Source organism: Carcharodon carcharias, chromosome 3 (genome assembly GCF_017639515.1).
Source record: "Carcharodon carcharias isolate sCarCar2 chromosome 3, sCarCar2.pri, whole genome shotgun sequence".
Lineage (NCBI taxonomy): Eukaryota > Metazoa > Chordata > Chondrichthyes > Lamniformes > Lamnidae > Carcharodon > Carcharodon carcharias.
In genome coordinates, this window is record NC_054469.1 from 12113813 (window position 1) to 12252412 (window position 138600).

The 138600-nt window shown below is 44.2% G+C and overlaps 1 protein-coding gene across 2 annotated transcripts; it reads right to left on the minus strand.

Annotated features, from left to right (window-relative positions):
• Positions 1-53883: 53883 nt before the first annotated feature.
• Positions 53884-120156, minus strand: grinaa (glutamate receptor, ionotropic, N-methyl D-aspartate-associated protein 1a (glutamate binding)). Of its 2 annotated transcripts, none has more exons than XM_041184057.1 (7): positions 120041-120156; positions 81435-81803; positions 79022-79137; positions 72242-72442; positions 67432-67560; positions 66321-66464; positions 53884-58430 (listed from the first exon to the last, which is right to left on the minus strand). In XM_041184057.1, the coding sequence occupies exons 2-7, from the start codon at positions 81772-81774 to the stop codon at positions 58281-58283; spliced, it is 1080 nt and encodes a 359-aa protein (XP_041039991.1). In that variant the 5' UTR covers positions 81775-81803; positions 120041-120156; the 3' UTR covers positions 53884-58280. The 2 variants fall into 2 exon arrangements, with proteins under 2 accessions (XP_041039991.1, XP_041039990.1); XM_041184056.1 differs by having other exon boundaries at positions 120003-120102.
• Between the last annotated feature and the right edge of the window lie 18444 nt (positions 120157-138600).

Genomic DNA, 138600 nt, shown 5'->3' on the forward strand with positions numbered 1-138600 from the left:
GTCAAGATAATGTGTGACATGAAGAGGAACCTGTGGTGGTGCTCCTTTGCATCTGCTTCCTTTGTCCTCCTAGGTGGTAGAGGTATTGGGTTTGGAAAGTGCTGCCTAAAGAGTCTTTGTGAGTTGCTGCAGCACACAGTACACACTGCCTCCCCTGTGCGTTGGTGGTGGAGAGGGTGGATGTTGAAGTTGGTAGATGGGGTGCCAATCAAGCAGGCTGCTTTGTCTTGGATGGTGGCAAGCTTCTTGATTGTTGTTGGAGTACACTCATCCACGCAAGTGGATAGCATTCCATCATTCCATGGGGAGATGGTGGCGTTGTGGTAATGTCACCAGACTGATAATACAGAGGCCCTGGAGTTGGTCTTAATAGTAGTGACCATGAAACAATTGTCAACTGTTGGTAAAACCCATCTGCTTCACTAATGTCCTTACCATCTGCCATCCTTACCTAGTCTGGCCTACATCTAATTCCAGATCGAGAGCAACATGGTTGACTTAACTGTGCTCTGATATGGCCTAGCAAACCACTCAGTTCTATCAAATTAGTATGAAGTCTAAAAGGAATGAAACCGGGCCGACCATCTGGCATCAACCTAGGCACCGGAAACCATAACTGAAAACCCAGCCCTGCTGATCCTACAAAATCTTTCTTACTAAAATCTGGAGGCTTGTGCCACAATTGGGAGAGCTGTCCCACAGATTAATCAAGCAGCAGCCTAATCATGCTGGTCCTGGAGAGGATCCACAGGAGGTTCACGAGAACGATCCCAGGAATGAAAGGCTTAACATATGAGGAACGTTTGAGGACTCTGGGTCTATACTCAAAGGAGTTTAGAAGGAAGAGGGGGGATCTGATTGAAACTTACAGAATACTGAAAGGCCAGGATAGAGAGGATGTGGGGAAGATGTTTCCATTAGTAGGAGAGACTAGGACCCGAGGGCACAGCCTCAGAGTAAAGGGAAGACCTTTTCAGAACAGAGATGAGGAGAAACTTCTTTAGCCAGAGAGTGGTGAATCTATGGAATTCATTACCACAGAAGGCTGTGGAGGCCAGGTCATTGAGTGTATTTAAGACGGAGATAGATAGGTTCTTGATTGGTAAGGAGATCAAAGGTTACGGGGAGAAGGTGGGAGAATGCGGTTGAGAAACTTATCAGCCATGATTGAATGGCGGAGCAGACTCGATGGGCTGAATGGCCTAATTTCTATTCCTATGTCTTATGGTATTATGGTCATAGTCATACTGACAGAATCATACCTTGCAGACAATGTCCCAGGTACCACCATCACCATCCCTGGGTATGTCCTGTGCCAGCGTAGGACAAACCCAGCTGAGGTGGCAGCACAATGGGTATACAGTCAGAAGGGAGTTGCCCTGGGATTCCGCATCGTCAACTCTCGGCCCTATGAAGTCTCATAGCATCAGGGAAAAGAAACATCCTGCTGGTTACCCTCACCCTCAGCTGATGAATTTTTTTTTTATTCATGCATGGGATGTGGACTTCGCTGGCTCAGCCAGCATTTATTGCCCATCCCTAGTTGCCCTTGAGAAGGTGGTGGTGAGCTGCCTTCTTGAACTGCTACTATCCATGTGGTGTAGGTACACCCGCAGTGCTCTTAAGGAGGGAGTTCCAGGATTTTGACCCAGTAACAGTGAATGACTTGGAGGGGAACTTCCAGGTGGTGGTGTTCCCATATATCTATGTTGAACACCAATTGGAGGAAGCACTGAGGGTGGCCAGGGCACAGAATGTACTCTAGGTAAGGGAACTTCAATGCCCATCACCAAGAGTGGCTCAGTAGCATCACAGCTGAACAAGCTGGCTGAGTCCTAATGGACATAGCTGCTAGACTGGACCTGCTGCAATTGGTGAGGGAGCCAACAAGAGGAAAAAACCTACTTGACCTCGTCCTCACCAATCAACTTGTCACGGATGCAGCTGTACATGACAGTATTGGTAATAGTGACCACTGCATAGTCCTTGTGGAGACGAAGTCCCATTTCCACATTGAGGAAACCCTTGTGTTTTCTGGCAGTACAGTGTGTTTAATGGAATAGATTTTGAACAGCTTTAGTAACTCAAAATTGGGCATCCACAAAGCACTTGGGCCATCAGCAGCAGCAAAATTGTATACCATAATCTGTAACCTCATGGCCCAGCATATCCCCAACTCTACTATTAGCATCAAGCCGGGGATCAACCCTGGTTCAACTAAGAGTGCAGCAGTGCATGCCTGGAGCAACATAACTGAAAATGAGGTATCAACCTGGGGAAGCTACAACACAGGACTACTTGCATGTCAAACAGCATAAGCAGCATTTGACAGACAAAACTAAGATGCCACAACCAACAGATCAGATCCGATCAGATCGCTGTCTCAATCTCTGGCGATAGACTGTCCACCAATATCCATTACAAGCCTGCCGACTCCCACAGCTACCTTGACAACAGCTCCTCACACCCCGCTTCCTGTAAGGACTCCATCCCATTCTCTCAGTTCCTTCGCCTCCGTCGCATCTGTTCCGATGATGCTACCTTCAAAAACAGTTCCTCTGACATGTCCTCCTCCTTCCTTAACCGAGGTTTTCCACCCACGGTCGTTGACAGGGCCCTCAACCGTGTCCGGCCCATCTCCCGCGCATCCGCCCTCACGCCTTCTCCTCCCTCCCAGAAACATGATAGGGTCCCCCTTGTCCTCACTTATCACCCCACCAGCCTCCGCATTCAAAGGATCATCCTCCGCCATTTCCGCCAACTCCAGCATGATGCCACTACCAAACACATCTTCCCTTCACCCCCACTGTCGGCATTCCGTAGAGATCGTTCCCTCCAGGACACCCTGGTCCACTCCTCCATCAGCCCCTACTCATCAACCCCCACCTATGGCACCACCCCATGCCCATGCAAAAGATGTAACACCTGCCCCTTCACTTCCTCTCTCCTCATTGTCCAAGGGCCCAAACACTCCTTTCAAGTGAAGCAACATTTCACTTGCATTTCCCCCTACTTAGTCTACTGCATTCGTTGCTCCCAATGCGGTCTCCTCTACATTGGAGATACCAAACGTAAACTGGGCGACCGCTTTGCAGAACACCTGCGGTCTGTCCGCAAGAATGACCCAAACCTCCCTGTCGCTTGCCATTTCAACATTCCACCCTGCTCTCTTGCCCACATGTCTGTCCTTGGCTTGCTTCATTGTTCCAGTGAAGCCCAACGCAAACTGGAGGAACAACACCTCATCTTCCGACTAGGCACTTTACAGCCTTCCGGACTGAATACTGAATTCAACAACTTTAGGTCTCGACCTCCCTCCTCCATCCCCACCTCCTTTCTGTTTCTTCCCCCTTCCTTTTGTTTTTTTCCAATAAATTATATAGATTTTTCTTTTTCCCACCTATTTCCATTATTTTTAAATATTTTTAAATCTCTTATGCTCCCCCCACCCCCACTAGAGCTATACCTTGAGTGCCCCACCATCCATTCTTAATTAGCACATTGGTTTAGATATATATCACCAACTTCAACACCTGTGTTCTTTTGTTCTGTTGTCTGTGACATCTTTTGATGATCTGCTTCTATCACTGCTTGCTTGTCCCTACAACCACACCCCCCCCTCCACTTCTCTCCCACCACCCAACACCCCCCCCCCCCCCGCCCCACACACACACACACACGCGCACACACATCTTAAACCAGCTTATATTTCACCCTTTTCCTATTTCTACTTAGTTCTGTCGAAGGGTCATGAGGACTCGAAACGTCAACTCTTTTCTTCTCCGCCGATGCTGCCAGACCTGCTGAGTTTTTCCAGGTAATTCTGTTTTTGTTTTGGATTTCCAGCATCCGCAGTTTTTGGTTTTTATTTTTAGATCAGATCCAAGCTCTGCAATCCTGCCACATCCATGAATGGTGGTGGACAGCTAACTACAGGAGGCTCCCCATCCTCAATGATGGAGGAGTCCAGCACTTCAGTGCAAAAGACAAGACTGAAGCATTTGCAAGCATTTTCAGCCAAAAGTGCCATATGGAAGAACCCTCTCAGACTCCTCTCCAGCATCACAGATGTCAGTCTTCAGCCAATTCAATTCGCTCCACGTACTGTCAAGAAATAGTTGAAGACACTGGATTCTGCATAGGGTATAATACTGAAGATTTGTGCTCCAGAAATAACCCCTCCCCTAGCCAAGCTGTTCCAGTACTGCTATAATATTGGCATCTACCCACCAATGTGGAAAATTATCCAGGTATGTCCTGTACACGGTGAGGTTAGGCGAGAGTGACTGCCCTTAGCATCAAGGTCGTATTTGACCGAGTGTGGCAGCAAGGAACCCTAGCAAAAGTTCAGTCAATGCAAATCAGAGGGAAAACTTTCCACTGATTGGAGTCATACCCAACACAAAAGAAGATGTTTGTGGTTGTTGGAGGTCAATCATCACAGTCCCAGAACATCACTGCAGAAGTTCCTCAGAGTAGTGTCCTAGGCCCAACCATCTTCAGCTGCTTTATCAATGACCTTCCTCCATCATAAGGTCAGAAGTGGGGATGTTAGCTTATGATTGCACAATGTTCAGCACCATTTGCGACTCCTTAGATACTGAAGCAGTCCATGTCCAAAGGCAGCAGGACCTGGACAACATCCAGGCTTGGTCTGGACAGTAGCAAGTAACATTTGCGCCACAAGTGGCCAGGCAACAAGTATCTGCAACAAGGGAAAATTGTTGCACAGTTTAAAATTTGTTCTAACAGCTGGGTAGCTCCACAACCGACCATCCCCACCTGCCCACCTCTCCATCAACCCCTGGCCTACCCCTCCCAAACAACACCTCCCCAGATCAGACCTGACTCACCCCACGATCTGACTACCATCCTGACTGGACCAGACACTAGCCCCTAACCACCAGACTATACTCCTATCCAACCCCACTACCCTTCCCCTGACCTAACTAACCACCCCACCTCTCAATCGGACCCAACTACCCCGACCACACTACCACCGCCCCTCATTCACCTGACCTGATCACTCACTCACCCACCGTGCCTCCTCACCTACCAACCTTACTCAACTACCCACTCACCCATCTAACTACCTCACCCACTAACATTAAGAGTGGACCTAAACTTACCAGAATACAGCAACCAGTGCTGTAAAAAGGGGCGTGTCCTCTCTTCACCTGACTCTACTGCACTCTGACTGAGCTCACTGGAAGATGCTGTGCTGTGCTTCTTCCCAGAAGAAATGCTTAGCAGTGTCAGATCGGGAGAATCTTCACATACATAGGCAACGTGCACAGCATTGCCGCTGCTCGGAAGATTCAGGCCATTTAGTTCACAAAAACTTCTAAAAATGATGTTGAGTAGGAAAAGTACCTTAGTGAATGAAGAAAGGGGTTGGGAAAATATCTCTGTGGGACTGTGGAGAAACAAACAAAACAGATAAGGGTAAACCATCTCTGCTTATTTGTGGGGAACGGGAAAGGTAGAAAAGAACTTGCAATACTAGCAGAGACCCACAAAACATTTGCAGTCCAATTAGTATACTTGAACAATCATCTCATCTAGCTTACTAATGCCATCCCTCCATGCTATTCTCTCTCCAATGCCATCCCCGGCCCAAATCATTCCATTCTCCCCATGCCATTAGTCTCATGCCATACCCTCCACCCCATGCCATCCTCATCCCATGTCATTCTATCCGTCCCATGCAACCCCTCCAATGCTATCTGCTTTCCATTCCTCCCACGCCATCCCCATCGAATGCCATCCTTCTCACGCCATCGATGCATTGGCATCCCCTCCATGCTAATGCCATCCTCAACCCCTGTCATCACTTTCCTCCCATGCCATCCCCATCCCATCCCAAGCCACCACCATTGGCAGCTGCATATGCGTCGCACATTCCAATCCTCCACATGCCCCACTTAATGCCACGTGCGCAGGCCCTACCCACCAAATCAACCCACTGAGCAATCAAAAAAGTGCAGACAGACAAGAACTGCATGTTATTATTACAGATGTAAGAGCTTTTTGCTATATTTTGCTTAATCCAAAGTTTACTTCATTTAATAGTCCCAAGATTTTTTTTAAAACCAAATAGACTCCAATTTTTCAGACAGTGAAGACATTGTAATATTTCCATTTGTAAGAGGTCCCGATTTTTGACAAATCAGAAAGTTGTCTACTGAACTAGAAAATATTTCTTCATTTCCAAAAATAGGCCAATTATTCCTGACTTGAGGCATTCTGGTACTATTAACAATGCCAAATTTTAACATAAAAAGTCTTCTTACAGGTGTAATAAATGCTGCATTTAAATGTGCATGCACTTCAAGTGCAATCAGGTTGACACAGGAGTTTTCAATGTATCCTGAAATAGAATGTTGTCACCCGCCACCACTTTTAATATATAATAAATGCAAAAGTTTGTTGACTGTTTCCACTGCACTTTCAGGCAGTGCATTCCAAATCATAACAACTTGCTGCATAAAACACTTTGCCTTATCCCACTCTGGTTCTTCTGCCAGTCTCTTAAATCTGTATCCTCTGGTTACAAAACTCCTGTCAGTAGTAGCAATTTCTCTTTATTCACTCTAAACCCTTCTTAATGTTGTACACCTCTTAAATCTCTCCTTAACTTTCTCTGTACTAAAGGGAACAGTTCCACTATCTCTAGGGCAGAATTTTTCCCGCATCAGGCGAGCTCATCAGAGCGGTCTGGGGCGGTTGCAGAGCTGACCGTTGCCCACGATCAGCTCTGCACCACCATCTTATGTGGGTGGACCAATTAAGACCGCCCAGTATAATACGCTGAGCGTTACCTGTGCAGGTGGGGAGGGAGGTAAAGTCGGGTCCAGCGCTCTTCCTTGAGGCACAGAGCTGCCTCAGGGAGATTGAAGCGATTGTTAAAAAAATAAATAAAAAGAATGAAAATTTAATGAAACATGTTCCCTCATGTTTTTGTGTCACATGTGATAGGACATGCTTTTATTTTTCATAGAAACTTTTTATTTAAGCTGTAAAAGCTTTAGGAAACCTCATCCCGCTCATGGATGAGGTTTCCTAAAAAACATAAATGCCACTTGGCCTTTTTGCCTGCCCACCAACCATAAGATTGGACGGCAGCGTAAAGATGAACTTAATTGCTTCGTTACTAGCCTTAATAGGCCTTTTAAATATCGGCACGTGCCCGCCAAATAAAACATCGTGAGAGCGCAATGACATCAGGACGTACGCCCAATGTCATCTCAGGCCCATCCCCGCATGCCGACTGAAAAATCCTGGCCCTAGTCTATTCATATAACTGAAGTCCCTCGTCCCTGGTATGATTCTTGTAATATCTCTTCTACATCTTCTCCAAGATATTTTCATGCATGATAGAGAGATTAAAAAGAGGGGTTGCAATATTGGTTAAACTATCACAGCTGAGGAGGGCTTTTAAACGAAAATGAGCATCAAATGAAGCCATGTGGGTTGAACTGAGGAATGAAAAAGGGGCCATCACATTACTAGAAGTATACTATAGACTACCAAACAGTAAGAGGGAGATGGAAGAGCAAATATGTAGGAAAATTGCTGAAAAGTATAGAGACAAAGGGACTGTAATCATAGGGAATTTCAACTACCCTAGTATTAACTGGGATAAACTTATTTTAAAAGGCAACAAAGGCTTAAAATTCTTAAAATATGTTCAGAAGAACTCTTTTAACCAGTACACAGTAAGTCCAACAAGAGAAGGGGCAGTTCTAGGGACGGGCCCTGTGGGAACAGGTGCAGGCGGGCACAGAGCTGATCGCAGCCCACGATCGGATCCGCGTCACCATTTTACACGAGCCAGCCAATTAAGGCCAGCCCAGCATGAAACGCAACTACTGAGGAAAGCGGGAGTGAGCGGGCGGCTGCGTGGGACTGCTGTGACTGCCAGGTCCAATGGCGACCCAGCGGCCTGTTTAAAAGTGTTCCTGCAGCCTTGCAAAGACTGTCAAACATGGCCAGCAGAAGGGCTCCCCAGAACACTGTTGGTGAGCAGGCCAAGAAGGAGGGTAGGGCAGGGGGCACTGTGCCCCTCGTTTCTCAGACAATTGCCTTGTTGCCCTCCTCAAGGAGGTCCTCGTTCCCGGGGACGGGAAGAGGCACCCTCCACATGACCAAACGTGCCTGGGAGGTGGTGGAGGTAGTGAGCTCCCGCAACGTGGCGCGATGCACCTGGATCCGGTGCTGCAAGCATTTTAACGACCTTTTGCACTCTGGAAGGGTGAGTATCATGTTGGCATTGGTCACTTACCAAGCAGGTAGGCTTTCCCCGCTGGCTGCTGTGCCCCACCCCCCACACAACTCTGAGTGCAGTTACTGCATTGAATCATTGCCCGCATGTGTCTTTTGTTGGGTGGGCCAGCAGATATTGGCCATGCCAAGGTCACCCTAAGAAAGCAGTGATGAAATGGGTTCTGCACCTGCAGCATGTGGTACAGTGACACCCACATTATTGTTTTGGAGGCAACCTGGAGGGTCTGCACCTTGGCGCAGTGCTGGAACTGCAAAACAAGTCAAAGTCAGGGTGCGGACATGCTGGGAGGGGAACTTCTAGGTGATGGGGCACTGATCCACCTGCTGCCCTTTGCGTTCCACCTGCTTGCGCCTCCTCGCTTTGCAAGGTTGGACCGTGTGGTGCCAAATGTGATGTAGGCTACATTTGGCCAAGTGGGAGACAAGCCCGGCATCTTTGTGTGAGTGTGTAGCTGCTGCGGGATGAGGAGGCACTGGTGCCCTGCAATGTTCCAGTCTGATTGGGGTGGGACGGCAGCGAAGAGATTCCAGGTACAAGCTGCACTAATCGATGCTCTTTCCTCCTTTTTAGGAGAAGAATGCTCATAATGCCGCCAAGCGTTTGAGGACTGGCGGAGGGCTGGCCCAGTTGGCCATCATTACTAGCTTCGAGCAGGAGGATCTGGAGAGGCACCATGCGGTGTCAGTGAGACTGGGATGCCACAAGTAGGTATGTTAGCCCAGCACTGAGGTCACCATTAGTGTCCCAGCAGCCATGACACTGCTGAATGTTCAGTAATTGAAGTTTGCAGCATGGCTTGACCATTGCTTATGGAAGGATGAGTGCATAATGATCTGGGGGGCAGGGATGAACATTAACATTGTCTCCACGTTAACTAATCAAATGTCCTTGTTCTTCCTTTCAGCATCAGTGGATCAGAGCCGGGAGGAGGCAGCACAGGGGCCCCCTCTCACAACTGAGGGTCCTGAAGTCTCTGACCCACCAGCATTACACCATCTCTGTCAGGCAGGCACCAGCGCAAATACTAGGACCTCGGTGGAAATTAGATCATCGGCTAGTGTCCCGGGGCACAGCGGTGAGGGCACTTCACAGAGGAGCTGGCGGAGACAGAGAGTGCCCATGGCGCCAGCAGTCAGAGGACTGCAGGGGACCAAGCACATGCTCAGTCGGTGGCTGATGATGTGCCTCTGGAATCATCCATGAGGCATCAAACGCTGGAAGTCCAGCAGGGTGTGCAGGAGGACCTGGCAGAGATGCATGAGACTATACTTGGCTTGGTCTCCGTGCTGGAGGAGGCCACGCGGACCTTCGCCAATGCAATGAGCCTCATGGCCGAGCACCATGCTTCCTCCACAAAGAGAGTGGCAACTCTCATGGAGAGGCTCCTCCTGGAGATCAATCATGGCTTCCTGGGGATGCGCTTGGACCAGCAAGCCCTCACATCGGCATTGACCTCAGCTGCCAGTGTGGGAGATGGTCTGGGCACCAAGTTTCCCAGCTCGGTGCCCATCCATCTACTGTGAGCAGGGAGGTCCGAAGCGACCTTACATCAGCACAGCAGCTGCCTATCATCTCTACAGGCTCCTCTCAGGGCACTCTAGATGAGGGTAGCAGCTCCTCCGCCCCTCTGTCAGTGACCGTTGCATCCGATGAGGCTGCGATGACTGAGGAATGCCATCTGTGGAACTGGCCGCTCCCTCCCAGGCGGGGCCAGCACAGGCTCCACGGGCCAGGGGACGGCCACTAAGGTCATCGAGGCGAATAGGATTGCACAGTAAGCAGGCTGTCTCAGATGCCAGTGCCAGCAAGAGGACAGCACTTAGGCGTAGCACCCGAAAGCATAAATTTAAGGCACCTTAGGCACACCACGGGTTTCTCACTGGTGCTTTTGTGTTGCCCCACAATGAGGTCATGATTAGTTGGTGCAGTGTTTAACACCTTTGTCATTTTGTTTCAATAAGATTATTTTGTTATATCATTAAATTTAGACATGTGACCATGACTGAGGGTGCCTCTTTTCCTCTGGAGGTGGATAGTTATCCATGATGTTATGAGTGGATTGTGTCACATCGAGCTTTATTGACAAGGCCCTTAGTTAATGTTCCCATCCAGGCAGATTTAGCACTCAGGTATCAAGTATGGAGCCTGCAGCACAGGCTTTTGCACGAGGTCCATCTGTGGTGTTCTAGCTGAAGGTTCATTGGAAAACCTCCCAAGCGTCCCTACCTCTCTGGAGTATGCCCGGTTCAGCGTTTACCCGCTCAGCATTTCCCTGTGCATGCTGATCCCCGGACTCACTGCTGGATTCATCGTGTGCAGCCACAGCAACTGCATCTACATCTTCTTCATCCACAGCGTCACCCCTTTCCAGCGCAAGGTTGTGGAGAGTGCAGCATGCAACCACGATCAGCGACACACGATCTGAGGGGTACTGGAATGCACCCCCTGAACGATCCAGGCATCAGAAGTGCATCTTGAGAAGACCAATGGTTCTCTCTGCCACAGACTTTGTGGAGGCGTGGCTACTATTGTACCGATGCTCAGCTTCTGTTCTTGGATGGCAGAGAGACGTCATGAGCCACCTTCTCAGGGGATAGCCCTTGTCACCCATCAGCCATCCATCTAGCCGTGCTGGAGCACTGAAGAGTGCCTAGGAGTGTCTGAGGATGTAGGCATTGTGGAAGCTGCTTGAGTACCTTGCACGGACTTGTAGAATCTGCAACTTGTGATCACACGTTATCTGTACTTTCAAGGAGTGAAATCCCTTCCTGTTGACGAAGGCACCGGGCTCACCTGCTGGCGCTTTGATGGCCACGTGTGCAGTCTATTGCACCATGGATGCAGGGGAAGCCAGCAATCTCTGCAAAGCCTCTGGTTCGCTCTATCTGGCTGACCTTGTCCCAGCGGTAGTGGATGAACATCAACACACACCTGAATAGAGCGTCCGTCACCTGCTTGACACAAATGTGAACAGCTGATTGGGAGACACCGCAAAGATCACCCACCAAGCCCTGGAAAGAGCCAGAGGCATAGAAGTTGAGGGCAACTGTGACCTTTAGAGCCACTGACATGGGGTGCCCACCCACACAGTTAGCAGAGATCTCTGACAGATAGAGTTGACTGTCTCCTTTGAAACACAGAGTCTCCTTTGGCACTGCACATCAGACATACTGAGGTAGCTGCTTTGCCGCCTGTATATCCTGGCAGCAAAATAGTGGCATATTCTGTGGCCCCTTTCACCTTGGACTTCCTGTTGGCCCTGCGCCTCTCCTCCCAAAGGTGGCTCCCCTGGTGGCTGAATGTGCACTCCTTGCCTCCTCCACCCTTCTGGACCTCCCTTCCTCCTCAGAGGAGGTGCCTCCAGTGGAGAGCACAACTCCTATTCCCAGGCTAAGGGAAGGCTTCCTGAAACCTGCAGGTCCCAAAAAGGATCTTCACTGTGGAGTGCTGACCTGAAGGTTGTGAGTCCTGTCCAAGCAGCTGGTATGAGTTTTGAAGTATTTCTGCTCACACAGGCATCAGAAACTTTCCAAATTAAATATCTGACTGAGCACATTCACGACCCCACTTATCCCGCCCGTGGATGAGGTTTATACAAATGTCTTCTACCCACCTGCCCGTTGCGCCCGTGCGACGATCTGAAGATCACGCGGGCTCTGAAAATTCACCGTCAATTGGTGCCTCACGAGCCTTAAGTGGCCCATTAATTAATGGCAGGCGTGCATCGGAGATCATCGCGCGCCTGCCCACCGAAGTATCGCGATGGCGCGCGGTGACATCGGGACATTCAACCGATGTCACTGCCCGTCATTTTATGCGTTGGTGTGAGGGGCCCGCTCACACGCGCCAACGGGAAAATTCTGCCTCCAGGAAGTTTTCGGTATGAAGCTCGGCAGCTCTGAGCATTGGTAATCCTAAATCAGTTAGATTTAACTTAGATATGGACCAAGAATAAACGTTTTAATTGGGAAAGATCAATTTTACTAAACTGAGGTGTGATTTGGCAGAAGGGGACTGGAAACAGCTATTTGAAGATAAATTGATGTCAGAGCAATGTAGTGCATTCAAGTGGGAGACAGAGAGTTTAGAACAAATATGTACCCATCAAAAAGGGTGGAAGTCCCAAATTCAGACCTCGCTGGATGTCAAAATGCATAGAAAGTAGGACAAGGCAAAAAACCAAAGTTCACATTAGATGCCAAAATCTCAATACTGTTGAAAGCTGAACGGAATATAGAAAGTGCAGGGTAGAATTAAAAAGGAAATTTTAAACATAGCAAGAGAGGAAATATTAAGAGCTTTAGCATCTTTGAAAGTAGATAAATCTCCAGGACCGAATGAAATGTAAGTGATGAAGAGGCTCTGACCGTCATTTTTCAATCCTCTATGGCTAAAGGTCCAAACATGGGGCTGGAGGACTGCTGACATTGTACCATATTTAAAAGAGGAAGGGCTTGACCAAGTAATCATACATGCCAGTCAGCCTTACCTCAGTGGTGGGCAAATTAGCAGAAAAAATTCTGATGGACAGTATTAATCTTCATTTAGCAGGCATGGATTAAACATGGAAGTCAATGTGGATTTTTTAAGGTCTAACTTGACATGATTTTTTGAGGACATAACAAGGAGGGTCAGTGAGGATGGAGCACATGATGCAGTCTGCATGGATTTTAGCAGCTCTTCAAAAAAGGTCCCACAAGTCCATGGAATCCAAGGACAAGTGGCAAGTTGGATACAAAATTGGTTCAGCAGCAGGAAGCAAAGGTTATGGGTGACAATTGTTCTTTTGCTACTGCAAGGCTATTTCCAGTGGCTTGCAGAAGGCTCAGTCTTCAGTCACATGATTTTCATGGACATATATTAATAATCTAGATTTGAATGTAGGAGGGTTGATTTAAGAAGTTTGGAGATGATACACAAATTGAATGTGTCGTTGACAGCAAAGAAGAAAGCCAGACTGCAATAAGGTATCTTTAGACTGATCAGGTGGGCAGAAAAATGGTGACTGAAATTCAATCCATGGAATTTGAGGAGGGCAGACGAGGTAGATAAGGTGGTTAAGAAGGCATATGGGATACTTTCCTTCATGAGCCAAGGCACAGAATGCAGCAGGAAGTTATGCTAGAACTGATTAAAACACTAATACGGGCACAGCTACAACATTGCATACAATTCTGGTCACCACAGCAGAAGAATCTAATAGCACTAGAGAGGGTACAGAGTAGATTTAGGAGGATGTTGCACAGAACAGAGAATTTTAGCTGTGAGGGAAAGCTGGATAGGCTGGGATTGTTTTCTATGGAACAGAGGAGGCTTCACTGAGATGTTCAAAATTATGGGGGATTAGATTGAGTGGATAAGAAAGATCTATTTGTCTTTACAGAGAGGCCAATAACCAGGGTGTATAGATTTAAAGTAATTAGTGGAAGGATTAGAGAGGGAAGTTGAGAATTTTTTTTCAAGAGGGTTTGGAGATCTTGAACTCACTGACTGAAAAGATGGTAGAGGCAAAAACCCAAATCACAAATAAAAAAATACATTGACATTCTATACCCATGTCAATCTACTGGAAGTAATGGATCAAGAGCTAGAAAGTAGGATTAGCCTGGATAACTCTTTATCTATATGCACTGACTTAATAAGCCAAATGGCCTCCTTTTGTGTTTTTTTAAATATATTTCTATGGGTAAAATTTTTAGCTCGGCGGGCGGACATGCACTCGACCCACTCGTGCATTAAATGACGCACATCCCGACGTCAACGTGCAGTTGCGCAATAGTCATTCAGTGGCCACGCAGCGAAGTCAGCAACACGCCCACCGACAATTAAAAGACCTGCTAAGGCCATTAAATGATTAATTAACTTAAATTTTTCACTGTCCATCCGGCCTTATGGTTGGTGGGCAGGCGAAAAGGCCAAGTGGCTTTTGCATTTTTTAGAAAATCTCATCCACGGGCAGGATGAGGTTTCCTAAAGCAAATAAAAATAAAATAAAAATTTTAGAGCTTAATGAGTAACATGCCCCTGCTCACGTGACAGAGCCACATGAGGAGACATGTTTCGTTAAATTTTAATTTTAATTTTTTCTATATAACACTCCATCTCCCTGAGGCAGCTCTGTGCCTCAGGGAGATTATGAAGCATGCACTCACGTGCATGCGCGAAGGTCGCGCTCACCCGGCTCACACTCCCCCCAACCCCACCAAAGAACCTGGGGACCCAGACAGGTAGTGCCGAGCGCTGCCGCTCGCGTTTCACGCTCGGTGGGCCTTACTGAGCCCATCAGCGTGAAATTGCCTTCCGGCCCCAATCTCGGGCGGTGGTTGGCTTCCCAACCATCCCGGCCCAATATGGGTGAAATTCTGCCCTGTTTCTGAGCCTTTGACATTCTTTCTGATGTGTAATGCCCAGAACTGGACACAATTCACCAACTGAAGCCTACCAGTAATTTATAAAGGTTTAACAAGACTTCCTCGCTGTTGTATTCAATGTCTTTATTTTTTAAATCTCAGGATTTAAAGTCTTATTAACTTGTCCTGCAATCTTCAAAAATTAGTATACATGAATCCTAGGTTCCTCTGTTCTTTTGCCCTCTTAAAACTTTACATTTCTAAATATGAACAAGAAATGTTTTTAAACTTGCATTTTCAAATGATGTTCTTAAGGGATAAAATTACCCCTTCAAGATTAAATAATGAGGATTTTTTTTTCCCACAGCATGTTCCACAAATTTCTAACTTTAGTGATACTGACACATTAAGGATTCCAGTTCAGTATCCCTGGAGGTTCTGTGAAAAATGCCAAAGCCATTACAATTCAAAACACGCAGGACAACAGATGAGACGTAAGCAAAGTAGGAACAATTCAAAACAGAGACAAACTAGGTTGGAGGCAACAGCTTCACTCGAGAAGCTAGCACCTCGGATGAGAAGGAAAGATAGAGTTAGGTTAATTGCAGAAGCATTTGACAGAAGAGACAGGAGAGACATTGAACAAATAGAGAAAGAAAAGATGCAGAGGCAATTGCAAGAGGAAGAATGGGAAAAAAAGAAACTAGCTTTAAGAAAAGCTCAATCTAAAGGTAGGAGGAAAGGAAGAGAGCCTTTCCCCCATGGTGCTGTAGCACATGAAAAAACAACCAAATGCAAGTCAAGGCAGCATAGCCAAGACAATTGGCAGCATGAAAAAAGAACGGAAAAAGCCAAAAGCACATGCCATTACGTTTCAAAAGGATGTACAGATGAGCATTCTACACAGCCAAGGCACAGACATCACAAGCATAGCTAGCCAATTTTCTAACATTAAATTATAAAGACTAGTATACAATTCTTGGTTCAGGTAAAGGATTAACACAGAAGAATATTAACATAATAGTCAAGGACACATCACTAAATAATCAAAAGCTTAAGGTAATTTTTTTTTAAATTACTAACTAATAAATTATTTTCTTCTTTCACTGTGCACTTCCTGCCTGGAATTTCCCTGAGCACAGCTCAGGTAACTTGCTTACTGATTCAACTTTAATTTTTCCTTGAGACAATTTGGTCTTTAATAGGTCAACTGAGATTGGGAATATTCTCGATAGCAAAACATAAAAGCTAAACTCAATGGTGCAGTGCATTAGTACACTGCTCCACTGCTCCAATCACACTGTTATAAATCCTAAATATGAAAAGATGAACAAAATATTACTACTACTAAATTTTAAAGCTACAAAGGTACATCAAAGGTACATTAAAGCTACAAAAGGCACATCTTAGTTTTAGAAATTAACGTCTTTGTTCCGGTTGTTTCACCAAGCTAAAAAATCAAGTATAAGAATTATGTTTCATAAAGATTTTTCATTTGTTTGCAAACCTAAAAAGTAATGATCAAATCCAATTAAATATCCATTACTGTCAAGAAAAATTGTCAGGTTCTTGCCCTTGAAATCAATGACCTGAGCTTTTCTAGCTCATCTTTTCCAGGTGTTGTGATCTGTTTCACTTCAAAGTTCCCTTTTATTGATGTTTGACAAAAAACATGGGGCTTCATTTATGGATGATACAAGCATTATTCCCTTTAATCTTGTGTTTGCATTTTTTGTTTGAACAGTATTAAACAAAATGTTTAAATACAAAGTGCAAAAGAAACGGGTTATACTTAAAATAAACATGCTTGGCTCGTATAGCTCAAGAATCATTAGATGAATTAAAGATAAATGTTTGGACAAGTCAACATCAACAACCATTTTTTAACTAATGTAACCAACACAGTATCAAGGAAACAATTAGCAGTTGTTACAAAATATGCATTAAGGTTGAAGGGGAGGACAAAGAAAACATTTTGAAGACACTGAAGCTCTCACAACAGCATTAACGGGAGGAGCTTGCTACCAATCATTCAGAATTGCGAACATGTCCATCAAGCTGCATCATGCTTTGAATACCAACGTCTTAAAGATGAGGCAGAGAAGGAAAAACAAGGAAGCAAATCCTGCTTCCTCTGGACCCCACTAACTTATGAGATGTCCTGCCCATTGTACCCTTCAGATCAAGAATCGGCCTGTTCAGTCACATGAAGACCCATGAGTAGAGCCTGAGTAGACGTCATCCTCAAATTGAGGGTCAGCCAACAACAAAAAAAGGTTGTATCGCAATTCAGACATTTGTGCCTTATACTCCAAATTATATGGTGCTTTGAATATTCTATACTTTAAGATTTGAATGTGTCACTTCTCAGAAACTGTAAACTGTACTTACAAACCCCAAAATGAATAACATGAATATTTCACTTAAGTTGAATATTCCAAACTAAATACAGACTGTATCAAGAGAACAACAGAAACTGCAGAGTAAATCTGGACACATTTGACTACCAGAATTTATTACAGCTTTTTTTTTAAGATGGCTAAAATGTCCATAACTTGATTTTATTGTATATTTAAATAAATTATATATTTTTAAATTAAAAGGAGTTAGGTAATAATGTCAACATTATAACTTCACATTTCTAAAAACAGGTATATCAATGCTCCCCCAAGTCAGCCTTCTAACTTCCACTTGAGTTCAACAAAAACTGCAGGACATGCCCGAGCTTGCACCAAGTCACATTTTTCTATCATCCTAGTACTCGTTGACATAAATTGGTTCCCTGTCAGACGACACCTTGATTTTAAAATTCCCATCTTTGTTTTCAAATTCTTCCATTGCATCGCTCCTCACCTTCCTTGTAACCTTATCCTCTCCTTCAAGAGCTCTGCGCGAGTCCAATTTGGGATTTTTGCGCATACCCAATTTTAATCACCAGGAATGGTAGCAGAATGGCTAGGTTATCAGACTAGTAATCCAGAGGCCTGAACTACTGTATGGAATCATAGGAACATAGAAAATAGGAGCAGAAGTAGACCATTTGGTCCTTTGAGCACGCTTTGCCATAATACATGTCATGGCTGATCCTCTACCTCAACACCATACTCCCGCTCTCTTCCCCATACCCCCTGGCACCTTTAGTGTATAGAAATCTATCTATTTCCTTCTTAAATATGTTCAATGACTTGGTAGAGAATTCCACAGGTTCACCACCCTCTGAGCAAAGAAATTTCTCTTCATCTCAGTCCTACATGACCTACCCCACACCTGAGACTGTGATCTTTTGTTCTAGACCTCCAGCCAGAAGAAACATCATCCCTCCATCCAGTCTGTCCAGCCCTGTCAGAATATTATACCTTTAAATAAGATCCCCTCATTCTGCTAAACACCAGTGAATACAGGCCTAGTTGACCCAATCTCTCCCCATACGACAATCCTGCCACCTCAGGAATGAGTTTAAATCCCAACATGGTAACTGGAAAATTTAAATTCAATTAATTAAATACATCTGGAATTTAAAAGGTAGTCTCAGTAATGATGGCGATGAAACTACCACATTGATATAAAAACCCATCTGATTCATTAAAGTCTTTTCAGGAATCTGTCAGCCATACCTGGTCTGGCCAATAAGTGACTCCAGGCCATCAGCAATGTGGTTCACTCTACTGTCCTCTGGAATGTTGTAGTTATGTTGTATCAAACCTCTCCCAAATAAAGTTGAATATGATATAATTCAGATAGACCACCCAGCAACAATCTAGGCAGCGGATGTTATCCAGTTCAACCCTGCAAAGTTCCCCTCTCTAACATATGGGGAATTGTGCCAAAATTGGGGAAAAAACGTGCAACAGGCTAATCAAACAAGAGCCTGACATAGTCTCACTCACACTGGTTTCAGCCAATGTCCAAGGCTCCTCCATCTCCATCCCTGTATGTATCCTGTCCCACCAGCAGTACACACATTAATGGGGAGGCGATTGCATAGTGGTAATGTCACTGGACTAGCAATACAGAGACCCAGGCTAATGCTCTGGGGGCACAGGTTCAGATCGCACCAGGTGGAATTTAAATTCAATTAGTAAATCTAGAATTAAAAAAGCTAATCACAGTAATAGTTATCAAGGGACCACAATCCTTTGTCAAAAAATCCCATCTGCTTCGCCCTTTAAGGAAGGAAATCTGCCATCATTACTTGGCCTGGCCTACATGTCACTCCAGGCCCACAGGAATGTGGTTGACTCTTATCCGCCCTCCAAAAAGGCCTAGCAAGCCATTCAGTTGTATTAAACTAGATTGAAGTCTAAAAGGAACAAAAATAGACAAACCACCTGGCATTGACCTAGGCATCGAAAATGACAATGGCACACTCAGTCCTGTCGACTCTGCAAAGGCTTCCATACTAACATCTGGGGCTTTGTGTCAAATTTGGGAGAGTTGTACTACAGACCAGGCAACCGCCTAGGCATAGTCATACTCAAGGAATCATACCTTACAATGTCCCAGATGCCACCATAATCATCCCTGGGCAGGCCCTGCCCCACTGGTGGTGAGGGAATCAACAAGAAGGAAAAACCTGCTTGACCTCGTCCTAACCAAATTACCCGTCACAGATGCATCTGTCCATTGCGGTACATTGATAGGAGTGACCACCATACAGTAGTGACTTCATGTTGAGATAGCACTACCACTTAACTCTATGGGATTGATATCAAATAGGTCTAACAACTCAAGACTGCTTTTTTCTCTTTATTCATTCATGGGATGTGGGCATCACTGGCTGGCCAGCATTTATTGCCCATCCCTAATTGCCCTTGAGAAGAGACCGGTGAGCTGCTTTCTTGAACCGCTGCAGTCCATGTAGTGTGGGTACACCCACAGTGCTATTAGGGAGGGAGTTCCAGGATATTGACCCAGTGACTATGAAGGAATGGCGATATATTTCCAAGTCAGGATAGTAAGTGACTTGGAAGGGACAATCTAGGTGGTGGTGGCCCCATCTATCTGTTGCCATTGTCCTTCTAGATAGTAGTGGTCATGGGTTTAGAAGATGCTGTCAAAGGAGCCTTGGTGAATTCCTACAGTGCATCTTGTAGATGGTACACACAGCTGCCACTGTGTGTCAATGGTGGAGGGAGTGAATGTTTGTGAATGTGGTGCCAATCAAGCAGGCTGCTTTATCCTGGATGGTGTCAAGCTTCTTCAATGTTGTGGGAGCTGCACTCATCCAGGCAAGTGGGGAGTATTCCATCACACTCCTGACTTGTGCCTTGTAGATGATGAACAGGCTTTGGGAAGTTAGGAAGTGGGTTACTCGTCGCACTATTCCTAGTCTCTGACCTGCTCTTGTAGCCACAGTATTGATATGGCTAGTCCAGTTCAGGTTCTGGTCAATGGAAACCCCCAGGTGGTTGATAGTGGGGGATTCAGTGATGGTAATACCATTGAACATCAAGGGGCAGATGGTTGGATTCTCTTGTCGGAGGCGGTCAATGCCTGACACTTGCGTGGTGCGAATGTTACTTGCCACTTGCCGGCCAAGCCTGGATGTTGTCCAGGTTTTGCTGCATTTTGACACAGACTGCTTCAGTGTCTGAGGAGTCACAAATGGTGCTGAACAATATGCAATCATCAGTGAACATCCCTACTTCTGACCTTATGTTAGCAGGAAGGACACTGATGAAGCAGCTGAAGATGGTTGGGCCGAGGACACTGCCTTGAGAAACTCCTGCAGTGATATACTGAAGCTGAAATGACTGACCTCCAACAACCACAACCACCTTCCTTTGTGCTAGGTATGACTCAAACCAGCAGAGAGTTTCCCCCCTGATTCCCATTGACTCCAGTTTTTCTAGGACTCTTTGATGCCACACTCTGTCAAATGCTGCCTTGATGTCAAGAGCAATCACTTTCACTTTACCTCATGTGTTCAGCTCTTTTGTCCATGTTTGAACCAAGGCTGTAATGAGTTCAAGAGCTGAATGGCTCTGGCGTAACCCCAATTGGACATCAGTGAGCAGGTTATTGCTAAGCAAGTGCTACTTGATAGCATTGTTGATGACCCCTTCCATTATTTTCCTGATAATCAAGACTAGACGGGCTGGTAATCGGCCGGGTTGGATTTGTCCAGCTTTTTGTGTACAGGACATAGCTGGGAAATTTTCCACATAGCTGGGTAGATGCCAGTGTTGTAGCTGTACTGGAACAGCTTAGCTAGGGGTGCAGCAAGTTCTGGAGCACAGGTCTTCAGAACTATTGCCGGAATATTGTCAGGGCCCATAGCCTTTGCAGTATTCAATGCCTTCAGCCGTTTCTTGATATCACATGGAGTGAATCTAATTGGCTAAAGACTGTGATGCTGGGAACCTCCAGTAGAGGCTGTGATGGATCATCCACTCGGCACTTCTGGCTGAAGGCTGCAGCAAATGCTTCAGCCTTATCTTTTGCTCTGATGTGCTGGGCTCCCCTCATTGTGGATGGGGATATTTGTGGAGCCTCCTCCTCCAGTGAGTTGTTTAATTGCCCACTACCATTCACAACTGGATGTGGCTGGTTGTGGATCGCTTAACCCTGTCTATCATTTGCTGCTTATGTTGTTTGGCACACAAGTAGTCCTGTGTTACAGCTTCACCAGGTTGACACCTCATTTTTAGATATGCCTGGTGCTGCTCCTGGCATGCCTGCACTCTTCATTGAACCAGGGTTGATCCATTGGCTTGATGGTAATGGCAGATTGGGGGATATGCTGGGCCATGTGGTCCATCACCAGGAATGGTGATGGTGGTGTCTGGGACACCGTCTGTAAGGTATGATTCCGTGAGGATGACTATGTCAGGCTGTTGCTTGACTAGTCTGAGAGACAGCTCTCCCAATTTTGAGATGGTCCACAATGCCTCATGGATTCCCAGTCTTGAGTTGCTAGATCTGTTCGAAATCTATCCCTCTTATCACTGTGGTAATGCCACACAACACAATGGAGGGTATCCTCAATGTGAAGCCGGGACTTCATCTCCGCAACGATTGTGCGGTGGTCTCTACTACTGATACTGTCATGGACAGATGCACCTGCAGGAGGTAGGTTGGTGAGGATGAGGATGTTTTTCCCTCTTGTTGGTTCTCAGGCCCAGTCTAGCAGCTATAACTCAGCCAGCTTGGTCATTAGTGGTGCTACAGAGCCACACTTGGTGGTGGACATTGAAGTCCCCCACCCAGGGGTCATTCTGCACCCTTGCCACCCTCAGTGCTTCCTCCAAGTGTTGTTCAACATAGAGGAGCACTGATTCATCAGCTGGGGAAGGGCAGTATGTGGTCATCAGCAGGAAGTTTCCTTACCCATGTTTGGCCTGATGCCACGAGACTTCATTGGGTCCAAAGTCAATGTTGAGGACTCCAGGGCAAGTCCCTCTGACTTTGTACCACTGTGCCAACACTTCTGCTGGGTCCTTATGGTGGGACAGGGCACACCCAGGAATGGTGATGGTGTCTGTTAGGTATGATTCCATGAGGATGACTATGTCAGGCTGTTGACTAGTCTGTGAGACAGCTCTCCCAATTTTGGCACTAGCACAAGATGTTAGACTTTGCCGGATCGACAGGGCTGAGATTGCCATTGTTGTTTCCAGTGTCTAGGTTGGTGCTGAGTGGTCCATCCAGTTTCATGACTGGCAGCAGTTTGCTACAACTAAGTGGAGTCACAAGTAAGGACAGCAGATTTCCTTCCCTAAAGGGCATTAGTGAACCAGATGGGTTTTTACAACAATTGACAATGCCTCATGGTCGTTCAACTTTTAATTCAAGAGTTTTATTGCCGTGGCGGCATTCGAACCCAGGTCCCCAAAGTATTACCCTGGGTCTCTGGGTCACTAGTATAGCAATAATACCACTACATCATCGCCTTCCCCCATGGACTGCGCATCCATGAGGCACTGTGGGCCATCAGCAGCAGCAGAATTGTACGCAACTACAATCTGAAATTTCATGGCCCAGCATATGCCCCACTCTAACTTTACCATTGAGCTGGGCATTCAACCCTGGTTCAATGAAAAGTAGCCTGCTTCACTATGCTTAGAGGGGTTTAGGAAGGAAAATGCAAAACTTAAGGCTCAGAGAGCTAAAGGCACAGTTGCCATGGGAAATGGACAAGTGGGTCAGAAATGGAAGAATGCAGAGTCATGGAAGCTTGCACTGGTTAAAGGTCAGCAGGAATGAGGCAATGAAGGAATTTGCATTCAAGAATGAGAATATTAACAGAGTTATTTGAGAAACGGGAGCCAACAAAGTTCGAGCAAGAGTTGGAGTGGTAAAGTAGAACTTTGTGCCAGTTAGGACACAGGCAGCAGTTTTGGACAAGCTTAAGTTATGAAGAGTGAAAATTGGAAGGTTATCCAGGAGAGCACTGGAAAAGTACATAAGGGATCTGGAACAAAAAAAAATACTGGATAAACTCAGCAAGTCAGGCAGCATCTGTGGAGGGAGAAACAGAGTTAACATTCTGAGTGCTAGCGTTTCAAGTTCTTCTGAAGAGTCATACAGACATGAAATGTTAATTCTGTTTCTCTCTCCAGAGATACTGCCAGACCTATTGAGCTTTTCCAAAATTTTTTGTTTTTATTTCAGATTTCCAGCATCCGCAATATTTTGCTTTCATCAGAAGGGGTCAAAGTTTCAGCAGCTGATGTGGGAGAGGTGATGGCGTGGTGGTGCTTGCACACGAACAGGAGAGAGAGCACATCCTGAATGGGGCACAGCGAGAGTGCAAAGCGGGAATTCGGTGCATAGGGGACGAGGTGCTCTTTGCATATTTTCCTTGTTATCCAACTTCTTAAATCTTCAGAGCATGCTGCAGCAGGAGGCTACAAGGGAAAGGCATCACTGGTAAGTAGTGGGTCAGGTATTTACTACTTTAATTGCTTATAGTTTAAGGTCTTTTTGTGGTTTACAGTTTGTATATTCTACAGTAACGAGGATCAGGAAAGAAGGGCCCTAGAGTAATTGACTTAAAACGTTTAATTTAAAGGGATAAGTCATGGTAGGAGCGCTCAAAGCCACGGTGTGCTCCTCGTGCTCCATGTGGGAAGCTGGGGACATTTCCAGCACCCGGGACCAGCATATGTGCAGGAAGTGTATCCAGCTGCAGCTCCTGGAAGCTAAGGTTTCAGAGCTGGAACAGCAGCTGGGAACACTGTGGAGCATCCACGAGCCTGAGAGTGTCACGGATATCACGTTTAGAGAGGTGGTCACACCGCAGATGAAGGGATTGAGGAAGGAAGGGAATGGGTGATCACTAGGCAGTCCAAGAGAAACAGGCAGGTAGTTCATGAGTCCCCTGGGGTCCTGCTCGCAAATCGGTATTCCGTTTTGGAGGCTGATGAGGGCGCTAGTTCCTCCAGGGACTACGGACAGAGCCAAGCTTCTGGCACCACAAGCAGCCTGTCTGTACAGGAGGGGAGGAAGAGCAATAGTAATAGGGGATTCTATAGTCAGGGGAACATAGGTGCTACTGTGGCCATCAACATGACTCCAGGATGGTATGTTGCCTCCCTGGCCAGGGTCCGGGATGTCACTGAACGGCTGCAGGGCTTCCTGAAGGGAGAGGGTGATAAGGCAGAGGTCATGGTACATGTTGGTTCCAATGACATAGGCAGAAAGAGGGATGAGTTCTTGCATCAAGAATTCAGAGAGTTAGGAAGTAGACAAAAAATCAAGACCTCTCAGGTTGTAATCTCTAGATTGCTCCCAGTGCCACATGCTAGCGAGCTCAGAAATAAGAGAATAGCACAGATGAATACGTGGTTTAAGAGTTGGTGCAGGAGGGATTCCTGGATCACTGAGACCGTTTCTGGGGAAGGTGGGACCTGTACAAGCAGGACGGTCTACATCTGAACCAGAGCAGGACTAACATCCTTGCAGGCTGGTTTGCCAGTGTTGTGGGGAAGGGTTTAAACTAATTCGGCAGGGGGAGGGGACACAAAATGTTAGCAGAATAGGGACACATCATAATACAGTAAAACAATGAAGTCAGAGGGAGTACAGCTGCAATAAGCTTCAAGGGAGTAAGGCAAGGCTGGATGACCTCTATTTTAATGCCAGGAGTATTACAGGTAAAACAGATGAGTTAAGGGTGAGGATTGACACGTGGAATTGTGATATAGTAGCAACCACTGAGACGTGGTTGAGGGAAGGGCAGGATTGGCAGCTCAACATTCCGGGATATAGAATCTTCAGGCGAGACAGGGGAAGGGGTAAAAGAGGAGGAGGCGCTGCATTATTAGTTAAGGAGTCAGTTACTACAGTAAGGAGAGATATCTTGGAGGGGGCATCAAATGAAGGTTTATGGGTAAAGCTTAGGGATATAAAAGGGGCAGCCACATCGTTAGGTGTTTATTGTAGACCCCCAGATAGTCAGCGGGAAATTGAGGAGCAAATATATGCACAATTTGCGGAGGTGTGAAAAAACAATAACAATAGGGATGTTATATTCGGTAATTTCAACTTTCCCAACATTAATCGGAATAGACATAGTGTTAAGGGCTTGGAAGGAGTGAATTTCTTGAAATGTGTACAGGAGAACTTTTTAGATCAATATGTAGAGGGTCCAACAAGGGACGATGCATCGCTGGACCTAATTCTGGGGAACGAAGCCGGACAGGGGGCTGAAGTGGTGGTGGGCGAGCATTTTAGCGATAGCGATCACAACATGGTACAGTTTAAGTTTGTTATGGACAAAGAAACAGACAAGTTGCAAAAAAATGTTTCGGATTGGGAGAGAGTGGATTTTAGTAAAATAAGGCAGGATCTTGGCAAGGTAGACTGGGAACAGTTACTTGTGGGGAAATCTACAGAGGAACAGTGGGGAGTGTTCAAAAAGGAAATGGGGAGGGTACAGGCTCAACATGTTCCCTCTAGGGTGATAGGAAGGAGTAATAAGCCCAGAGAATCATGGATGACTAGAGATATTCAGGTTACGATGAGAAGGAAAAGAGAGGCTTTTAGCAGGTACAGGGGATGCAAATCAGCGGATGCAGTAGTGGAGTACAGACAGTGCAGCATGGACCTTAAGAAAGCAATTAGAAGAACAAAGAGGAGATATGAGAAAGTTCTGGCTGGTAAAAGTAGGGAAAATCCCAAGATATTCTATGTCAATGAGAAGAGGATAACCAGGGAAAGAGTAGGGCCCATAAGGGACCAAGGGGGCAATCTATGGGTGGAGCCAGAAGATATCGCTAGAGTGTTGAATGAATACTTCACGTCCATCTTCACCCAGCACTACCCTCATCTGCACACCTGGTCACCTCCTCAAAAAATTAAATCAACTTTGTTAGGCATGACCTCCCTCTGACAAAGCCATGCTGACTATCTTGATCAAACCTTGCCTCTCCAAATGGAGATAGATACTCTCCTTCAGAACTTTCTCCAATAGTTTCCCTACCACTGATGTGAGTCTCACTGGCCTTCTTCACCCAAGAGAATGAGGATGAAGGTATCAAACTCGGGGAGAGAGAATGCGAAGTTCTTAAGCAAATTAATATAGGGAGTGACAAGGTATTGGAGGTGTTGGCAGGCTTAAAAGTGGACAAATCTCCAGGTCCAGATGATGTGTCCCAGACTGCTGAGGGAGGCAAGGGAAGAGATCACAGGGACTCTAAGCCAAATTTTTAATTCCTCTCTGGCCACGGGTGAGGTGCTAGAAGACTGGAGAACAGCTAATGTATTTAAGAAGGGTTGTAGAGATAAGCCAGGGAACTACAGGCCAGTGAATGGCATGGCACTAGGAAGTTCTGTGTTCACAGATCTCTGAAGGCGGAGGGGCACGTTAGTGGGGTTCTGAAAAGGCATATGGGACACTTGCCTTTATCAATCGAGGCATAGGTTACAAAAGTAGGGAGATCATGTTGGAGTGGTATAGAACCTTGGTGAGGCCACAGCTGGAGTTCTGTGTGCAGTTCTGGTCGCCACATTATAGGAAGGATGTGATTGCACTGGAGGGGGTGCAGAGGAGATTCACCAGGATGTTACCTGGGATAAAATATTTAAGTTATGAAGAGAGGTTGGATAGACTTGTGTTGTTTTCGTTGAAGCAGAGAAGACTGAGAGGCGACCTGATCAAGGTGTACAAGATTATGAGGGGCATGGACAAGGTGGATAGGGACCAGCCGTTCCCCTTAGTTGAAGAGTCAGTCACAAGGGGCCATAAGTTCAAGGTGAGGGGCAGGAGGTTTAGGGGGGATGTGAGGAAAATCTTTTTTACCCAGAGGGTGATGACGGTCTGGAATGCACTGGCTGGGAAGATGGTGGAAGCGGGTTGCCTCACATCCTTTAAAAAGTACCTGGATGAGCACTTGGCACGTCATAAAATTCAAGGCCATGGGCCAAGTGCTGGTAAATGGGATTAAGTAGATAGGTCAGGTGTTTCTCACATGTTGCTGCAGACTCGATGGGCCAAAGGGCACTGTGATTCTGTGGTATTGTTGCCAGTGATCCAGGAACAGGGGTAGTGCTCTAGGGAGCCGGGTTTGAAACCCGCCACATCAGATAAATTTGAATTTGAATTCAATTATTTTTAAAAATCTGGATTTAAAAGTCTAACAATGACCTTGAAAACATTGTTGATTATTGCCCACTAAAGGGAAGGAAATCTGCTATCCTTACCTAGTCTGGTCTGGCCACGTGATTCCAGACCCATGGCAATGTGGTTGACTCTGAAACAGCCGAGCAAGCCACTCAGTTATATACAAAGCCTCAAAAAAGGAATGAAACCGGATGCACAACCTGGCATGGACCTAGGCACCAGAAACGACAAGAGCAAACTCTGTTGACCTGCAAAGTACTCCTTACTCACAAGCTGCACAATTGGGAGAGCTGTCTCACAGGCTAGTGGATAAATCTGCAGGGCCGGATGAGAGGATCCCAGGCTGCTGAGGGAGACAAGGGAAGAGTGAGCAGGGGCCATGGCAGTAATTTTCAAATCCTCTCTGGCCACAGGTGAGGTGCCAGAGGAATGGAGGACTGCTAACATTGTCCCATTATTAAAGGGAGGAAGGGATAGACCTGGAAATTACAGGCCAGTCAGTCTACCTTCGGTGATGGGGAAGCTACTAGAAAGAATTCTGAAGGGCAGAATATATCTGCACTTGGAGAGCCACCAATTAATCAGGGATAGTCATCATGGATTTGTTAAAGGAAGGTCGTGTTTGACAATTTTGATCGAATTTTTTGAGGTAACCCGGAGTGTTGATGAGGGTAATGCATTTGATGTGTCTACATGGACTTCAGCAAGGCTTTTGATAGGGGCCCTCATGGCAAATTGGTCAAGAAAGTAAGAGCCCATGGGATCCAAGGGAAAAATTAGCTGAGAGGCAGGAGGCAGAGGGTGATGGTAGAGGGATGTTTCTGTGACTGCAAGTCTATTTCCAGTGGGGTTCCGCAGGGCTCGGTGCTAGGGCCCTTGCTGTTTGTGGTGTACATAGAAGATTTGGATTTAAATGTAGGAGGTATGATCAAGAAGTCCACAGATTACATGAAAATTGGTAGGGTGGTAAATAGTAAGGAGAGTAGCCATAAACTGCAGGAGGATATCAATGGACTGGCCAGGTAGTCAGAGCAGTGGCAAATGGAATTCAACCCAGAAAAGTGCACTTGGAGGAGGGGGCCTAACAAGGCAAGGGATTATACTATGAATGGTAGGACCCTGGAAAGTAGTAAAGATCAGAGGGACTTTGGTGTGCGTATCCACAGATCCCTGAAGGTAGCAGTGAAGGTAGATAAGATGGTTAAAGGCATCTGGGATACTTGCCTTTATTAGCCGAACGTTAGAATATAAGAGCAGGGAGGTTATGCTGGAGCTGTATAAAACACTGGTTAGACTCAACTGGAGTAATGTGTGCAGTTCTGTCCGCCACATCATAGGATGTGATTGCATTGGAGAGGGTGCAGAGCAGATTTACCAGGATGCTGTCTGGGATGGAGATACGCTGGGGTTGTTTTCCTTGGAGCAGCAAAGGTTGAGAGGGGACCTGATAGAGGTGTATAAGATTATGAGGGGCATTGATAGGGTGGACAGGAAGGCACTTTTTCCATTAGTAGGGGTGGTCAATAACCAGGGGGCATAGAATTAAGTTAAGCGGTAGAAGGCTAAGAGAGGAGTTGAGGAGAAATTTTTTCAACCAGAGGCTGGTGGGAGTCTGGAACTCATTGCCTGAAAGGGTGCTTGAGTCAGAAACCCTCACAGTATTTAAAAAGTATTTAGATATTCACTTGCATTTCCAGAGCCTCCAGGGCTATGGGCCAAGAGCTGGAAAATGGGATTAGTGTAGTCAGATCTTTGTTGACCGATGCGGACATGATGGGCTGAATAGCCTCCTTCTGTGCTGTAAACTTCTATGAGTGGCTACAAGACAGCTCAAAGTCTAGGAATCCTGCAATGAGTAACTCACCTCCTGACTCCTCAAAGCCTGTCCGCCATCTACAAGGCAAAAGTCAGGAGAGTAATTAAATCCTCCCCAGTTGCCTGAATGAATGCATCTCCAACACCACTCAAGAAGCTCCACAATGTCCAGGGCAAAGCAGCCTGCTTGATTGGCACCACATCCACAAACATCCACTCCTTCCACCACCAAAGCACAGTAGCAGTAGTGTGTACCATCTACAAGATACACTGTAGGAATTCACCAAGGCTCCTTCGACAGCATCTTTCAAACCCACGATCACCACCATCTAGAAGGACAAGGACAGCAGACACATGGGAACACCATCACCTGGAAGTTCCCCTCCAAGTCACTCACTATCCTGACTTGGAAATATATCGCCGTTCCTTCACTGTCGCTGGGTCAAAATCCTAGAACCCCCTCCCTAACAACACTATGGGTGTACCTACACCACACAGACTGCAGCAGTTCAAGAAGGCAGCTCACCACCACCTTCTCAGGGGCAATTAGGGATGGGCAATACATGGTGGTCCAGCCAGCGAAGCCCACAACCTGTAAATGATTTTTTTTAAAAACCAAGACAATCATGATTCTGTGGTGGGGGGTGGGGGGAGGGGGAAAGTAGACAGCCTTGGGTGATGGTGAGAATATAGAGTTGGAAGTTCCACTCGGGATCAAATAGGGCTGCCAGTTTGTGGCCAGTCTGGTTCAGCCTCAGTACTGGGAAGTGAGACAGAATCGACGGCGATGGTTGGGGTCAGAGTCAATGGCTTCAGGCTTCCAAAGGCTGAATTGGAGGAACTGAGTTAAGCAACCTAACAACACAAAGAGACTGGTGGCGAGTAGAGTTGTGGATGACCAGTGTCCATGTGAAACCTAGCGTCTTTTGGATGATTTCAGCAAAGGGAAGCACTTAGGTAGGAAAGTTGAGGGAGCCAAGGCGGCTCCTTGGGGTATTCCAGAGATAATAGGCAGTGTTTGAATCTAATGTTCAGATTATATTCGCGACACCTCCATAACTTTTAAAACTATATTTCTAGTTAGTGGGGTCAACCCTACGCTACCCTCGATGATCTGATCAAAACCCAACTAAAATCCATTTTAGTGTTATTCTCCCCTACTCTTCCAATCTGACCACTTCCCGAGGTCCAAATCCCACAGTGCCCAAGTCCTGACATCCAGTCATAACAGGTACCTTCATCGATTAATGGAATTGGCCAAAAAGGTTATATATGTTTTTTTTTAAAAAAAAGAAAATCTGGGGATAGACTATAGTCAAGTATTAGCATCACCGAGTGGCCACCACATTCGAACTCACCATCACTCCTGCCAAACAGAATATCCTGCTCAGGTCTTTTCACTCTGTTTTCTCCAAGTCTTTCTAGTTATTATCGTGTGCCGCGATTTATTTTAAATTCCCCCCACGCAGGCTGTCCATTGCTGCTTCAATTTTCCCTTCCCTCTAACCACCCCCACCCCACCACACCTCCCTCGCCATTTTCTGCAGTCGCCAACACGACGACCACGACGACGACGCAGCGAAGGAAAAGGCGCCAAAGGGCCACCCGCCGCGAGAGCTTCGCGCGCGCCGGCTCCGCGCTAACGGTTTTCCACCAGCACCGCCTCTTCCCCCACCCCGCGAGCCTGCGCGCCCGGGGGCGAGCGGGAGGGAGGGAGTGAGTCAGGCAGCGGAAGGTAGCTCACCGACCAGAACGACCGTCGCGGTTGAACATTTTCACCCCCCCCGCCCCCACCCTTTAAACAAACTCTGGTGGCGGTTTCCGATCAAAGTGCCGCCTGTACACATTAACAGTTTTAAGATGCGCGCACACAAAAAAAAATCAGACGGGGTGGGGGAGGGAGGGAGGGGGGGGCGCGGAAAAGAAACCGGTGCCAAAAAAAACCCCATCAAATTCACTTTAAAACAATGTAAAATTGAGTCGCTTTAATTTTTTTTTTAAAAAAGGCCAGAAAATTTGCGATATCCTGATTCATAGATGCATCAGCCGTGGCCGCGGTAAGTACAGGTTGTAGGTAAAACGAATGAAAACTTGGGCAACGAACGGCACTGGCCAGAAGTGGAGTTCCATTTTAAGGTAAACAAGACCAGTTCGGGCCAGTGACTAGCCATTTCTCCCAGTTTTACTGTTCTTTTCCCCTTCATCGGCCAGGTTACAGGTAGAGAGTGCCACTCTGGCCTCTTGAGTCACAAGGTTCTCAGCAGAAACCATCCCCCCCACCCCCCGCCCCCCCATTCTCTGCTCACACCCCAGGGGCAGTGCTGAGGGAGCACCGCACTGCGCACCGTTTGAAAGGGCCGTCTGGCGGATGAGATGTTAAACCGAGGCCCCGTCTACCTGCTCGGGCGGATGTAAACAAAAAAAAATATTCCATGGCACTCATTCGTCTCAAGGGGCGACTAGGGATGGGCAATAAATGATGGCCCAGCCAGCGAAGCCCACATCCCGTGAATGAATTTTTTTTAAAAAGAGCAGGCGGGGTAGCGGTGGGGGGGGCGGCGGGTTTATCCCTGGTATCCTGGCCAATATCTATCAACTCATTACCAAAGCATTTATTTTAAGCTTTCCATGTGATGTTGGTGTCACGGGCAAGGCTAGCATCTGTAGCACATGCCTAATGACCCTCAAGAACGTGGTGTGGGCCTGAGGCCTGCAGCCACTAATTTTTGCAATTTTGCATTTTATTTCTGCTTTGCTATTGATTTTAAACTTGTATTGAATGCATAAAGTTACTTTGTAGGCCTTTATCTAAAACTAAGTGTGATTGTGCTTTGATTTAAGTCAAATAATTAATAGTAATCAGCAGTGATATTATTAACTGTAGGTATGTTTTCCCAAGACCTTGTTTTTCATACCGGCCATTCACAGCTGGTATTTGGACTACATCTTTGTTTTGCCTTTTCAAGCTAGCCTACCAAGATACAAATAAAAATGGAAAATGCTGGTAAAACGCAGCAGGTCTGGCAGCATCTGTGGAGAGAGAAACAGAGTTACCGTTTTGAGTCTGTATGACTTCTTCACACCTAAAGAGAAGTAGAAATGTGATGTGATGGATTTTATACTATTTAAGAGGGGGGTGGAGCAAATTGAGCAAGAAAGAAGGTCAGGGATAGGTAACGGCTAAGGAGAGATTGGCAAAGATGTCATGGACACAAGACAAAGGGTAATGGTGGTGGTAAAGTGTAAAAAAGGTGCTGATAATGGCAAAGGTAAGAAAACAGAATGTGATAATAACAGAACGAGGGTAAGCGCTCTGAAAAGAACAACATGGACAAGTAACAGATGGCCCTTGTGGGGGTGGGGTAGGGGGAATGGGGCGGTGGCGGGGGGAAAAAAGGGATCGAAAATGGGTGTTAATAGCAGAACAAGGGTCATTGCTCTGTAAAAGCATGGAAACAAGTGACAGATGGCCCTGAGGGGGGGCGAGGAAAAAGGATTAAAAAATGAACAAATCAATAAAAGAATAACATTTAAAATATATATAAAAATTAATTAATTAAAATTGGATTAAAAAGGGGATCAAGATAGAGGAGAGAGTTCATGGTCTGAAGTTTTTAAACTCAATGGGCAGAATCGTCCATGCCCGCTGCTTTCGGGAATGTTCAATGGCATTAGCAGACAATATGGCAAGAAGGCCAAAAATTGGTTTCACGATGTCGTGAAACCAGTTTGCGACCGTGTGCTCTGCCCGCCGATGGCAGGCCACATTTCCTGCCATCGCATGTCGGAAACTACATTGTAATACACCTAGATATCATTATAAGTCCACCCCACTGGAATCCCCCAACCCCCCCACCACAAGCCTCTAGATCATCAGTCCACGTCGGCATGATTGCACGACGATGTGTTTCACAACAGCTTATAAAAGGCATGCACTTGGCAGGCTGCGCTTTGAAGAGAACTTGGAGGTGAGTATGTAGTGGAGCGCTTGCACCGGTCGCCTGTTGGACTTCAAGGTTGAGCCGCTTGGGGTGTGGTGTGGGGAGGTTGGGGGGGGGGGGGGCAAGGGCTTACAATGATATGCAGATGTATTCCAAGGTCTGCCCTGCAGTTGAGGCGCTTTGCTCATTGGGGGTCAAGGACTGCCCTGCAGTTGAGGTGCGTTGGGTGGGAGGAGGGGGGGGTGGTGGTCAAAGGCTGCCCTGCACTTGAGAGTTAGGTGTGGGCAAGGGCTACCCTGTAGTTGAGATGCATTCCGGGAGGAGGTGGGGGGAAAGGGCTGCCCTGCGGTTGAAGGTAGCGCACAAGCAATTGTGGGGTGGCGGTGTGGGCGAGGGAAGCAGCCATGCATTAGGGAAACCTTGTATAAAGTGACCATTCCCCTGCAGCTCAGACTGGGTGCAGTCATATTGATATGATTGGAGTTGGGCCTGTAGCTTCTCTGCCCACTCAAGCAACGCTGAGGTGTCAAAGTGGCACCAAGTGCTCCAGAGATTTTCACCCCCTCGTGCACAGACTGCAAACTGATGAGTGTTTTAGTGGACTGCAGAATAGTTGGATAACTAGGCACGTTGTACAATCTCCTTGCGAAAGCTGGCCATGGAGCAGTAACTGATGGAGGCGCTTGCAACCCCTTGCAATGTCATCATCCCGGTTTGGATCAATCTCCCCCATGGTTCAAGCTAACAGAACAGCCTTGCAGTGCAGGTTAGGAGAATGCCTGTGCTTGAGCTGAGAGCACAGCATGCAGTCCAATGGGCAAAGCTGCTGCCAATCAATGAGGTGGGTGGGGTTTGGGGCAGCTATGAAGTGCACTAAACTCTGGCCATCCAAGTGGTGGCCAGCATTCTCCAGGATGCATTAAGGGGCCTTCAGACTTAACCAAGACAGGTTCTTATACACCTATGCCAACCCACACGTGTCTGCCTTTCATCCTGCAGGAGGAGTACATCAGGATCATGGAGCCTAGTGACCTAGCTGTATGTCTTGTGGCTTACAGAGAGCAAAGGCGACTGAGAAGAGAGTGACTGAGCTGCCTGGCTGCGCAGATGGAGGAGCAGCACCCTCTGGAAGAAGGGGAGGCTGGGACTCCTGCACATGGCGCCGAAGAGCCACAGCAACCCGTAGCTGATTGGCACCTAACAACACCCAGCGTCTATAGATGACACCTTTCATTCCTGCAGATGACCGAGAACCAGTGTTGCCGAAGACTGTGCGTGTCTAGGGAACTGGTCAGTCACATCTGCCAGCTACTGCAGGATTTGGTGACATGGAGGGCATCCACTGCCAGTGGCCATGAAAGTGACCACGGCGCTCAATTTCTACGCCAGTGGCGCCTTTCAGGGCTCCACAGGTGACCTCTGTGGGATATCACAAGCCTCTACCCACTAATGCATCCATGAGGTCACGAATGCCATCTTTGCAAGGGCATACAACTTTGTGCATTTCACCTGGCACCAGGACAGCCAGGATGCAGGACTGATTGGATTTGCCAGATCTCGGATTTCCCCCACGTGCAGGATGCCATCAACTGCACTCACATGGCAGTCAGATCTCCGTCACAACATGCAATCAACCGCAAGGGATTCCATTCGCTGAATGTGCCTCTGGTGTGCAACCACCACAAACACATCCTGCAGGTTTGCACATGGTTTCCAGGGAGTGTGCAAGACTCCTACATTCTCAGTCAGTCACAAATCCACGATGTCTCCAGAGTCCACAGAAGCTGCAGGGGTGGCTGCTCGGGGACAAGGGCTACCCGCAAAGGCCATGGCTGATGATGCCTGTGTGGTGGCCTCAAACTGCAGCAGAGCGAAGGTATAACGAGGCTATTGCTACAACTTGCAACTTGGTGGAGCAGACCATCTGGATGCTGAAAATGAGATTCCGGTACCTGGACTGGTCTGGTGGAGCCCTGCAATATAAACCACAGAGGGTGTCATGCATCATCGTTGTCTGCTGTGCCCTTTATAGCCTGGTGCTGCAATGGGGAGAGGAACTGGCTGAGGAGGAGATGGCGTTCTCCTCCGATGAGGAGGACACCAATGGAGATGAAGATGAGGACGTCTTCAAAAGTGACTATGAAGTGGAGGAGGAACTTGCATTGGCCAGACGAGGCAGGTGCACTCGGGAGCACCTCATAGCTACTAGATTTGTGGAGGATGATGACGACATGCAGTGAAGAGGCACCACAGATCCTCACATTGCATGAACGTTTGACACCAGTCTGGTTTATGGCAACGCACATATCCTCTGTGATAATGCTTCTGTCACGGAGATGGAAGAAGAGTCATACGGACTCAAAACATTAACTCTGTCTTTCTCTCTACGGATGCTGTCAGACCTACTGAGTTTTTCCAGCAATTTTTGTTTTCGTTTCAGCCATTCTTGAGAGTTTGTTGACAATAGTGTACAGTACGTACAAGTGATTAACACTCATGCCCAGGCTGTGCAACAACATCTTCTTACACTTAGTGTGGAGGGGGGCAGGGAGGGAAAAGGACCTCCTTGTGAACCTGCTCTTGGCCCAGGCCAAGTTGGCCATTAACGGGGCCAGGCAGCAGGCAACCGAGTGGGTCGGCATGCCCGACTGCCTCTCTTTCACGACTACGTTCACAGCCGGTGTCCCTGGAGAAGGAGCATGTGTCTGCTGGCACCATCGAGGCCTTCCATGCCATCAACAGGTCCATGCAACGGGCGGTTGAGGGTGTTGTTCAGCAAGACTATCTGCCCCTCAACCAGGCGATGTTCATGACCTGGAGTCCCTGGAGAAGGAGCACATGGTGTCCGCTGGCACTGTCGAGGCCTTCTGTACGCTGGGCACCACAGGAACTGGGGTTCTTTATCCAGCCCTGTAATCACATTTTGGTTTACTGTTTGTATGTTTCCTTTAAATTTTGTTTTTGCAGTTCCCCTTGAATGGGCTGCCTTTTACTTTGTCCCTGATTTCGTTAATTTAGTTTAATTGTTTTGTAACAAAAGAGTTACATCTTCTTAACCTGGTGCGGAGGGGGGTGGGGAAGGAGGAAGACCTCCTCATAAATCTGCTCCTGGGCCTCACCAAGTTGGTCATCAACAGGTCCAGGCAGCTGGTGATCAAGGGGGTCGTCTGGCCCAGCTGTTTACTCCTCTTCCACGGCTACATTCGCAGCTCGGAGTCCCTGGAGAAGGAGCACGTAAGGTCTGCTGGCATCTGCGAGGCCTTCCGTGCTGGGTGGGCACCACGGGGTCTGGGATGCTTTGTTAACCCTTAATCACATTTTGGTTTAATGTTTGTAAGTTTCCTTTAAATTTTGTCTTGTTTTGGCAGTTTCCCTTTAAGGGGCTACCTTTAAATTTGTCCCTTGATTTGTTGATTTAATTTATTTGTTTTGTAACAAAAGAGTTACATCTTCTTAATATTCCTAACCCTGCTATGATTTGGTGCTCTCTGGCCATCCACAGCGGAGGTAGAGGCAGGCTGCTGACTGCTATGCCCTGTTTATGATGACCTTGGCAGGTGTCCTTTGGAGGGCCGAGACCTGGACCGTCCCGGAGTGTTGTGTGGCAGTGGCATCCTCCTCGGCTTGTGGAGCTGGAGCTGCTAAGGTTACAGGAAGAGGGGATTCAGATGGGATGGACACACCTGGAGTCACCTGGATGGATGGCCCCAAGGTAGGTACACATACTGATCCTCCTCTCTGCACTTGCTGACCCCTTGAGGAGAAGGGGTAGCTGGTGTGATATCGAGCTGCCCCACACCCCTGTTCCGTACACACAGTTGGAGGCCAATTATGGCATCAGTGATGGAGTTGAGCCCATGCAGTAGCGCAGGGGCAACATCCCGGACCAAGGTTTCCTTGGCAGCCACCATCCAACCAGCGTTGGCCTTGGTGCATTGGCATGCTGGAGCTGTTACCTCAACCTGAAAGCAGACGGACTCCTCCATTATGCCTTGCACTCTGAGGAGTACAGCAGACACCCCTTCCTGATGTTCCCAAGCTTGCCTTCATCTGACTCAGACTCAGCAAATATTTGGCCTCCAGCAGTCCCTCAAGTGCTGGACACCTGGGAAGTCCTTGCCACCACCTGCTGTGGATCAGACAGTGCGATGTGCTCACCAGCTACTGTAAAGCTAAGTCCCACCAAGGTGTGTGTCTCTGCGCTGGTGGAGGGTGTGGGTGAGCGCTGTGACAGGACTTCAAGGCGGGTGCCTTCAGATTCTTCTTCAGAGATTTCTTCAGGGCTTGATTGGAGGCCCTGGGTCATGGACTCCATCGGCTGTTTCCCAGATGTGCTGTGGAAGTAAGGAGAGATAATTAGTGCATGGCTCTGTTTTCAAAGTCTGTGAGGACTTTGATTTCAGGCATTCCTCCACCAGTCTGCAACCTCTCCCTTTTGTTGTGTGCCAGCTTTTCTTACATGAACAGAGATGGAGAGAGTGTAAGCAGGATGACTACCAGGCCAGATGATGAGTATGCCTGGCAGGTGTAGATGGTGGGTGGTCCCATGAAGGTGTGTGTGAGATATTGAATGATGTCCCTTGAACCGGCAGTGAGTGAGGGCCCTGTGGATGTGTTATGGGTTCATGAATGTGTGAGTTGGGAGTAATGAAAAGAGTGTCTTATCCTAGCAGAATGGAGGAGATCATTCATCCTCTTGTGACACTGGGTGCCTGTCCTCTTTTGAAGGGTTTTGGCACTGACCACTGCTGCCACCACCTCCCAAGCTGGATTAGTGAGGTTGCTGCCCATCCTGTGGCTGGTGGGGAGGGGGGTTTAAAGGGCATCAGGCGAGCCTCCACTGTGCCCAAAGCCACTTGAGGGACGCTTCATGGAACCTGGGGGCTGCACTCTTTTTGTCTTTCAGGGCCAAGTCTTCTTTGCAGCAGTTGTGGGCTGGAAGCACTGAGATGTGTATGCGCTACTGGACTTTAAATATGGCAGCTGGCATGATGAAACGGTGAGGCGATGGCAGGCAGGCTCTCATTTGCCCGCCCACCAGGGAAACGGCGTGTTTCTCGGGAATGTATAATTAATGCGGCGGGTTGGGATATGTTGTGAAAAGCCACATTTCAGCCAGCTGATGTCATTTCAGCCACCCGCTACCGCACTTAGTGCAAATCTGGGATGATTCCGCCCAGTATTAAATCCAGAAGACTGCAAAGTGCCCAATTAGAAGATGAGGTACTTTTTTCTTTATTCGTTCACAGGATGTGGGCTTCGCTGGCTGGTTCAGCATTTATTGCCCATCCCTGGTTGCCCTAGAGAAGGTGGTGGTGGGCTGCCTTGTTGAACTGCTGCAGTCCATATGGTGCAGGTACACCAATAGTGCTGTTAGGAAGGGATTACCAGGATTTTGTCCTAGGAACAGTGAAGGAACGGCAATACATTTCCAAGTCAGGTTGTTGAGTGACTTGGAGGGGAACTTCCAGGTGGTGGTGCTCCCATGTATCTGCTGCCCTCGTCCTTCTAGATGGTAGTGGTTGTGGATTTGGAAGGTGCTGCTTAAGGAGCCTTGGTGAGTTCCTGCAGTGCATCTTGTAGATGGTACATACTGTTGTCACTGTGCATCGGTGACAGAGAGAGTGAATGTTTGCGGATGTGGTGCCAATCAAGCGGGCTGCTATGCCCTGGACGGTGTCCAGCTTCTTGAGTGCTGTGGGACCTGCACTCATCCAAGCAAGTGAGGAGTATTCCATCACACTCCTGACTTGTGCCTTGTAGATGGTGGACAGGTTTTGGGGAGTCAGGAGGTAAGTTACGTTTTGCAGGGTTCCTAGCCTCTGACCTGCTCTTGTAATAATATAGCTAGTCCAGTTCAGCTTCTGGTCAATGGTAACCCCCAGGATGTTGATTGTGGGGAATTCAGTGATGGTAATGCCATTGAATGTCAGGGGCGATGGTTATCTTCTCTCTTGTTGGAGATGGTCATTGCCAGGCAATTGTGTGGCACAAATGTTACTTGCCATTTGTCAGCCCAAGCCTGGATATTGTCCAGGTCTTGCTGCATTTGGTCGTGGACTGCAAAAGTATGTGAGGAGTCGCGAATGGTGCTGAACATTCTGCAATCATCAGCGAACATCCCCACTTCTGACCTTATGATGGAAGGAAGGTCGTTGATGAAGCAGCTGAAGATATTTGTGCTGAGGACACCACCCTGAGGATCTCCTGCAGTGATCTCCTGGAGCTGAGATGACTGTCCTCCAACAAATGCAACCATCTTCCTTTGTGCTAGGTATGACTCCAACCAGTGGAGAGTTTTCCCCCTGATTCCCATTGACTCCAGTTTTGCTAGGGCTCCTTGATACCACACTTGGTCAAATGTGGCCTTGATGTCAAGGGCAGTCACTCTCACCTCACCTCGGGAGTGTTCAGCTCTTTTGTCCATGTTTGGACCCAGGCTGTAATGAGGTCAGGAGCTGAGTGGCCCTGGCAGAACCCTTACTGGGAGTCACTGAGCAGGTTATTGCTAAGTAAGTGCAGCTTGATAGCACTGTTGATGACTCCTTCTATTACTTTACTGATGATGGAGAGTAGACTGATGGGGTGGTAATTGGCTGGGTTGTACTTGTCCTGCTTTTTGTGTGCAAAGTATACCTGGGCAGTTTTCCACATAGCCGGGTAGACGCCAGTGTTGTAGCTGTACTGGAACAGCTTGCCTATGGACGTGGCAAGTTCTGGTGCTCAAGTATTCAGTACTATTGCTGGAATCTTGTCAGGGCCCATAGCCTTTGCACTATCCAGTGCCTTCAGCTGTTTCTTGATATCACGCGGAATGAATCAAATTAGCTGAAGATTGGCATCTGTGATGCCGAAGGAGGCCGAGATGGATCATGCGCACAATGCTTCTGGCAGAAGATTGTAGCAAATGCTTCAGCCTTATCTTTTGCACAGATGTGCTGGGCTCACCCTTCATTGAGGATGGGGATAGTTTTGGAGCATCCTCCCACAGTGAGTTGTTTTAATTGTTCACTACTATTCATGACTGGATGCGGCAGGACTGCAGAGCTTAGATCTGATCTGTTGGTTGTGGGATCACTTAGCTCTATCACTTGCTGCTTATGCTGTTTGGCACGCAAGTAGTCCTGTGTTATAGCTTCATCAGGTTGTCACATCATTTTTGAGTATGCCTGGTGCTGCTCCTAGCATGCCCTCTTGTACTCTTCATTGAACCAGGGTTGATCCCCTTGCCTGATGGTAATGGTAGAGTGGGGATATGTTCTTATATTCTTATAGATTGATTCCCTTGCCTAAGGAGAATCTAAGGTTAGATGGGAATATGTAAATCGAAACACAAGATGATCGGCCATGGTCTTATTGAATGGCGGAGTAGGCTTGAGGGGCCGAATGATCTACTCCTGTTTCTATTTCTTATATTCCGGGTCATGAAGTTACAGATTTGTGTTTGAGTACAATTCTGCTGCTGCCTCATGGATGTCCAGTCTTGAATTGCAGGATCTGTTCGAAATCTATCCCATTTAGCACGCTGGTAGTGCCACACATGATGGAGGGTATCCTCAATGTGAACTCAAGACTTCGTCTCCATGACTGGGCGCTGGTCACTCCTACCTGATACATCATGGACAGATGCATCTGTGATAGGCAGGTTAGTGAGGATGATGTCAAGTATGATTTTCCCTCTTGTTGGTTCCCTCATCACCTACCACAGATCCAGTCTAGCAGCTATGTCCTTTAGGACTCGGCCAGCTCGGTCAGTCGTGGTGCTACCGAGCTACTCTTGGTGATGGACGTTGTAGTTCCCCCCACCCAGAGTACATTCTGCCTCCTTGCCACCCTCAGTGCTCCCTCCAAGTAGTTTTCAAATGGAAGAGCACTGATTCATCAGCTGAGGAAAGATAGTATGTGTTAATCAGCAGTTTTCCTTGCCCATGTTTGACCTGATACCTTGAGACTTCATGGGGTCCGACGTCGATGTTGAGGACACTCAGGGCAACTCCCTCCCAACTGTATACCACTGTGCTGCCATCACCTCTGCTGGGTATGTCCTGCTGGTACCCATGCTAATGGTGGTGTCTGGGACATTGTGTGTAAGACATGATTCCGTGAAGATGACTATGTCAGGCTGTTGCTTCACTAGTCTATGAGACAGGGTTTTTACATCAATCGACAATGGTTTCCAGATTTTTATTGATATATATTGATATTTTAATTTGTCTCCAGAGCATTAACCTGGGTCTCTGGATTACTAGTCCAGCGATAATACCACTACACCATCGCCTCCCCCAGTTCCAGTTTGCGTTGGCTTCACTGGAACATTGCAGCAGGCCAAAGACGGATATGTGGGCATGAGAGCAAGATGATGAAATGGCAAGCGACAGGAAGGTCTGAGTCATGCTTCGGACTGAGCGAAGGTATTTCGCAAAGCGGTCACCCAGTCTGCTTTTAGTCTCCCCAATGTCGTGGAGACCGCATTAGAATCAGCGAATACAGTAGACGAAATTGAAGGAGGTGCAAGTGAAGTGCTACTTTACCTGAAAGGAGTGTTTGGAACCTTAGAGGAACAGAACCTCATCTTCCAATTAGGCGCATTTAGCCTTCCAGACTTAACACTGAGTTCAACAACTTCAGACTATGAGCTCTCTCCTCCATCTTGACACCTTTTTAAATCCAGTTTTAATTAATTTTTTTTTTTAAAAATCTGTTCATTTTTCTTTTTCCCCAACACCCGCTCCCCCACAGGGCCATCTGTCACTTGTTTCTATATTGCGCTTTCAGAGCACGAACCCTTGTTCTGCTATCTTACCTTTATGCCACTATTAGCATCCTCTGTACACTTTACCATTACCACTCCCATTATCTTGTGTCCATGACATCCTTGCCAATCTCTCCTGAGCTGTCACCTATCCCAAACCTTCTATTTTGCTCCACCCCCTCTTAAACAGTATAAATTCCATCACATCACATTTTTATTTCTCTTTAGCTCTGAATAAAAGTCATAAGGACTCAAAACATTAACTCTGTTTCTCTCTCCACAGATGCTGCCAGACCTGCTGAGTTTTACCAGCATTTTCTGTCTCTATTTCAGATTTCCAGCATCTGCAATATTTTGCTTTAAACCTACTGGCCTTTAAGCCAACTGGCCTGTAGTTTCCTACATTCTATCTCCCTCCCTTTTTGAATAAAGGAGTTGCATTCACTGTTTTCCAACATAATGAAACATTCTCCAAATCTAAGGAATTTTGAAAAATTAAAACCAATGCATCAACTGTCTCACTAGGCATTTCCTTTCAGACCCTAGGATGAAGTCCATCAGCACCCGGGGGCTTGTCAGCCCGCAGCTCCAACAATTTTCTCAGTACCACTTCCCTGGTGATTGTAATTTTCTCAAGTTCCTCCGTCCCTTCCATTTCCTGACTTATAGCTATTTCTGGGTTGTTACTTGTGCCCTCTATAGTGAAGACCGATGCAAAATACCAGTTCAATTCATCTGCCATCTCCTTATTTTAAATTGTCAATTCCCCAGACTCACTTTCTACAGGCTCAACGATCACTTTGTTTGCTTTTTTAGAAAATATCTTGAAACTCTTACTATCTTTTTATATTTCAAGATAACTTTCTCTTGTACTATAATTTTTCCTTCAATCTTTTGGTCATCCTTTGCTGTTTTTTATATTCTGTCCAATCTTCTGACCTGCCACAAATCTTTGTGCAATCATATACTTTCTCCTTAAGTTTGATGCGATCTTTAACTTTTTTAGTTAACCCTGGGTGGTGGGTCCTCACCTTGGAATTTTTCTTTCTCCTTGGAATATATCTATTCTGTGAATTCTGAAATGACCTTAAATATCTGCCACTGCATCTGTATGGACCTATCCCTCAACCTAATTTGCCAGTGCACTTTAACTAGTTTTGCTTTCATGCCCTCCTAATTGCCCATAATTAAGTTTAAAATACTACTCTAGGATACACTGTTCTCTCCTTCAAATTGAATGTAAAACACAACCCCTGCTAGCCAGGGGTGTAGTGCCAAATTTTGAGGTGGAGCTAAGAAAATGTGCCAGCCATATCATTTCTAAATCTACTATTAGTCGTTTGGTAGTACGGTGTTTGAGTATTGCTGAGAAAAGACATTTGTTATCTCGCACTCATCAGGAAAATTGCAAAAATACCAATGTCAGGGGAAGCAACAACTTTATACTGTATAAAATTGTGAATTACAAAAAACTTTTACTTAGTTCTGACTGGGGGATGGTATACAGAGGAACCACTGCTTTTCTTGATTTATATTAATAACCCTGGTTGTGCAGGGCACAATTTCAAAATGTGGAGATGATGCAAAACTATGTGAACTGTAAGGAGGATAGTGATAGACTTCACAAGGATAGAGACAGGCTGGTAGAATGTGCAGACATATGGCAGATGAAATTTAACGTAGAGAAGTGTGAAGTGATACATTTTGGTCAGAAGAACAAGGAGAAGTGATATAAAATAAAGGGTACAATTCTAAAGGAAATGCAGGAGCGGAGGGACCTGGGTGTATACTAGGTCTAGTATAGCCTGCTCTCTGGTTGGTGCCAGAATGTGTTGTTCTTCTGCTGAAGAGTGGCAAGACTGGTTTGTTTTTTCTTAAGATTTGATGTACTCACGTTAACAAGGCAACGTGCAGCATCGGAATTATTTTACCCTCGTCGCCAAATCTGATGACTTGACATACTGGACAGGTTTCCACAAGAAATAGCTGAACTTTATTACAGATGCTACATGCTCGAACCAGGTCCTTGACAAGAAGCCCCGCTTAGGGACTGAAGGCCATGCTTAGGGCTCATTGGTCGGAGCCTCCAAGAACAATCACATGAGCCCTGATAGACAGTAGGAGAGGCTATACCTTCAGTTACTACATTACCCTAACCTACATATGTATGAACATACGAATTAGGAGGAGTCAGCCATTCAATAAGATCAAGGCTGATCCAATTGTGGCTTCAACTCCATTTTCCTTCCTACCTACATACCCTTCAACTCCCTTTACCTAATTCAGCCTTAAACTATTCAATGATCCTGCTTCCACCACTCTCTGGAGAAGAGTTTCACAGATTCACCATCCTCAGAGAAAATAATTCTCCTCACCTCTGTCCTAAATGGGAGGCCCCTTATTTTTAAACTGTGTCCCATAGTTCTAATCTCTCCCACAAGAGGAAACATCCTCTCAGCATCCACCCTGACAAGTCCCCTCAGGGCCTCATATATTTCAATAAGAATGCCTCATTCTTCTAAACTTCAATAGATATAGGCCCAACCTTACCTCATTAGATAACCCCCTCATTCCAGGAATCAGTCAAGCGAATCTTCTCTGAACTGCTTCTAGTGCAATTATGTCCTTTCTTAAATAAGATCAAAACTGCACAGTATTCCAGATGTGGTCTCACCCATATCCTGTAGATCTGTAGCAAAACATTCCATGCATTTATATTCCATTGTCCTTGCAATAAACGACAACATTCCATTTGTCTTTGTAATCATTTGCTGTACCTGCATATTAACTTTTTGTGATTCATGTACCAGGACACCCTGATCCCTCTGTACCACTGACTTCTGCAATCTAAATAATTAAATAATATGCTGCTTTTCCATTCTTCCTGCTAAAATGGCCAATTTCACATTTTTCCACATTATAGCCCATTTGCCAAATTTTGCCCGTTCACTTAACCTGCCTGTATCCCTTTGCAGGCTCTCTACTTCCACTTGGCAACTTACTTTCTACCTATCTTGATGTCATCAGCAAATTTAGCAACCATACATTCCACCCCATCATCCAAACCATTAATATAAATTGTAAACAGCTAAGGCCTCAGCACTGATCCCTGTGGCACAACTCAAAAATGACTCATTTATGCCTATCCTATGCTTTCTATTAGATAACCAATCCTCTATGCCCAATTTGTCATCTTGCAATAAGACAGCACCCACCCCCAAGTCACTAGTATTGATTGCCACCTTGAAGGGTTTATTGAAATTAGGGGTGGCTAATACCAGTTCATCAATTAGGATCGCCTTCAGCTTCTCAGAAGCTGTCTGGCACTCTCTTGACCATACCACCTTTACTTTCTTTTGCAATAAATCCATTAGTGGAGCAGCTATTGTGCTGAAGTTTGGCACAAACTTGTGATAGAGGCTGCACATCCCTAACAATCTGGTGATTTCCCATTTAGTTTTAAGGACAGGGGATTCCATCAAAGCCTGTACTTTCATTGTCCTTGGCAACACTTGCTCCTGCCCTACCATATGCTCTAGATAAGCTAATTGCACTTTTGCGAACTGGACAACAGCACAGCTTTTCTTACATTGTGTTTGTTTTAACTTCCCTTCAAAAGTCATAAAACCTCATTAGAACGCAGGCATCTTTTAAAATGAAACCAAAACTCAAGTTCCCCCTTTCTTAACACACAGATACAAATTAAGCTTAAACTCAAAGATATATCCTATTTCCTAACACACACAAATACACATAACTTACTTAAATCTCTAGTTCCTAACAAAATCTATCTTAGTAAGGAATGTGGCACTGCAAACACTGTCAATACAATCTTTTAAACGAAGGATTGGGTAGGAATATGCTTCTGTCACTGCATTAACCTTTCTATAATCTGTGCAGAATCTGATTGACCCATCAAGTTTAGGCACTAACACTACTGGAGAACACCAACTGCTTTGACTAGGTTCAATTAAGTGATTTTCTAACATATATTAAATTTCTGCCTTCACTTGAGCTTGCTTCTCTGGACTTAACTGATAAGGATGCTGTTTTATAGGAGACGATTCCCCTACAACCACATCATGCATAGCTAAAGTTGTACATTTTACCCTCCATCATGTTGTGTGGCACTACCACCATGCTAAATGGGATAGATTTCGAACAGATCTAGCAACTTGAGACTGGGCATCCATGAGGTGTTGTGGGCCATCATCAGCAGCAGAATTGTGCTCGAACACAATCTGTAATCTCATGGCCCTGCATATCCCCCACTCTACCATTACCATCAAGCCAGGGGATCAATCCTGGTTCAATGGAGGGTATGCCAGGAGCAGCACAAAGCTTACTTAAAAATGAGGCCTGGTGAAGTTATAACATAGGACTACTTGCTTTCCAAACAGCATAAGCAGCGAGTGATAGACAGAGCTATGCGATCCCTCAACCCACTGATCAGATCTAAGTTCTGCAGTCTTGCCACATCCAGTCACGAATAGTGGTGGACAATTAAACAACGCACTGGAGGATATATCCCAATCCTCAATGATGAGGGAACCCAGCACATCAATGCAAATGATAAGGATGAAGCATTTGCTACAACCTTCAGCCAGAAGAGCCAAGTATCCATCTCGGCCTCCTCCGGAGATCCCCAGCATCACGGATGTCAGTCTTCAGCCAATTCGATTCATTCCACATGATATCAAGAAACGGCTGAAGGCACTGGATGGTGCAAAGGCTATGGGCCCTGACAATATTCCAGCAATAGTACTGAAGACCTGTGCTCCAGAACTTGCCGCGCCCGTAGCCAAACTGTTCCAGTACAGCTACAACACTGGCATCGACCCAGCTATGTGGAAAATTGCCCAGGCATGTCCTGTACACAAAAAGAACAAATCCAATCCAGCCAATTACCGTCCCATCAGTCTACTCTCGATTATCAATAAAGTAACGGAAGAGGTCATCAACAGTGCTATTAAGTGGTACTTGCTTAGCAATAAGCTGCTCACTGATGCACATTTTGGGTTCCGCCAGGGCCACTCAGCTTCTGACCTCATTACAGCTGTGTGTCAAACATGGACAAAAGAGCTGAATTCCTGAGGTGAGAGTGACTCCCTTGACATCAAGGCCACGTTTGACCCTGTGTGGCATCAAGGAGCCTATCCCTAAAACTGGAATCAATGGGAATCGGGGGAAAACTCTGCCGGTTGGAGTCATACCTAGCACAAAGGAAGATGTTTGTGGTTGTTGGAGGTCAGTCATCTCAGCTCCAGAACATCACTGCAAGAGTTCCTCAGGGTAGTGTCCTAGGCCCAACCATCATCAGCGGCTTCATCAATGACCTTCCTTCCGTCATAAGGTCAGAAGTAGGGATGTTCGCTGATGATTGCACAATGTTCGACACCATTCACGACTCCTCAGATACTGAAGCAGTCCATATCCAAATGCAGCAAGGCCTGGACAATATCCAGGCTTGAGCTGACAAGTGGCAAGTAACATTCGCGCCACACAAGTGCCAGGCAATGACCATCTCCAACGAGAGAATCTATCACCCCTTGACGTTCACTGACATTACCATCACTAAATCCCCCACTATCAACATCCTGGGGATTGCCATTGACCAGAAACTGAACTGGACTAGCCATATAAATACTGTGGCTACAAGAGCAGGTCAGAGGCCGGAATCCTGCGACGGATAACCCACTCCGACTCCCCAAAGCCTGACCACCATCTACAAGGCACAAGTCAAGAGTGTGATGGAATATTCCCCACTTGCCTGGATGAGTGCAGCTCCCACAGCACTCAAGAAGCTTGACACCGCCCAAGACAAAGCAGCCCGCTTGATTGGCACCATCTCCACAAACATTCACTCCCTCCACCACAAACATTCACTCCCTCCACCACAAACATTCACTCCCTCCACCACAAACATTCACTCCCTCCACCACAAACATTCACTCCCTCCACCACAAACATTCACTCCCTCCACCACAAACATTCACTCCCTCCACCACAAACATTCACTCCCTCCACCACAAACATTCACTCCCTCCACCACAAACATTCACTCCCTCCACCACAAACATTCACTCCCTCCACCACAAACATTCACTCCCTCCACCACAAACATTCACTCCCTCCACCACAAACATTCACTCCCTCCACCACAAACATTCACTCCCTCCACCACAAACATTCACTCCCTCCACCACAAACATTCACTCCCTCCACCACAAACATTCACTCCCTCCACCACAAACATTCACTCCCTCCACCACAAACATTCACTCCCTCCACCACAAACATTCACTCCCTCCACCACAAACATTCACTCCCTCCACCACAAACATTCACTCCCTCCACCACAAACATTCACTCCCTCCACCACAAACATTCACTCCCTCCACCACAAACATTCACTCCCTCCACCACAAACATTCACTCCCTCCACCACAAACATTCACTCCCTCCACCACAAACATTCACTCCCTCCACCACAAACATTCACTCCCTCCACCACAAACATTCACTCCCTCCACCACAAACATTCACTCCCTCCACCACAAACATTCACTCCCTCCACCACAAACATTCACTCCCTCCACCACAAACATTCACTCCCTCCACCACAAACATTCACTCCCTCCACCACAAACATTCACTCCCTCCACCACAAACATTCACTCCCTCCACCACAAACATTCACTCCCTCCACCACAAACATTCACTCCCTCCACCACAAACATTCACTCCCTCCACCACAAACATTCACTCCCTCCACCACAAACATTCACTCCCTCCACCACAAACATTCACTCCCTCCACCACAAACATTCACTCCCTCCACCACAAACATTCACTCCCTCCACCACAAACATTCACTCCCTCCACCACACACATTCACTCCCTCCACCACAGACATTCACTCCCTCCACCACAGACATTCACTCCCTCCACCACAGACATTCACTCCCTCCACCACAAACATTCACTCCCTCCACCACAAACATTCACTCCCTCCACCACAAACATTCACTCCCTCCACCACAAACATTCACTCCCTCCACCACAAACATTCACTCCCTCCACCACAGACACACAGTGGCAGCTGTGTGTACCATCTACAAGATGCACTACAGGAATACACCAAGGCTCCTTAGACAGCATCTTCCAAACCCATGCCTGCTACCATCTGGTAGGACAAGGGCAGCAGATACGTGGGAACACCACCACCTGGAAGTTCCCCTCCAAATCACTCACCGTCCAGACTTGAAAATACATCACCGTTACTTCACTGTTGCTAGGTCAAAATCCTGGAACCCCCTCCCTAACAGCACTCTGGGTGCACCTACACCACCTGGACTGCAGCAGTTCAAGAAAGCAGCTCACCACCACCTTCTCAATGGCAACTTAGGGTGGGCAATAAATGCTCCCCCCAGCCAGCAAAGTCCATATGTCATGAATGAATAAAAACAAACACCCTGGTTTATCCTTACAGATTACTTTAAATTCTGTAACATCACTAGATCTCCTCATTGTCCTGCCTCTAAATGTGAAAATATGGTGTCTAACTATCCTAGCATTTCAGTGTTAGCTAACTGGATTGTAGGAGGTTCAATTTGTAGTCTAAGTCTCCTTCTGCCTCACTCTCACTGTCTCTTCCATCCTCCACTGTGCAAACAAACCTGCTCCTTATTTTCCTCCTCCCTACAATGGTATTGTTTTAACAGATCTTAATGACACAGCCGATTCTTTTTCCTGCAATCTGGACTATCGTATAATTTACGTTATCAGCTCTCTTAATTACCTTGAATGGATTACTTAACCATTTTTTCATAGATTCTTCCTGTTCAGGTAATAATACTAACATTTCATTCCCTGGTTGCAATGTTCTGGAACTTCCTGAGCACCAGTTTCAGTTTGGGCTGATTGTGCTATCTTACTTAACTCCAGATCAGCTTGTTGAGCCTCAACTAGAGAACATTTAATAGATAATCCAAAAGAGATGTTTAATTCTCTTTTAAGAAAGTTTCAGCTAACCAAATTTAAGTCTGTGGTGTCACTTTGACCTCCGATGACAGACTTTGCTTAGCCACTGTTTGGGTCATCACACACAAAGGAAAAGCTCCTGGAACCTTTTCCTGTAACTGCTCCATCTCTTAAACCTCACTTGGGTTTTCCATAATTATCTTCGCTCCAGCTAAATCATTTCCCAGGAGTAAGTCAACTCCATCTACAGGTAACATCTGAACAACCCCTAGTGTCCCTGTCCCAGACATTAAGTCACACTCCATGTGCATCCAGTACAAAGATACAGATATAGACTCCCCACCAATACCATTTATTAAAACTTTGGCTTTTAATGCACTTTCTGGGGAAAAAGGTCCCTTGTTTTCCTTGACTACTTGCCTTCCTTTCACCTTCCCATCTTCTATCCTTCTCGGGTTTGTGGGTGTGATGAGAAAGGTTTTGGATTTATGGACCAATTCATAATCATCAACCATCTCCACTGCCTGTCTAGCTGCTGCAACTCTCTGGTTTTCAACACGAGTTCTAGCTACTGGAGAAAGTAACTTTCTAAATTCTTCCAGGAAAATTATCCCCGAGAGCTTCATACATTGTATCTGCCTTTAATGCCTGTATCCAATGGTCAAATTACTTTGTTTTACCCTCTCAAATTCAATATAGGTTTGCCCATGCTTTTATGTTTTGAAATTTCTGCCTATACATCTCAATGACCAACTCATACTCAGTAATAGCAGCCTTTTTTACTGCATCATAATCCACAGAAACATATTCTGAAAGTGATGCATAAACCTCAGCAGCTCTACCCACCAACCTACTCTGTATCAACAATGTCCAGTTTTCTTTTGGCCACTATTTGCTTAGCTACCTTCTGAAACAAAATAAAGAATGCCTCTACATCCCTTTCCTCAAACTTTGGAAGGGCTTGTACAAATTTAAACATCTCCCCACTGGGCTTTGGGTTGGGGATAGTTCATTCATCATCAGAATTTTCCTCAGCACCTAAGGTCTTTTTAAAAAAAATTCCAGCCATTTCAGCTTGTATTCCCTTTCTTCTTCCTTTTCTCTTTCCTCCCTTGCTAAATTGTCTCCCTGGAGGTCAAATTCAAGCTTTTTCAGTTCCATTTCCTCAGCTCTTTCTCATCTGTCCCCAATCCAAGTTTTTTTCAGTATCGTTTCTTTTTCAAGCTTAAGTTCCTCAGTTTCTTCTTTATGTTCAAGCTGCTTCATTTGCAACTGAATCCTAGCTAACTCAATTGACTCAACCCCTAGAGAACATGGTCTCTCTTGTATCCCTTCCAATTTCAAATGCTGCACTATTACCTCAACTATATTCGCTTTCATCAGCCTATGATTAATTCTAACTCCAATTTACCCACCAATGCCTTTAGCTTAATCTTTGTTACTTTATGTAAACCATCTCTAGAAAGTCTTCACAACTTCCAAAGCCATCTTGGTGTAAGAAACCTGGTATCTGTCCTTTTATCCTTTACCAATTATTATTGCACTTCCAATCACCCGTTGCCCACATTTCAAAATCGCGCAAAAGCCCCCAATCTATGTTACGACTGGGATGGGAGGAATGCGCAGATTACCTAGCTGCACTATGCCACAGCATTAGTTTAAAAGTTTAATTCACACCATCATAGTCAATTATTTACCTTTGTTAGTTAGATCCAGAAAAAAACATTTTAACCAGCCTTCTTTCAATAAAGTCAGAATGATTGACTTATACAGCAAAATTTATTTTCTTAAAAACAAGTTGCAAGAACTGGTTAACACAATTGTATTCTGGATATATAATGATCTATCCCTTTTAAATTTCCCTAGCGCATGCATGCACACAAAAAGGCAGATAGGGTCGCTGCAGAGATGGGCTTTGGAGGATAGGCTTTATAGAATAAAAGATAAAGTTTATAGGGTTTCAATGCCATCAAATCTGGAACTCCCTTGTGTGAAAATGGGCTGCTGGACCCAGTCGGTGCCTGGAGGTTCTCATCAACGGAACTTTGACATAGAGAACCGTGTCAGATTAATCCTTCTTGTCTTAGCCTCTCAGTTTTCCAAAGACAGACAAGTCCCACTGAGTTAAGGATTCTTAGATAGATACTGACAACCACTATTTCAGGCAAGACAAGGCAGTGAGCTGGGCAGCTTGTTAACACTCTCAGTTCAGTCCCAACTGAATTCAAAAAACCAAGTCCAAAACTTAAAGCTCATCCCAGTCATGCAATTTCCAGTAAATCGCTAGCCTTTATCTTTAAATTATTTTTTTTCCCCCCCATCCATAAAAAATAATTGCAGTGCAAACAACTCTTCCCCCTCAAGTACCATGCTGGTCAGGTGATTTCTAGAAAAAGGCATGCATGCTCCCAGTCCAAAGTTGAACTTACGACCCCTTGAAAAAAAAATCCAGGTCAGCTTCCAAGTGAACCGATAATGCAGTGTCCTTCCATATTTTACAAGAAAATATGTATTTTTAACACTATCTCCTTATTTGGCTCTGTTATACTTTGTTTTGTAATCCTCTTGTGAAGCATCTTGGAATGTTTCATTGTTAAAGGCACTAAATAAACGTTGGTTGCTGCATTTCATTGGCTATAAAGCACTTTGTCGTCCAACGGTCATAAAAAACACTATAAATGTAAAGACTCTTCTCATTTTTGGTGCTATTTATTTGGTACGTGCCCAATGATGATTTTTCTACAAGTCTTTTCCCCTTATTTATGCAGTACATGTTCACTGAAATATAACGACATTTTTCTTTGCAGACACGCACATCAATAAAATCACCTTCCTTCTACAATAGGCACCGCCCGACAACTTCAGCTATGTCAATGAAACTGTATGAATTAGCATCAACGCAAGCTTCCTGCACACCACTTATAAGAAAAAGAAAAATGAAATACAGACAACATGCTGAGGTGCTTCACAGGCAAGGAGCTAAAAAGACAAAAATTCACAGCAAATCAAAATGAGGAGACACCATTTCCTACCCTCTGGAAGCCTTGAGGTCATCCAAAACTCTACTACCCATGTCCAAGCCTGTACAGAGTCCCATTCACCCATCATCCTTGTGCTCACTGACCTACATTTGAATGAGCTTAAATTTAACAGTGGAAGATGGAAGGATGGCCAGAGAGCATTGGAGTAGAAACACATGCGTTGTTGAAGGTTTCAGCAGAAGACAAGCTAATGCAGGGGTGGAGATAGATGATATTAAGGTGTACATAAGCAGTCTTGTAATGGGCAGGATATAGGATTCGAATACCAGCTCATGTTCAAGCAGTACACTAAGAATGCAGAGAGTCTGGTTGAACCCCAGACAGTGGCCAGGAAGTGGGGCAGAATTGATGGATGAGAGAATGGAGCTAGTATCGAGACCAAAGATAATGGCTTTTAATCTCCCAAATGTTGAATTGGAAGAAATTTCAACTGATCCAGGACGGAATATTGGTCAAGCAGCCTGACAACACTAGGGCATTGGAAGGGATGTTTGTGGAGCTACCTCTTCCACTGACTTATTTAATCACCCACCACTATTCACAAATGGTTGTCGCAGGAATGCAGAGCTTTCATCTCATCTGTTGTTTTGGGATCACTTGGTTTTGTCTATTGCATGCTGCTTCCGCCGTTTAGCATAATGTAGCCAGTTCTGTGTTGCAGCTTCACCAGGTTGGCACCTCCTTTTTAGGTATGTCTGGTGTGAAATCATAGCAAAGGTTAATACAAGTACTACTGTATTCCAAGTTTTTTTTTTCCATAAAGGAAATCAAATAGCAGCTTAATAGGTGAATTAATAACTACAGGAAGTAAAATTTCCAACAGAAGCAAGACTACAGATTTAATGAACTGTAAGTACGCAAGAATCAATTTTAAATAAAAACAGAAAATGTTGTAAAAACTCAGCAGGCTCTGAAGGGTCATAGCGACGCAAAATGTTAGCCCTGCTTTTCTCTGCTGTCAGACCCGAGTTTTTCCAGCACTTTCTGTTTCTATTTCAGATTTCCAGCACGCGCAGTATTTTGCTCTTATCCAAGATTCTCCTGGCTGCAAAAGTCAGCAATGTTCAAAATTAACTGCAAAACCCAACACAAAAATGGAGATTTCCACAGTTGGTTCAAAACCTGTAGTTTTCAAAAGGATGAAACCGCTACAGTGCATGAAAACTTTATTTAAATTTGTTTAATTACTGCAATGTAGCTTCATTTAATATAGCAATACAGAACATATCTGAAGTCAAAAGTGCACTTAACTACAAACCTCTAGCAACCACATTGAATTTCATTAGGTCAGCATTTAATTTGTTAATGGTAAGTACTGAGTTTAGAAAATTGAATGGTTCGAATGGATTTGATGCTCATTATAGCCAATTTAATACATGGGGGTTAACATGGTCAACTTCTTTCCTAGGTGCAAAGCTCACGTCAAACTAAGAATACATCAAAAGTTCACTCTCTGACCCAACAATCTACATGAGAACATGATAGAAAATACAGGTACTCCACAAAAAAAATATTTAACAGTGCTAAATTTATTCCAGAAGAAACTTTACTTAATGTTAGCCTGTTTTAAAAAGTTATTTTAAAATAATCCAAAAGTCGCATTAAACAGGTTTGAAGATCATGCAAAAAGGATTTGTGGTAATAAGTATTGACAATCTTATAAATACTATACATTTAGCATCTGTTTAGTTGAAAATTGCATAACTGAATATAAACAAAGTCCAGAAAATTTGAAAACATCTGCTAAAAGCTGTACAAGACTTCTTCTGTCTTGTTTTTAAAGACAAGTCAAATCCTTTCAATATGTGAAATAGAGAAAATAGCATGCATGTTAATAATCGCCTAACTCAATATACTAAGAATGCCGAGAGATCAAATTAGCAACCAATCTGGATTAAACGGATTACTGTAAATAAGAATCAGTTTGAGGCAAATGAAAATTCATCTGTTGCCAAAATCGCTGAACACATCTGAAATGTGTTCCATCATTTTGCAAAGACGTTATGAAATGAGACCTCTAGAATGAACAGGTTCAGGAATTGAGATGATTCTATAAATTACGTTCAAAATTTCCGTATTTTATGAACTGCAAATTTTTTTCGGAACATGTTTTGTTCATTTTTCTGTTCCATTTTTCACCACTGTTTCAAGGTAACCTGAAAGAGCGCATAGGTAGAACACTTTCCCATTTGGAGAGTAAATGTCAGCATTATATTTTACCAGAAAAGTTAAACAGGATATTGGCAAAGAAAAGCTCCCCCGCTCAATGATGCAATCCCAAACCTTACAAGGACATTTGTCATAGTAGTGTCATATTTTCCTTTACTCCACCAAACATCTCACAGGCTCACTCAGAACTTGACTAAGATTTCACAAAATTCAAAGCCAGAAGAGGTGGCACAAATCCCATTCTTCCAGGGAGAATTGGAGCCAAGGACTCAGAAGTGAAAAGGAAAATGTGCTAACTCACTACACCTTAAAACAAAAATCTCTATACATTGGGCTTTGTTGAATGAGAATATCAACAATACCTTAAGCAAGAGAGATTTTGTTGGATTCCCAGATGTTAAATATTTCAAATCTACATTTCTAGCATTTACTTGGCCTCATTGAGTAGATTATAACCAGGCTGTTCATGTCAAATACATAATTCCACAGTGAAGGATTAAGGGCAAGTAGGATTATAATCACACCAACTCTGGCAGTGCTTCTGTATATCTACAAAAGTTCACAAATTCAGACTAAATAATGGAGAGCAAAATTATTTTGGGATGAGAAAAATGAACAGAAAAATGCAATTTTAATTTGAACTTGGCCAGTGTTTAACTTCACCTGTTGTCATTAGCCTGCCCTACTAGTTAGGGATGGTACGTGGCAATGCACAATAGCTCAATGGGTTAAATTTCTTTTCTCATCTCTCTTTTTTCTTGACTTTTAAAAGGATGAAATGAAGGATAAGTTGATCAGGTGAGATACAGGCAGGAGCAGGCTTATGTAGAGAATAAGCATTAGTTATCTAAATCGCTTGTTTGAGAGATATTATATTTAAAAAATAAGGGCTGTGCATAATTTGGCCCATAGTCATAAATTAAGCTATCATAGTGATATTTATAGTATTTTCCAGCACTGCTATGGTAAAAGACTAAAACCATGGCATGAAGGCAAGGCTCTAGTGCATGCTAATTCCAAACTGGTAGCCTGGAAATGTTAGTGAACCTTCAGGTCAACAGGATAAATTGATGAAACAAAGAGAGTGAACAGTTTAAAGTCTTAATTTTCATTCAATGCCTCATGTCCTTTGAATATAGTTTTTCTTAATGCTCGTTTTCAAAAATTAAAGCAAATTGTTTTTTTAAAAACAAATATTTGCATGGAGGTAGGATCTTTGCTTTTGTATGTCAAGATATAATACCCCAAAGCGGAATGTGAAGTTGCAGTTCTCAAAATTAAAAACATAGTATGCATCCTTGTCCTTAACTTATATCCCCATCGAGATCAAACTGTTTCTTGCAAGTTTCTATAAATGGTTTATACTGCATATTAGAAATAAATACCTAGAATGGACATGAGAAATAAATATCTAAACCTCAACCTGTTCAAATACTACAGCAGACTTCTCCAAACACTATTACATCAAAAAATTAGTTTTACTCATGCATTTTTGAACAGTTGTACAAGTTCTTGGTTCACAGTCAAAACATTTTAGAAATTTAAACACACTTATAGTCTTCTTGCTTTTATTTGATAACAAATTAAATTACTTGCTTGAAATGTGAATTGTTTGGACCAGCCTCCTTCATAGCACTTAATTTTAAGCAAATTGCATTCTTATTAACTCATGTTTTTTAAAGCATTTACAGAATTTTCCCATCTATGTACATGAAAACCTGAATCTTTCAATTAAGTCATTCCTGATACATGGTCCCATGACTGATCACACTAATGCAGTTAAAGTGGATACAAAAAATGTACATTACAGTTAATTCTACATGATAAATTTCACTGGAGGAGTTAGGTACATCACAAAACAGTAACATTTATTGTGGTTTCCCTTCTTATTCCACCAACCTCAAATATGATTAGCAAAGCCTAATTTCTTAGGTGGTTTCTGATGGCCCAAACTTGGTTTATAAATGGGCAAAGGACTGGACAATAGTTTGATCTGAGGTCTTAAAACGTTAGATAACAAAACTTATTTATTGATGACTACACTGAAGACTAACAAAAATGTTTTAAATAATCTAACAAACATTAGGTTGCGTTGACTTCCAAGGAGAGTAAGCTAAAAGCTGGAAAACATTCAGAAATAAGAGTACCTGTAATATGAATTCCAAAAAGCTTGCTCTCTTTAATACAATACACTTAATAAATACTATGGTAGGGAGGGAAAAGCATCGTACCACAAACTTCTTCATACATACATGTGTCGTAAATCGATAAAGGGTTAAAATGCAGTGCAATCCTTGGTCAGTTACAGCGCCACCAAGCAGCTCTAGGTACTTTCCTCAAAAATGCAGGTTCTGCTCTCAGAACACATTCCTAAGGCAGCCTGTCGAACAGCCAGTTTCATTTACAAATCAAAACAAAAATAAACCACTGTGGGACTTCCCTTCATTTGGGTTGAAATCCAACTTGCAGTTTTAGAAGCAAACCCAAAGCTCTGCACACTAGCAAAATGAACCTACTTCTATTAGAAAAAGATGAATTATTTTATCTTAAATTCAGCAACTGAATATTGACTTAATTTGAGAATAAAGGCTGGTTCCCACTAGATTTAAACAATATAGACAGTCATTCAAAACAAATGCTGCTTCCTCTCCTTAACCCACCTCCCCAATCCCCTCCTCCAATTTTAGTTTATTTTCAATTTTTTGATATATAGATGGCCTGTACAGGCAACAAGATTGGTACATTAAAAGCTACAAGTTTTCCTAACTTAAATCAAGTTATATTGTAATTCGCAATGTTATACATTTAACATTTAGTAGGTTAATTTAATTTCACTGATTTGCAAACAGTATGTGCGCTATTCAGGTTCACTTGAGGTTAAAAATATCCAGAAATAGAATTTAGTACGCTTACAGACTTAGTTGATTCAGTTGGTTTAAACAACTTCAGGTGGCTTAAATTCAGAAGTAAAATACCTCAATTCATAATTTTCTCAATAAAGTGTACAAGTGGTTTTTTGCAGCAGTGTTAATCTTACTCCTCCACAAAGAAATTTCCAAATATTTTTAAATTAACTATGTGATTAATCTTCTGCTTTAGAAAGTTGAACCCTAAACTCACTGGAGAATACAAGTAAAAGGGAATACCAGATGATGAACCTGCTGCAAGAAGCAACTGATAACAAATGCACTGATGGCCACGGTGAAGCTGTTACATTCACATTTGCCCATCCATGCAAACATGCTTATTCACAGGAGTGGCATTACAACTGTACCAGTCGAGAGGAATATTCCTTAATCTAGACTACACAAAGGAGAAGATGGCTTCAGGTTAGTTCTTCACTGTGCTAGGAGCACATTTCCTTGACTGCTGACTTCTCACTCTCTGGAACTCCCAATGATGGTCATAAGGAACATAAAGATATTGATAATATCGGTATAAAGGTTGAGAGCTGCAAAAACGTATTCCTCTGGACTGATAACCAGCTGTTTGTTCCCCAGGATCATCTGTGTGTCAATGGCCAAAAACTGCAGAAGAAGAATTAAGAGCAATTAGTTTGGACAGCTCATCTCCTTTAAAATGTTCATTCTCTAATCTGTAAAATTAGCCAATGCAAGTTTCTACTGAACTCCCCAGACTATAATGATCTAGACTGTGGTGTGCAGAGCATGAATTCAAAATTTGCAGATAATATGAAGATTGGAAGCATTGTCAAGTGTGATAGGGATAGTCTTGAACTTCAAAAGGACAAACATATATTGGTGGATTGGGCAGACAAGTGGCAGACAAAATTCAATGCAGAGAAGTGTGAGGTGATTCATTGTGGCAGGAAGAACGTGGAAAGATAATATAAAATAAAGGGAGAAGCTCTAAAGGAGGTCCTCTAAAAGAGTGTATTTATACATAGGTCATTGAAGGTGACAGGGCATGTTGAGTGAGCAGTTAATAAAGCATATAGTATCCTAGGCTTTATTAATAGGGGCATGGAGTACAAGAGTAAGGAGGTCATGATGAACTTGTATAAAACACTAGTTAGGCCTCATCTGGAGTACTGCGTCCAGTTCTGGGCGCCATACTTGAGGGAGGATGTGAAGGCATTGGGGAGAGTACAGGGGAGATTCACAAGAATGATTCCAGGAATAAAGAACTGTAGCTATAAGAGCAGATTGGAGAGGTTGGGTCCGTTTTCCTTGGGGTAAAGAAGGCCGAGAGGAGACTTGATAGAGGTATTCAGGATCCTGAGGGGTATGCACAGGGTAAAGAGTGAGTAACTGTTTCCCACTAAAGACAGCATCAAAAACTAAAGGGCATAGATTCAAAATAATGGGCAAAAAGGGTAAAAGTAGTGTGAGGAAGTTTTTTCACCCAGAAGGTGGTTGGAGTCTGGAACAAACTTCCTGAAAGGGTGGTGGAGGCAGGTTTGATCAAGGTGTTCAAAAAGGGAATTGGATTGCTACCTGAACAAAGGGAGAATGTGCAAGGTTACTGGGATAAGGCAGGGGAGTGGGACTAGATAGAATGCTCTTTCAGCGAGCCAGTGCAGACTTGATGGGCTGAATGGCCTCCTTCAGCATGTAAAGATTCTGTGAATGGCCCACTGAATACTGTATACAGTTTAGCTGAAGATGGTGTTTGTTCAAAATAGGATTGATGATTACCTAAACCTTTCACTTTATGTCAACCTTTGCTGGGTTTAGCAGTTGGACACACTAAATTATTCTAAGCACTCTTCATGCTTCATATGAATTCACTCTCCTACTCAAGTGGTGTGTGAGAAAATCAGCAAGTGTTGTGGAAAAGGAAAATAAGGAGGTTTTCCATAGGTATATTAGTAGTATGACATGGTTACTAGCAGGGTAGGATAGAGCTTCTAAGACAAGGAAGGAAGGAATACAAGGTAATTGCAAAAATACATCTTTTGCCTTTGTTTTGACAAAAGATTGCATTGCTTGAGTGGGTATAGTACAGTGCAAGTTAATATTCAGAGAAAATTAAAGGTAAGATTAAAGAAACAACTCAGACTTAACATGGAAAATCACTGGAATCTGTTTACATCAGATCAACTAAGGAAGAAATAGCAGAATTGACTGCAATTTTTCAAAATTCTGTGGGAAGGGAAACTACAAAAAAACTCCAATCTCTAATGCTAGTGGACCTAGATAACAAGTGAGGTTTTAGTAGCAGGGATAGTCTGCTTTGTTCTATATACAGGCCAGTACATTTCCAATGAAAAAAAATGAAGTACTGAAATTTGTAACACCAGCCAATTAAATTACAGATTAAATTATTTGTGTTAACAATTCTCTGAAGCATAATGGCTTTGGAAACACCTAGAATGTAAACGCCGAGACACAGTGTGGCTGCTCCTAGTCTATCAACTCTCCTAGCTTCACAAGTACATAGGAGAGAGGAGGCATCTTTCTGATGCCTATCACCGAAAGTTAATGGCACAGGAGGCCATTTGGCCCATCATGACTGCACCAGCTCTCCAAATGAGCATTATGACCTAGTACCATTGCCCTGCCTTTTCCCCATATCCATACACATTGTTTCTATTCAAATAATCATCTAATGTCCTCTTGGACGGCTCGATTGAACCTGCCTCCACCACACTTCCAGGCAGTGCATTCCAGACCCGAACCATTCGCTGTGTGAACAAGTTTTTCTCACGTCACATTTGCTTCTTTTAAAAATCACTTTAAATCTGTGCCCTCTTGTGCTTGATCCTTTTACGAGTGGGAACAGCTTCTCCCCAACTACTCTGTCCAGCCCCCTCATGATTTTGAGCATCTCTATCAAATCTCCTCTCAGCCTTCTTCTCTCCAAGGAGAACAGTCCCAACCTCTCTAGTCTATCCTCATAACTGAAGTCTCTCATCTCTGGAACCATTCTTGTAAACCTCTTTTGCACTCTCTCCAGTGTGTTCACATCCTCCCTATAATATGGTGCCCAGAACTGTACCCAATACCCCAGCTGAGGTCTAACCAATGTCTTATATAAATTTAGCATAACCTCCTTGCTCTTGTACTCTATGCCCCTATTAATAAAGCCCAGGATAGAATCCCACAGAATCACAGAGAAGAGGCCCTTCAACCCATCGAGTCTGCACTGACACGTGAGAAACACCCGACCTACCTACCTAATCCCATTTACCAGCACTTGGCCCATAGCCTTGAATGCTATGACGTGCCAAGTGCTCATCCAGGTACTTTTTAAAGGATGTGAGGCAGCCCACCTCCACCATCCTCCCAGGCAGCACATTCCAAGCCGTCACCACCCTCTGGGTAAAACGTTATTCCTCACATTCCCCCCTAAACCTCCTGCCCCTTACCTTGAACTTATGCCCCCTTGTGAGTGACCCTTCAACTAAGGGAACAGCTGCTCCCTATCCACCCTGTCCATGCCCCTCAATCTTCTACACCTCAATCAGCCCGCCCCTCAGTCTTCTCTGCTCCAACGAAAACAACCCAAGTCTATCCGACCTCTCTTCATAACTTAAATGTTTCACCCCAGGCAACATCCTGGTGAATCTCCTCTGCACCCACTCCAGTGCAATCACATCCTTCCTATAATGTGGCAACCTGAACTGCACACAGTACTCCAGCTGTGGCCTCACCTAGGTTCTATACAACTCCAACATGACCTCTCTACTTTTGTAATCTATGCCTCGATTGATAAAGGCAAGTGTCCCATATGCCTTTTTCACCACCCCACTAACATGACCCTCCGCCTTCAGAGATCTAGGGACACACACGCCAAGGTCCCATTGTTCCTCAGAACTTCCTAGTGCCATGCCGATCATTGAATACTTCCTTGTCAAATTACTCCTTCCAAACCTCTCATTTTTCAGGGTTAAATTCCATCTGCCACTTATCTGCCCATTTGACTATCCCGTCTATAACTTCCTGTAGCCCAAGACACTCAACCTCACTATTAACCACCCAGCCAATCTTTGTGTCATCCTCAAACTTACTAATCCCACCCCCCACATAGTCATCTATGTTGTTTATACAAATGACAAATAATAGGGGACCCAGCACAGATCCCTGTGGTACGCCACTGGACACTGGCTTCCAGCATCCTTCTGTCACCACCCTCTGCCTCCTACAACTAAGCCAATTTTGAATCCACATTATCAAATTACCCTGTATCCCATGTGCATTTGCCTTCTTTATAAGTCTCTCATGTGGGACCTTGTCAAAGGTTTCGCTGAAATCCATATAAGCTACATCAACTGCACTACCCTCATCTACACACCTGGTCACCTCTTCAAAAAATTCAATCAAATTTGTTCGGCATGACCTCCCTCTGACAAAGCCATGCTGACTATTCCTGATCAAACCTTGCCTCTCCAAGTGGAGATAGATTTTCTCCTTCAGAATTTTCTCCAATAGTTTCCCTACCACTGACGTGAGACTCACTGGCCTGTAGTTCCCTGGCTTATCTCAACAACCCTTCTTAAATAGCGGAACCACATTAGCTGTTCTCCAGTCCACTGGCACCTCCCCCGTGGCCAAAGAGGAATTAAAAATTTGGGTCAGAGCCCCTGCGATCTCCTCCCTTGTCTCCCTCAGCAGTCTGGGACACAAATCATCCGGACCTGGAGATCTGTCCAGCCAACACCTCCATAAAGCATACTATATGCTTTATTAACTGCTCTCTCCACCTGTCCTGCCACCTTCAATGACCTATGCACATATACACCCAAGTTTTTCCTGCTCCTGCACCCCCTTCAAAATTTCACCCTTTATTTGTGTCATTATGTCAAGATGATGTGATATAAAATACATTTCTTCTTGTAAGTTTATGTCCATAAGTATTGCCTGGCAGTCGAATTAATTGGGAAACCATACGTTTTTGCTATTGGTTTAGGAGTTTATAGTTTCAATTAGTTCCCACAATTTAATTATGGGAAATTACTCAGCATTCTTAGATATAAAAACTTACAAGGTCACCTATGGATGGAATATAACAGTGGATAAAAAAGGCTTCAATTCTTCAATTAGATTGAAGGTCTTGGCCGCTCATGGGTTGTCCTAGTATGTTTTCTATAAATTTCCACTGGTATAATGCTGTGGCTGGCAGGTGTATCAATAATTACATAGACTAGTTTTTTTACACCTTAGTTGGCGGCCTATTTGCCCCCAGGACAAGAAAGTTGACAGCTTCAGTCAAGGTGGAATATCTTCAGGTACATTTATTTTGCAATATTTTTGTTGGTCTTCACAGTAGAAGACCCAAGCTATATACAAAAAATATAGAGTGTAACCTAGGGGCTAATAATTAATAAAGGTAATTAATATCAGCAGAGGAAAAAAAATACTGGAGGAATTCAAGGTACCAAAATCCAACAAATTCCCAGAACCTGATGTACTACATCCTAAAGGTTCTAAAAGAGATAGCTGCAGAGATAGTGGATGCTCTGGCTATGTTTTCCAAAATTCCAAAATAGACCCTGCAAATTGAAAGTTAGCAAATATATCACCGCTATTCAAGGAGAGAAAAATAAAAAGTGAACTACAGGCCAGTTAGCCTGACAGTCATTAAGAACGTGCTAGAATCTATAATTAAGGAAGTCTTAACAATGCACTTAGAAAAGCATGGTAGGATTGGAACAAGTCAACATGGTTTTACAAAAGGGAAATCCTGTTTGACAAATGTATTGAGAGTTTTTTGAAAATGTAACTGGTGCGATAGATAAAAGGTAGAAACTTAGTACACTTGGATTTTCAAAAGGCATTCAATAAGGTGCCACATAAGATAACGAACGGGCTCATCGAATTGGGGGTGATATATTAGCATGGATAGAGGATTGATTAATGGACAGGAAGCAGAGAGTAGGCATAAATGGGGCATTTTCAAGTTGGCAGGCTGTGATAAGTGGAGTGTCACAGGGATCAGTGTAGGGCATCGCCTATTTATTATCTATATTACCTAGACAGTAATCAGTCTCAGTTTGTCAATCATACGAAGCTAGGTGGGAATGCAAGCTGTGAGGAGAACACAAAGAGACTGCATAAAGAGATGGACATGTTAAGTGAATTGTCAACCAAGTGGCAAATGGAATATGATGTGCACAAGTGTAAATTATTTATTTTGGTCCTAAGGAAAAAAAGCAGAATAGAGAATTCTCTTTAAACAACAACATTTACATGGAACACAGTTAGCAAGCAGTTACAGCGAGCAATTAGGAAACCAAATGGTATGTTGGCTTTTATTGCAAAGGATTAGAGTACTAACATAGAAAATCTCACTATAATATACAGGGCTTTGGCGAGACTAATACCCTTTTGCAATTTTGGTCTTCATGTTAAGAAAGGATATACTTGCACTGGAGGCAGTACAGCAAACGTTCCCTAGATTGGTCCCTAGGATGAAATGGTTGTCCTATGATGACAGGTTAAGTAAATTGGGTCCATGTTCTCTGGAGTTTAGAAGAATGAGAGGAGATCTCATTAAAACATTCAAGATGATGAAGAGGCTTGTCAGGGTAGACACAGACCTTGTTTCACCTGGCTGAGGAATCTAGAACAAGCAGACACAGTTTCAGGAAAAGGGGCCAATCATTTAGGAATGAGGTGAGGAGAAATTTCTTCACTCAAGATTTGAGAATTTTTGGAATTCTCCACCCCAGACGGTTGTGTATACACCATCACTGAATATACTTAAGGCTGAGATAGACAGACTTTTGGTTGTTCGGGGAATCGAGGGATATGGGAAATGGGCAGAAAAGTAGAGCTGAAGCCATGATCATATTAAATGGTGAAGCAGGTTTGACTGTCTTCTCCTGCTCCTATTTCTTATGTTCTTATCCCAGATTTAGTAACTACCAATCTGGTCAGCCTGCAGACATAGATGAAAGATCACAGACAGTATTTGTAGTAAAATTTTTCATGCTAAGTGAATGATCACTTTTTATAGAATTTCTTTTTTGCAAATATTTTGTGCAGGTTTCAACATAAATATATTACTGCGGAATCTACATTTTAAAAGTAAAGCATAAATTTCAGACTAAATGTATGTGTAGTGTTCCACTAAAGGTCTTGAATCAAAATCAGAAATCTAAGTGGGCCATTTAAATATAATTTATCAACTTCAAACATTGTTTTTTGAAGTGTACTGTAGGCACTTCCTTTATACTTCACTGACACCAAACATCCCTCAAATTGATGTATTTTTGCATGTCCTTTGGCCAAATCCTGGAATAATCACCAAAACAAATGAGTGACTACAGAGACAAAAAATTTCCTTTTTTATTCCTTCTTGCAAGGATGATGCCAGCCTTGGCTCTCTAATACCACTCTTGCCTTCAAGTCAGAAGGCTCAAGTTGCACTCCAGAGACATGAACACAAAACCTAGACTGACAAAGAATCAACTGCAACACAAGGAAAAACCTTCAGAGGGAGTGATCAGAACTGGAATACAATGCCCGAGAATGTGGTGGAGGCAGATTCAATTGTGGCTTTCAAATAGGAGTTGGATAAGCACTGAAACAGGAAAAAAACCGCTGGGCTATGGAGAAAGGGCAGGGCAGTGAGACGAGCTGAGTTATCCCTGCAGAGAGCTAGCACAAACACGATGGCCAAATGGCCTCCTTTATGCTGTAGCCATTCTATGATTCTACGACATAGAATGTCAGAGCTGCTGTCTTTCAAATGAGACTTAAACAGAGGCTGCTCACGTGGATGAAAATGATCCCACCTCACTATTTTCTTTTTGAAGGACAGGGGAATTTTTCCTGGGTGTACTGGCTAATATTTACCCCTCAACCACTACCACTATAAATGGATTATCTGGTCACTACAAGGTGGTGAAAGGTTAATCGGGGGTAGGCAGGAATGTGGGGTTGAGGTTACATTCAGATCAGCCATGATCTTATTGAATGGTGGAGCAGGCTCGAAGGGCAGAGCGGCCTACTCCTAATTTGTATGTTCGTATGCACTACCAGACTGCTGATTGTGGGAGTTCACAGCAACCAATCAACACAACACCTTCATTACAACCATGACTACATTCAGAAGTACTTCATTAGCCATAATGCATTATGGGTCATCCTGAAGTTGTGAAAAATGCAATAAAAATTCCTTTCTTTTTATCCATACTCATTACGGTAAATTGGGGTGTGAACCAGTATCATATTACTTCAGGTCATGATAAGGAAACAAAAAAAAAAAAAAGCAGCTTTCACTGCCTGCATATTCCAGCATGGCGAGGCAAGCTCTTCAGTCAAGTCATTCATTCTAAAATTTGGTAACATGAATAAGATTCATCAACAGGCAAGATTTTGGTCCTTAGAAAGGTAAATCCACAGAATTTATGACTGTTGTGAACCAACTTTATAAGGATAAAAAAAGTTTTGAAATTACTAGAGGAAGCATGATCATCTACTCATTTTAAAGGAAGCATTCAAACTTACCACTGTGAAGATCAATGCACCAACAGAAGCATACACAATCTGGAGAATTCGGTTCTGAATAAAAATGCACAGAATTCCGAAAAAAAAGAGCACAACTGCAGATACCAACATCACGCCCATACAGGAAGTAAAGTCATATTTTGTCTGTGAATATGGAAGAAAACCCATTAGCAGGAAAACAAATTAACACTGTGCAGTCATCAGGACCAGATGACAAGTTACTGATCCACAATGAAATCTACTGTGGCTAGAAATAAAGCCATTTGAAAAATTAGCTAAATGGAATTCTGTTAGGAATATGTCTGTAAATTCCAGGTTCTCCTAACCTGTTAGTCGAGTCTCCTACTGTTAGCTTCCAAAGTTAGTTTGTCCTTTCAAAAGAATCAACCCTTTATCCCCACACATTAAGTTTTTAAAAGAAAACAGTTTCCAAGTAAACCATCAAAATGATCAGTATAACAACAGGAGACATTAGGAACAGAATCCCAAAGCATGGGGGCTAGGTGGCTTACGGCACAACTGTCAATGGTAGCATATAGGGCGAGAATGCATAAAACACTACTGTCAGAGGAACAGAGTGTTCAGGGAGAGGGCTGGAGCTGGAGGGGATTTCAGATATAGAGGGGCGAGGCCATGAAGGCATTGAAGTATGAAGATGATTTTAAATTGGAGGCACTGAGGGGCCAAATGCTAATACTGGTCAGCAAGGATAGTTGAGCAGGATAGGAAGCAGGGTTTTGGATGAGTTGTTAACTACAGATGGTAGAAAATGGGGAAGAACAGCCAGGAGAACAATCGAATAGTCCACTTTGTAGGTGACAAAGGCAGTGATAAGATTTCTCAGCAGCACATGGACAAAGGCAGGATGGGGGGGGGGGGGGGAAGCAATATGAATATAGGAATTCTTGGAGGTGGGAAGGATATGAGGTCAGAAACTAAGCTGGGAGTGGGAGGGGGGGGGGGGGGGGGGGGGAGGAGGTGTGAGTTTGGAATCAGTGGGTAGGGTATAGTCACAATGAATTATGCACATCATTCTCTCCATATCACTTTTCAATTTTCTTTGTGTCTACTAATCAAACTCTTGTGTACACTTTTTTAAAAAAAAGCTTACCTGCATAGAGAAAATGACAACAGTAAAGCAAACAGCTGCAGTGATGCCAACAGCCATCACTACAGAGTCCGTACTGTAGAAACTGGCAATCATTCCAGCCATGTATGACATACTCAGGGTCAGGATAGACTGCAGATAGAAAAGCAAATGCAAGTAAGTAAACTTTATAAACACTGTTACTGGTTTGGATCAGACATAGATACCTGTTTGGATTAAAGAGTGCCAGTCTCTCTCTCAGTTTGATAGCTTTACTTTTATTTGACCTATACATGATAGCAAAACTGAACAATAGCACCCTCTTATGATTTGAACTAGAACATGTGTCTTTTGAATGAATCAAAGCTTTTTTTTTGCCCACAGCAACATGAACATAGAACAATATGATCAGATTCATTTAATTAATTAGCACAACTGTATTTTGTACTGCTATGCAAGTTAACATGCCACAATTCCCCACTTCAATCTCTCAACTCAAAAGTCTTGAAAATATTCCTTCAACATTTCCAACTAAGGCTGGCTCAGTGAAAACTATCAGCTGTGGTAGAAAAGCTGACTACTCACAGGAGTCTTTGCTCATCTACTTCCTTAGCCCAAAAGTAGTACAACCAGGTCCCCGACCTGTTCCTGAAAGCGTTTAGCCTGAAAAGCTCAATCAAACCTGCTCCTGCATACCTTCCCTTCATGCAAAGCTAAACATCAAAAAAGGACATTGCAACTCTGAACATTTGCTGAGAACCAGGAACGAGATAACCAGAATGATTAAACAATGCAGGAGTAGGTGTCAATTGTCTGGCTTTAATATAAATTCAGAAACTGTTTAAACCAAGTGTAAATCCATCATATTTTAAAAGATCGTTTACCATCATAGCATCTTATGGTATTTTAACTAACTGCAGTGTTACTTCTTCTGTTACTTTGTTTGAATTAAAAATAATTTATTCCAAATCATTGCTTGGTAATATAGAACTTGAATCTTTGCTGAAAAGATAAACATGTCACTAAAGCTTTTTTTTTTTAAAGTGTGCATGAACTAGAGTGACAATTTGAGACTAGTTTGTGCCGTGACTGCCCATTAGAACTGGATTAAGACCATCAACTATAAAAAACAATGCTAGATTCTCTTTGCAAAGAAGACTTTCTTCCCATTTTTCTTCCTCCCACTTAAATGTTAAATCCGAATGCTATGTTTTATAATATTATATCCAGCAGTATGGCAGTATGTTAGGATTACATCAGATATATGTCACAGAAACACTGGGCCCAACTAGTCCATGGCAGTGTTTATGCTCTACTTGGGCTTCCTCCCATCTTTCCTTATTGTGAAGATGGATGTTATTATTTTAATATTTTGGGAATAAGGTGGCATTCTGTAAAGGTGGCTGTGTGTGTGTGTCCATGATTAATTAAACTGGGAGAAGGTTAGTAAAGACAGCTTGGCTGTGGGAACTGAAAGATGAAAGGCAAAGGTGCTGCATGCATGCATTTGTAATAAGAGGCACTGGTGAAGTGGATTTACAAGTAAATAAATTGGGCTTCAAAATCTGCATTAGGGACTTGACTTTTCAGCTGTTAAATTTCAAAGAGGAGTTTAGAAGTGACAAGGAGCTCTTACAACTTACAAAGGTTTCATAAGTAAACAAGGGAAAGTTATTAAGTTTTATTTGACCCGAAAGAGGAGGCAATAGGAAAACAAGAAAGATTTTTATATTTTGGAAAAGTTTGAGTTCAAAGAGGTGCTAAGGACAACGAGATCGAAGATGAAAGGGAAAAAGGGTATTTAAGGTAAGATGTTGAGCTGAGTTGTGTTGGCTGTGTGGAGTAGATATCTGGGGACCAGCTCTGTGCTGAGAGAAGGTGCAAAATCTGAAGTAGCCATCCAGAAACCAGGAAAGTCTTTGTCTCAGAAAGCAGTTCGTTTTCAGAGTATTCTTGGATTTCCACAGCAGAGTAGAAGAGTGAGAAGTCATGTGGTCTATCTTTAATAAAGTGAAAGCAGTTTTGCCTTGGATAATATTACTGGATTTTGAGTGTTAAAAATCTATTCGGGATTGTTGCCAAGAAGGAAGGTTGTTAAGAGTGTACAAGATGTTTTTCATTGGTTAGCAAGGGTAACATAAGTGTTTGGAAGCATTGCATGACAGTTTTAGCCATGAAAAGGTACTAGGAAGGAGCCTGTAAAGCAAAGGCTGCTGGGATACTTGACGTGTTAGATTAGACATAGGGACACAGCAAAAACTGGCCCAGACTAGCCCACAGTAGGTGTGAACCACTGATTATAGGAAGATAGCTGCTAGTCATTAGAATGCTAAGACAGATAAGACAGGGGGCCTACAACACTTAGCCCTCATTGTGACAGCAATTGCAAATAATGAGGTAATAGTCACTGGAATGCCAAGATATAGAGCAAAATGAGACAGTTGGTCTAAGGTACTTAATTGTGACAGATTGTGAGCCTATGTGACAGAGAACACATCTTCAGTCACAAAAGGACAGGGACTAAATATATAAAGGACAATGTAACAACTCAAGAGGGCAGAATGCTGACTTGGATTGGATTGACTAAAACAGGCACTCCCTGCTTTCGCTTGAATAAATGATCGAAAACCATACCCGAGTCTCTGAGGTGTTCGATTTCACTGCAACAAGAGTGTCTATGTGTGCGTTCTGACCAAGTGGGTTCTTTTGGGGAGGTTTTGTAAGACTGTTTTAACTGTGTAACTTTAATCTTGTGTGCTTAAGTTTTATTTTCTTCCCGTTAGTAAACCTTTTAATTTTAAAATCCCAGAAGTGTTACTGGAATTCTATGCTTCTAGGATAAGTAAGTTTCTCCCCATTTTCAGGATACAAAAAAAATTATGATCAGTAAGGCAAGTTTCCTTCTGAGATTTAGCCTGCTCAGCAAACAACATCTGCTGTGGTCGTAACATTATCTAAATCTACCATCATAACCCTCTATCACCTCCTCCCTCAAATCCTTGTCCAGTTTCCCCTTAAATACATCTATATTATTTGCTTCAACCACTTCCTATGGTAGCAAGTTCCATATTCTCACTGCTCTTTGGGTGTAGAAATTTCTCCTGAGTCCCCTATAGGGTTTCTTGGTGACTATGTTACGGGAAGGCGGTGGCATAGTGGCTGTGACTAGTATTCCAGAGACCCAGGGTAATGATCTGGGGACCCTAGTTTGAATCCTACCATGGCAGATGGTGAAATTTGAATTCAATTAAAATCTGGAATTAAAAGTCTGATGATGACCATGAAACCTTGTCATCATCTGGTTCACTATTGTCCCTTAGGGAAGGAAACCTGCTACCCTTACCTGGTCTGGCCTACATGTGACTCGAGACCCTCAGCAATGTGGTGTACTCAATTATGGATGGACAATAAATGCTGGCCTAGGCAGCGACACCCACATTCCATGATCAAATAAAAACAAATCTTATATTGACGACTTCTTCTCCACAGGAGAAAACATTCTCTCAAAACCTATGATTTTTAAATTTTGTGTTTGCACATTTCAAGAGCTGGAGAATACTTCATAAATAATGATGGGCAACAACATTAGAATAAAAGTCCGTGGCAGTTGTATAATGCACTGACCAAATCACATTCAAATAGAATGCTCTCATTTGAGTCACCATTCAATAAACATACACCTGTGTTAGAATGGGTACAGAAAAGAATAAAAGCATCGCAAAAGCAAAGTGAAGGATATCTGCCATCCTTACCTAATCTGACCTACATGTGACTCCAGACTTACAGCAGTGTAGTTGGCTCTCAACTGCCATCTGAAATGGCCTATCAAGCCACTCAATTCAAGGGCAATTAGGATGGGCAACAAATGCTGGCCTTGCCAGCAATGCCCACAGCCCATGAAAGAATAAAGGAAAAGGGAATAAACTCCAATTTTGTTGTCCACACTTTGTCTTGCACTCATCAGACCAAACACAAGAATGCCAAATTTTAAAGTATCGCAAAAGTTTAACCAGAGGAGAAATCGTGATTCCATAATTGTTCAGCAAGAACTGCTCAATCCTGAGTGCGCTAATAGCTACACTAACAACCAATATAAGATAGCCAATTGAGCTCATAACTTGGCTCATTTATTCTTGCTAGAAGCAACATACATTCACACATGGAGACCTGGAATATGTTCAAGCCTGGTGCCTTCTTTGAATTACCCAGGAGCTTATAGGAGGTGCCATGGAGGAACATATGCTTCCTCCATGGCACCTCCTCAGACAGAGTAGACTTGCTAACAATCAATCAGTACCTCCTTTCCTGCAGTATAAATTGTGGTCGTTTGAAATTTGACATTCTTGAGTTGTTCTAATGAGTGCAAGACGCAAAACTTCAGCACCATGTCTCTCTTTCCAGCAATATTCAAGTTCTGTATTACCAAGCTATGGAATGAACTCTGAAGAGAGTAGTGCAACTTGCAGGTAGTTAAGGAGGAAGACTTTGAAATATAAATACAGTAAACCCAAGACTTTTTCTACAAAATAAAAGGATCAAAGGACACAGAAATTCATGAAAAAATAACAGGAAAAGCTTTTCCATTCAAAAGATACATTTTTTCAATCCAAAGTAACAAAAAGAAAACACATTGCAGTTACTCAAAATAAAAGGCGACGGTATGAATGGAGACTTAATGTGAGGGATGGGCTTCCCACTGGCCAAATTACAAATTCACATCCTGATCATTTTGGAGTTAGTTTCTCTCTTTATCCCTCCTCCTTCCCTCCCCCCACACTACCCTGATTACACTGGTCTAGTTTACTTTGGAGTAAACATTAATGGCACTGCTTACCAAAGCAATGAGATTCCAGGGGTGCTTCCGTCTGATTTGTCCACAACAGCTGAGAGCAATAAGAGTAACAAAGAATACTCCATACGAGGCATAGTAGATCCAAGGAGTGCGTCTCACAAATCTCTTGGCATCAGAAACGAAGGTACAAACGCACACAAAAATGAAAGTCACCAGTAGCTGAACAGTCAAAACCATGTAGACCTGCAGAGGGGGTGAGAGATAAATAATCAATCTTGTGCATTTATCAGGGAGGAAATGGCAGTGTGTGTAAATCTGTAAATGCCCACAGTCAAGTTATATCATCTCCTGATACAAGTATAAGGGCAGAATTTTTCCAGCCCCATAAATGTGGCTTTGGAGGTGGAGATTGGGTAATATGGGTAAATTGCACCAATGGGTCAGGCTGACTCTCTAATGTGCTCCCATCTCCAGGTCTCATGCATTCCCCAAGAGGTCGGCTTGACAGCAGCTGGAATTCAATCAAGTAAATTCAGGAGCCATTTAACCATGAATATTGCAGCAGCACAGCAACTTTGCAAGGGTCATGTGAACCACCAAGTGTGTCTGCAACCTGGCAAGTGAGAAAAGGTGATTGCACAGCTGGAGGTTGACACAGCATTACAACTGAAGATGATATAAATGTTTCTGGCAGAAAACGGCAAGTGAGGGCATCTTTTCATGTTATAGCTTTGCCATTATGTAATTCCCAGAGACAGGGGTTTCTGATCGTTATGGGTCTAATGAGGCCTCAGCCACACCCCCGTCACTGACGGCAGCTCCAGTGCTTCCCTGCCACCCTTGCTGCTCGAGCCTCACCAGCACTCCAACTAGTTGCAATAGTGAGCGTTGCTGATCTCCCTTGCATTGGACCATGCTTTCTGCAGCTCCTGCCTCCAAGGCCTGCCTACTATCCCAAATTGGCTGCCTCCTGTAAAATTCAGCTGGAAGGCCTGCTACCACTATGTGGGTTCACAAGCTGGAAATGACCCTGTTGCCAGGTTCCCAATACTTGTGGAAAAATTTACCCTAAAGCCACCAGAAGATACTCGGCTACAGACTGTATAAAAAGGATACCTGACCCACAAAACCCATTCCTTCCAACAGGAATGTATTATTAGGTTTAAATAAAAGAAAAATGCTGCAGATGCTGGAAATCTGAAATAAAAACAGAAAATGCTGGAAAAACTCAGCAGGTCTGGCAGCATCTGTGGAGAGAAAAAGAGTTAACGTTTCGAGTCTGTATGACTCCTCTTCAGAGCAGCTCTGAAGAAGTTAACTGCTTGTCTTCCCCACCCACTTCATTCAAGTGGCTGAGGAAGATGAACATACAAACTGTCAAATATCAACACAAGGTATCCTTTTCTCCCAAGTAAAATATGCAACATTAAACAGGAGCATTTGCGATAACATTCTACGTAAATTCCGTAGAGTACCTGATCATCTATATGTATCACTTTCTTGTGTCAGCCAATTTAGATGGGGAAGGAGGGGAAAAAACTACAAATAACGATCCTGTACAAGAACCTGCAGCTAAAACAAAATCCATTCCAACCACTTAGAGCAGTGGAATCTCCAGTTTCCCATTATTGCACCTTCTCCAGTTCAGAATGCTGAGTTCAACACAAAAGTCAGGTTGAGGTAGACAAGGCTCTCAAATAAACTGCATATTTAACTGCTAATTCATTTTCCCAGGTTGTTACAATATCCAGAGAAACCGATAACTTTGAAAAATAAATTTAAACTTCCAGTTGAAAGGATGACCCAAGATTTCACGTCTCAAGACTTTTACTGTAACAAAGATAAAAGCATTAGTGACGAAACAATTTTTGTAGGCAACTTATAATTTAAAACCTGAAAATAGAACTGTCCCTTTTTTCTTTTAGCACAACCGAAAACATACTTCACAACCATACCTTACACTGTCCCTTTAAGTAGACATTCAATTCTCCCAGAATCAGTCCAAGTGGGATTCTTCGCTCCAGAGGGTTTCCTTCTGATCATTTTCTTTCCCAGCCTGGAAACTTATAACCCCAGAACCATCTTTCATGGTGAGTGTTTTCCTGGAGACTTCTCCCTCTAGCTAAAGCTAGGTAAATCTTCTAGCCACATGAACCTCTCACAAATTTGGCCATTCCAATCAGAGGACGAGCTCCCACCCACATTCCTGTGCGGTGAACCATGGAAACTTAGGCCAACGCTCTATAAAACACTGGTATGGCTTCAACTAGAGTAATGTGTCCAGTTCTGGGCACTGCACAGTAATAATGGAAAGGCATTAGAAAGGGTACAGAAAGAGTCATGAGAATGCTTCCAGGAATGAGGAACCTCAGTTGTGTAGACAGATTGGAGAAGCTTGGGTTGTTTTCTTTGTAGAAGAGAAGATTGAGAGGAGATCAGATAGAGATATTCAAAATCATAAGGGATCTTTGGAAGAAGGATCAAGAACCAGAAGACACCAATTAAAGGTGATTGGCAAAAGCAGCACCAGAGATGTTAGGACCAGCAATGAACTGCCTGAGAGTGAAAGGAAAAGTTTGCAGAGCTACTTGGGAAAAATAGAGGTGTGACACCATGCAAACTGATCCTGCAGAGAACTGGTACATGCACAACAGGCTGAATGGCTTCCTTCTGCGCTGTAACTATTCTATGATCCTAAAATTCCCTATCTTACCATTAGTCATTAAGGATGGGGTTACTACTTTCGAATTCATTATAACTAACATTTTTCAATTATCTGTTAGCTAAAGCTGCACAGAAATGTTAATGTCCAATAAAAACATAAAATTCATTCTCTTTCCATCTAAACAGATCCCAAAAGCATACTTCATGGGATTTTGCCAAATGTTAAAAAATCTTCAACAAGCAGTGCATGGTTTTCACAGTGGAGGGGCTGCAAGAGGGAGACAAACTGTGACCCAGTACACAGGTAAAAAAAATTCTATGAAGATATTAATCCAGCCCATCTACATCATGGAGATAGATGGTGGTGCAGTGGTAATATCAATTGACTAGTAATCCAAATCCTAACTGCTCTGGGGGACACAGGTTCAGGTCCCACCATGGCAGCTGCCTGAATTGAAATTCACTTAATAAATATAATAAATCTAGAATTGAAAGCTAGTTTTTTTGTCACAAAAACCTATCTGGTCCACTAATATCCTTTAGGGAAGGAAATCTGTTGTCCTTATCCAGTCTGGCCTATATGTGACTCCAAACCTGCTGCCCTCTGAAATGGCCTAGCAAGCCATGCAGTTCAAGGACAATAAGGAATGGGCAAATGCTGACCTTGCCAGCGATGCCCACATCCCAAAAGAATTTAAAAAGAACTCCAACTATTCATTACCAGCTTTTCCTTTGCCATCAACACTCATTAAACTCCTAAGTCAATCTGGTCTCTGTTTCCACTCCCACACCAACACGGATAACTCTTAACTTCTCTCTGAGGTAGCCTAACAAGCTAGTGAGTTGGAACAAGCCACGAGGAATTTGCAAAGGCAGTCCATGACTGTTGGGCAAGAAATGGCAGATTTGGAAGTGGCACCATATCCCAAGTATGGAAAGAAAATCTTGTCAGGTGGGAAGATTAGGAAAGCAAAGGGAGTGCATGAGAAGGCATTGGTGGGTAGAGTAAAGGAAAACCCGAAGGGATAGACCAGGAAATTACAGGCCTGTCAGTCTAACCTCAGTGGTGGGGAAGTTACTAGACAGAATTATGAGAGACAGAATATATCTGCATTTGGAGAGACACCGATTAATCAGGGATAGCCAGCATGGATTTAAGGGAAGGTTATGTTTGACAAATTTGATCGCATTTTTTGAGGAGGTAACCAGGAGTGTTGATGAAGGTAATGTATTTGATGTGGTCTACATGGACTTAGCAAGGCTTTTGAGAAGGTCCCTCATGGCAGACTGGTCAAGAAAGCAAGAGCCCATGGGATCCAAGGCAAAGTGGCACTTAGGATCCAAAATTGGCTGAGAGGCAAGTAGCATAGGGTGATGGTAGAGGGACCTTTCTATGACTGCAAGTCTGTTTCCAATGGGGTTCTTCAGGGCTTGCTGGGGCACTTGCTGTGTGGTGTACATTCATGATTTGGACTTAAATATGAGTGGTATGATCAAGAAGTTCATGGATGACAGGAAAATTGGTAGGGTGGTAAATAGTGAGGAGGATAGCCGTAAACTACAGGATGACATCAATGGACTGGTCAGGTGGGCAGAACAGTGGCAAATGGAATTCAATCTGGAAAAGTGAAGGGTAATGCACTTGGGGAGACCTAACAAGGCAAGGGATTACACCATGAATGGTAGGACCCTGGAATGTACTGAAGATCAGAGGGGCTGTGGTGTTCATATCCACAGATCCCTGATGATGGCAGGGCAGGTAGATAAGGTTGTCAAGGCATATAGGATACTTGTATTCTATGCCTCGGCTAATAAAGGCAAGAGCAGGGAGGTTATGCTGGAACTGTATAAGATGCTGGTTAAGCCTCAACTGGAGTACTGTGTGCCGTTCTGGTCACCAGATTATAGGAAAGATGTGATTGCACTGGAGAGGGTGCAGGGGAGATTTATCAGGATGCTGCCTGGGCTGGAAGGTCTGAGCTATGAGGAAAGACTGGATAGGCTGGGGATGTTTTCCTTGCAGCAGCGAAGGTTGAGAGGGGACCTGATAGAGATGTATAAGATTATGCGGGGCATAGATAGGGTGGATAGGAAGGCACTTTTTCCATTAGTAGAGGGATCAATAACCAGGGAGCATAGATTTAAGGCAAGAGGTTGAAGGCTAAGAGACAAGTTGAGGAGATTTTTTTCACCCAGAGGGTGCTGGGAGTCTGGAACTCACTGCCTGAAAGGGTGGTTGAGTCAGAAACTCTCGTAACATTTAAGAATTATTTAGATATTCACTTGCATTGCCATAGCCTCCAGGACTATGGGCCAAGCGCTGAAAAATGGGATTAGTGTAGTCAGATCTTTGTTGACTGGCACAGAGATGATGGGCTGAATGGCCTACTTCTGCAGAAGCTGGAAGACAAAGCGCTGGAAAAACTCAGCAGGTTCGGCAGCATCTTGGAGAGAGAAACAGTTAACGTTTGGAGTCCAATATGACCCTTCTTCAGAATTGAAGTGAGAACAATGATGGGTTTTATGTTGTTGAAAAAGAGGAGGAGGATCAGGAGGAACAAAAGGGAAGGGTAGGAATAGATTAGAGGGCTGGGGAGATTAAATACCAAAGATGTCAGGGAACAAAAGGCAAAGAGTAGTAATGATAGCAGTAAAGAAACAAAGCACTGGTCTAGAGGAGGTGGTAATAGCAGAATTAAAAAGTAGTCAACTCTTTCTGAAAGCAAAAACATCCAAACAAGATGCAAAATGGGGGGAAAAATCAAAATGGAGGATAGATTTCATAATCTGAAAATGTTGGACTCAACATAGAGTCCATAAGGCTGTAAAGTGCCTAATCAGAAGATGAGGTACTGTTCTTCCAGCTTGCATTAGACTTCACTGGAAATCTGCAGTAGGCTGAAGACTGAAATCTAAGTACGAGAAAGATGGTGAATTAAAATGGCAAGCAATCTGAAGGTCCAGTCATGCTTGCAGGATGAGCAGAGTTCCACAAAGCAGTCACCCAGCATACATTTGGTCTTCGCAAAGTCGAGGAGATTGTATTGTGAGCTGCGAATACAGCGGACTAAATTGACAGAATTGTAAATCGCTGTTTCATCTGAAATGAGCGTTGGGGTGTTGGATAGTGAGGAGGGAGGAGGTAAAGGGGCAGGTGTTACACCTCCTGCGATTGCTTGCATGGGAAGGTGCTGTGGGAAGGGGATATGTTGAGGGTCATAGAGGAATGAACTAGGGAATTGTGGAGGGAATGGTTCCTTTTGAATGCTAACAGGGGATGTTGTGATATCACTTTAAGGGGATAAGGGAATATGCAAATAAGAAAGCAGCCAGTATGTAGAGCAACATGTGGCCAGCAGCTAATAGTGCATGTAGTGCGGTGTAGGAATTACAGCTGTTGTTTTATTTTTCTTCCCTCTTGCTCTGTGGCTTCAGCTCAGGCTTTTGTCTTTTGTGCAGGGATGGCACCTGAGGATGTTACAATGGCTCTATTTGGCTTTACCTGCCCGATTCAAAACTGGCAGCACAGCACGACTCTGAATCGACTTGTTACTCTCATTAACCACCAATCCAGCTTGCTCAGAAATCTGGTACTTGCTGTTCTGCAGAGCGCCATGTGAAGAGGGGTTCTACCTCCCAGCGTTGTGACATACATACAGCCCCTGTCTTGTCTGTGGTGCCTCTTCAAATTCACATCACTGTTACCATGTGGTGTCTCTATGTTTGCTTTGCACACATTCAGTTTATTTGAGGATACAGTGCATAATGGCCCAGCAGACAGGTCGGTTTATGGATTCAGCAACCACAACCAATGAAGGCAGAACAGCTTGTAACTCTTACACCACACTACAGCACAAGCTGCTCTACATCCTGGCTACTTGCTATTTGCATATTTCCTTGAAGTGTTAGCACAACAGGGGAGCGGAGAGGAAGGTGTGTTTAGTGGTGGCATCATGCTGGAAATGACAGAGGACAATCTGTTGAATAAGGAGACTGCAAAGTGAGGGCAAGGCGAATCCTGGAAGAGGGGGCAAGTAACAAACTACTTTAAAGCAGGATTCCCAAAAATGTAAACATTGCTTACTGCAAGAGTATCACAGTTACTCTTTATTTTTCGCATGTGTTCTCCTTACAATTATTCCGGCACAGGAGTTTTACCTTCCTAATAAATGCTCTGCGGATGTTCTTGTCTTCAAAGTTTGCTGCAGTGAATTCTTCATTGTCATAATAAGATGGTGGGACATCATCGTGATAACCAGGGCTTCCCAAGGCAACTACAATAAAACAAATAAATTCCTTACCACCAGATGACATGTTTGAAAGGTGAGATTCATAATTTTCTGCATCACAATGCATCCAAACTACACGTTGACAATATAGTCAGAGTAACAAAAGCTGCACATGATCCAGAACATGGTAACCAGAAAAGTGGGATACTTAGTTAGAAACATCAGATTGCCCAATAAACTCACTTTAATTGATGTTAGCCGTACTTTCACACTTTCTTCTCTCCAAAGATGTATCTCGTTATATTTTGAACCCATTCATATAACTTTTTTTGAATAATATAACTTAGTCCATCTGCCTACTAAGCACTCGTGCAGAACGGTTTTGCCTCATCCCGTTTAGGATTAGAAGGCAGATCTAGGCTAGGTGTTTGGAAGTAGTTCTTGTCCCGCAGAATAACGCATCTTTGAAACATGTTGCCCGTTAAATAGTGGTTCACTGAATTCCTCTGTAAAATTGCTATTTTCTTTTAAACTGGTGTGAATCCTTTTAATTTTGTGAAGAAAAAGCAATAAATTATTTGTCCACTTAAATAATTCCACCTTTTTTATCTTCATTATGGCACAGACTTCAAGTTACACTTTTTTCTTTATTTTAGAGTGGCTTGCTCGGAAATTCAGAGGACAGTTAAGAGTTAACCACATGTGGAGTCACATGTAGGCAGATTTCCTAATGTCACTGAAAGGGCATTAGTGAAGCCAGGTGGATTTTACAACAATTGATGATAGTTTCATGGTCACCATTACAGAGACTAGCTTTATATTCCAGGTTTATTAAGTGAATTTAAATTCCACCAGCTGCCAAAGTGGGATTTGAACCCATGTCCCCAGATCATTAACCTGGGCCTCTGGGCTACTAATCCAGTGACATTACCACTATGCCAACATCTTCCACTTCTACACACCAGATCCATCACTCCAAGAAATCTTGATCTCAACCACAAAAAAATAGGACAAACATGAAAATTATTGAAAACAAAAACAGAATTACCTGGAAAAACTCAGCAGGTCTGGCAGCATCAGCGGAGAAGAAAAAAGAGTTGACGTTTCGAGTCCTCATGACCCTTCGACAGAACTAAAATTATTGAACCTGCTTCTACATCTCTTTCAGGCAACACATTCCACACCATAAAATACTGCATGGAAAAAATTCTTATCTTGCCTCAGGTTCTTTTATCTGTGTACTCTGGCTACTGCCACTGGAAACAGTTCCTCCTTAATTCTGCCAAAGTGAACATAACTTTTGAATGCTTCCATTAAATCTCCCCTTACCCTTCACTGCACTGAGAACAATCTTAGCTTTTCTAGTTATGTGGGGTGGAGGGTGCAAAAGTCCATCATTTCTGGCACCATTCTAGTAATTTTTTCTCTGCAACCCCCCGCCCACCACTCTCCCCTCACCCCCTCAACAAAAGCCCTTGGCATCCTTCCTAAGTGTGCTGCCCCAGGATGGAGCACAATACTGCAGCTCAGACTTAATCTGAGGCACAATTTCCTTGCGTTTATACTCTATGCCTCTATTCATAAAGTCAAGAATACCACATGCTTTTCAACAGCCTTATCAACTTGTCCTGCCACCTTCAAAGGTTTCTCACTGTTTCTGCACCTATAAGACACAATTTACCTTTAATAAATCCACACTGTGTCAATTATCAACCCACAATCCACACCTTTCAAGTGAATTAATTCTGTCCCAGACTACAGACCCTAAAACATTCCCCACCATTGGCATTAGACTGACTGATATCTATAGTTACCAGGTCTATCCATATCCTCTTATTTGAACAGGAATAACAGTAACATTTGCAACCCTCCAGTCCCCCCTCAAGTTGCACATCCGAGGAGAAAGGAAAACGTGGCTACAAGCTTCCACAATTTTTACAAACATGTCACTCAATAATCTAAGATGCACCCCAATTGGACTGGGTGACTTTTTAAACTTGAGTGCCATAAATCTTCTAGGTGCCTCCCCTTTTTTTCTATTTTTAACCTATCCATTTTTTCTATTACCTCCTCCTTTACTATGACAGCTGCTCATTTAGTACCTTAGCTACATCCTCTGCCTCAAAACCTTGTTTCCTATTGAGCCTACCCTTCCTTTGACCATTTTTGATGTTTTTATGCCTATCATGAACTGACAGTACATGTAAATAAACCATCATCATTTGTCCATAGAAAAGCAGAGATTGTGCAATTGTACTCAAGATTGCTGTTCACAGCCAAGAATTCCAGAAAAGAAAGAGGGGAAGAGGAGGGATAAAACGTGTATTTAAGAATCACCTTACCATTTGAATGCATCATTGGAGGTGGAGGCATGGGGGGCTGCTGGAATGGTCCCTGAGGAAACGCCTGTGGTGGCTCTCCATACGATCCTTGTGGAAAGCCAGGCTGCCCATAGGCAGATTGGGGAAAAGCTGGCTGTGCATAGCCAGCTGGTGGAAAAGCTGGCTGCCCAAAAGCAGCCTGTGGATAAGGGGGCTGCCCATAGGCAGCTTGCGGAAAAGGAGGCTGTCCATAAGGTGGAGGCTGTTGCGGATAATGGTCGTTTCCATAAGACACCTCATTATGCGGATAAGGAGGCTGCTGTGGATCCCCCGAGACCAGGTATGCCTTCTCCTGTGACATGATCAACGATACAGATCCTTATTCTTGACCTACGAAGAAGTGAAACATGATGCTTTTAATAAAGAGAAATAAAAGACATTAAAACAAAAAGAATTGCAAACTGTGTTCTTGGCTTGAGACAGCTCAGCCATTGGATATAAATGAAAATAGATATTGCATCTTGAATACAAAAAGGTTTATATGCGTATTGGTATCACAAACATCCTTGTTACTGCAGTTCATTGTTTAAAACCATCGGCTAGACAAAAAGGTTTCCCCCCCCGCCATTAAGTGGGCCGAATTTCAGTTTGAATGAAATCACATGCAAATTACCTGACTTGGTCATTTATCTATCTGAAATTTGTAAAAATGCATTACAAAACTTTAATATGAAAATTTTAAAAAGTGCCATAAAATTCAATTTGTCTCCACACAGTACATCTCACTCTTGGGTGCCTCTACACAAATGTAACTCTTCTGATATTTTCAATATACATTCCATACAGCCTGGGGGCAAACAGTTCAAAATGACAAATTACAAAAAAGTGCAATCAGATGCAACTTTCCTTTATACAATGTGTTCCTCTCCAGGTGCCTCAATATAATTTCAATACTTATTATTCATATTCAGTGTTAGGTATACAGCTCAAGGGGTTCTATAAATTTTCCAGCCCCTTCTGTACAATGGCTGAAAGGCCTTAGACAGCAACACTTTTTAATTCATTCATGGGATATGGGCATCGCTGGCTAGGCCAGCATTTATTGCCCATCCCTAATTGCCCTTGGGAAGTGGTGGCGAGCACCCTTCTTGAACCGCTGCAGTCCATGTGGTGTAGGTACACCCACAGCGCTGTTATGGAAGGAGTTCCAGGATTTTGATGCAGCGACCTTCCTTCTTGCCCCCCTCTTCTCCCCCACCCCCCCAACCCTGTGCCTCTGCAGCAGCTGTCCCAAGCTTTAGTGCACCCCTCAGCAGAGTCCTAGGCCTTGAAATGTGCCAGTGTGCAACACTCTGTCAAGGGCAACTCTTCACTAAAAGCCCAGCAAGTTTTGGGCAGACCAAAGAGTGTCTTTCACCAAGCTGATAATCCTGCAGCCACAGTTAATATTTATCTTAGTGTGTGACCCTGGTAACAGCCAGTAGAGCACAGAATCTCACATCACACAGCCATCTGGGATGAACCACAACAAAAATACTGCAGCTTTTTTCCAGACCCGTTTTGCAAAGACACATTCCAGGTGGAGGTGGACAACGGTCTCTTCCCCACCAAAGCCGCAAAGGGCTATATGCAGAAGGGAAGAGACTCATTGCATATAGGAAGGACAAGACAAAGTTCTGGCAATGAGACATTCTGCCGGAGGATTTTAATAGTCTCCTCAGGGAACCATCTGACAGAATCTACCATCCTGTTTTCCCTCAGAACCTCAAGGACATTACGTGCAGGCCATGGTGTGGTCAAATGTGTTTCTCAGCAAAAACTTTTCCATGAGGGATAGGCGGTATAGCACAGTCCAACTGCTTGGAACAATGTGGCCAGACCCACACTTACAACACCAGGGATAGGGAGAACCTCAGCAAATAGCGACACTTGGTGTTTGTGTAGAGGGTCGATGCACAGCTTAATGCAGCCACACACAAAAAAGGTAGCCAACGGGACGGCTGCACACTGGGCATATTTTTTCTCCCTTTATCCAGAGGTTTGTACATCATGTCTGCCGTTTTTGACTTCCTGGAGCAGATGATGGCTCGGATGTGAGAAATAGACCAGACCTGAGCCACATACAGTAATACCAAGAGTGCCTCACACCTGATGACCAGGGTTCTTAACCGCAATGGAGAAGGAACATCACACACACATGCCCATTTTTATATAAGCATAGCTACTCATTCCTTCCGGTTTCTAGCTTGCCCAGGTCCCTCCAATCCATATCCCCAGCACCTTCAGGCAATCTGACCTGATGGTGAAGGGGACAAAAGATCAGTCAACCCAGTTCCCAAAGAACATGGTTTTGAAAAATCTCTTTTCATCTCAATTTTCTGTATATTGCGTGGAAATCCTTTTGCATGTGTTGCATTGTCAATAATTGCACAAGAAAATGCAAGGTATAATGCATTTTAAGACCATGTGCCTCTTTGACATAAGTAGTAACTAGGCTCACAGGAAAATGCTTTGCTAAACATCACAGGAAAGACAGAGTCAGACAAATGTGTCAAACTAACATTCCTGTAAATCTCAGTTTTATTTCCACTGTCCTCCATCTTGCAGCAGTTTACCTTGGCTCCCAAGGCTAGTTTGAACCAGTTGTAGATGCTCTTCAGTCGGTGCACCAACAGTGGATCCGAGCAGAAGATGGCGATTTCATCCATGTACAGGGAGGCTTTAACCAGAGTGCTTCTGCTGCTTGGGTGCCTCACACTTACGCTCAAATCCTTCCTGATGGACTCAGCAAAACATTCTATGCCATACATGAGCAGGACACGGGAGAGGGGGCAGCCTTGCCCAACTCCAGATTTAATTGGAAAGCATTCTGAATTCCACCCACTGACTGAAGCTGCGCTACAGCTGTACAGTGCTATGGTACTGGATGCAATCAGGTATTGAGGAGATTTAGATGGATGTTGCCAGGACCATGAAACTTTAGCTGTGAGGAAAAATCAGATAGGCTGAAGAGTTTTACTATGGAACAGAGGAGGCTAAGGGGAGATTTAATTAAGGCATATAAAATCATGGGCCCAGATAGATTGGATTGAAAAAATCTATTTCCCTTAGCAGAGAGGTCAGTAGCAAAGGGGCATGGCTTAATGCAATTAGTACAAGGGTTAGAGGTGAGTTGAGCAGAATTTCTTTTCGCTGCAGCTAGTGGACTTCCAGATCTCACTGCCTGAAAAGGAGTAGAGGCAGTAATCCTCACTGCATTAAAAACTTTGAGATGCTCTTGAAGTGTCGTAACTTACAAGATAAATCGACTGTGAGCTGGAAAGTGGGATTAGGTTGGATAGCTCTTTTTTGGCTGGGTGGACAGGATAGTCTGAACATTTTCCACACGAGTGGTTCGGGTCTGGAATGCACTGCCTGGAAGTGTGATTGCGGCAGGTTCAATCAAGGCATTCAAAAGGGCATTAGATGATTATTTGAATAGAAGCAATGTGCAGGGGTATGGGGAAAAGGCAGGGCAATGGCACTAAGTCATAATGCTCATTTGGAGAGACAGTGCAGACACAATGGTCCGAATGGCCTCCTTCTGTGCCGTTAAAATTCTGTGTTTGTGTAGAGCAGAGGATCCAATTGCGTACTCCCTTCCCAAACCCCATTTGTAGAGCACATCCACCATGTAGGTGTGCAATATTCTGTTAAAGACCTTCTCCTGGTCCAGACTGACAAGGCAGGTGGCCACATCCTTGTCCCATACCTAGGCGATTACATCCAAATAGCACAAGGCTATCAGAGATTTTCCTGGCAGGTACAACGCAGGTCTGGTCAGGGTGAATCACCAACTCCAGAGGAGACTTGTCCCGATTGGCATTGACCTTGGATAGAATTTTATAGTTTACATTCAGCAGTGATTGGGCTGCCAATTTCTAAATTCTTCCCTTTTCACCTTCCACTTGTAGATGAGGGCAACGAGGCCTTTCTCCATGGATTGAGACATGCTGCTGGCCACAAGCACAGACTCATACACTTCTGGCAGGTCTGCATCTGGGTTGATCCAGTCCCACAGAGCTGAATACAACTCAGTAAGTCATCGCTTCCAGGAATTTTGCTCTTCTCAAAAGAAGTCAATGGCCTTAGCTCGTGTTCCCGTCAATATTTCTCTAAACTCAGACACTTTACTATAGTTCGGAGTGTTGCTACAGTGACTACATTTCAAAGTACTTGCAGATAATCAATTGCAAAGCACTTTCAAAGATCCTGAGGTCATGAAAGGTGTTACATAAACAAGAGTCTTTTTTCCATAGCTCACTTCTCAATCCCCATTCTCTCAATTAATAGTGGCCTTACAAACAGCAATGCTGACCCACATTTCAGAAAGTTAATATGCAGATATCCATGCATATGCAGAAAATAAAGAAACATTAGAGTCAGAGAGAGCTCCACAGCTTGATTGGAACAGAATTGGGGTTGGGGGTGGGGTGTGCATTAAGCTGCTGTAGTTACTCACCCCAAAGCTCCATCTCAGAAGGGACATGTAACAACCTCTGAACTTCAGTAAGATGATGCTTTGTAGGAGTATTTATCTACCTTTAACATTGGCAAAGACAAAAACACAAATGGTACTCTGCAATGTTAGCGCTCCAATGATGAGCGCAGAACTATATTTGGCTTAGAATCTTTAAAATTCAACGATTATATTTTCATCCACACCTCTCCAACTGTTGCATATCATCCTGCACAAGAGGCCTTGGCCAATTATCTGGGCTGGTTTTGAGAAATTTGTTTTCATCTCAATTTTCTCTAGGTCGAATGAAAATCCTTTCGCACATGCATTTCGCTGTGCAATAAATTGACAATACAACACAAGGTATGATGCAATTTATAAGACCATATGCCTCTTAGACATAAGAAGTAGTAACTAATGACACAGGATAATGCTTTGCTAAACATCACAGGAAAGAGAGTCAGACAAATATTACGTCAAACTAACATCCCTGTATATCTCAATTTTATTTCCACTGTCTGTGGAAAATAATTCAGAGCTGCATAGAAATTAAATGAAGCAGAAAATCAATAAAGCATTCTAATCTGCAGTGCACCAGTCCATGGTGACTCACATGAACAGATTGTTCTGTGTGCATGCTTTCTCAATGGGCCACATTTACTGTGAATGCCACAGTTGCAAATGCAACTCAAGCATTTAAAGTTCCCTTCATGTTGCACACTGGAGTTAGAAGGAACAGTTTGCAAATCTAAAGCTGTGACACAATAACTCGAAGTGTACTACACAAATCTCTCAACTGTTTTGTAACATATTTGAACGAATATACAATAAAATATAGACCTCAAATGAACGGCAAGGGTGTTGGGGAGCATAGCACCATGTTGGAAACCCAGTATGCCTGGGGAGGTAGAGGGAGACGAATGGTGGGGTAGGGAGGGGTTTGGGTGAAGGGAGACTCAGAAATCCAAAGAGAAAGCTCGAGGTATCAGAACAGTACATAGTGATGTGGGTAAAGACAAGCACAGTGGGACAGGAAGGGACAGAGCTTAACAAAAAAATATACATCAATGAATAAGAACATTGCAGGGAATAGAAGCAAAAAATTGAAAATAAAGGCTCTTTATCTGAATGTACGTAGCATCGGCACGAAGATAGATGGGCTAGTGTCACAAACAGGTAAATGATTTAGATCTAATCACCATTACAGAGACATGGTTACAAGGAAATCAAGGTTGGGAAATAAACCTAGATACATAATGGTCCAGAACTTCCGATCTCCGAGAGGGGGGTGGGGTTCATACCCGGGAGGTACCTCAAACACCCCAAAAGATGTGCTGGGGGACCCCTCCTCCCCCGTCTCTGCCCCACCAGAAGTTCCCACGTAAGGGCTGCACAGCAATTGCCCAGAAAGTTCAAACTTCCATTCAACAATTAACTGGCACTAGGAACCATCCGATGCTCTTATTTAAGTCAGTCGTCAAATGGTAAAACCACTTCTTATTCCTGCATAACTATAGTGCTGCCCATTCCCCCCATCTCGAGAACCCCCCTCCCTGAGCTTTCCTCCCCACCTCCACCTCCCAAGCTACCCCCCACCCCCCCCCCCCCACCCCAAGCATCCCCCCGCCCTTTCACCGATCGCCTGAGCTACCTCTGCCCTGCCCGTCTCCTTAATGGCAATTAAATCACACCCATTTACCTCAATTTATGCATTCAAATCATCAACCTTTTTGAGAAGGTTATGTGCATTCATAAATAGAGTGCCTTTCATTTTGTTTTTTTCACATTCTCTACTCTGATCCTATGTGATGCTTGCCTATGCTTGGCCTGTCTTCCGGTTTTGCTTTTTACTTTTCTACTTCCTTTTACCAGTTTTGCTTCATTCGAATCAGCTCCCTCTCAGGTTCCTACCCCCCTACCAATCTAGTTTAAACCCTCCCCAACAGAGGCTGCAAAGAGATATAGATCAGTTAGGTGAGTGGCAGCAAGATGGCAGATAGATTACAATGTGGGGAAGTGTGAAAATATTCACTTTGATATACAAAAGTAAAATATTTTTTAAAAGGTGGGAAACTTGTAAGTGTTGATATTCAAAAAGAGACTTGTGTGTGCTTGTACACAAAGTTAGCATGCAGGTGCAGCAAGCAGTTAGGAAGGCAAATATGTTGACATTTATTGCAAGGGGATTGGAGTATAAGAATAAAAGAAGCCTTATCACAGTTGTATAGGGTTCTGATGAGACTGCGTCAGAGTTCAGTGCGCAGTTTTTTTGGTCTCCACATTTAAGGATATACTTGTATTGGAGGCGGGACAGCAAAGGTTCACTAAATTGGTCCCTGGGATGAGGGGGTTGTCCTATAATGAGAGGGTTTACATTCTCTGAAGTTTAAAAGAATAAAAGGTGATACATAATTGGAACCTACAAAATTCTGTTTGGGCTTGATAGGGTAGACGCTGAGAGATTGTTTCTACTGGTTGGGGAGTCGAAAACATGGGGGCATAGTCTCAGGATAAGGGGGTGATCATTTAGGATTGAAATGGGGAGAAATTACTTCGCTCAAGTGTTGTGAATCTATGGAATTCTCTACCCGAGAGGGTTATTGATATTCCATTGTTGAATATATTTAAGGCTGGGATAGACAGATTTTTGCGTATTGCTGAAAGAGACACATTTTTTGACACAGCTTTTCAATTTGCACTCATCGTGACAATTTGCAAGAACATACCTGTGTCAGGGGAAGCAATAAATTTATACTGTATGAGAGGAGTTTGGCATTTTCTCGCCAGTTTTTTTAAGTTCCAATGAGATCGCCTCTTCTTATACAGTATAAATTTTCTTGCTCCAAGATGCGCAATTTCTTCCATTTTTCGATTTGATCCACTAATGCCACTATATTGCTTCAATAAATGACTGCACCATGAACAGTACCCATTTGAAACACATCCACACCATAAATTCACTTAAACAGAAGCAGTTGATAATGCAATTAACGATGCCACTAAACACATAACAAATCTCTCTGACCATGTACTCTCAGAAAACAAGGAGTTTGTTCTTGTACATGGATTTAATTTTGGTGTGCCTTCATTCCAAATCAAATGGGAAGAGGTATTTGCTGAGTTTGAACTCCTTTACTCCTAACTATGCCACTACAAACCAGCACCACTAAAGGCACTGAATCCTTGAAAGTATGCTTAGCTGATCTAGCGCATGCATATTGCAAGACTCCAAATGACTGTCTGACTTTCACATGCAACGCGCATGTCTTATAGCATTGAGGCCTTAAGACCAACCCCGACATACACATTAGTAAACCTGACAAAAGGGACGGGAATAGTCATCCTTAACAAATGTGACTATGCCACACCCCTAGCCAAGCTGTTCCAGTACAGCTACAACACTGGCATCTACCCAGCTATGTGGGAAATTGCCCAGGTATGTCCTGTACACAAAAAGCAAGACAAATCCAATGCGGCCAATTACCGCCCCATCAGTCTACTCTCCATCATCAGTAAAGTAATGGAAGGGCTCACCAGTAGTGCTATCAAGCAGCACCTGCTTAGCAATAACCTGCTCACTGATGCCCAGTTTGGATTCCACCAGGGCCACTCAGCTCCTGATCTTATTACAGCCTTGGTTCAAACATGGACAGAAGAGCTGAACTCCCGAGGTGAGGTAAGAGTGACTGCCCTTGAAGTCAAGGCAGCATTTGACTGTGTGCGCCAAGGAGCCCGAGCGAATCTGGAGTCAATGGGAATCAGGGGAAAAACTCTCCAGTGACTTGGAAATATATCCCTGTTCCTTCACTGTCACTGGGTCAAAATCCTGGAACTCCCTTCCTAACAGCACTGTGGGTGTACCTACACTACATGGACTGCAGCGGTTCAAAAAGGCAGCTCACCACCACCGCCTTCTCAAGGGCAATTAGGGATGAGCAATTACGTGTCCAAATTAGTACCCATTGGACCTGCTGCTCAACATGACTGGACAGCCTTGCTGAAAAGCAAGCTAAAAAAAAAGCCTGGACTTGTGTAAGAGTGATGAGCTGCCGCATAAAAAATATGAAACAGGATTAGTCCTCACGGCTCACTGCACCCTGCCAATGTAAGGGTTGCCCAAGATACACAAAAATGATGTCCCTTACGCCCTATGACCGGTTCTACAAAACATGAATTGGCCAATTAGTTCGGCGAATTATTACCACCAGTTTTAAGTAAGTTTAAGATACACGGTGAAAGGTTCCTTCATATTTGCAAAGGCCATACAGGACTTGCATATATAGCAATGCTGTGCTCATGTGTTCATTTGGCACTGCTAGCTGAGTTACCAACGTTCCACTTAAGGAAGCCACAGATATTTGCTTCTATGTCAAACCAAAAAGACATTTTGCCCAACATACAATTGAGTAACGTGGTATATGAATTTCAGTGCCACTGTGATACTAGGTATGTAGGCTGTACATTTGCAACAGACAAGGTCCAGACCTACCCAACCAGCCCATGCTTGCAAAACTCAAGATAGTGTCCAACATTAGATGTGATGCCGCGATCGGACAACATTTGCTGATTAATCATCAGTACGCCAAGAATTACACCAACAACCAATTTAAGATTGTCAGTGGGGCTCGCTGTGTGGCGTATTTGAGTGTACTGGAAGCTACATACGTTAATACACAGGGCCCTGTACTTTGCAGACAGAAAGAACGTGTACACACATTGCATCCATTTCAGCTAAGCAAAATAAGTGACAACCAATTGCTGGTTCATTCCCCAGAGCAATGTCTTGAACAGAGTTAAGCTGCCTGGTTTGAATTTTAAACAACATGTGGCAGTAAACTGTCAGTCACCATTAGCTGGTGCATTCTCCATGGCAATGCCTCTACCAGAGTCCACATGCCAATGAGCAATCTTCTCAGTATAAATTTGTTGTTTCCCTGACATTTGCAAGAAAATGCCAATTATCCTGAGTGCAAGGTGAAAATCTTTGACAAAAAAGTCTCCTTTTTTCAGCAGTACTCCAGTTCTGCACTACCAAACGATCATTAGACAGATTTTGGTCAGTGAATTAAGGGATATGGGTTACAGACGGGAAAATGGAGTTGAAGCCCAAAAGATTAGCCATGCTCATACTGAATGGCGGAGCTGGCTCGATGGGCCACCTGGTCTACTCCTGCTCATATTTTTCATGTTTTTATGTTCTTAGGTCCTGTCATTCTTAATAGCAGCCTCCTGCACGACAGTCAGCCAAATGAGCAGACTGGCCATTGGGCACGTGCACAAACAAGCAGTAGGCTTTCACAGCTGGCAACCCATGGAGATCACATTTGGTAATCAGAGCAAACGATGGCTAGCCAGGCAAAGTTTCCATGCTAGTCCCAGGAGAGTATTTCTGTCCCTTCTAGCCCACAAATGTGAAAAATAAACACATCTTTAACATCTCTTCTGGCTCCTGGCAGATTTGTCTCGATGGGAAAGGCAATACTGATCCTACCACCACCCCCCGAAATGCTACAGGTCACACGGCTCAAGGTTGGCATCTGTTCTGGAAGGTTGCAACAGAGATTACAAGAAGCACAGATTCCCACTCCCAACCTTGTGGAATCTCACATCCCATTGTAAGATCACTTTATAATCATGAAACTGAAACCAACAGACAGCTGACTCCCTTAACCAAGACGATAACAAAGACAGACACATCGAAACTAGTTATATCCAAAAAAGTGTTAGCAGCCACAATTTTGCTCCTAAGGGAAACAACAGATTTTAGCCGGGAGCACAGAAACTGCTTGCAAAGCTGCAACTAACTCATTAATGGGCCATGTCACATGTCTCCATGCTCTAGCCTTTTTGGATCATTTTAATGTTACATTTCTAGCCTGACAGCTCAGACTACTGCTTTAACACCAATCGGAAAGAACTCCAGCAGCTCTCAGCTGAGCAAGCAGCCGGCCACCATCTCTCAACTCCTCAAAACCGGTTTGCTTTTAAATGTTTCTGATCATCACCTGCCAAGTGGTCTAAGCACATCAGGCTGTAGCGTAATTTGTTAAGGATTTTCATGTTGTTGTTTCCAACCAGAAACTCATCTGGATTGAACTATGCCACAAAAAAAAAAACACCCTCTGGTCTTTGACTTCTCGGACTCTGGAAATCACATGAACTAATATTCATTTCAGTGGTTCTTTTACTGTTGTTGCCCATAGTTGTAAACCTCTCTCTTTTCTATCATGCATGCGTGTGTACGTCCTCTCCCACTACAGACTACTTTACAAATAATTCAAAAACAACTCCGCTTACGGACAGGGAGAAAATAAAGAAGCTCAGTTTATCTTCTGTTTATAACAGCAGATAAGGACTTGTAGAGAGTTAGGGGTAATTATTGGCACAGATAGAAGACTGGTTAAGGGACAGGAAGCAAAGGGTAGCATAAATGGGGTATTTTTAAATTGGCAGGCTGCGACTAAAAATACTGCAAGGATCAGCGCTATCAGCAGGGACCTCAGCTACTTATAAGCTATATTGATAGTTTAGGCCAAGAGATAGAGAGTGATGTATCTAAGTTTTCTGATGATACAAAGCTAGGTGGAAATGCAAGTTGTGAAGGAGACACAGAAGCTGCAAAGAGATACAGATAAGTGTTATGACTGGTGAAGACATGTCAGGTCTTGGCTTTACTTTCCCACTCCTCATCTGATGATAGCAGGTTGTTTGTAAACTAAAAGGATGAAGGAATTACATGCTGAATGCAAAGAATTTAGCCCAACAGGCTTTCGAGTTTAAACATAAAGGCGTTAGTTTTTATTGTGCTAAAAGCACCCACCTTCAGGTTATACAGCAGTGGAGTTAATTTTTGACCAACTTAAGATTCAATGATAAAAGGCTAAAAAATAGATAGTTCACTGTTTATAAGTTCTTTGCTTGTGGCTGAGGCTTTCTCCCCCATGGTGGTCTCGAAATTCCAATGGGGGTTGAGGCCGACGTAAACTGTAATTTCTGGAGACAAAGTCTCTTTTAAACCATAATCCGTCTTTTCCAATAAATTAATGCTATTGCACCCAAGGATCCTTTCAATTGAAATTCTCTATCTCTGTGGTGGATTCCAAAATGTATCAGAGGCAGAGTTCTGAACTCAAGAACAGGGGAAAGACATGCTGATACTGCTGCATTAGGCATTTTCTATCTCCCCAAAAGCAACCAGGTGTTGTAATAAAAGGCATTTCAAAATGGTTCTTCTGGTCATATGACCTCTCTCCCCTTAATGAGTTGGAAATTCCATTGATGGTAAATGATTAACTCATGTCTGGACAGACCTTAGCCACTGTTATGGCCTAGGTGATTAATTTTTTTAATGTCCCAGCCATCACTTCCCTGGATGAGCTAGGAAAAACATATTAACACCTTCTATATAGCCACTGTCCCAGTTGACTGCCTCTGCCTGAAAGGTAGCTTTATAGAAATACAAATGCTGAGAGCCAATTCCAAGTTTCAGTTCATCTTTGAAGTAATTCTTAACATCAATAGGTGTGAAATCCCATAGAAGGTTTGCCTTGGCACGTCCTACTTGTAATCCACATTGGAAACTTCCAGAAAAAAAGCAACTTGTAATACTAAATGTGTCAACCATCTTAAATCAGTGTCTCTGCTTTAAAAAAAGCCCTTTAAAATAAATTCATTGTATACATATGACCAGCCTATTACACATGCATGCATCATCATGACATTAAGTGAGTGGGCAACAAGGTGGCAGATAGAGTATAATGTCTGTATGAGGTAATTCATTTTGGTAGCAATGGGAATAAAAAGATCATTTAGGCATGAAACTTGTAACTGATGTTGAGGGAATTGGGTGCTCTTGCAGAATGAACATCGTTAGAATGCAGGTACAGCAAGCACATAGGAAAGCATGATGGCCTTAATTGCAAGGGGATTGGAGTGCAAGAATAAGCCTTGCTACAACTGTACAGGATTTTGAGACCATACTTGGAATACTGTGTGCGGTTTTGGTCTCCATATTGGAGGCAGAACATTGAAAAGTTCATTAGATTGGTTCCTGGGATGAGGGGTTGCCCTGTGACAAGAGACTAATTAAACTGGATCTATATTCTCTGAAGTTTAAAAGAATGAGAGGTGATCTCATTGAAACATACAGGACAGGGCAGACACAGAGGTTGCTTCCCCTAGCTGGAGAATCTACAGCATGGAGGCATGTTCTTAGGATAAGGGGTGATCATTAAAGACTGAGGAGGAGAAGAAATTTCTTCACTAAAAAGGGCTGTGAATTTTGGAATTCTCTACGCTAGAGGGTTCTGGATCCTCCACTGAATATATTTAAGGCTGAGATAGATCACTTTTTTGCCTCCAAGGAATTGAGGGATATAGGCAGAAAGTAGAATTGAAGCTAAGTTCAGCCACAGTTGTACTGATTGGGAGAGGAGGCTTGAGGGACCGTATGGTCTACTTCTATTTTTTGTTCTTCTGAAAACCCTGTTCATATATCCATTCCCTTCATTCTACCACTGGTGGTCATGCTGTTATCCATTCCTAGATTTCCTCCCTAATACCCTCCACCTATACTTCCCTCTCCCATCTAACATCTCCTTTGGCTTGACTTCCATTTTTGATTAATTACACCTTTTAAACAGATTGGTTTCCTACATTAAAAGTAGATTGTAAATTTAGTTACTACTTCTTGTTATGCAAGAGGGAAACTAGTAAGTTTCCAATTCTTATACCACTTCACCTATCATTATAAAATGATGAGTCATTGATTAAGGCCATAACATTTGCACTCTTTTCTCCTGCCTCAGAAAACAAATTTCTCAAGAAATTAATTAGCTCATTTCAGACCTCCTATTTCTACGCTCTGCAGTTTCTGTCATATAAAACATTTCTGCAGCACGATGTGCATAAATAAGCCTTTAAATCCATAAGTGGCTCTTATAAACACAACTCATTTGAATGCCTGAAAAAGTAGCACTTGATTCTAACAATGGTCTCGATTTCAAAATCTCCAAAAATAACGTAACACAGTATGTAACAAGGTAAACAAAATCATTTATAAACAGGAAATACTGGAAATACTCAGCAGGTCTGGCAGCATCTGTGGAGAGAGAAACACAGAGTTAAAAGTTTCAGTTCATGACCATTTTAGATTTTTTTTGATAGAGCAGAGCTGGTTCACTAATGTCCTTTAGGGAAGGAAATCTGCCATCTTTATCTGGTCTGTCCTACACGTGACTCCAGACCTAAGCAATGTGGTTGACTCCTAAATGCTCTCTGAAATGTCTGAGCAAGCTCAGTTCAAGGGCAATTAGGGATGGACAATAAATGCTGGCCTCGTCAGTGACATCCACATCCCACGAGAGAAGAAAAAGAATCTATAACTCTACTGGCCAGCTCATCAATCTCAACTGTACTGTTTCATGGTCCAACAATTCAAATTAAAAATTTATCACAAGTTTAAACCCCATCATGACCTCATTAATTCCTTCATGCATACAAATGCCCCTCCTACTACTCAGCACCACAAATCAGCTGCGTGCTTGCCTCAAAACCAAAGAATATTAGATGATTCCTTCTTGTCAACGTTCTATAGGTTGGGTCTTACTTACAAAGACTTCCATTTTACAGTTCAAAGAGAGAACTCAAAGATTCATCAGTATTTCAAATATGGTTTATCCACATGATTCAGGCTGCTACCCCCACTGGAACAAACCTTTCCTGGTGCTGTTAATCCTTTATTTGGACACAATAAAAAATTCTGTTCCTAAAGACTGTTTGTCATTTTACTGTACTGCACTGATGGTTTCAATAAACTAGTCCCATCCTGTGCTTTATTCATTGGTAGTAGACCAGAAGATATCAACTCTCAATATTAATACACATTTAACATCCCAAGACACTTCACAGCAGTGTTATCAGTTAAAAAAAATTAACAGCAAGAGATATAAGGAGATATTAGGACAGGTGCTCCAAAGCTTGTTTGAAAAGGTAGGGGTCTTTAAAAGGACAAAGGGGTAGAGAAGTTTAGGAAGGGAATTTCAGAGCTTAGGGCCTAGAGAGCTGAAGAGACAGCTGTGGAAGGAGAGGCAAAAGAGGTCAGGATGCACAAGAGGTCAGGATGGAAGGAACAAAATTTTTGTGTTGTAGCACTGGGGAAGGTTAGAGATAACAAGGGATGAGGCCATGGAAGGATTTGATTTTAAAATTCTCATCATGGTGTTTAACGTGTTGCCAGACCAGGAGCCTATGTACACGAGTGATGGATGAATAGGATTTAGAGTGAGTCAGGTTATGGACAATAGACCTTTAGGTGAGCTGAACATCACAGGAGATGGGAGGCCAGCCAGGGGGGCACTGGAATAGTCAAGACGACGGGACAAAAATAAGACGAAGTTTTAGATGTTGATCAGCTGAGGTGGGACAGAGATGGACAAACATTAACACAGGTCGTCCGGATGATGGACAGGATATGGGGTTGGAAGCTCTGCTCGGTCAAAAAGGATGGCCAAAGTTGTGAACAATGTGGTTCAATTTCAGACAGCGGCCAGGGAGCAAAATAAAATTAGTGGCTAGGAATTGAAGTTTGTGACGGAAGTCAAAGGTAACGACTACGGTCACCCCAATCATATATTATATTATGTTTTTTTTTAAATTTCATACAACAGCTCATTGCATGCGTCCACATTAAAACAATATCTATCACTTGTAAACCTAATCATCGAACCTAACCACAACCTTCTGTCAAAATTGTTCTCCATTGTTTGAGGTTATTTTTAAAGAAGGCAAGTAAAGGTGCATCTTGTCCAGTTCAGATCTTACCCTCGAGGTCCCAGTTGGACCCCTGCAAGACCAAGGAAATTTAGGAGATTATTAATGTCAGAAATGAGAGTAAGAAATCTTGCATGGGTTAAGCTCAAATTCTGAAGGAATATTTGTTGCTGGTAACGGTTTGTTAGCTTCAAACTGGAGTAATAAAGAATCAATCAGTAATTTGCCATTGATATTATGGTCCTTGACCCCTCCAATCACCTACTGGTTTTTACCTATGAGCAGATCATACTAGGTGGAACAGCCCCTAAAGCTTTCACTCTTTCCTCCTACCTCTGAGGTGATGACTAAGATATAGTTCCATGTGCACCAGTCCATCACATAAAATGACCTCTATCATGCAGAAGCCTGGACTGCAGTTATTTTAAGGCTGCAAGCACCAAGACCAAACTGGTCATTTCCTTCATCAACACCCACACAGAGATAAGTACCTCAGATGAAAAATTAGGTAAATATATCCAATGTTAATTTATGGTTACTTAGCATAGAATTATAAAATGTCAGCAGAAAAGGCGGCCACTCAGTCTATTGCACCTGTATCAGCTCTTTAGACAAAGCTATCCAACTAATCCCACTTCGTGGCTCCGTCCCCATAACCAAAAAACTCCCCCGCCAAAGTATTTATCCAAATCCCTTTTGAAAGTCAATACTGAAACTAACTTTACCATATTCTCAAGCACTGCATTCATGATCACAACTACTCACTGCCTGAAAAAATGTTAATGTCACCTCAAATTCTTTTGACCATCACCTTAAGTCTGTGCTCATTAAATATTCTTGCTTTTGTAAGATACTTTAGCTACACAGCATAATTTTCATATCCAGATAATTTGTCTCAAGCAAAGGTAGCCTAGATGAGGAGTTCACAGACTGTTTTTGGGATAGTTTCTTAGAACAGCATGTTCTGGAGCCAACCAGAGAACAGACCATACTAGACCTGGTATTGTGCAACGAGATAGGGTTAATTAATAACTGCATGGTGAGGGCACTCCCTAGGTAGCAGCAGCCATAATACAATTGGATTTTACATTCAGTTTGACAGAGAGGAGAGTAGGTCCAAGATCATGTTTTCAAACTTAAATAAGGGCAATTATGAGAGCATGAAAACAGAGCTGGCGAAAGTGAATCGGCAAATATGTTAAGGGGTAAGTCAATAGAGATGCAGTGGCAAACATTTAAGGGAATATTTCAAAATACACAGAATTGATACATCCCAACGAGTAAGAAAAGGTCCAAGGCACCATCCGTGGTTAACTAGAGAGGTTAATGATAGTATCAAACTTAAAGAAAAAGCATTTAATTGTGCAAAGATAGGTGGAAGGCCAGAAGATTGGACAGAATAAAAGGAACAGCAAAGGATGACTGAAGATTAATAAGGAGGGAAAGATTAGAGTATGAGAAAAAGCTAACCAGAAATATAAAAACAGATAGTACGAGTTTCTGTAAATATTTTAAAAAGAAATCAGTTAACAAAGTGAGTGTTGGTCCTCAGAGTCAGAGGTCCACAGCACAGAAAAAGGCCCTACGGCCCATCGAGTCTGCGCTGGTCAAACAAGTACCTAGCCCATTTTCCAGCACTAGGCACATAGCCTTGTATGCCATGGCATCACAAGTGCACATCCAGATACTTCTTAAATGTTATGAGGGTTTCCGCCTCTACCACCCTTTCAGGCAGTGAGTTCCAGATTCCCACCGGTGTCTGGGTGAAAAAATTCTCTCATCCCCTATAAACCTCCTGCCCCATACCTTAAATCTATGCCCCCCTGGTTATTGAACACTCCACCAAGGGGAAAAGTTTCTTCCTGTCTACCCTATCTATGCCCCTCATAATTTTATAGACCTCAATCATGTCCCCCCTCAATCTCCTCTGCTCCAGGGAAAATAACCCCAGTTTATCCAATCTCTCCTCATAACTAAAACTCTCCAGTCCAGGCAACGTCCTGGTAAATCTCCTCTGTACTCTCTCTAATGCACTTTCCTATAGAAAAAGTGAGTTTGGAGAACTGATGATAATGGAAAACAAGGAGATGGTAAATGAACTGAACAGGTATTTTGCATCAGTCTTCACTATAGAGGATACAAATAACATCCCAGTAGCAACTATAAATCAAGAAACGGAAGGGAGTGAGGGAGTCAGGAAAATTACAATCACCAGAGAAGTGGTATTGAGTAAATTATTGGAGCTGCAAGCTCCAAAGTGCCCGGGTCCTGATGAGACTTTTTATTTTCCCATTCATTCATGGGGTGTGGGCCAGCATTTATTACCCATCCCTAGTTGCCCTTGAGGTGGTGGTGGTGAGCTGGAAGGAAGGTGTTAGTTGTTTTGTGAATTACTCGTCATTCCCCATCCAAATTCCCCTTTCCCAACCCCACTTCCTTGGTGTCTGCCCCAGGAAAAGAAACCTTCCACTTCATTCAATTATTATTGTTAACTGCATTAAGCTTGCAGATTTGATTGTTAATAACATTCATCACCAGATCACCAACCAGATTGTGTGGTTGGACCACATTTGCACCATCATATCCTGCTCTCCTCTGCCAAAACTACTCGCTTTCCCATGAAGGTAAAGATAACCTTGCTTCTCTTCTCAGCTACAGGCCGCTTTCTGAAACCTTTCTTCCCTGCCTCCTCCACCCTCACCTCCAACAAGCATGAGGAACTCATGGCCAAGCCATCCATTTAGCTCCCTCCCTTCCCCCAGCTCCCAAGGTTCCCCTACACTTGCCCTGAATTTGCATCTTTTTCTAGTTTCTCTCCTCAGACCCTCTCCAAACTTGACTTATGGATGAGACTCAACTCCCCTGCCCTTGATCCCTACTTCCAGCAAACTACTGACCACACACTCCTCCCAGCCCCCAGTGTTAACTGAAATTAACAGTTCCCTCAGGTCAGGTTTTTACCTCACAAATTACTTTCTACAGCTCTACTGGTTGACCCTTCCAAAGCTAGTTGTTCACCCTACTATACCCCTAAAACTGCCCTCAAAGTCTCAAATTACATCCTACAAGACCAACTGTAGTAAACTATCACCCCTCATCCTTTCCAACTTGCCTGCAGTCTTTGACAATTAACCAAAAAGGAGCTTCGTCAAATGCTTCCCCTTTGTCCAGCTGGGTAGGGCTGCCCTTGCCTGACTCCGCATCTATTCAGACATAGTTGGAAAATCACCTGCGATGGCTTCTCTTCCCACCCCCATACAGGAGTCCCCTGTAATAAGAGAATTTTCAGGACTGTAAGGGTTAATGTGCAAATGGGGTAACAGTACCACCCATATTATGATGTAGAGAGTCACACAGTAGTATAGCATCATGGTGAGTTTGGTAGGAATTGGAATGTGGATAGCACCTAGTCAGGGCTTTACGAATAGAGTTATTGTTCAATCATACAAGTCTCTAGACCTCTTCATGAGAGGACATACAACCATTAAACATCCCAAGGATCTATCCTTAGCTCCCACTCCCCATTTACACGGTGATCCTCGGTGATATCATCCAAGAACACAGCGTCAGATTTCACACGTACACTGACAATACCAGCTCTATTTCACCACCACCTCTCTCCTCCTCCTCTACGGTCTTTCATTTATCACGCTGTTTGTCAGATGTGTCACAAAAGTATAAAAATTCTCATATTATTGTGATATTATTGTAAAAGTAGATTACTAGTGGGGTTTGAATAGTTTCTCTGTGTGTGTGGGGTTTAATTGGGTTGGAGGGTAATGGTCTGGAGGCTTGACTCAAAGAAGTTCAGTTTGAAATGCTAAATAGGTAAACATGCTGACGTTTTAGAATGTGAGGGGAGGAGAATTTGCATTTTTAGATAAATCAGAGTAGTTTGAATTTCAAAGAGATGGTAGCATGTTACACCTAGCCAGAGAAGCTAGGCCAAGCAGTGTGTTTGTTTTTCCCAAAGGTCACTGATAATATTAGCACCATGCAATGATTTATGAGAAAAGTAAAATTCCAAAGACATTTGGGAACAATAGAATTTGCATTAAAAGAGAGAAACATATATAAAGGGAAATAAGGCTGTGTGTCAAGGAAGGCATCATAAGATCTACCAGAAGTGTGAAAAGCCTCCAGTAGTTGTGCATTAAGCTGCTGCCCGCAGAAGCCAAAGCTGGGAAAAGCCATTTTGAATCCTACTGTCCAGGGTATTGTATTAACTGACTGGAATCTATTTAAAATCTAATGTCCCCTTGACCTCCCATCTTCTACCCTCCAAAAACTGGAACCCATCTAAAACATTGCTGCCTGTATCCTAACTCACATCAAGTCCATTCACCCATCACCCCTGTGCTCATCAATCTATATCGACCCCTGCTCTGCCAATGCCTTTAGCATTTTATAATTCTCAGCCTAGTTTTCAAATCTCTCCACAGCTTCACCCCTACCCACCTTTAACCTCCTCCAACTATACAACCCACCCACCACCCCTGTAAATTTCTGGCATTCCTCTAGTTCTGGTCTCTTGCACATATGTAATTTTAAATCATTCCACCACTAACAGCTGTGTCCCTAGGCTCTGGAATACCCTCCCTAAACCTCTCTACTTCACTTTTCTCCTTTAAAACATTCCTTGAAACCTAGCTATCCTGATATCTCCTGTTGCTTGATGTCAAATTTTGTTCCTCAATGCTTCTAAAATGCCTTGGGACATTTTACTTCATTTAAAAGGAGCTATATAAATGCAAGCTGCTGAGGCAGAATTAGAGAAATATTATACAATGAGCACAGGCACAAACAAGTCAACCAGCTTTTAATTTTAGATACCTCAAAAATTACCCAGACTGTCTGGAGGGCCTGGGGTCAGAACATTACAAACATATATATATGAATTTACATACAAAATATGATTTACAAGGAATATTCAATCAGTACAAGATTAAAGGGGCTTATAGTATTTTGCTCAGGATATCTCCCTCTCAAGCCCAGGCCTTGTATTAGGCAACAATTACTGTAATCGCTCGTCTTGTTTGACCCACTTAATGTCACACGATTTTGTTCAAAATCCCTAAAAAAGCCAAAGGTCAAAATCGGCTGACTGAAGCAGAGAACCAGAGTTTTAACACAGAAGACAGTCATTCCGCCCAGAGTGCCAGTGCCGACCTCTGCAAGTCTCATTCCCCGGCTGCTTTTATTTTATTCACCAAATATTTAACTTCTCCCTTTTTAAAAAAGTTATGAATTCTGTTTCCTTCCATATCCTAACAACCCATTGCGCTTTTTTTTTCTAATCTCCTTGCTTTCGATGATATAAAATTTATGCTGTCTAGTTACAAGACTCACTGGCCAACAGATATAGCTTTCTCCAAATTACCTGATAAAAGCTTCTAATAATCATAAGCAGCTCCAACAGATCTCAAATCTTGTTCTACTGAAAAGATCCTACATTCTCAAGATACAGCTGAACCCTCTCATCTGTAGGATCCATGCTGGTTATCCATATAAGCATATTAGTTCCCAGTTCACAGGCTGATTGAATAACATCACTGATTAAGTGGAGCATACCCTACACAAACATTTCCCAGTTCAAGTTTCATTTCCCATCAAGTCTTTACTGCATTCAGGGTAGTCATAACTTTGGAATTTACTCCTGTTGGTCACAAGACCTGACACTAGATTGGTCTATAAATAGTAACCTCTATGTACTTCCATCCTGAAATGGGATGGCAGAGAAAGTAAGCGATCAGCACTTTTAATCTTAGTACATCGGACCATGGAGCAGGCTATTCCATTTCAAATACTGCAGCCTCATGAATAAAATATTTGTATTTATGGGTGCCGCATATCACCTCAACCAAAGCTTTTCATACAATGACTTATATATGATATTGAATTAGTGACCTTATCAATTCTGAGACTTTGAACTGCCCTCTGAAATGGGGGTAATAAGCCTCTCAGTTCAAAGACAACAGGGATGGGCAAGAAATGCCAGCCTTGCCAGTGGCACCTACATCCCATTGAAGAATTTTTTAAAAATCTGCTCCCAGCCATTAGATGCTATTAATCTAGTGAGGATGTTGGGAAGATGGTGGAGAGGGAACTGCTGCTACAGAATTGTCAATATAAATCTCTGAAGTTGCTTCTTTGACAAAGTAATAAAGTGGTTTGTAACAAGCTCTAATGGAAACTTACAAATACTACTATGAATACATGATATACTGTCATTTACACAGCTTCTGTACTCTAGACTAGATACTAAACAAATGAGGACCCTGCTGCACCCGCACCAGTTCTGCTGGCACATCTAGGCAAGGATAGGTGTGAGTCACAGTATTAGTCAGGAAAAACTTAACCGATAAACACCAAAACAGACATGCTGATTAAAAGGTCACAGGTTCAGCACTGAAAATATTATAGCATTAAAGGAATATTCTGAATTTAATCTAGAATAAATCTCATTAGCCCAAACTCCAGAGTTTAGCATTCCAAATTCTAAAATTTAGAATTCAACATTTTATAAATTTTAGCCCTTTAAAAAAGTGTTCCTCATCACCATAAATTATTAGAAAGAGAAAGTGAGTTATCTATATGTGAAATGAATCATGAATAGTGGTATGTAGCATGAAGGTAAGCATGCAGGTGCAGCAGATGGTAAAGAAGGCAAATGGTATGTTGGCCTTCATAGTCAGGGGATTCGAGTACAGGAACAGGGATGTCTTGCTGCAGTTGTACAGGGCCTTGGTGAGACCACACCTGGAATATTGTGTGCAGTTTTGGTCTCCTTATCTGAGGAAGGATGTACTTGCTATAGAGGGAGTGCAGCGAAGGTTTACCCGACTGATTCCTGGGATGGCGGGACTGACACATGAAGAGAGATTGAGTCGATTAGAATTATATTCGCTGGAGTTCAGAAGAATGAGGGGGATCTCATAGAAATCTATAAAATTCTAACAGGACTAGACAGGGTAGATGCAGAAAAGATGTTCCCGATGGTGGGGAGAGTCCAGAACCAGGGGTCACAGTCTGAGGATATGGGGTAGATCATTTAGGACTGAGATGAGGAGAAATTTCTTCACCCAGAGAGTGGTGAGCCTGTGGAATTCGTTACCACAGAAAGTAGATGAGCCCAAAATATTGTATGTTTTCAAGAAGGAGTTAAATATAGCTCTTGGGGCGAAAGGGATCAAAGGGTATGAGGAGAAAGCGGGATCAGGCTATTGAGTTGGATGATCAGCCATGATCATAATGAATGGTGGAGCAGGCTTGAAGGGCTGAATGACCTGCTCCTAGTTTCTATGTTTCTATACTCTAGCTATCTATTGATACTTAGCATTCTATTATCTCCAAATTCTGAAATCACAATTAAGAACAAGATTTCATTTATTTAAGCACCATAAAGACAGAGGTGCAGATTCTGAGTAGAATCACAGAACTTGAAGAGCACAAAGCATCCTGTAAATTCCCACTGCTCATGCAATAAAATGAAATTAACTCATTCATCATAACTAAGTGGCTCAGCTAACCACCCAGTTTTGGAGAGATGAAAGAAAAACCTGAAACACTGCATTGCAAAGCAAATAATAAAGCACACTGGTAGCTGTCAGCCTCATATTCAAGTTAGTATTTAGCTAAATTCTTACTAGGCGTACAGATGACAACAGGGCTGACAACTAAACTTACCTCTAAAGGTGTTATATAAATATAAGCTGTTGTATGTAATGAGATGTTCCAAGGCACTTCACAGGAACATAAAATAAAGTATGACAGTCATTTAAGGAAATATCGGGTCAGATGACCAAAATCTTCGTTAAAGACATATGTTTTAAGAAGTATCTTAAAAAGGAGGAAAGCGAGGCAGAGGGGGGTAGGGAGGATATTCCAGAGCTTGGGGTCCAGGCAACTGAAGACATGGCTACCAATGGTGGACCATTATAACTGGGAATGCACAAGCCACAAAAGTAGCCACAGAAGTAGAGGAAGAGCACAGATAGCTGAGAGTTATGAGTTTGCAGGCAATTACAGAGATAGGGAGAGGCAAGGCACAGAGAGATTCAAAAACAAGGATGAGAATTTTACATTTATCCGAGTCTTCAGAGATCACAGGAATTCCTCAGGGTAGTGTCATCTTCAGCTGCTTCAATGGCCTTCACCCCATCATATAAGGTCAGAGTGGGGATGTTCATTGATGGTCACACAATGTTCACACCATTCGCAATTCCTCAAACACTGAAGTAGTCCATGTCCAAATTCAGCAAGACCTGGACAACATCCAGGCTTGGGCTGACAAGTGGCAAGTAGCATTCGTGCCACACAAGTGCCAAACAATGACCATCTCCAACAAGGGAGGATCTAAACATGGCCTTCTGACAATCAATGGCATTACCATCGTTCAATTCCCCCACAGCCGATGGGTTACCATTGACCAGAAAATGAACTGGGCTAGCCATATAAATACTGTGGCTACAAAAGGTCAGAAGCTGGCAATTCTGCAGAGTGTAACTCACCTCCTGACCCCCCAAAGCCTGTCCGCCACCTACAAGGCACAAGTCAGGAATGCAATGGAATAGAATACTCTCCACTTGCCTGGATGAGTACAGCTCCAACAACACTCGAAGCTTGACACCATCGAAAATAAAGCAGCCGTCTCGATCAGCACCCCATTCACTACCTTAAACATTCACTTCCTCCAGCATTGAAGCATAGAGACAGCAGTATGTACATATACAAGATGCATTGCAGCAGCTCACCAAGCCTCTTGCGACAGCACCTGGCAACCTCCACCACCGAGAAGGGTAAGGGCAGTAAACACATTGAAACACCACCAACTGCAAGCTGCCCTACAAGTAACCCACCTGTACCAGGTGGACTGGGGTCAAACCACCAGCACACACCACTTTAATGGCAATTAAGGATGGGGAGTAAATGTTGGCCATGCCAATATGCCCACATCCCATGAAAGAATACGAAAAAAATCAACTTGCTTGACTGTAAGCCAATGCGGGTCAGCAAGCACAAGAGGTGATAGGGGAAGTGGGCTGCTACAAATTAAGACATAGGCAGCAGAGTTTTGGATGACCTCAAATTTAGAGAGGGTAGTTCACAGAAACTGAACTGGACCATCCACATTATGGCTACAAGAGCAGGTCAGAGGCTAAGAATCCTGCAGTAAGTAACTCATCTCCTGACTCTCGAAAGCCTGTCCATCACCTACAAAGCACAAGTCAGGAGAGTGATGAAATGCTCCTCACTTTGCTGGATGAGTGCAGCTCCAGCAACACTGAAGGAGCTTGACACTATCCAGGACAAAGCAGCTCACTGGGTTGACTCCACGACCACAAACATTCACTCCCTCCACCACCAAGCACAACAGCAGCAATGTGTACCATCTACAAGATGCACTGCAGGGACTCACCAAAGCTTCATAGACAGCACCTTCCAAACTCACAACTGCTACTATCTAGAAGGACAAGGGCAGCAGATAGATGGGAACAACACCACCTGGAAGTTCCCTTTCAAGTCACACACCATCCTGACTTGGAAATATATCGCCGTTCCTTCACTGTTGCCAAAATCCTGGAACTCCCGCCCTAACAGCACTGTGGATGTACCTACGCCACATAGACAGCAGTGGTTCAAGGTGGCTCACCACCACCTTATCAAGGGTAATTAGGGATGAACAATAAATGCTAGCCTAGCCAGAGGATTCATAGCTTCTGACCGGCTCTTGTAGCCACAGTATTTATGTGGCCAGTCCAGTTCGGTTTGTGAATTACCCCTTCTAAACCGGAGGTCATCCAAAGCTCTGCTGCTGAATGAATAAAAAGCGTGGGAGACCAACCAGGAGTGCATTGGAAGAGTCAAGTCTAGAGATAACAAAGGCACAGATGGAGGTTTCAGCAGCATATGAACTGAGACAGGAGTGAAGTGGAGCCATCTCATGAAGGTTGAAATAAGCAGTCTTGGAGATTGCACAAATGTTTTTTTTTCATTCATTTACAGGATGTGGGCATTGCTGACGAGGCCAGGGTTCATTGCCCATCCCTAATTGCCCTTGAGGTGGTGGTGGTGAGCTGCCTTCTTGAACCGCTGCAGTCCACATGGTGTAGGTACATCCACAGTGCTGTTAGGGAGGGAGCTCCAGGATTTTGACCCAGCGACAGTGAAGGAACAACGATATATTTCCAAGTCAGGATGGTGAGTGGTTTGGAGGGGAACCTCCAGGTGGTGATGCTCCCATGTGTCTGCTGCCAATGTCCTTCTAGATTGTGGTGGTTGTGGGTTTGGAAGGTGCTGTCTAAAGAGCCTTGGTGAATTCCTGCAGTGCATCTTGTAGATGGAACACACTGCTGCCACTGTGGTGGAGGGAGTGAATGTTTGTGGATGGGGTGCCAACCAAGCGGGCTGCTTTGTCCTTGATGGTGTCCAGCTTCTTCAGTGTTGTTGGAGCTTCATTCATCCAGCAAAGTGCAGAGTATTCCATAACACACCTGACTTGTGCCTTGTCGAGATGATGGACAGGCTTTGGGGAGTCAGGTGGTGAGTTACACACTGCAGAATTCCCAGCCTCTGACCTGCTCTTGTAGCCACAGTATGTACATGGCTAGTCCAGTTCAATTACTGGTCAATGGTAACCCCCAGAGTATTAATAGCGGGGGACTCGGCGATGGTAGTGCCATTGAATATCAAGGGGCGATAGTTAGATTCTCTTTGTTGGAGATGGTCTATGCCTGGCATTTGTGTGATACGAATGTTACATGCCAATATCCCAGCCTAAACCTGGGATATTGTAAGGTCTTGCAACATTTGGACGTGGACTGCTTCAGTATCTGAGGAGCTGCAAATGATGAACATTGTGCAATCGGTGACGCAGCTGAAGATAGTTGGGCCGAGGACACTACCCCGAGTACTGGAACAGCTTGGCTAGGGTCACAATAAGTTGTGGAGCACAAGTCTTCGGAACCATTGCCAGAATATTGCTAGGGCCCATAGTCTTAGCAGTTCCCAGTGCCTTCAGCCGTTCCTTGATATCATGTGAAGTGAATTGAAATGGCTGATGCTGGGGACCTCCGAAGAGGCCCACTTGGCACTCCTGGCTGAAGGCTGCTGAAAATGCTTCAGCCTTATCTTTTGCACTGATGTGCTGGGCTTCCCCCATTATTCAGGATGGAGATATTTGCGGAGGTTAGAAGCTCATCTCAGGATCAAATGTGACACCAAGGCTCTGAGCAAACTGAACCTCAGTATGTTGCCAGGGAGAGGGATGGAATTGGCAGTTAAGGAACAGAGGTTAGAAGAGACCAAAAACAATAGTCTTTCCAATATTTAATTGGAAGAAATTTCTATTTGTACAGTACTAGATGTCAAATAAGCAGGCTGATAATTTAGCAACAGTGGAGACGGCGAGAAGTGGTGGTGGTGGGGTAGAGTTGGATGTCATCAGCGTACGTGAAAACTAGCTCTTTGGCTTCAGGTGATGTCGCCAAAGAGCAGCATGTAGATGAGAACAAGGAGGGGGCGAAGAATAGATCCTTAGGGGACACCTGAGTTAACCATTCAAGAACAGGAGGAGAAGCCATTGTAAGTGATTCACCCCCTATGATTAGATAGTAAGAATGAGACCACTTGAGAGTGGACCCACCCAGCTAGATGACAATAGAAAAGTATTAGAGAAGGACGGTGTGGTCAACTGCATGAAAGACGTCAGGACAGAGCGAGAAGGATGAGGAGGGGAAGATATTCTTAACCCAAAACATGTCAACAGAGCCCATAACTACACAGCCCCGCAACAGCTTCTAAAGCAAACCCAAAAAGCCCCATGTCATACCTAGCACAAAGGAAGATTGTGGTTATTGGAGGTCAGTCATCTCAGCTCCAGGACATCACTGCAGTAGTTCCTCAGGGTAGTGTCCAGGGCCCAACCATTTTTAGCTGCTTCATAAATGACCTTCCTTCCATCATAAGGTCAGGAGCGGGGATGTCTGCTGATGACTGCAAATGTTCAGCACCACTCACGACTCTTCAGATACTGAAGCAGTCCATGTCCAAATGCAGCAAGACCTGAACAATACCCAGGCTTGGGCTGACAAGTGGCAAGTAATATTTGCACCAGATAAGTGTCAGGCAATCTCCAATAAGGGAGAATCCAATCATCACCACTTGATGTTCAATGGCATTACCATCACTGAATCCCCCACTATCAACATCCTGGGGGGTTACCATTGACCAGAAACGGAACTGGGTTAGCCATATAAATACTGTGGCTACAAGGGATGGTCAGATGCTAGGAATCCTGCGCCGAGTACCTCACCTTCTGACTCCGCAAAGCCTGCCCACCATCTATCTACAAGGCACAAGTCAGCAGGAATGTGATGGAATACTCCCCACTTGCCTGGATAAGTGAAGCTCCTACACTCAAGAAGCTTGACACCATCCAGGACAAAGCGGCCTGCTTGATTGGGGCCACGTCCACAAACATTCACTCCCTCCACCACTGTCGAATAGTGACAGCAGTGTGTACCATCTACAAGACGCACTGCAGGAATTCACCAAGGTTCCTTTGACAGCATCTTCCAAATCCACGACCATTACCATCCAGAAGGTCAAAGGCAGCAGATAGATGGAAACACCACCACCTGGAAGTTCCCCTCCAAGTCACTCACCAACCTAACTTGGAAATATATTGCTGTTCCTTCACCGTCACGGGGTCAAAATCCTGGAACTCCCTCCCTAACAGCACTATGTATGTTCCTACACCATATGGACTGCAGCTTTTCAAGAAGCCAGCTCACCACCACCTTAAGGGCAACTAGGGATGGGAATAAATGTTGGCCCAGCCAGCAAAGCTCACATCCTGTGAATAAATAAATAAATCCCCATATAAATTAAATTACAATACATCGTGTACATAGCAACCAGATATCAGTCCGGCTTTTGCTGAACAAATTCCACTAAACAAAAGCTGTTTTATGGCTTTTAGGTCAAAGCAACATTCAGCACAATAGCTGAATTGGAAATTTCAGAAAACCACTGCGCTTCCTCCCCAAAACAAACATACAAACCATAAGATTTCCAGTAGCCAACAGATCACATGTAATCATATCCAGCTAACAGAGATACTGGCCACCAATTATAACAGAACTCAGTTGCTAGTGCATTACAGAAAACAAACTTCCAAGGACGTATTGGTAAATGGCCAAGCTTAATCAGCACTGTTGTTAACTGAAGCCTGGTGATTTAATTACTGACTTAACTCCATTTGAGTCAAGAATTTATCTTTCTTCAGGTTAAACAAATGGCACATCTTTGCGTCGCTAATGTACATACACAAAAATTAAAATGCATATCTAAATGGAAGAGAAACAATCACAGCAGCCATTTGAAGGTTTCGAAATTCAACTAAAAGTTCTCTCTGAACTTACTGCACTCCATTCTCTCAGGTCCAACCCTGACATTGTCATCAAACCCGCTGACAAGGGTGGTGCTGTTGTTGTCTGGCGCACTGACCTCTACCTCGCGGAGGCTGAGCGTCAACTCGCAGACACTTCCTCCTACCTCTCCCTGGACCATGACCCCACCACTGAACATCAAGCCATTGTTTCCAGGACTGTCACTGACTTCATCTCCTCTGGGGATCTCCCTCCCACAGCTTCCAACCTGATAGTCGCCCAACCTCGGAAGGCCCGCTTCTAACTCCTACCCAAAATCCACAAACAGAACTGCCCCGGTAGACCGATCGTCTCAGCTTGCTCCTGCCCCACAGAACTCATTTCTCGTTATCTTGACTCCCTTCTCTCTCCCCTTGTCCAGTCCCTTCCCACCTACATCCGTGATTCCTCTGACACCTTACGTCACATCAACAATTTCCAGTTCCCTGGCCCCAACCGCTTCCTCTTCACCATGGACGTCCAATCCCTCTACACCTCCATCCCCCACCAGGATGGTCTGAGGGCCCTTAGCTTCTTCCTCGAACAGAGGCCCAAACAATCCCCATCCACCACTACTCTCCTCCGTCTGGCTGAACTTGTTCTCACACTGAACAATTTCTCCTTCAACTCCTCTCACTTCCTCCAAATAAAAGGTGTGGCTATGGGTACCCGCATGGGCCCCAGCTATGCCTGTGTCTTTATGGGGTATGTGGAACATTCCTTGTTCCAGTCCTACTCCGGCCCCCTTCCACAACTCTTTCTCCGGTACATCGATGATTACTTCGGTGCCGCTTCATGCTCTCGTCAGGACTTGGAAAAATTTATTAATTTTGCTTCCAATCTCCACCCCTCCATCATTTTCACGTGGTCCAGCTCTGACACTTCCCTTCCCTTCCTTGACCTCTCTGTCTCAATCTCTGGTGATAGACTGTCCACCAATATCCATTACAAACCCACCGACTCCCACAGCTATCTCGACTACAGCTCCTCACACCCTGCTTCCTGTAAGGACTCCATCCCATTCTCTCAATTCCTTCGCCTCCGTCGCATCTGTTCCGATGATGCTACATTCAAAAACAGTTCCTCTGACATGTCCTCCTTCTTCCTTAACCGAGGTTTTCCACCCACGGTCGTTGACAGGGCCCTCAACCGTGTCCGGCCCATCCCCCGCGCATCCGCCCTCACGCCTTCTCCTCCCTCCCAGAAACATGATAGGGTCCCCCTTGTCCTCACTTATCACCCCACCAGCCTCCGCATTCAAAGGATCATCCTCCGCCATTTCCGCCAACTCCAGCATGATGCCACCACCAAACACATCTTCCCTTCACCCCCCTTATCGGCATTCCGTAGGGATCGCTCCCTCCGGGACACCCTGGTCCACTCCTCCATCACCCCCTACTCCTCAACCCCCTCCTATGGCACCACCCCATGCCCACGCAAAAGATGCAACACCTGCCCCTTCACTTCCTCTCTCCTCACCGTCCAAGGACCCAAACACTCCTTTCAAGTGAAGCAGCATTTCACTTGCATTTCCCCCAACTTAGTCTACTGCATCCGTTGCTCCCAATGTGGTCTCCTCTACATTGGAGAGACCAAACGTAAACTGGGCGACCGCTTTGCAGAACACCTGTGGTCTGTCCGCAAGAATGACCCAAACCTCCCTGTCGCTTGCCATTTCAACACTCCACCCTGCTCTCTTGCCCACATGTCTGTCCTTGGCTTGCTGCATTGTTCCAGTGAAGCCCAACGCAAACTGGAGGAACAACACCTCATCTTCCGACTAGGGACTTTACAGCCTTCTGGACTGAATATTGAATTCAACCACTTTAGGTCGTAAGCTCCCTCCCCCATCCCCACTCCCTTTCTGTTTCCCTCTTCCCTTTTTTTTCCAATAAATTATAAAGATTTTCCTTTTCCCACCTATTCCCATTATATATTAAAATTAAAAAAAAAAAACCCACTAGAGCTATACCTTGAGTGCCCTACCATCCATTCTTAATTAGCACATTCGTTTAGATAATATCACCAACTTTAATTTTAACACCTATGTGTTCTATTGTACTAATGTCGTTGACATCTTTTGATGATCTGCTTCTATCACTGCTTGTTTGTCCCTACAACCACACACCCCCACCCCCCCTCCACCTCTTTGTCTCTCTATCTCTCCGCCCCCCACACACACACCTTAAACCAGCTTATATTTCAACTCTTTCTTGGACTCGAACGCAAGTTCTGTCGAAGGGTCATGAGGACTCGAAACATCAACTCTTTTCTTCTCCGCCGATGCTGCCAGACCTGCTGAGTTTTTCCAGGTAATTCTGTTTTTGTTAAAGAGGGAGTGGTGGATGTCAGACAGACTAATGAATGAAACTCTGTTTGAATGGCAGCTAATCCAAATGGGGAGAGAGAGAGTGGAAGACAAGTGTGTTCTGGACAAGAGAGCTGGCAAGTTAAACATTTTTTTAAAACTTATTAATAAATTCTTACTCTGTTAATCCCAACAGAACCTCTAGATTTTCATAGCACCATTTTAAAAAACTAGATGTTTCATAATAGCAGCTCTAAGGATCTACTTTCCAATACACACAAGTTAAGAGTATAAGGTCAAGAGTTCAGCTTTTTGAAAATATAGTCTCTCTCTTCAGCACCCCCCTCAGCTTCCCCCCCCCCCCCCCCCCCCCCCCCCCCAACCCCCTACATCTCAGCTCGCTTATGGACAGCCCCATCGGATCACCCCTTCCCACTTCAGGAATAGTTGTAGAATTTACTGAGATCTGAACTCACATTTCTAAAGCTTTTCACAAGAACAATATCTTACAGAATTGTTACACAGTTGATATTGAGAACAACAGAAAACTTGGCCCGAGGAGATTTTAGGAGGCTTTTAAAGGCACAAAGACGATGACAAAAATAAGCCAATAGTGGAGCAGAGGGAAAGGTAGTATCAGAACAGCAAGTGATCAGAAAGCAGAAGTGACATCAGGAACATACAGTTAAAGGCAAAATTTCAAGAGACCATGTCAGGATCTGAAGACAAGGTCAAAATTAATTTGCAACGGCACAGGAAGCAAGCAGAGTCTGGCACAAGCGGAGGACATGGAGGCGCTTTGTGTAGAAGTGAACATGCCACGTGATCTGAAAATTGTGCAGTGGAGATCTCAAGATGGTGTAGATTAAGGTTCAAAAAAAAAAAGCACTTTCAGATGCCATGAATGGCACTATGAAAATATAAGTTATTTGTTCCCTTTCGGGTAGGAGAATAAAAACACAAAACGCAGGAAATATATTTAGCAGTCAGGCAGCGTTTGGAGAAACAGGGTTAACAATTCAGATTGATGACCTTCTCATCACAACGAGAAAAAGTTAGAAATTAGAAAGTTTTAAGCAAAGTACAGAGGCAAGGAAATGGGGTATTACTGCAGGTGGAAGAACAAACAGGAAGGTCTGTAATAGGGAGGAAGGAATAGTGGTGGAAGGTGACAATTCAAAAGGGTTTAAAAAAACATAAATCAAAATACCAGAATCATCAACTGCTGCCATTTGGTTAAAAAGGGGGGGCAGAGGTTTCAACCTGAAATTGCTGAATTCAACGTTAAGTCCGGAAGGCTGTAACATACCAAATTGAAAGATGAGGCACTATTACTCGAACATAAGTTGACCTTCATTAGGGCAGTGTTGGAGGCAGAGGACTGAGGCCAGAGCAGGAGTGAGGGAAGGGAATTAAAATGGCAGGCTGGAGCAAAGTGTCAGAAAATGCAGTAACAGATTTCAACATGAATGGACCTAGGAACTGGATGTGGTTTCTTGGAAGTAAATATACTTGGTCTGAATGCAAGTAGTGTCATTTTAATAATGAACTTTGTCACAAAATCTTTGTTCAAGTAATAATTACAGACTATAGTTAAAAAGCCCTAACCCATTTAAATCTTGAACTAAATCAACCTGAACAAAAGAAATATTTTACAGAAATACTTAGGCTTGTAAAACATTGCTGTCTCTGGACAAGAGTTGCCAGTGAGCTCACTAGTTATTTGGAGAGTTAGGAAATAATTTACATTGACCTCAGAAGTTCCTCAAGATCTTGCATCATGGCAGGGCAGTTAGTACTTCAGCGGATACCTGTGAAAATGACCTCCTTTAGTGGGTCTCTGACTCCTTCAGAACCAATTCTTGCTCTACTACTTGTCGATAGTAGCTACCATGCTACCAATGGCAGTAAAATATACATGATGCCCAAATCAGAAACTATGCAGAAGAACTAACATTTGAGGCAAAGTATCAAGGGGAAGAACGAACGAATGAACTTTCAGAACTTACATCACAGAATGGCAGCTCTTTTCTGAAGTAATCCAAAATTAAATCTTTTCCTATCCTTATGGGCCTGTCACCTTTGCCCCTTTAAAAAAATTCAAAGATCCTTAACTACGCACTCTGGTAAAGTGCTCAATGCTCCACCAGCAGCATCCTCACCTCAGTCAGAAAAATCACTGATTCAGAACCAACATGTGAGTATATATTCCAGGCTAACATTACAGGTATGGTACCAAGAAAAGGAATGCTGTTCTTCTGATGAGTTCAGGTGATCGAAAAAGAGCCCATGGTATAATTTAGTGGCTTTGTCGCTGGACTAGTGTTCCAGAGACCCAGAGTAATGTTCTGGGGTTCAAATCCCACCACAGCAGATGGTGAAATTTGAATTCAATAAAAATCAGGAATTAGAAGTCTGATGATGACCACGAAACCATGTCGATTGTCATAAAAAAACCCATCTGATTCACCAATGTCCTTTAAGGAAGAAAATCTGCAGTCCTTACCTGGTCTGGCCTACATGTGTCTCCAGACCCACAGCAATGTGGTTGACTCTTTAGGGATGGGCAATAAACACTGAACTAGCCAGCGACACCCACAACCCATGAATAAAAACTAATCATTCTGGTACCATCTTTGTAAATCTTTTTTGCATTTTCTCCAGTGCTTTTATGTCCTTTTTAATAATATGGAGATCAGACTCTGCACAGTACTTGAAGTGCGGCCTGATCTGGGTCCAATGAAAGTTTAACATAATCTGTGTCACAGCAAGGAATCAGCAATGGGACAACGACAACTTATCTGATTTTTAATGACTGTGCCTGACAGATAAAAATGGGTCAGGACAACAGTGAATTCCCAGTTCTCCTTCAAAATAGTGCCACCCAAGGGCAATTAGGGATGGACACTAAACACCACCCAAGGGCAATTAGGGATGGACACTAAACACCACCCAAGGGCAATTAGGGATGGACACTAAACACCACCCAAGGGCAATTAGGATTGGACAATAAACACTGGCCTGGTCAGTGGTGCTCACATCTCAAGAATGAATATAAGAAGAGGGTAGACAAGAGGCTTGGATTAGCATCTCATTGGAAGGGCATTAATGTAATTGTAAAAGAGGTACCCTTTACTTCCAATTTTTCAAGATCATTTTACATAATGAAATGCAACCACTTGATGTTGCTTCAAACCTGCAGTGAACCAATGGCTCAAGGACCTGCAAAATTCCAAGCCTATAATGCTAATTATTAAAAAATCCACTTGCTCCAGAACAGTAGCATCTTACAATCTTGAGATTTCTGCACTGCTTCATTTCTGGTCTCTTGTGCATTCCCCATCTTAAATCACTCCACCAATGGCAGTTATGCTTTCAACCACCTAGGCCCAGAATTCTGGAATTCCCTCCATGAATCTCCGTGTCTCTCTACCAGTCTGATGAAATGGTCCTTAAAACCTAACTCTTTGGCCAAGTTTTTGTTCATCGGTCCTATACCTCTTTAAAGTGGCTGAGTGTCAAAATTTGTTTGATAATTGCTCTTGTGAAGTGCACTGGGATGTTGTGTTTTGTTAGAGGTGCTATATAAATGCAAATTGCTGTTGCAAACAGTTCTATGGTTTACAAATCTCAATTTCTCAATCTCTATCCTCACTTGGTGATTTTTAAATTGATTAAATCTAGCCCCCCATTTAGTCTATCAAAATCCCTCATAATATTAAAAAGTATCAAATCTTTGCTGTGAATCTATTCCCATATCTCAAATCTATCCTCAATTATAGTTTCTCATCCTTGGAATTATTCTGGTAACTCTATACTGTAAACTCTGACTATTTTGTAATGGGTAGACTAAAACTACACACGGTGGCCTACTTGGTGATTTTTGTCCTATTTCTAAAATTCATAATTCTTCTGGCTATTATATTTTGCTTAATGCACCTTTCATTCATGCAGCCCTTTTTTTTGAAAAAAACTGGGGGAATGGGACTAGGTGAGCTGCTCTTGCTGAGAGCTGGCACAGACACAATGGGCCAAATGGTCTCCTTCTTTGCTGTAACCATTCTATAATCAACAGAATAGTCAACCTTTCATAGATTGCCAAATTGAAACAGTTTTATAGGAAACTCTTTATTCTGCCATCTTAATATGATCTATTTCTGACCAGTAGTATATAAATGCCCATGACTTGATGTTATTGGCTAAGAAACATGGTGAGCACTGGACACATCTCACTGATCCCACAAACCTATAAGACATGGTCCTTTTGCCAATCACCTTGACTCTGCCTCTCTAACTCTTGACCCCTCAGGATTTTGAAACAGGTTTTGTAAAAAGGAGAATTGTCAGCAGATACTATGATAAATACTAGAAATACGCTCTTGGGAGCATGAAATTAAGCAGCATTCAGAAGAGGAGCAATCCTTTAACAAGGTTTTAGCTTTTCAGTCAAGCTAAATTTGCCAGCCGCAGTGAGCACTAGTCCACAACCAGACCACATATTTGTCCAACCAGACATGTAACTCAATGTACACAGCTAGAAAAACATACCTGATTACCGGAGGAACACAAGGTTGTCTATTATTTAGGCATAAAGAGCAGTCACCCCCCACCCCCACCCCAAACACTGACGTTCTCTGCATTCTGGTGCATTGCATTACATCACTTTGCTGTGTAGGCCTGCAGATTCACACCACGAATCAGACATAGTACAGCTAAAAGATCCTCCTTAAATTATTACCAAGGACAACACATTACAATCAAAAATTGGCACTTCCCCCCAACCCCCATGCCAGTGCAAATTTTCTCTTCAACAGAACATACCATTTGGAATGCCTGGGACTTGGGGGGAGGTTACAAAGATAGAAAGGGCACCAAGGATTTGGAACAAGGATGAGAATTATTAGAAGTTCAGGCACAGACAAAGCCTGTTGAGTTGGAGGAAATTTCTGCTCAAACAAGCCGCATGACAAATCATCAGGCGCCATGGAGTCATGGGAAGTGACGGTGAGGCAGGGCTGGGTGTCACTACAATACATGTGAAAACTGAGTTTTTTTTGGATGCTAATGTAGCATATAGATTAGGAATAGGAGAGAATCATGGGGACTTCAAAGGCAACAGCGTGGGAGCAGGAAGAGAAGCCGCTGCAGGCAATACTCTGGCTACAACTGTATAGAAAGGGATGTCCCATCGAGCTGGACAACGGAGCAGAGGCATTTGGTGGATGGTGTGGTTAACCATATCCAAGGCTGCAGACTGGCTGAAAGGGTGAGAAGGGGTAGCTGATCATGGTCAGTTACAAAGATCTGGCAGAAAGCTGATAAAGGGCTTGCCAAAATAGAGTTTTGGGAAAGACGGGCACAAATTGCCTGTCTTTCCGGGCAAAAGGATGAGTTTCGAGATGTCAATTGAGCTGAAGGCCTCAATAAAGTGCTAGCCCATTTAAACTCCTTACTCAGGTGCCTGTGAATGGAGTGCTCAACAAATCCAACGTCAATAACCAGCAGGTGATATTTCAAAAACTACCAATCAGCACAGATGCCTGCTTACACAAGTGTTCTGACTCTAAATCTAATGGCTCCACAAGAATTATTTCAGAGGCTGTCAATAGGAATACTGAGAGTGAGGCCTCCTTAACATACTAAGACCTTGATAAAATTCAAGGCTTTTGGAACAGATTATCCATCCTCTACGATGGTAACTCTTTCGAGTACAAACCCGTTTCCATCTGTTTCAGATGTTGTTTCATAGTTTGCCATTGTGAGATTTGAACTCTTGATCTCTTGATCTTGGGGTTACGAGCCCAGTACCATAACCACTTGGCCATTTAGGCCAAGCCCCGAAGTTACATTGTTTCATAGTTTGCCATTGTGAGATTTGAACTCTTGATACTCTTTTTTGAGTAAACCTGTTTCCATCTGTTTCAGATGAAGTTACATTGTTGCATAGTTTGCCATTGTGAGATTTGAACTCTTGATCTGGGGGTTACAAACCCAGTACCATAACCACTTGGCTGTTTAGGCCTCTTGATAAAATTCAAGGTGTACTATGGACAACACACAATTATTGGAGCCACAGGTGGATTGTATGAGCTACATTATGACTGGGAAAAGTCAACACCCTACAATTTTTCCCTATGAACTGGACAACAGATTGGGTTTATTGTTGAGATTGATATTGAAAGCTTCCAATTATCCATCAAGATATTACCCCATTCAGGCAATGAATCAAAGTGGCAATCTACAAAACTGTTAGTATATGCAACACACTCCTGTTTACAGATTAACTGCTTTAACACAAGAAAGAATCACCAACAGACAGTTGTGCAATTTAGAAGTGTCTCACACAAGCAATTTTAATATTAAAACTCATCCTTTAACATAAGCACTGGCTCTGAGCATTTTCTGCTCTTAGGTCTCCACTAACACTGTTCCAAGTGCACAGATATTTTTCCCCTGAAGTGTCTGGCTTCTCAGCTTGGCAATACCCATAACACTTCTTGTTCCCCCTCTCTCCCCCACTCCATTAGCACTCCTGACAAGGGTCAGTACTGGAGTTGTGTCCTTGAACGCAGAAGACATGAGACCCATACATACATACAAACAAGCAAGCAAGCAAGAGCACAAGATCCAGATCACTGCTTTCAGTTTAAAAAGGCAGTCGCAGATAAACGATTAGTCAGCAGCCTGCGAAAACGTCAGACTGCAACATTTTCACACAATGAGAAATTAAAAGCCATGGATTTCCACAAGGGGCCGAGGTACAATTTTGACATTCCACCGGCGAAGAAATGGCAAAAAAAAAATACAAAAAAAAAGTCCTCCTACAAGGGCTGAGTAGGTCATTTTAATATTCTTGCAACTGTGGGTGCTCATTAAGTGCCCACTCCTGTGGGCTGCAGGAGTCCACACCCCCCACTCCCCCTCCCCCTCCCCCTCCCCCAAACCAAAAAAAAAGACATCAAGTGTTTGAGGAAGGCATCAAAATGCAGCGGGGGGGGGGGGGGGGGGGGGGGATGAATCCTGGCAAAGCAGCAGCAACAGCAGCAGCAAAACCACCTGCCCAAAGACACTGATGGCGCCGGCAGGAGGAGACTCCACTGTCCGGGGGGGGGTGGGGGGCAGGGGAGAGGGAAAAGAAAGGCTGTTGGTGTCAACATTGAATTCACCATCCTCAAACCTAAAGAAAATAACAACCCCACCCCCCACCCCAAAATAAACCCCCTCCCCCCCTCACCAACCCGCAGCCCCTCTCACCCACAGGTAGAGAGAATTAACAGCGGCTCCTCCTAATCCCTGCCTCAACCGCCTCTGACGCACCAACAAATGATCACAAGAAAAAAACAGGGGCAGCAACATCCACATCATCTAGAATTTTGTTTTTTTTTAAAAATCGACAAGCAAATTCCAAATCTATTTATTTATTTGCCCCCCCCCCCCCGGACTTGTCGGTAATTTCCCATATTTGACGACATAACCGTCCCCCCCCCGGTCCCTTTCGGTTATATAATATCATCTTCAACCGATTTTCCGTCCAATAACGAAATTATTTATTCATATTTATATATATTTTAAACGACACACACAATCCCGGAGGCCTGTCCCGGTCGGGGCAGCCACTCACCGCCGCTCCCGGTTCGATGCAGCTGCTCTTCCTCTCCCCGGTGCCACTCTCCCGTTTCACTGCCGGTGCCGACCTCAAACCCCGGCTTCAAGGCGCCAGCAGGTCACGTGCGGAGAGCGTCAGTGATTCGCCATTCACCATCCCGGCCGCCAGGGGGAGTCAGAGAGCCGAGGGGGGGAAGAGAGGGAGGGGGGGGGAAGAGAGGAGGGGGGGGAAAGGAGGAGGGAGGGGGGGGGAAAGGAGGAGGGAAGGGAAGGGGGTGCGGGAGAGGAAAGGGGGGAGGAGGGAGGAAAGGGGGAGGGGGAAGGAAGAAAGGGGGGAGGGGGGAAGGAAGAAAGGGGGGAGGGGGGAAGGAAGAAAGGGGGTTGGGGGGAAGGAATAATGGGGGAGGGGGGAAGGAAGAAGGGAGGGGGAGGTGGAGAAAGGGAGGGGAAAGCGAGGGGGAAGGGAGAGGGGAAGGGGCGGGGAGGGGGCAGGGAGGGGAAAGAAGGGGGAGGGGAAGAAGGGGGAAGGGGGAGGGGAAAGAAGGGGAGGAGGGGAAAGGGGGGAAGGGGAGGGGAAAGAAGGGGAAAGGGGAGGAGGGGAAAGGGGGGAGGGGAGAGGGGGAGGGAGGGGGAAGATAGGAGGAGGGAGTGGGGAGAAAGGAGTAAGGCAGGAGAAGAAGGGGGGAGGGGAAAAAAGGATGATTAGGGGAGGGAAGAGAGGAGGAGGGAGGGGGAAGAGAGGAGGGGGAGGGAGAGAGGGGTGAGGAGGGAAGGTAGGAGGAGGAGGAGGAGGAAGAGGAGGACCAGTGGAAAGGGAGGGGGAAGGGAAGAGGGGGATTGGAGGTAGTGGAAGGCAGGAGGGGAGAAGGGAGGGGTTTGGGGGGAAGGTGGAAGAGGTGAGCGGTGGAGGAAGAGAGGGAGTGGGTGAGCGAGGGGGACGGGGATAGGCAGGGAGAGGCGGGGAGGGGAGGTGGCAGGGTCAGGGGTGCAGGGGGAAGTGGGTGGGATGGCAGGGGAAGGGGTGGAAGGGAGAAACATCATGGGACTCGGTGTTTCTCCTGTTTCCAGCCCCCTTATTGAACCACACCCCCCCACCACTGCAAGTATTAACCCAACCAGAGAGTACACATTTTACTTTAACAGCGTCATGCAATACTATTAATTGACAGGAAAATATCCCATTAGTTATTTATAACACTGTATAGACCTAACACTGATTTTGGTGACTGTTCAGCCCTCATTAACATGTTCTGCACGTTGTGCCATATGAACACAGTAAACTCATTTTTGGGGGAAAGATTCAATAATTTCAACCAATAAACTGCACAAGATTTTTCTATTCTGTGGAAGAAGTAGCAGATTTTCTCCTGTCTGGGTGCATGATAATTTTCAATATAATTATTCACACAAGGGGTGTAATTGGATTTTAGTTTATCAGTGATCTAACAGGGTAGAAAGGTAACATGACTCCTGGGCAGCAAAGTGAATGATTGAACAACATAGATAAAAGCAAAATACTGCGGATGCTGGAAATCTGAAATAAAAACAGAAAGTGCTGTAAAAACTCAGCAGGTCTGGCAACATCTGTGCAGAGAGAAACAGACTTAACGTTTTGAGTCGGTTTGACGCTTCTTCAGAGCTAAAGAGAAGTAGAAATGTGATGGACTTTATCCTGTTTAAGAGGGGGTGGAGCATGTGGAGCAAAGTACAAGGTCATGGATAGGTGGAAGCTCAGCAGAGATTGACATTACTCCCTTTGTCTTGTGTCCATGACATCCTACTGAGTTTTTCTGCATTCTATGTTTTTATTCTGAACAACATAGGTCTTCACTGTCAGTGAGAAGCATTGGAGCCCTCAAATGCTTCTGCGACACAATTTTTAAGAGGCCAGGGGACATAGGCTAATTGGTTCCCAACTTATTTATTCTTACATGGGATGTGAGCATTGCTGGCAAGGTCAGCATTCATTGCCCATCCCTAATTGCCCTTGAACCGAGTGGCTTGCCACACCATTTCAGAGGGTTGTTAAGAGTCAACCACATTACTGTGAGTTTGGAGTCACATAAAGACCAAATGAGGTAAAGACGGCAGATTTCTATTATTTCCAAGGAGTTAGATATTGCTCTTGGGGCTAAAGGGATCAAAGGACATGGGGAGAAAGCAGGAGCAGGCTCTTGAGTTGGATGATCAGCCACGATCATAATGAATGGCGGAACAGGCTCAAAGGGCCAAATGTTTCTCCTAGTTTCTATGTTTCTATTTCCATCCCTAAAGGACATTAGTGAACCTAATAGGTCTTTACAACAATCGACAATGGTGTCATGGTTAATTACTGAGACTAGCTTTTCAGTTCCAGAGTTATTAATTGAATTTAAATTCCAGCAGTTGCCACCTTGTCCCCAGAGCATTAGTCTGGGCTTCCGTCGCATCTGTTCCGATGATGCCACTTTCCAAAACGGCGCTTCTAACATGTCTTCCTTCTTCCTTAACTGAGCTATCCCACTCACTGTAGTTGACAGGGCCCTCAACCATGTGCGACCCATCTCCCGTGCCTCTGCCCTCACACTTTCCTCTCCCTCCCAGAACCATGGTAGGGTCTCCATTGTCCTCACTTTTCATCCCACCAGCCTCCGCATTCAAAGGATCATCCTCCGCCATTTCTGCCAACTCCAGCATGATGCCACCACCAAACACATCTTCCCTTCACCCCCTCCCTCCACCGTCGGCATTCCACACGGACCGTTTCCTCTGGTTCACTCCTCCATCACCCCTCATTTCCCTCCAATGGCACCTTCCCATGTAACCACAGAAGGTACAACACCTGTCCCTTCACCTCCTCCCTCCTCAACATCCAAGGGCCCAAACAATCCTTTCAATTGAAGCAGCGTGTTGTGGAACACCTTTGGTCTGTTCGCAAGCATGACCCAGACCTTCCTGTCACTTGCCATTTCAACACACCCTGCTCTCATGCCCACATATCCATCCTTGGCCTGCTGAATGTTCCAGTGAAGCCCAATGCAAACTGGAGGAACAGCACCTCATCTTCCAATTAGGCACTTTACAGCCTTCTGGACTTAACATTGAGTTCAACAGCTTCAGATTGTGAACTGTCTCCTCCATGCTTTATATCCCCTTTTTTCAATATTCATTCTCATTTCTTAATTTTTATTTTTTATCCACTTATTTTTATTTAAATTCATTTTTATTTATTGTTTTATCTTATTTTCAATCTGTGGCACCCACATCCCTATGCTATTGTCTCCCCCAGTTGTATCTGTGTTTTCTTGATCAGCAAGTCTGAGGATTTTGTTGATTGCTGCTTTTCACTACAATGTATTTTCAATATCTACTATGCAATACAACTTTATCACGCTATTTCAATACCTAAAAAGCTTATAAAAGCACTAAAATAGAGTGGGATCATTGGTTAGTAGGCAAAAGGACAAGATTGATGTCAATGGAAAATACCCTTGAGAATCCTGTGCAGTGTAAAACAGATTCACGATGGGCCCCTTACACACTCCTGTCCTGGCAATTTCACCCCACAAATCCTAGTAACTACTCAGGGTTTCATTCCCAGACATTGCAAGAGTAATAAAACAGGCAAGGAATCAAGAACAAGAGGGCACGGATTTAAAGTGATTTGCAAAAGAAGCAAATGTGATGTGAGAAAAAACTTTTTCACACAGCGAGTCGTTCGGGTCTGGAATGCACTGCCTGGAAGTGTGATGGAGGCAGGTTCAATCGAGGCATTCAAGAGGGCACTAGATGATTATTTGAATAGAAACAATGTGCAAGGGTATGGAGAAAAAGCAGGAGAATACTAAGTCATGATGCTCATTTGGAGCTCATCTGGAGTGCAAAGGGACTTGGGAGTCCTAGTCCACGATTCCCTTAAGGTTAACTTGCAGGTTGAGTCAGTAGTTAGGAAGGCAAATGCAATGTTGGCATTTATTTCGAGAGGACTAGAATATAAAAGCAGGGATGTGATGCTGAGGCTTTATAAGGCTCTGGTCAGACCACATTTAGAATATTGTGAGCAATTTTGAGCCCCATATCTCAGGATGTGCTGGCCCTGGAGAGGGTCCAGAGGAGGTTCACGAGAACGATCCCAGGAATGAAAGGCTTAACATATGAGGAACGTTTGAGGACTCAGGGTCTATACTCAATGGAGTTTAGAAGGCTGAGGGGGGATCTGATTGAAACTTACAGAATACTGAAAGGCCTGGATACAGTGGATGTGGAGAAGATGTTTCCATTAGTAGGAGAGACTAGGACCTGAGCCTCATAGTAAAGGGAAGACATTTTAGAACAGAGATGAGGAGAAACTTCTTTAGCCAGAGAGTGGTGAATCTATGGAATTCATTGCCACAGAAGGCTGTGGAGGCCAGGTCATTGAGTGTATTTAAGACAGAGATACATAGGTTCTTGATTGGTAAGGGGATCAAAGGTTATGGGGAAAAGGCGGGAGAATGGGGTTGAGAAAATTATCAGCCATGATTGAATGGTGGAGCAGACTCGATGGGCCGAATGGCCTAATTTCTGTTCCTATGTCTTATGGTCTTATTTGGGGCAGGTGCAGACATGATGGACTGAATGGCCTCCCCCTGCACTGTAACAATGCTGTGATTGTGATTCTATCATTCTGATTGAGTCAACACCCTGTTTTATATCAATTCCGGTTTTTAATTTCTTACATTTATTTTGATTCTCAAACATCCGGCACATCAACACAACATATCATCAGAATTGCATCTAAAAGTTAAATTGTTACTTATGTGCTGGTTTAAATTCAAAGACAATTTTGAGAAGTGCACTGTATTTACTTTTGTGGTACTAAACCTTAAAAGTGACCCTCCCAACCCCTCCTCCCTACCTAAACTCCCCCCACCACATCCCATTACCCACCCAAGTGCCACACATTCCACCCCCCCCCCAAATATCTGCCAAAACCCCACAATTCCAGGCCCTACTCACTCACCCCATCCCACCCCCTCACCCTACCCTACCCCCTCACCCCACAACCCCCAACCCCATCCAACACCCCACATCCCACCACCCAAACCCCAAAATTCCAGACTCTATCCTCTCACCCCATATCCCCACCCTACCCTACCCCACCCCCTCACCCCACAATCCCCATCCCACACCCCACACCCAACCACCCACCCTTCACCCACCACCTCACACTAATCCTGCCCTACACACACACACACACACACACACACACACGCACACCATCCAATTAACTATAACATGATTGCAGGGACTTACTATTGTATATTCAGCTGAGGACACTCTGCTATCAGTTGCTGTGAATAGGAACTGCTGCTGTTCCTGCAGAAAACTGCAGTTTTCTGGCTGGCTTTTGAAAAGAAAAAAATCAGAGGCATGAATCAGATCAGCAATGATCTTATTGAATGGCAGAGCAGGTTCGAGGAGCATGAGTGGCCTATCCCTGTCCCTAATTCGTATGTTTGTGTAAGCAGAGTCTGTGAATATTTTTAAGGTAAAGCTGGATATATTCTTGATTAACAAGGGGGTGAAATGTTTTCGGGGTAGGCAGGAATGTGGGGTTGAGGCTACATTCAGATCAGCTATGGTCTTACTGGATGACAGAGCAGGCCCGAGGGGCCGAGTGGCCTACTCCTGCTCCGAGTTTGTATGTTGGTGTGAAGCTGCCTGAAGGTCAGAAGCAGCAGCAGCCTCACTTCACAGCAACTGGCCGTGAAACTGGCCTGACAGGCTGGCTTCAAAAATCAAGAATGTCAGGCTGATGGTTCTGGCTTTTTCTAAAGCTGGGCTTTCAGGTCTGCTGTACAGCCTGGACAAACTCAACACTGAGCCCGAACCTTCCCACAGACCTCTGGCCACCATCTGCAACCCCCCTCGCCCACTCTCTCGGACCCTGGAGGCGGGAGGGATGAATCGTAAGGGGGAGCAGGGGGGTGAATGGGAGTGGGGAGGGGGAAAGTGAATGGGATGGAAAGGGGGAGGGGTGAACAGGTGGGAGGAGAGAATGGAGGGAGAAGGGGAAGGGTAAAGAGGAAGGACAGGGTGAGGGAGGGGAAGGGCATGTAGGGTTGAGGGGAGGGAGGGAGGGGAGTGGAGTTGGCTGGGGGTGAGGAGGACAAGGTGGGGAGGGGTTTGGAGGAGAGAAAGGTGGAGGGGAGGGAGAGGTGAGGGGAGGAAGGAGTGGAGGGATGAAGCAGGAGGGGAGCGGGCAAGGAGGAAGGAGGTAGGGTAGATGGCGAAAAGGGGAGAGGGAGGGGAGGGGAAGTGGGGAGGATGAAGGGGGTGGGGGATGGAGTGGGGATTGGAAGTGAGGTGGGGAAGTTGGAGAGGGAGACTGTTACTAGGAGGGGGTACTGGGAGGGGCGTGTCTCAGGGATGGAAATTGTGATAAGTGCGTAAGGGGGACTGGGGTGAGGGAGGATGTGGCACCTGGGATGGGGTGATTGGGATGGGGAGGAGGTGGGGGGAGAATGGGGACCAGGATGTGGAGGGGGAGACTGGGAGGAGGGCACTAGGAGAAAGGAGGTGGGAATGAAAGGGGGTGAATGCAAGGGCATTGTGGAGGACCTGGATGGTGAAGTGATTGGAAGTGAGCAGGGGGAGTAAAGGGGAGATGGGTTGATAATTGAGGGGAACTGAGAAGGAGAGCGAGCAGGAGAATAAGACAGGAAGAGGGAAAGGCAGAGGTGAATACGAGGAAGGGGCTGCAAGGGAGGTGGAGAGGAATAATGTGACGGGAAGGGGCATAAGGGAGAAGGGGTGCCAAGTAGAGGGTGGGCAAAGAGGAGCGTGGGGGAGGACAGGTGGGAGGTGAGTGAGGGGGAAGGGAGGAGTGGGAAGGAGTGGTGCGAGTTGGGAAAGAGAAAGAGCAGTGAAAGGGAAGGGAGAGCAATGAGGAGGGATGGAAGTGAAGCAAGAAGGGGTGTGAGGGAGGAGCAGAGAGGGAATTGAATGTAAAGGAGGTTGGGAAGTGGATGAGATAAATGAATGAGGTAGGGAAGCGAAAGGGTGAGGGGAAAGGGGGAAGAGATTGAGTGAGGAGGAAAGGAGTGAGGGGGAGGGATGCAGGAGTGAGGAGGAGAGAGTGGTGTGGAGGTGGGAGGGGATGGAGATGGAGACTAGTGATGGGGATCGTTGGAGGGGGAGCAGGAGGGGAGTGATGGGGAGGGGAGGGTGTGATGGGAGATGATAGAGGAAAAGGGAAGAGGAGAAGGGGGAGGAGGGTGGAGCGGGCAGTTGGTCATATTGGGGAAGGGGAGTGAGTGGAAAGGCGGATAGGGAGTGAAGGGGAAATGGAAGTGGTTGAGGGACCGCTGTGAGGAGGGGAAGAGAGTGAATGGGGAAATGGAGGGGAGTGAGGGTGAAGAGGAATCAGGGCAAAGGGGAGTGAGTTTGAGGAAAGAGGATGGGGAGTTGACTCAGAGGGAGGGGAGTGAGGGGAAAGGAGGAGGGGAGTGAGGGCAGTAAAGGGGAAGAAGGGCTGAATGAGGGAATTGAGGGGTCATGGATGAACAGGAGAGGAGGTAGGTTTTTTTTAAATTCATTGATGAGATGTGGGCTTTACTGGCTAGGCAGCACTTATTGCACATTCCTAGTTGCCCTTGAGAAGGTGGTGGTGAGCTGCCTTCTTGAACCGCTGCAGTCCCTATGGTATAGGTACACCCACGGTGCTGTTAGGGAGGGAGTTCCAGGATTTTGACCCAGTGACAGTGAAGTAACAGCGATATATTTCCAAGTCAGGATGGTGAGTGGGGTTGAGAAAGTTACCAGCCATGATTGAATGGCGGAGCAGACTCGATGGGCCGAATGGCCTAATTTCTGCTCCTATGTCTTATGGTCTTATCATTGAGGATGGGGATATTTGTGGAGCCTCCTCCTCCAGTGAGTTGTTTAATTGTCCACCATTCACGACTGGATGTGGCAGCACTGCAGAGCTTAGATATGATCCATTGGTTGAGGGATCATTAGCTCTGTTTATTACTTGCTGCTTATGCTGTTTAGCATGCAAGTAGTCCTGTATTGTAGCTTCACCAGGTTGACACCTCATTTTTAGGTGTACCTGGTGCTGCTCCTGGCATGCCCTCCTGTACTCTTCATTGAACCAGGGCTGATCCCCTGGCTTGACAGTAATGGTGGAGTGGGGAAGAACCACAGTGAGGGGGGGTGAAGCAACTGAGGAAGGAAGGAGAGGGAAATGGGGAGAGGGAGAGTGAAAGGAAGGGAAGAAAAGGGCATGTGAGGGGAGGAGTGGGAGGGTTACGGGAGTGAGGGGGAGGGGAGAAGGGGCGGAGTGGGGGGAGAAGGAGCAAGGGCCTGAAATAGGGGATGAGACTGCAGTGGAATGATGGGGAGGCACTAAGAGTAGCAGGATATGATCTATATCTAACCTATCGTTATCTCTATATTTCTATCTATTGGCAATCCATCATGTGGAGGTTGATTCTTCCTTACAGATGGCTGGGTGGAAATGAGATTTCGGTGTTGACTGTGGCTTGTGAGCCCTGTATACCTTAGTCTTACAGGCTCTCCCACAGTGAGGACATTGGTTGTTGGCCAGTCGAAGTGGTGGCAGAATGTTGGCTTGAGCAGCTCCCCCTCTTTCTGCTTCTCTCAAACGGACATACAAACAAGGAGCAGGAGTAGGCTACTCGGCCACTCGAGCCTGCTCCGCTATTTAATAAGATCATGGTTGATCTGATAGTAACCTCAAATCTGTATCCCGCCTACCCCCAGTAACCTATCACCCCCTTGCTTACCAAGAATCTATCCACCTCTGCCTTAAAAATATTCAGACTCTGCTTCCACCGCCTTTTGAGGAGAAGAGTTCCAAGGACTCTCAGCCCCCTGAGAGAAAAGTTTCGCCTCATCTCTGTTTTAAATGGGCTGCTCTTGTTGATGGGAGGTCTTGACACCATTTTTGTTGATGGATCGCCATTTTGGTTACAATTGGGCATCTGCCTCACATGTGTTGACATTAATAGAGCAGATCACCACGGAGGTAAAATACCGCAGGTACCAGAGATCTGAAATAAAAACAAACTGCTGATAAAACTCAGCAGGTCTGGCAGCATCTGTGAAGAGAGAAACAGAGGTAATGTTTCAAGTCTAATATGACTCTTCATAGGAGGAGTTCAATTCCAATGAAGAGTCATATTGGACTCGACGTTAACAAGAGAGGCTTTGAGATTGTCTATGAAACATTTCCTTTGGCTCCCATGTAAACCAGCTCCTAGTATAGCTCTGAGTTGAGAACCTGTTTGGGATTTGTGAATCCGGCATTCTGATGGCATGTCCCATCCATCTTGGCTGATGGGCGATTATCATGGCCTGTATATTTGGCATTTATGTGTCTTAGAGGATGTTCATGTTTGTTCTTTTGTCCTCCCACTTGATCCTTCACAAGATCCTTCTCAGGCAGCATTGAGGATGTTGTTCTAGGGTACTGATATGGCATATAAATATTGTCCAAACTTCAACACCATAGAGAAGCATGGGGAGAAGCACTGCCTGATTGCCTTTGAGTTAAGTGTCGGCTCTGATGTCACAGTTCTCAAGCTTGAATAGGTAATTTACCATAGACTGAGCTAACATGTTGAATCACAAAATTATTACAGCACAGCAGGAGGCCATTCAGCCCATTGTTTCTGCGCTGGCTCTCCGAATGTGCCATTCTCTTGCCTTCTCCCCGTAACCCTGCAAAATTTTCCTTTTCAGATAATAAATTAGGTGGTGTGCCTCTTTGTCAATGTCAGCTTTTTGGGATAGATACTTTCCAAGATATGAGAAATGAGGGACCTTTTCCAAAATAATAAATGAAGGCAAAATACTGCAGATGCTGGAAATCTGAAACAAAAACAAAAAATGCTGGAAAGACTCAGCAGGTCTGACAGCGTCTGTGGAGAGAAAGACAGAATTAACGTTTCGAGTCCGTATGATTCTTCTACAGATCTAAAGAGAGGTAGAGATGTGGTGAAATATATACTGATTGGGGGGGGGTGGAGGGGGGGGGTGGGGGGCGCTGGTGGAACCGGTAAAGTTGGATAGAAGGCCAGCGATAGGTGGAGGCAAAGGAGAGATGGCAAAAGACGTCATGAACAAAAGGTCAAAGGGTTGTTAATGGTGGTGGTACTGGCTAAAGGAGGTGCTAATGGTGACATTAAGAAAGCAAAATGTGATAATGTCCAGACCAGGGTAAGCACTCTGGAAAGTGACAGGTGGCCCTAGTGGGGGTGGGGTGGGTGAAGGGGACGGTGGTGGGAAGAAATATCGAAAATAGGCTAAAAGCTGGGGATAAAACAATGAATGAAAATTTCCAACATTTCAACATGAATCTCAATTGAAGGTGCTGAACTTGATACATTTGGTGTGGGTTGGTAGAGAACTTTTGTCCCATTACAGGAGTGGTTGTTTCCTTGGTTGTGGCCTTCAACTAGATGAGGTTGAAGAATTTGCTATTGGTATGATTAGTTATAACCACACCCAGGGGGAAACCTGTCAGTGGTAGGTTGCAGTATTGCTGGAAGAAAGATTGAGAATAGTGTTGATGCAACAACACACCCCAGTTTAATGCCTGTTTTGATGGGGAAGGGGTTTCTGGTGGAGGTATTACATGGTACTGTTATATGCATATTGTCTTGCAGGGGACGGATGATATTTGTGTACTTGGCTGGGCATTGTAAGACATTTTGATATTTTGTGTTTTTCTGTTATACTGTAAGGCATTTTTAATTTGTCTTCTATTTCTGCTTGTGAGTTAAATGTAACCAGTTGTGGCATGGACCAACATGCAGAGCTCAACACCAGGCGGTAGGAACATGGAGTGTGGAGGTCATTGGGACAAAGGGAGAGGAACTCTGACCGAAGACATAGTCGCTGAGGCTCATATTGAACTTTTTAAACATAAAGACAGTTTCAACTAAACAGGGAAACACGCACACACTGACAGACAGACATGTCAAGAAATGTCACTGGGGTGGTCGGTCACCACCAGACACTCTGCCTATGACAGCTCTCACAGACAATGGTGTCTCCGGATATGTGTGATTGGTTTTCTTCCTGCCTGATCAAGATGCAGATATTACATCTATCGCTGGTATGCACCTGGAGATGCTGTCCCGCTGACAGCAGGAAATGACCACACGCAGGTGGTCTTGCATAGCCATGGTGGGATTGATAAGGCACTGAAAGTCAATTGGATGACCCGACTTGAGGTATAATGTCAAGGGATGAGGGTCAGAAAGGGATATTAAGCCACGGCTCACAAGGACATTATGGCTGCAGCCAGGAAGCGTGACTTAGTCAGTCACAGGAAGTCATGCAGAAGAATTTGTTTAGTGGACTGACTACCCGGGAACGAACTCCTGCACATGGGTCTTACTAAGAAACTGCTTTTGTAACTATATACTACTGATTTGTGGGTTGATAAAGTGGAAATTGTGTTGAAGGTTGTTTTGCATCATTGCTCCTGCCCCACAGAACTCATTTCTCGTTATCTTGACTCCCTTCTCTCTCCCCTTGTCCAGTCCCTTCCCACCTACATCCGTGATTCCTCTGACACCTTACGTCACATCAACAATTTCCAGTTCCCTGGCCCCAACCGCTTCCTCTTCACCATGGACGTCCAATACCTCTACACCTCCATCCCCCACCAGAATGGTCTGAGGGCCCTTAGCTTCTTCCTCGAACAGAGGCCCGAACAATCCCCATCCACCACTACTCTCCTCCGTCTGGCTGAACTTGTTCTCACGCTGAACAATTTCTCCTTCAACTCCTCTCACTTCCTCCAAATAAAAGGTGTGGCTATGGGTACCCGCATGGGCCCCAGCTATGCCTGTCTCTTTATGGGGTATGTGGAACATTCCTTGTTCCAGTCCTACTCCGGCCCCCTTCCACAACTCTTTCTCCGGTACATCGATGATTACTTCGGTGCCGCTTCATGCTCTCATCGGGACTTGAAAAAATTTATTAATTTTGCTTCCAATCTCCACCCCTCCATCATTTTCGCGTGGTCCATCTCTGACACTTCCCTTCCCTTCCTTGACCTCTCTGTCTCAATCTCTGGTGATAGACTGTCCACCAATATCTATTACAAACCCACCGACTCCCGCAGCTATCTCGACTACAGCTCCTCACACCCCGCTTCCTGTAAGGACTCCATCCCATTCTCTCAGTTCCTTCGCCTCCGTCGCATCTGTTCCGATGATGCTACCTTCAAAAACAGTTCCTCTGACATGTCCTCCTTCTTCCTTAACCGAGGTTTTCCACCCACGGTCGTTGACAGGGCCCTCAACCGTGTCCGGCCCATCTCCCGCGCATCCGACCTCACGCCTCCTCCTCCCTCCCAGAAACATGATAGGGTCCCCCTTGTCCTCACTTATCACCTCACCAGCCTCCGCATTCAAAGGATCATCCTCTGCCATTTCCGCCAACTCCTGCATGATGCCACCACCAAACACATCTTCCCTTCACCCCCCTTATCGGCATTCCGTAGGGATCGCTCCCTCCGGGACACCCTGGTCTACTCCTCCATCACCCCCTACTCCTCAACCCCCTCCTATGGCACCACCCCATGCCTACGCAAAAGATGCAATACCTGTCCCTTCACTTCCTCTCTCCTCACCGTCCAAGGACCCAAACACTCCTTTCAAGTGAAGCAGCATTTCACTTGCATTTCCCCCAACTTAGTCTACTGCATTCGTTGCTCCCAATGTGGTCTCCTCTACATTGGAGAGACCAAACGTAAACTGGGCGACCGATTTGCAGAACACCTGTGGTCTGTCCGCAAGAATGACCCAAACCTCCCTGTCGCTTGCCATTTTAACACTCCACCCTGCTCTCTTGCCCACATGTCTGTCCTTGGCTTGCTGCATTGTTCCAGTGAAGCCCAATGCAAACTGGAGGAACAACACCTCATCTTCCGACTAGGCACTTTACAGCCATCCGGACTGAATATTGAATTCAACAACTTTAGGTCGTGAGCTCCCTCCCCCATCCCCACCCCCTTTCTGTTTCCCCCTTCCTTTTCTTTTTTTCCAATAAATTATATAGATTTTCCTTTTCCCACCTATTTTCATTATAAAAAGAGAAAAAAAGAAAAAAAAAATGTGTTCTTTTGTATTATTGTTGTTGAAATCTTTTGATGATCTGCTTCTATCACTGCTTGTTTGTCCCTACAACCACACCCCCACTCCACCTCTCTCTCTCTCTCTCTCTCTCTCTCTCTCTCTCCGCCCCCCACACACACACCTTAAACCAGCTTATATTTCAACTCTTTCTTGGACTCGAACTCAAGTTCTGTCGAAGGGTCATGAGGACTCGAAACGTCAACTCTTTTCTTCTCCGCCGATGCTGCCAGACCTGCTGAGTTTTTCCAGTTAATTCTGTTTTTGTTTTTGTTTTGCATCATTGATACTGATTATGGGAAGTAACCGGACCTCAGAGGGAAATGAGAACCTCTGTTCCCTGTTTAAGAGACTTACAGCATCCAAAAAGTCGAAGGCTTTTGTGAGATCAAAGAAAACCTCATACAAAAGGATGTTCAGATCTCTGCATGTTTCCTGAAGTTGGTGTGAAGATCATGTGTGTTGTTCCTCTGGCAGAGCCACGCTGAGAGTCTGGAAGGACCTCCTCTGCAATTGGCAAGAGACTATTAAGAAGTAAAAACAAAAACAGAATTACCTGGAAAAACTCAGCAGGTCTGGCAGCATTGGCGGAGAAGAAAAGAATTGACGTTTCGAGTCCTCATGACCCTTCAGTTCTGTCGAAGGGTCATGAGGACTCGAAATGTCAACTCTTTTCTTCTCCGCCGATGCTGCCAGACCTGCTGAGTTTTTCCAGTTAATTCTGTTTTTGTTTTTGTTTTGCATCATTGATACTGATTATGGGAAGTAACCGGACCTTAGAGGGAAATGAGAACCTCTGTTCCCTGTTTAAGAGACTTACAGCATCCAAAAAGTCGAAGGCTTTTGTGAGATCAAAGAAAACCTCATACAAAAGGATGTTCAGATCTCTGCATGTTTCCTGAAGTTGGTGTGAAGATCATGTGTGTTGTTCCTCTGGCAGAGCCACGCTGAGAGTCTGGAAGGACCTCCTCTGCAATTGGCAAGAGACTATTAAGAAGTAAAAACAAAAGCAGAATTACCTGGAAAAACTCAGCAGGTCTGGCAGCATTGGCGGAGAAGAAAAGAATTGACGTTTCGAGTCCTCATGACCCTTCGACCCTTCAGTTCGGTCGAAGGGTCATGAGGACTCGAAACGTCAACTCTTTTCTTCTCCGCCGATGCTGCCAGACCTGCTGAGTTTTTCCAGGTAATTCTGTTTTTGTTTTGGATTTCCAGCATCCGCAGTTTTTTTGTTTTTATATCTATTAAGAAGTAACCTAGCTCAGATTTTGACAATAGTTGAGAGCACTGCTATAACCCTTGTAAGAAATTGCTATCTAATAACCTTATAAAATCTTAAGAAATTTATTGAATATTATAGCTCTCAATCTCTCTCTCTCTCTCTTTCTCTCAGAAGAAAGTTTCCAATAGCAGCTTGCTGGCTGGCAAACATGGGACAGTGTAGGCCTGCCATCTCTGCCAAGGACATGTGTCTAGCACAGACCCTGAAAGAAGACATTACTAACTCTGATTAGATTGGATCTTATGAACAATACATAAACCAAGAGTCCGAGTAAATATTGAAACAGGTTTTCAAGAGGGAAAGAAATCACTTCAGACAGGAATGAGTTTTTCAAAGTATTGCGTATTGGCTTTGACCTAGCAGTCCCACTTGCGTTAGCACCAGTAAACTGTTCACAGGAGGCTGCCACCAACAGCCACGGAGATCAGTGCCATCTTGCTTCTCTGTCCATTCCTCTTCCAAGACCAGTAAGTTGTTCTCGCCTGTCACAGGTCATATGCTTTTTCTGACTATTTAGCTTATGCATCATATTTAGACCATTGCTTCTTAATAAACTGCCTTAAAATCACTTAAGAGCTTGACCCCCTTTTTGGATAATCTGTGATTCCCAGACCAAAACCTTACATCCTGTAGTTACCACAGTCAAACTCTCCTTTCTTGAAGGTTATGACCATTATGGTGTCTCTAAATCACTTGAAATTCCTTCATTCTGCCAGAGCTTCACAAATAAGGCCTGTATCTGAGAGATCAGTATGTCTCCTCCATGTTTCAATACTTCCACGGAGATATTGTCAGGACCAGAAGCTTTGTTGTATTCATTTGGTTGAAAGCAGCTATCTACCCTGTCAATTCCTTTCAAAATCATAAAAACCTCAGGCAAATGAAGATCCATGAGGAGCTGAGAGGAGATTTGCCAGAATGGTTCCAGGGATGAGGGATTTTAACTACAAAGTTAGATTGGAGAAACTGGGATTGCTCTTAATGGAGCAGAGGAGATTGAGGGGAGAGTTGGTAGAGGTGTACAAGATTATGTATCATGGGACAGCCTCCAGTCTCGTAAGATGATGGTTTGCACTGTGGTGGTGAACTCTGTGTTAAGCATCAACTGGTGTGGCTCAGGAGCCCCACTCTGACATGGTAGCCTCTGCTGCATTTGCTCCAGAGGGAGACATGGGGCTGAGAAGGTGCACGATTCACTGGCCTCGGGGCCCTCTTCTTGGCCAGCTGAGCTTTTCATTTCTGCTCACCTCTTCCCAAAGCCCATCCAAACAGTCAGCTTCCGGAGGTCATGGCCAGTCAGTGTCAGTCTCCTAAATGTCGGTATCACATCTCGCTTGCAGGTGTTCTTGTAGTGAAGGTGCAGACGCCCAAGAGATCATGACCCAGTGGCCAATTCACCATACAGAAGGCCTTTGGGTATTGCAGCTATCATGCATCCGATAAACGTAGCTGAGCTAGTGCAGAATTTGTTGGCTTAGCAATGATTAGATTCTGATAGGTTTAGATAAGCTAAGACAAGGATAAGCAGTTCCCATTAGCTAATGGTACAAGGACTTGGAGACACAGATTTAAGGTTTTGGGCGAGAGATGCAGTGGGGGTAATGTGGGGATGAGTGTTTTTCTGCAGTGAGTGGTGATGACCTAGAACTCACTTCCCATGAGGGCGGAGGGACTGGAGACAATGAATGGTTTCAATAGGTATTTGGATGGGCATTTGAGTGAATAAATTTTCAGGGCTATGGGGATAGAGCAATGGATTGCTCTACAGAGAACATGGACTTGATGGGCCTAATAGCCTCTTTCTCCACTGTTCTAACTGTATGTATAAATCATCTATTAAAATAGAATATGGTGATAAGTCTTGGAGCCCTGGTAACATTCTGGTGAATCTGCACTCACTCCTTCCAGGGGTGATATAACCTTTCCAAGCTGTATTTCCCAGCCCTCTAGTTGGGGAAGTGGTCTAACCTGGGCTTTGTATAGCTGTAGAAAAATTTCGGTCCCTTTATATTCAAGACAGCCAATTAAAAAGGCAAAACTTAAATTAGTTTGGACAAAGAGTCATCAACCTGAAACACTAACTCTCTTTCTCTCTGCATTGATGTTGGCTGACCTGCTGAATTCTAGCCTTTTCTGGTTTTTATTTCATATTTCCAGCCTCCACAAGATTTTGTTTTTGTAGCATTAAATTAGCCTTTCTGTTTTTTTTGATGCCTATTACATTTCAATGATCTGTGTATATTGACCCCTAAATCTTTGGACCCCACTGTTCCATCTTTTCACCAATTAATCATACTCTCATTGATCCATTTTTCAGTTGAAAATGAATGATCTTACATGTAGCTGGATTGAAATCTATCAGCCAGAGTTTTTCCCACTCAATTCATCTATCAATGTCTCTTTGTAATTTTATGCTTCCATCTACATTATTCACTATGTTATCATCCTTTGTGTCATTGACAAATTCCAGGTTTGGCTCTCCAGTGTTTTATCTAAGGTGGTCAGAAAGGTAAATAAGGTGGTCAAGAAGACATACTGGATACTTTTCTTTATTAGCCAAGGCATTGAATATAAAAGCAGGGAGGCTATACTGGAACCGTATAAAACACTAGTCAGGCCACAGCTAAAGTACTATGTCAAGTTCTGGTCACTGCACTATAGGAAAGATGTGATTTGCACTAGAATGGGTACAAAGGAGATTTACAAGGATATTGCCTGGGTGGGGGAATTCTAGGTATGAGGGATGATTGGATAGGCTAGGGTTGTTTTCATTAGAACAGAGAAGGCTGAGGGGAGACCAAAGTGAAGTGTTGAACATTATGAGAGGCTCAGATAGAGTGGATAGGAAGGCCACTTGGATGAGGGGTCCATAACGAGGGAACATAGGTTTGGGATAAGAGGTAGGAAGTTTAGAAGGGGTTCAAGGGGAGATCTTTTCATCCAGAGGGTGGTGGGATTTGGATCTCACTGTTTGAAAGGGTGGTCGAGGCAGAAACCCTCACAACATTTAAAAAGTGTTTGAATGAGTACATGAAGTGCCATAATCTACAAGGCTATGAACCAAGAGCTGAAAAGTAGGATTAGGCTGGATGACTCCTTGCCAGCTAGAACAATGGCTGGAATTTTCTAGCCTCTCACACCGGCGGGATCTTCTGGTCCCGCCGATATGAACGGAGATTTCAATGGCTTGCTGGCCCCGCCACAGGGAAACCCGCTAAAGGGGGGCTGGAAAGTTCCGGCAATGTCTCAAATGGCCTCCTTCTGCAGTGTAAATTTCTATGAATTCTATTCATTAATTTAGTGAATAGTTAATGCCATGGCACAGATCCTTATGGGACATCACTCGTCATTTCCCTTCTAATTCAAGTACATGCCCATTATCCCTATTCTCTGCTTTCTACCACTTAAGTAGTCTCCTAACCCACTTAATAACTTGTCTTCAATTCCATCAGCTTTTATTTTAGCTAACTGTTTCTTATGTGGAATCTAATTGGATGCCTTCTGCTAGTCCATATAAATTACATCCTTAGACATTTCCCTGTATACTAAATTAGTTATTTGCTCCAAAAATTCAATTAGATTTGACCTACCCTTTAAATATCCATGTTGGCTCTCTCTCTAATCAGCTCACATTTCTCTTTATCTGCTCATCATTTTGTCTCTCAGCTTTCTTAAATAATGGAGTCACATTTACTCTTTCCAATCAAGAGGAACAATCCTGAAACAAGGCAGATTTGGAAGGTTATCGCTAAAACATTTGCATGTTCTGCCTTTAAAACTCTTGAGTAGAAATCATGAGGAGCCGGGCATTAGTCAGTCTTTAGTGCCATTATGTTTTATAATGCAGGTTGGAATTTTCTGTCCCTGTTGGTGTTGGGCGGGTGGACAATATTGCAAGAAGGTCAAAAATTGGTTTTACACCATCGTGAAACCATTTGTGATTGTCCGCTCCACCTGTCAATTGCGGATGCCTTTCCCACCGTCCAATGTCGGCAAGGTCATTTTAAAACATTCCTATTTAATTATAAGCCCTGCTCATCAGAATCATTTCCCCATGATGGCCGACCTCTTGTGTGCAACATTGGCACTGACCGCTTCTGCCGTCACCACCCAAGCTGGAGTGGTGACACTAATGGGCCTCCTGTGGGCAGACTGGGG

What these genes read in the sequence shown, in the direction of transcription:
- grinaa (XM_041184057.1), bottom strand. Translation starts at nt 81,774, where the DNA reads ATGTCACAGGAGAAGGCATACCTGGTCTCGGGGGATCCACAGCAGCCT. An exon ending in TCCAATGATGCATTCAAATG is followed by an intron (nt 79,138 to 81,434) that starts GTAAGGTGATTC and finishes GTTTTATTGTAG; the next exon opens with TTGCCTTGGGAAGCCCTGGT. An exon ending in GCAGAGCATTTATTAGGAAG is followed by an intron (nt 72,443 to 79,021) that starts GTAAAACTCCTG and finishes CCCCCTCTGCAG; the next exon opens with GTCTACATGGTTTTGACTGT.